Source organism: the organism of the source record quoted next, unplaced genomic scaffold (genome assembly GCF_019419815.1).
Source record: "Pyrus x bretschneideri cultivar Hongxiangsu unplaced genomic scaffold, Pyrus_bretschneideri_v1 Contig47, whole genome shotgun sequence".
NCBI lineage: Eukaryota > Viridiplantae > Streptophyta > Magnoliopsida > Rosales > Rosaceae > Pyrus > Pyrus x bretschneideri.
Window position 1 is genome coordinate 1,889,092 of NW_025999784.1, and position 119,194 is coordinate 2,008,285.

General features: G+C 35.3%; 10 protein-coding genes across 14 annotated transcripts; all 10 read left to right on the plus strand.

Annotated features, from left to right (window-relative positions):
* Window positions 1–10,828: 10,828 nt before the first annotated feature.
* Window positions 10,829–11,648, plus strand: LOC125469908 (receptor-like protein 30). The gene is made up of 2 exons (XM_048568075.1): window positions 10,829–11,308; window positions 11,511–11,648. The coding sequence occupies exons 1-2, from the start codon at window positions 10,954–10,956 to the stop codon at window positions 11,549–11,551; spliced, it is 396 nt and encodes a 131-aa protein (XP_048424032.1). The 5' UTR covers window positions 10,829–10,953; the 3' UTR covers window positions 11,552–11,648.
* LOC125469905 (receptor-like protein EIX2) lies at window positions 11,315–22,731 on the plus strand. Its single transcript, XM_048568062.1, has 4 exons — window positions 11,315–14,652; window positions 15,743–15,854; window positions 20,815–20,890; window positions 21,185–22,731. The coding sequence occupies exon 1, from the start codon at window positions 11,644–11,646 to the stop codon at window positions 14,047–14,049; it is 2,406 nt and encodes an 801-aa protein (XP_048424019.1). The 5' UTR covers window positions 11,315–11,643; the 3' UTR covers window positions 14,050–14,652; window positions 15,743–15,854; window positions 20,815–20,890; window positions 21,185–22,731.
* Window positions 22,732–26,227: 3,496 nt separating this feature from the next.
* Window positions 26,228–47,014, plus strand: LOC125469901 (receptor-like protein EIX2). The gene is made up of 5 exons (XM_048567991.1): window positions 26,228–30,026; window positions 30,602–30,722; window positions 31,947–32,055; window positions 32,281–32,534; window positions 46,744–47,014. Exon 1 carries the CDS (start codon window positions 26,297–26,299, stop codon window positions 29,411–29,413), a length of 3,117 nt encoding a protein of 1,038 aa, XP_048423948.1. The 5' UTR covers window positions 26,228–26,296; the 3' UTR covers window positions 29,414–30,026; window positions 30,602–30,722; window positions 31,947–32,055; window positions 32,281–32,534; window positions 46,744–47,014.
* LOC125469887 (receptor-like protein EIX2) lies at window positions 40,390–41,817 on the plus strand. Its single transcript, XM_048567946.1, has one exon. The coding sequence runs from the start codon at window positions 40,390–40,392 to the stop codon at window positions 41,815–41,817; it is 1,428 nt and encodes a 475-aa protein (XP_048423903.1).
* On the plus strand, window positions 42,217–43,600 carry LOC125469888 (receptor-like protein EIX2). The gene has a single exon (XM_048567947.1). It carries the CDS (start codon window positions 42,217–42,219, stop codon window positions 43,432–43,434), a length of 1,218 nt encoding a protein of 405 aa, XP_048423904.1. The 3' UTR covers window positions 43,435–43,600.
* LOC103955202 lies at window positions 43,771–51,030 on the plus strand. Its single transcript, XM_048567948.1, has 6 exons — window positions 43,771–43,902; window positions 44,372–44,386; window positions 44,684–44,827; window positions 49,926–50,036; window positions 50,154–50,234; window positions 50,529–51,030. Exons 1-6 carry the CDS (start codon window positions 43,771–43,773, stop codon window positions 50,601–50,603), a joined length of 558 nt encoding a protein of 185 aa, XP_048423905.1. The 3' UTR covers window positions 50,604–51,030.
* Window positions 51,031–63,602: 12,572 nt separating this feature from the next.
* On the plus strand, window positions 63,603–73,940 carry LOC103955203 (receptor-like protein EIX2). 5 transcript variants are annotated; one of them, XR_007252192.1, is made up of 8 exons: window positions 67,494–67,824; window positions 67,944–68,100; window positions 69,217–69,317; window positions 71,078–71,188; window positions 71,306–72,197; window positions 72,831–73,044; window positions 73,625–73,736; window positions 73,854–73,940. XR_007252192.1 is itself a non-coding variant. In XM_048567983.1 (7 exons), exon 1 carries the CDS (start codon window positions 63,719–63,721, stop codon window positions 66,860–66,862), a length of 3,144 nt encoding a protein of 1,047 aa, XP_048423940.1. In that variant the 5' UTR covers window positions 63,603–63,718; the 3' UTR covers window positions 66,863–67,487; window positions 67,944–68,028; window positions 69,217–69,317; window positions 71,078–71,188; window positions 71,306–72,197; window positions 72,831–73,044; window positions 73,625–73,737. The 5 variants fall into 5 exon arrangements, 2 of the variants coding, with proteins under 2 accessions (XP_048423940.1, XP_048423939.1); XR_007252190.1 differs by having other exon boundaries at window positions 67,944–68,028; XM_048567983.1 differs by lacking the exons at window positions 67,494–67,824; window positions 73,854–73,940 and adding an exon at window positions 63,603–67,487 and having other exon boundaries at window positions 67,944–68,028; window positions 73,625–73,737.
* Window positions 73,941–78,164: 4,224 nt separating this feature from the next.
* On the plus strand, window positions 78,165–83,452 carry LOC125469889 (receptor-like protein EIX1). Its single transcript, XM_048567949.1, has 4 exons — window positions 78,165–78,899; window positions 79,815–80,348; window positions 82,501–82,613; window positions 83,089–83,452. The coding sequence occupies exons 1-4, from the start codon at window positions 78,165–78,167 to the stop codon at window positions 83,450–83,452; spliced, it is 1,746 nt and encodes a 581-aa protein (XP_048423906.1).
* Window positions 80,635–89,537, plus strand: LOC108867558. Its single transcript, XM_048567950.1, has 8 exons — window positions 80,635–80,956; window positions 82,501–82,613; window positions 83,142–83,924; window positions 84,000–84,064; window positions 85,395–87,815; window positions 87,907–88,215; window positions 88,304–88,409; window positions 88,512–89,537. The coding sequence occupies exons 5-8, from the start codon at window positions 85,549–85,551 to the stop codon at window positions 89,202–89,204; spliced, it is 3,375 nt and encodes a 1,124-aa protein (XP_048423907.1). The 5' UTR covers window positions 80,635–80,956; window positions 82,501–82,613; window positions 83,142–83,924; window positions 84,000–84,064; window positions 85,395–85,548; the 3' UTR covers window positions 89,205–89,537.
* A 16,527-nt stretch (window positions 89,538–106,064) lies between these two features.
* Window positions 106,065–107,355, plus strand: LOC125469890 (receptor-like protein EIX2). The gene is made up of 2 exons (XM_048567951.1): window positions 106,065–106,407; window positions 107,015–107,355. The coding sequence occupies exons 1-2, from the start codon at window positions 106,065–106,067 to the stop codon at window positions 107,353–107,355; spliced, it is 684 nt and encodes a 227-aa protein (XP_048423908.1).
* Window positions 107,356–119,194: the final 11,839 nt, after the last annotated feature.

A 119,194-nucleotide genomic window follows, 5' to 3' on the forward strand; every position in this document is an offset into this window, starting at 1 on the left:
GCGAAGCTAGCATGGGGTCATTGGTTACCATTGACCCTAATAACTTAAAAAACGTCATGTAAATTTGTTTGTGTATTGTATATGACCCTTATAAACAGCTAATGAAAACTAAATTACAATCTCCTTCTTCTGCTTGTTCTATCACATTTGTCTTCATTTTCTCTTTTCTTGTGCAATCTAATGTGCGCACCATGTGCTCGATGAAATACCTTAGTTAAAAAGCCTTGGCAACCTTCAATATTACTCCACAGTATCATGCACCCACCCTCTAAAAGCTACAAACAAGAGTAGTTGTTGACATATGTTGACATAAACTTTCAACATATGATGACAGGAATTGGCAAGTACCTACTAGGTGCTCAATGAAATAGCTCAATGAAGCTTTTTTTAGTTGATATTATGACCCTATTATTTAAAAATCCTAACTTCGCCACTGATTGCAACACAATGCAATTGTAAAAAATTCTATACTTTATCGATGTATCAGATAACTGATTACAACATATGGATTTTCCACCAAAGACTAATCGGTGCGCAAAGACTTCCACTGATTACAACATATGGATTTTCCACCAAAGACTAATCGTTATGCAAAGACTTCCACAAGTAGCTAGCCATCTCATTCATGCATTCATAATATCTGCTCCTACACGGCTTGCAAACTTGTAAATATCCAATTAGTGACTACCAGTCTACCAGCATGTGTGGCGTAAAATATAAGAACATATTCATATCGGTTTTCGTAAGTAAGTTGATAAGTTGTGAATTGTGATGGAACATGAAGACCCTTAATTCAAAGTTTTCGCTGCATATGGATTTCCACAACCCATCACAACCAGCTGTGTTGACAAGGGACTTGAAGACTTGTGATGGAACATGAGGACCCTTAATTTTTTTCATTTGGGTGATTTTTTTCAAATTGTGAATTGTGATGGAACATGAAGACCTGAAGTCTTGCAAACTTGTAAATATCCAAGTTGTGAATTGTGATGGAACCTGAAGACTTGCAATTTTTTTTGCATTGTACGCATACATAATGAAATTTATGTTATAATTTTTTTTTTTTGATAAGAAACAGATGTAAATTAGAATCATACTACTATAGGTATGCTATATACATTAATTTGATAGTACCATAAATTCAGAATTAATCTTTAGTGTCATTAAAAAATATACATAAATTTAGGGGACTGTTATTTACTACAGCCAACATGGTGTTGTTCAGGTGCTTTTGACTAATCTCTGCAGTTTTTCAATTCGTCTGGGGTATTTGTGATTTTGAACGACACTAGAAAATTTTGTATCAAAATTCAGAGCTGCGTTCTTCTTCCCTCAAAATAAGAAGAAAACGTTTCCTCAACTCCATATTTTGGCACCTCAGGTATATTTGTGTTCTAAAGACTTTTACTTCTTCTGATTTCTTTAGAGCTATTATTTTACCCATATTTGATTTGTAAAGTGGAAGATTGGATATCATATGTCTGAGTATTTACGGTTTTGTACCATGCAAACTTGAGCTTATTGATCCAAATGCTAGAACAGTGTACTCAACCAATTTCATATCCTCTTGGGCTAAGGAGAGTATATTACTTGCCAATGAGAAATATACTTCATATAATAGCAATGTGATGATGTGTGGTATGCTTTAATTAGAGATTTTTGTGTAGTAAGAAAGCCATAGAGAGAGAATCACATTTTTGTTTTTTTTTTTTTTTGGATTTGGTTACTGTAGTGATTACGCAATGAAAGCCGAGGACAAACAAATGACACATGTAGTTGGGAATTTGTGAGTTACATGCAAAGCTCATGGAAAGTAAGCTTTTGTAATGTGTCTAATGGCATAGTCAAAGAGTTGTCCACCTAAGAGCAACTCCAATGTTGGAGCCCTCCTCCTAGGCTATGCACTATTCAATCCACCTTATGAACAGTAACTGCCCTTAATGACCAGTAATAGCCCGGGCAATAGCATTTGCATCTTCACCGTTACACTTCAATAGCCCTGGCAATAGGCAATAAAATATTAGTATTTTTTTATTTATAAAATAATACAAAATAATTTTAATTGTAATATTGGATAAGGTTTTTAATCGTTCTCGTTGCGCCACGTGTTATTATCCGAAGTATTATTAAATAATACAAAATAATTTTATTTGTAATTTCGGATAAGATTTTTAATCGTTGTTGTTGCGCCACTTGTCATAAAATCCGAAAAGACAATTATTGGGGATGAATTTCCGATAAATTTTTTAATCGTACTCGTTATGCCACGTGTCATTATCCGAAAATACAATTATTGGTGATGGATTTCTGATAAGATTATTACCCAATCACGTCGCGCCACATGTCATAATTGTTTACAATCTTTGAGGATAGATTTCCTTCAGATTTTTAAAGAATGACGGCATGCCACGTCACATTATGTACAACTTAATCCTTTCTGAATCCTCCATATAATCCACCATCCATCCTCACAAATCTCACACCAATTTTCTCAAGATCTCTATCATTATTCATAGTTTCTGCTTCCTTTTTCACAAAAATCTGTATCATTATTCATAGTTTCTGCTTCTTTCTTACAATGTTTTCTTCTTCCTCAAGGATGATGTGGGAACTCGATCAGGAAGAGGAAGAATTGTTTAACCAATCAGAAGCAATGTTCAATCACCAGGGGGCATAAAATGAGAGGGAAGAGGATGAGGAGCGTAAAAGGAGAGATGACGAAGTAAGAATGGGCAGAGCCTCACATTCCCGTCGAGTCATCCAAGCTGTGGCTCAGATCTACAGGCCCAGCCGTTCCGAAAACCTTGATAGAACCAGACAACGACGAGGTATGTAACTCTTGGATGATTATTTTGTCCCTAATAGTGCATTTCCTGATACGTACTTTAGACGTCGTTTTAGAATGGAACGACATTTGTTCAACAAAATCATGATTGCTGTTTGCAACCATGATTCTTACTTTGTGCAAAAGAAGGATGCTTTTGGTGCTATGGGTCTACTGCCTGAGCAAAAAATTACTGCTGCCTTGCGGATGCTTGCATATGGAGTATTTGTAGACCAAGTGGATGAGATAACGAGGATTGGGAAATCAACCATTCTTGAGTCCCTGATGAGGTTTTGCGGAGCAATTGAATCTATCTACACCGCTGAGTACCTCCGCAAACCTACAAACATGGACTTGGAACGACTGTTAAAGAAGGCCGAGATGCGTGGTTTTCCTGGGATGATTGGAAGCATTGATTGTATGCACTAGATGTGGAAAAACTATCCAAGTGCATGGCAAGGCGCTTATAGGGACAAAAAATGAGCAAAAAGTATCATTCTGAAGGCGGTGGCATATTTTGATATATGGATTTGGCACGCCTTTTTCAGGGTCCCGGGAGCTCAAAATGACATCAACGTCCTTGCCCAATTCCCAGTGTTCAACGATGTCCTACAAGGAAAGGCACCAAAAATCACGTATGAGGTCAACGGACGTATGTACGACGGGCCATACTACCTAGCTGACGGCATTTACCTGCGATGGTCAACATTTGTCACAACAGTGCCACGTCCGCGAAGTGCAAAGGAAAAACACTTTGCAAGCTGTCAAGAGGGGTGCAGGAAGGATGTTGAGCGTTGTTTCGGTATCCTCCAAGCTCGTTGGGCGATCGTCAGGGTTGCTACCAGATTGTTTGATGTAGAGTTGCTTCAATCCATCATGATGACGTGCATCATTCTTCACAACATGATTGTGGAAGATGAGTACGATTATGAAGCCGTTGATGAATATGAGCCAGACACGATGAACAATTCAAGAACACGTATATATTGTGCTCATGACGCCATCGATGAGCCCGTGCAACATGAGCCATTACAAAAGGGATGGACATTACAATGAAAGGCTCATTCAACGATATACTGCATTTCAAATGCCAGACATGCACAATGCCCGGCAAATTGACTTGATAAAGCACCAGTGGGCATTGAAACAAGCTGAAGATAATTAAGTTCATTTGGTGTGTTTTATTATTTGGTATGTTTATGTTATTTTATTTGGTGTGTTTTATTATTTGGTATGTTTATGTAATTTTATTTGGTGTGTTTTATTATTTGGTATGTTTATGTAATTTTTTTAGTGAGTTTTTTTATTATTCGGTATGCTTATGTAATTTTATTTGGTGTGTTTTTGTCATTTCAATAAATATTCTCTTAGTATAAATAACTTACCAAATTAATTTGAATAAATATTCAATAAATTGGAAACAACATAAATAATACAAACAATAAATAATAAATTACAACCCAAAGTGATTGGAAAATTATGGGCTCCGATTACAAAAACTACTCTATTCATCATCACTTAACCAATTTGTGGTGCTAGGATGATCTTCTCTTGTGGTGCTAGGATCATCTTGGCTTGCTATCGCTTCTCTTGCACGCCTCCTTCGCACCACGTCCGCTTTCTCTGACTTCCAAAAAAATTTAGAATTTGGAGACTTCCCTTCTAAAGGCGTGTTCATAATCTCACGATCTCGTTGAGCTCGTCTTTCTTCTCTAACATGTTCCCTTTCTTGCCTAAGTAGCTCTCTTTCTCTCTCATTAGCCTGAAATTCTTGCTCAATAGCTGCAGCTTTTGCGTCCTCTCTAGCCTTATCAGCCTCATATTTCGTCAGTTCTGTCGCCAAAGTCAATTCACCTTGGCGAGTAAGTTCTTGGAAGCACTCCCTTTTCTCTTTGAAGCCTTCTTACCTTGAGGCCTAATTGGATAACGGGTCGAACCCGACGCTTTTTCAGGGAGGGGCGTTTCGGGCACTTCTTCTGCATCATCTTCATAAACATGCGAGACATGATCGGGTGTAGAGTGTAAGAGGGGTGTTGTTCATATGCACTTCTGGACCGATTGACACAACTCTAAATTTAGGACAATCTTTGACAATATTCCAACATTCCCACTGGTTGAATGATTTATTTTTGCTTTTGATTTTGGCAGCGTACCAAGCTTGTGCTTAAAGTTCCTACACAATGCGGGAGAAGAAATAATTATAATGAAAATAAGTAACAAATAAATAATACAAACAACATAATTATAATGTAAGTAGGTAACAAATAAATAATACAAACAATAAATAATAAATTATGTAGGTAACAAATAAATAATACAAACAAATAATTATAATGTAAGTACGTAACAAATAAATAATACAAACAAATAATTATAATGTAAGTATGTAACAAATAAATAATACAAACAAATAATTATAATGTAAATTTGGGTATCAAATAAATAATATATTGTTACCTGATCCGAGTAATTTTCCCCACTTCGAATATTACTACTAGCTTGTGCCAAGCGTCACTCCACGTACTAAACGATTGGCTAAGTAATTTCCAACGACTGGATATCGATTCTTTGGTTCTTTTCCCACCAATTTTCTCAAGATAATTGGTATGAATAAGACTCCACATTTCTTGCAACTGCATCTCATTACCCGTAAGCGAACTATGAGTAACTTCAACCCAGCTAGTACACAACGCAACATCTTCAAGAAGCGACCAATTCGTACCTGCACCAGTGGTCATTTTGTTGAAAAAAAATGGATTGAAACTTTGAGACAAAGAAAGGAATGTGATTGAAAGTAGTTGAGAAAATATGAAATTGTTGTGTAAGGTAGATGATAATGAAAAGGTATTTATAGAAAAGTAAAAACAATTTTTTAAAAAAAAATTTCAGACTTTTTTTTGAATTTTTTACAATTTTTTTAAATTTTTATTCAACTAATTAATTTTTTTACAATTTTTTTTAAATTTTTATTCAACTAATTAATCTCTGCCGTTGGATATAAAAAAATTTGAATTCCAACACTCCAGATTGTGCCACGTGTCACAACATTAACTTTTCTTAATTTTAAAACTATTTTTTCTTTTATTTTTTTATTTATAAAGCATATTAATATCCACCGTTGATCTCAGATCGAACGGTGGATATTAAATAAGACTTGTTGAGATCGAACGGTCCAAATTAAAGATCCGTTGAGAGCCAACGGTAACTGAAAAAGCAATTTTTTTTTTCTTTTCTGATTTTGTGTCGGCGACGCGCGCCCACGCGTGAGTGGGGTGCACGTGTGATATCCCGTCCCGAAGCTATCGAAACGTACGTATGAAATGACCATTTTGCCTCTAGCTAGTTCGTTTACGTTATTGGTTGTTTGTGTGCCTTGTTGGCATGTTTGAGAATCACACACACGCAGCCACACACTCCACCTTTCCATGTCTCTCTCTCTCTCCCGAGTTCTCTTTCCCCTTCCTTTTCACCATACACGTACGGACACACACACACCCACATTCTACACCCACAGATTGAGGAAACCAAGGGCTCAGTCGTGATCGTGATGTCGAGGGGAGCACGATCATATCATTTTCAGGTGAGAAACCAGTCATTTTCACGTCGATTTCACAACCTCCGATTGAGCACTATTCATGCAAACATTGATCTAGCATGTTTTTGGACTTTTGAAGCTTGTAGTTGTGTTTGTAAGGTCCCAAGGAACCTCGGAGTGTATCGTTGGACGGAAGTGGACGTCAGAATAGCCTGGTTCGAGTTTGGCCGGTTATGGAGTTTTTGGACAGGTATAATCTTGTAGTTTTAGACCTTAAAACTTGTTTGGACGTGTTCTCCTAGTTCTAAGGTTTAATTTGGTGCAAAAATCATGAAAAACGGTTGAGAAACGAGCGAGAAAACACGATTTACAGGTTTTCCGGCGATGGCGCCGGAGTCTCGCCGGAGAAGGTGACGGAATATTCCGTCAGGATTCTGACGGAATATTCCTGACGCCGTTAACAGAATCTGTCAGTTTTGATGGAATATTCCTAACGGCGTCAGTTGACACCGTCCGTGTGCACCGCACGTGCCTGCGCGTGGCTGCGCGTGCGGCGGTGAAAAAATTTTCTAAAAATATGGTTGTGTTCCTGAGGTTATGTAGAGCACGTTGGTATATTCAATTGTCCATTTTGAGCAATGTATGAGAAGTTATTTTGAACGGAAGGTTATGTGCTTTAAAATTAACGTTTTTATAGTATCTTCGCATATAGGTGACACGTATCCCGAGGACGAGCGTGCTCACGCGAGGCAGGGGGCTACGACCCTTCCACATACCAGTGAGTGGGCTTTTGGTTTTCCGTATATACCTATATACATTTATATTCCCAGAAATAGTTAAAAAGGGTTATTCGTTTTATGCCATGCACCATATCCTTATTGTTTATGCATTATCATATGCATCAGTAGTGGCATACATATACATATTTATATTTGGTGCTGTGGAGGCGCAGGTAAGTGCCAGGTAAGCGTTATTTAACCTTTGCATTAAATGGTGATTCGAGATGCTTAGAGAGCTCATAACCTGCACCCCCGGTGTTAGTGCTCCCGCCCAGAGTAGGGCACAGTCATTCACGTGTCGTTCACCTCCCACACCACACGCTCAGCTTGGATCCAAGTTAGGTGCACAGTCTTGTCGTACAGACCACTTTAGGTGGTTCCGACTCGTAGGTGACCCGCGATTATTCGCACAGCCTTCACATGATCATAGCACTAGAGCGTTTATATGTATGACACCCAGGCCTGTCGTACAAACCACTATAGGTGGTTCCGACTCGTGGGCAGGTTTAGTGATTGAGATTGAGATTTGAGCTCTAGATTCAGCCGTACAGGTCACTTAGGGGACTCCGGCTACCAGATGTTATGCTATTGATGTGATTTATACCTGAGCACTTGCATATCATTATGAGGCTTTGAAATGGCATATCATTGAGCATGTTTGGCATATTTATACATACGTATATATATATTTATTTCTGGGAAGTATACAGGTTTTACGGCGAGGGGTTAGAATATATTTTACTAAATGGTTTTCAAAGAGCTTTGTTTTTGCCCACTCACACTTTTGTTTTGCGCCCCTCCAGGTTCTAGTAGCTTAGCGGATTCGGTGGTTTTCCCAGAGGGCGTCTCAGCATTTCTGACAGACACTCACCAGTGTAGGGTCACCTTCGGGTGTACTACTGTCGTATCATTTTCTTTGGACTGCTGTAGTCTTTATGCTCTGAATTCAGTGTCTTACTTACACTAGCACTTATTTTATCCCATTATATATGCTAGTTTTTAAATTATTCGTACTTTTATATTAATTCCTTTAGCTTCCGCACTGTGCACATGGCTACGTCACTTCCACGTGACGGCCAGCATGCCCTGATCTTGGTCGGGGTGTGTCAGCACGCGCCCGACAGAAAAAAAATTAAAAAAGGCCTGACGCCAGCGCTGGCATCACAGGGCCTCAGGCTCTCGGGCTGGCAATTCTCTACGGGCCTGGAGCTCGGGCTTCCACCTCCACTCGGGCTCTCCAATGCTGGAGCTGGGCCACAGGGCCTCAGGCCCCTTTTCTCTCCTCCGTCGAGCAACCAGCAATGCTGGGCTTGCTTTAATGTCTACTCTACGACGATTGTAGAGTAGATCTGTTTGTGTTGAGCAAAACTATGATCAATTTACATGAAATGAAGATAAATTGGGTTTTTTTTCAACTTAATATATATATATATATATATATATATTTTTTTTTTTTTTTTCTTTTTTTTGGATTTTTGTTTTTGAATTTTTGGTTCATGTATTTTACAAGGGCCATGAACTCTGATGGAAGTAATTCCCTTTTTTTTAACTAATTTCCAGAATTTTTGTAAATCCCTTTCTCTACACAACAAAATATGGAATTTCAATAATGAAGTTTAAACTTTTTGACACGGCCAAAAAAAGATTCTTCTTCTTTCTCAAAACCCTCAAATTTGTCATATGGTCAGGTTTTATTTGGTCACTCGTTTATGTTTGCGACAAGAATATAAGTCCAAGGATGCCTTGTTGAAAACATCCGTGTCCCATGTGTTTCATCTTCTGCTGGTTAAACCAGAAATATAGCCGTTGAATCGGTTGCGAGCAATTAGTAGATGATTAATTTTCTTTTTGTCGTAAATTATGGAACTTCTAGGAGCTTGAAGGGCTCTCAGATCAGATGAGGAAGGATGTTTCACAAGTTCGTAGAAGATCGATGCGATTAGCAAAGAGTTAAAGCCACTAGGACAAACCTGCCAGAAGAAGGTAACACAACTGGGGTTTTACCCTATTTTGATGTTAATGCTTACTGCTATGCATATGCAATTATGGATCAATTCGTGCGTGTTTGTGATGAATTTTGGGTTTTTAACTTGTCACAGGAAAAGGAGTACCGAGATGCACTTGAGTTTTTCAATGAAAAAGAACAGAGAAAAAGTGCAGCTTATCACAAAGCTAATGGAGGTTAGTTTGTTAAACAATTGTTTACTTGGCATAGCTAGGGTTGCAATTTCATGGATGGGTGGAACCCGAACCAGTCTGGCCAGTCCGGAGTTAGAGTGAGCATGGTTGAGCCTGCTTTGACAAATTACCAATCCTACAAAATTTGGACTTACCGCCAGTTAGGAGTTCAACCTGTCCAAACTCTCAACCGATGCTGGTTATCTCTCATTCTATTTAGTAAAAGTGTAGAAAGTGTTTATATAATTCAACGTTTTGAGATTGTTTTGTTACAGTGAAAGTGAGAAGACGAGGATGAAGAAGCTGAGAGCAAGAACATGGATTTGTTACAGTGAAGAAGTAGCAGCCTATGTGGGTAATTGATGATCTGATTAGGTTTGTGTGATGATGTGTATAAGGTGATGTTTTTCGATGTTTACATATATGGGTGGTGGTGATTGGCATTCGGTGTAATTTCTAAGTTGGTTTGTTTCATTAATTAGTGTTTGGTAAAAACATTTGGCTGATTTAGGCAGGAAAAGACCCTTTAAGTTTAAACAGGTTTGTAACTAAAACCATATGGCCTTGCATTTTCCTTCTGATTCTTCCATGTATCCAATGATATTTATGTAATAATGTAGAGTTTTATGAGGGATTTTGGGACAAATGGAGTGTATTTTGTTCATTTTTTCTTCAGTACTACGCACTATATACGGAATGATTACATTTTCTACCCTTTCGTGGATTCTTCTCCTAACATCAAAAAGTAATGAGTGCTATGATGTCCACAATGTCGTCTAATTTTTCACCCACTTTTTAATGAAAGTTTTAGTGACAAGTTTATTCTATTGCAAGACCACATGGAAGGACATAAGCAAAATATAAAGAAAGTGTTTTCATTTGGGAACTGAAGTGGATTTAAGGAACATTTCTTGGTATAGATGCAAATAGTGGGAAAAAGGGAACGACTCACATCCCTTCCTCTAGTCGGGCCAAACGATAAGAACCCCCTAAAAATGCAAATAGAGTTAGGGATTAGAGCTTCTGTCTCTGTCCATCTCTTTTGCAATTTCGTAAATGCATGCGAATCAGTGAACATATTAATAGATAAATTAGTTGATAATATAGCTAGTATTTAAAAAAAAAAAATACCGCAAATATTAAGTCATGCTCACTTGCATTGCCAATTACCACTCTCTTTTCTCTTCCAATCCCCTTCATCAATTATATTTATGAATTTCCACCGCTAGCCATATGGATTTTCCACCAAAGACTAATCGGTGTGCAAAGACTTCCACATGCAGACCCTCAATTCTAGTCTACCAGCATGTGTGGTGTAAAATATAACAACATATCCAAATCTGTTTTTTGTAAGCAAGTTGATAAGTTGTGAATTGTGATGGAACATGAAGACCCTTAATTCAACAACCCATCACAATCAAGTACCAGTTGTGTCGACAAAGGACCTGCAAACTTGTAAAAGGGGCTGTGAACACTCACCACTCATTTCAGTTACCTTTTTTTCTTTTCTCCATCCGACGACTTTCGTTTTCAGCTCTCCTACCTACATCGATAATCTTTTCCTATAAATTCGATATCGTACTAATTTTAGTAGCTAAACATCTCACCAACAAAGCAAAGAAAAATTGTGTGTCATAATGGATAGCCATTGTCACCGTAGTATTGCTCACTATTTGCTTCTTTTGCTTTTGTTCTCTTCCTGCATGCAGAGTACTACTAAACTCTGTTTCTGTTTGGCTGGTGAAGAAATTTCAAGCAGTGTGAAGACAAATTCATGCATTGATGAAGAAAGACAAGCGCTTCTCGTCTTTAAACAACATCTTGTTGATCATTCTGGTAGGCTTTCGTCTTGGGTGGGTCATGATTGCTGCCAATGGGAAGGTATTTCATGCAACAACAGCACTGGTCATGTCGTGAAGATGGACCTCCGGAATCCATATGACTTTTTTGACCGTGATGAGTATGAAGAGCGGAGAAATGCTTCTTTGGGAGGTAAGATAAATGCTTCTTTGTTGAGCTTGAAACATTTAAATTACCTTGACTTGAGCTTGAATTGGTTTGATAGCAATCAAATTCCTAAGTTCATTGGGGAGCTTAAAAGTTTGCAATATCTCAATCTCTCCTATGCGTCATTTAGAGGAGAGATTCCCTCTTCTATTGGTAACCTGTCAAGCCTAAATTTTCTTGATCTCAGGTGGAGCCAGAATGTGTTTGACTTATCTTCCAAAAATTTGAATTGGCTTTCTCACCTCACTTCCCTGAAATACATTAATCTCAATGGCGTTGATCTTAGCAGCACAGGAGTCAGTTGGGCATATGATATTAACATGCTTCCTTCATTGTTAGAGTTACATTTATCTTTGTGCTCAATTGAAAGCATTCCACTTTCACTACAAAGGATTAACTTCACATCACTGTTGGTCCTTCATATGTCGTATAATGGCATTAAAAGTTCTTCATTTCCCGGCTGGTTTTTTAATCTTACTAACCTTGTAACACTCGATCTATCCGGGAATGATTTCGGGGATTCTTTTCCAAGTGAATTTTCAAACTTCAAATCTCTGGAAAATCTTTATTCATCTGAAATAGGCTTAAAAGGTCTAATTCCTAAAGTCAGTGGAAATTTGTGCAAGCTAAAAGTCTTAAGACTTTCAGAGAACAACTTTGATGGGGGGATTGAAGAGTTTTGGAGGAGTCTCTCAAATTGTCCAAGTAATACATTAGAGTCACTAGATTTGTCTAATTGCCAGATTGAAAGCCAATTGCCGGTCTTTTTAGGAATGTTTAAAAGTTTGCAGATTCTCAACCTTGGAGAAAACAATTTGTGGGGCTCAATTCCAGATTCCATCGGAAACTTGTCATCCTTGAGAACATTAGCCCTCAATTCTAATAATTTGTCGGGCTCAATTCCAGATTCCATCGGAAACTTGTCGTCCTTGAGAACACTAGACCTCAGTTATAATAAGATGAACGGCTCAATTTCAGAAAGTATTGGACAGCTCTATGAGCTAGTTTCCCTACTTCTGCTTGGTAACTCATGGGAAGGCATTCTAACGGAAGCCCATTTCATAAATCTTACCAGATTACAAGATTTTCAAGTTGGAAATATAAACCGACCCATGTCCCTCATTCTCGACGGGGCTTATGACAGGGTTCCTCATTTCAAGCTCTTCATAATTTATATCATAAATTGTCGGATAAGTCCTGGTTTTTGGGTATGGCTTCAAACTCAAACTGAACTGTCTGATGTTGCCCTTCTGGGTAATGGAATCTCGGATTCCATACCAGAGGAATGGTTGTTGAAGATATCTTCCCAACCTGGCTATCTAGACTTGTCTTACAACCACTTTCATGGAAACTTTCCTTCCCATTTGAAATTTCCAAATTTAATGTTTATTGATTTGAGTCATAATCAGTTGGAGGGCCCTCTACCACTTTGGTGTTTCCCTAATGTCCATTCCCTTTATCTAGAAGGCAATTTATTTTTTGGGCCAATCCCCTCAAATATTGACCAAATGATGCCCAAATTGCAAGAATTGTTACTTGATGGGAATCATTTGAATGGCACTATTCCTCCCTCTATTTGTAACATGCAGAAGTTAAAAATCCTGTCTCTAAGGAGCAATCAGTTTTCTGGAGAACTCCCTCATGCATGGAATATGGAGAGCATTATGGTGTTTTTAGATGTTGGTCAAAACAATCTGTCTGGTAAGATTCCTACTTCATTGGGGGTACTACGTTCCCTGGAAATTTTAAAGCTCAACGACAACAATTTTGGCGGTGAAATTCCTGATGCCTTGCAAAATTGTTCAAGTTTGAGGAGTATTGATCTTGGAGACAACAAGTTATCTGGGAAAATACCTCTATGGATAGGAGGGTCAAACATATCTAAGTTGTCTAGGCTACGATTACGGTCCAACTATTTTAGTGGATGTATTTCCCAGCAACTGTGCAATCTTCAGGGCCTTCACATCCTCGACCTTAGTCACAACAGCCTTTCAGGTACTATTCCCATGTGTTTGGATAACTTAACTTCGCTAGTCAATGATGATTCTTATGAACACAATTATGATGTGTTGGAGCAAGCCACACTAACACTAAAAGGAGAAGAACTTGTGTACAACACAACTCTATATCTTGTAAAGAGCATTGATCTTTCATCAAATAATTTAAAAGGTGAAATCCCTAAAGAAATAAGCAGCCTCATTATGTTGGGCACCTTGAATTTGTCCATGAATCAATTAATTGGAAAGATCCCTTCCAAGGTCGGAAATTTGCGTTGGCTTGAAACTCTTGATCTCTCACACAACCACCTTTCGGGACAGATTCCCCAAAGCTTGTCATCTTTAACCTCTTTGTCCCACCTGGACTTGTCATACAACAACTTGTCTGGAAGAATTCCTACTGGAAACCAGCTTCAAACGCTCAATTTTTCGTCCATTTATGTGGGCAATCAATGGTTATGTGGCGTTCCTCTCTCAACTAAGTGCCTTGAAGATGACCCTTTTATTGCTAAGGATGCAAAGGAGGAGAATGAAGATGGAAAGGATAAGTTGTGGCTCTATGTTAGCGTGGTACTTGGCTTTATCGTAGGCTTTTGGGGTGTTTGCGGCACATTGACCTTAAAGACATCGTGGAGGTATGCCTATTTTCAATTCTTCGAAGACATCAAAAATAAGGTAGCACTAGCAATTGCATTAAAAGTGGTTCGTTTCAAAATGTTTTTATTCTGAAGTTTGATTGCCCTAATATATAATGTGATGTTTTTCCCCTTCTACTTTGTGTTTTGGTACTTGCGACATATGTATTAAATAAAAGAATCCTTCAGTAAGTGTTCCCACAAACAATTATGTAACGGTTATCCATTTAATACAAGAATTCTATCTAGTTTGTACTTATGAATCGCATAATACAATCTACCGACGTAATGTTGCAATTTAACAAAGTAACATTAGGAAGTAGATAAGCACACGTGTGTATTCTTCTCTTTTACACTTGAATGTCGTCCAACTCGGCGAGTGGTAGTCCACCTCTACCGCCTTCTCGATGCTGCCAAAACCATACAAAAATGGGAGGAAGAATTGGTGGTTCGATATCGTCGAGGGTTTTCTGGGATTCCTGTTCCTTGCAGAGAGAGAGGTGGGAGAATTCGATGGCGTCTTCTGGGTTCCTGTCCCTTGCCGAGAGAGAGATGGGAGAGGTATTTTGGCGTCTGTTGCAGAGAGAGATTAGGGGGTTTGCACAGAGGGTGGGTGGGCGATTCAATTGAGGGGCTAGGGCTAGAGGGATGGGGGCTCCATCTCTATTCTCGCTTGCTGAAACTTTCCGCTCTTCAGGTAATCTCTCAGTTGAAAGCTTCTAATTATTTTTTTTCATTTGGGTATTTTTTTTCTTTGGATTTAGTAAACAAATTGATTAAATTTTTATTTGCGTGCCCTGTTTTTGATTTGTTTGGTTTGGCTTTTAGAGAAATTTTTACTTGCTGGTACCCTTGATTTTCCAGTGACATTTGTGCAGCCTGCATTAAATCATATGATGATTTATATAAGCTTTTTCTTTGCTCTCTTTTTTCAAATCTTTCTAATTGTTTATGTGCAATTTTGTCAAGATTTCTGGGAGTTAATTTTGTTCAAAGACCAAGTATTGTTCTTCAATTAAGATTTCTGATAGCTTAGAATGTGTTTCATGATGCATATGGCTGAAGCGGTTTTGGCTACATTTTGGATTGCCCATTAATTTTTTTGTTGACCTTGGCTGGTACAAATACATATAAGAAAAGTACTATCCTTTTATCAACTTTTAGTCAGGTTCAAATTTAGAATGCATTTGTATTCATGAGGCATTGGGGTAAAGTGCCTGTGTTCTGTGTTTTGTTGTTATGTTTTCATCCTTTTAAATTTTGTTATGGAAAGTGATCACATTTATGAATTTTTGTCGTAAATTTATCCTCATTCATATTCAAATGTAATATAATATCGATTTTGTAAAAACTTTTTGTCAATAATTTATGAATTTTTGTCAGTGAAACAATTTTCTAGCAGCATTTGATCGGATGCTTGTAATTTTTGTACTGCCGGATAATTATTTGTTTGTCTCAGCTAACAGAGTAAATATGGGGTTCTGTACACAACAAAATAGGGAATTTAGCCGAGAAATTTCAACAACAAAGTTTAAACTTTTTGATATGGCAAAAAACAGATTCTCTTCTTTCTCGAAACCCTCAAAGTTGTCTTATGGTCAGGTTTTATGTGGTCACTTGTTTATGTTTGCGACAAGAATACAAGTCCAAGGATGCCTTGTTGAAAATATCTGTGTCCCATGTGCTTCATCTTCTGCTGGTTAAACCAGAAATATAACCGTTGGATCATTTGCTAACAATTAGTAGATGATTAATTTCCCTTTTGTCGTAAATTATGGAACTTCCAGGAGTTTGAAGGGCTCTCATGTCCAATGAGGAAGGATATTTCACAAGTTCGTAAGAAAGATCGATGAGATTAAGAAAGAGTTATAGCCACTAGGACATACCTGCCAGAAGAAGGTAACAGAACTTGGATTTTTTACCACATTTTGGTGTTAATGTTTACTGCTATGCATATGCGATTATGGATAAATTCGTGCGGGTTCATGATGAATTTTGGGTTCGTAACTGGTCACAGGAAAAGGAATACAGGGATGCACTTGAGGCTTTCAAGGAAAAGAACAGAGAGAAATATAACCAGAAATATAACCGTTGTGCTTCATCTTCTGCTGGTTAAACCAGAAATATAACCGTTGGATCATTTGCTAGCAATTAGTAGAGGGATGGGGGCTTCATCTCTATTCTCGCTTGCTGAAACTTTCCGCTCTTCAGGTAATCTCTCAGTTGAAAGCTTCTAATTAATTTTTTTTCATTTGGGTTTTTATTTTTTTTTATTTTTTATGGATTTATGTATTTTTTGTTCCAGTGAATTTGAAATGAAATCAGAAAAACGGATTTAGTAACAAATATATGAAATTTTTATTTGCGTGTCCTGTTTTTGATTTGTTTGGTTTGGAATTATATTATTTTTTGCTTTTTTTGGCAAGGGCTTTTAGAGAATAAAGTTGCTTGCTGCTACCCTTGATTTTCCAGTGACATTTGTGTAGCCTGCATTTAGTCATATAATGGATGGTGGTGTAAATTCAGTTCGTATAGACAATTTTTTTTAAAAAGATATCTGGGTTTCTTTTTGCTTCTTCTCTGTTAAATTACTCATCTGGAAGTTAATTTTGTTCAAAGACTAAGTATTGTTCTTCAATTAAAGATTTCTGGGTTTTTTTTTTGTTGCTTCTTTTCTGTTAAATTACTCATCTGGAAGTTAATTTTGTTCAAAAACTAAATATTGTTCTTCAATTAATCTTACAAGAAAGCATATGGGAACGTGGCACACTAGGTGTTCGATGAAATGTGTCTTAGAATCCGTCAATATGATATATTATAATTTTGATCCTCCGCTTCAGCTCCGGCCTCAGGTGCGTGAAGACGAAGTGGTCCTGGTCGACTGTCTCTTCCTCCACAGTTCTGGACGATGGTTCCGAAGCTCTGGCGTTTCCGACTGAGAAAGAGGTCAATAACAAGAAGGTAATGGAATTCAATGTTTTGTGTATTTAGACGTAGGCATTATACATTTTAATTGATGCACATACTTCTAGAGGCATACTTCAAGGCACAGAAATTACGTAGTTTGTAGTCCTGTTAATTTTGAATACTATTATGTATTTCAACATAATAGTGTTCCATTGCCCAAAAAGAACACAGAAAGGAATTGTATGAGTTTCCGATTTTCTTGCAGTTAAAGAGGATCCTGCTGATGCTGAACCTAAATTTAACCCTTTTACTGGATCTGGAAGACGCTTGGATGGGAAGCCTTTGAAATAGAAGCCAGCACCAGCTTCTTCCTCAGGATCCAAAGACAAGAAACCTGCAGTCACCAATGGAAATGCACAACCTTCTACAGGATCTAGTTCATAAGCTACCAGTTGTCAGGCTCGGGGAAAACTTGTTTTCGGATCAAATGCCAGTCGCTCTCCAAAGGAGACAAAAAAGGTACTCTTGCTTCTCTTGTTTCATGACTTCCATCAACTGACTTTGGAATTATTTTACAAACGTTGCCAGTTTAATGTGATGCTGATCGTAAATCACTCTTTATCTATTCAATTCTGCAGGAAGCTGCAAAAGAGACTAAGAAAGAGAAGCAGCCGGAAGTGAAAGAAGACCCGAAATTCCAGCCTTTTATCAACTTTTAGTCAGGTTCAAATTTAGAATGCATTTGTACTCATGAGGCATTGGGGTAAAATAGCTAGGGGATAACGTTTTAGTCAGGTACAAATAGCAACTGTTTTTTTTGTTTTTGGTTATTTTTTCATCTAGGGGATAACTTTTTGTTGTTTATTGAAAGGAATATTAGAACACATCCACACCCTATTTTGTCAAATTGTTCTAAAGTGTCTGATGCTGATTTTAGAATTCTCCTGACTTTCTAACTCAAATCTGTGCCAAGAGAACCCAACTAAAGTGGTTCGCCGCTCCTTGTATGAAGTATTAGTGAATTATTTGTAATTTACAAAACGAAACGAAAATTGTTGCGTTTTAAGCATACATGGTGAAATTTATGTTATAAATTTTTTGATAAGAAGCAGGTGTAAATTAGAATCATACTAATATAGGTATGCTATATACATAAATTTGATAGTACCATAAGTTCATAATTAATCTTTAGTGTCATTAAAAAATATACATAAATTTATATACATAAATTTGATAGCACCATAAATTTGGGGTACTGCTGTTAGGTTTTTCCAGCCATGATAATAAGGAATTATAGTCTTAGAGGATTAAATTGTTTTCTGAATTGGAGTTGTTTTCCAAATTGGAGTTAGTTTCTCATTGGAGTAGGTTTTATAACTAGATTCCAATTAGGATTAATAATCCTTATTGAAGAAGACCTTTATTATGTCTATATAAAGGGGCTATTGTACTAGTTTTGAATTGGGGGGAGCAAAACAATAAATTGTATACCACTCAAGGGATTAGAGTGAGAGAATATTGTAAAGTGTGTGCGAGAGAAAAGAAAGAGATAGTGTATTTCTTGTTCCTGTTCTTTCAGGTTTTTCTTCAAGTCCTAGTTCTAGAGATTTGGCAAGATTATTGGTTGTACTCATTATTGATATAGTGAAAGATTGTTGTTGCTGTCCCGTGGATGTAGGCACGTATTGCCGAACCACGTTAATTCTTGGTGTTGATTTGTCTTGGTTATTTGTTTTCGATTTCCGGAGCTTGATCTGTTTTTACCATTCTTAAATGTGATATTCTCAACAACTGTTATATTTAGTACAGCCAATATGGTGCCGTTCAGGTGTTTTTGACTAATCTCTGCAGTTTTTGAATTCATCTGGGGTATTTGTGATTTTGAACGACACTAAAAATTTATGGGCTATAGGAACCGCTTGTTAAGAAAATGGGTCCAAATTCGGAGCTGTATTCTTCTTCCCTCAAAATAAGAAGAAAACGCTTCCTCAACTCCATATTTTGGCACCTTAGGTATATTTGCGTTCTAAAGCCTTTTACTTCTTCCGATTTCTTCAGAGCTATTATTTTACCCATATGTGATTTGTAAAGTGGAAGATTGGATTTCATATGAGTATTTAGGGTTTTGTACATTGCAAACTTGGGCTTATTGATCCAAATGGCTAGAACAATGTACTCAACAATTTCATATCCTCTTGGGCCAAGGAGAGTATACTACTTGCCAATAAGGAATATACTTCATATAATAGCAATGTGCTGATGTGTGGCATGCTTTAATTAGGGATATTTATGTGTAGTAAGAAAGCCATAGAGAAAGAGAGAGAGAGAGAGAGAGAGAGAGAGCCGAGGACACACAAATGACACATGTAAAACATTTATTTCATTGCTTCGTTTTTGGTACAAAAAAACATTTATTGTTAACTAAGGAACCATTTTTATGGATTTATTGAAATATGTAAGAACTTGTTTCTATCCTAACACATTAATTTTGGTCAATAGGAATCCCATAACTGAAATTTTATAGAAATGGTGTAATTGGTCAATCTGAAATTTTGAATTTTAGCCGATGAATGAACTCTTACAAGCTTTCTACTGCATATACACATCTTTTTTGGTTGTTAGATTTTGTTTTTATTTCATTTTTTGGTAAATGCAATGGTTGGCTTTGCAAAGGACTGACCTTTATCTTTTGTAGTTTTACCTTTTTTGGTATCGAGTATTGGTTGGTTTTATTTTCTAGATTGACTGGTATTTGTGCGTTATTTGTTTTCAATAATCAGTTTTCGTTATTTGTTTTGAGTTTTATTATGGATAAGTGAACACAATTATGAGTATCAACCATTTATCCTCATTCATATTCAAATGTAATTTAATATCGATTTTGTAAGAGTTTTTTTGTCAATAATTTATGAATTTTTGTCAGTAAAACAATTTTCGAGCCGCATTTGGTCGGACGCTAATAATTTTTGTACTGCTGGATAATTATATTTTCTCATTGCGCAGAAAAAAAGTTTGCAGTGTGGGTTTTCTAAATTCAGTCACTTCATTCTCTAATCTCGTAGATCTCCAACTTAAATCCATTTAACCATGTCATTCTTTGTATCATTTTACCGTATTTATTTGAGTTCTGTATTTAAATGTTGTTGACTTTTATTACATGAAGAAAACTGCCATATCCATAGAAAATAAATTTTTGATTTGTGTAGCAATGCATTTGAACGCTACAATATTTTCTGTTTGGGTTTTTTCCCAACTTAATTTGTTTTGGATTTTTGATTTTGAATTTTCGGTTTATTGTATTTACAAAGGCCATGAACTCTTTGATGGAAGTATTCCATTTTTTTTACTGATTCCCAGATATTTTTTTCAAGAGAATTAATTATCTGTTTGTCTCAGCTAACAGAGTAAATCTGGGGTTCTGTACACAACAAAATATGGAATTTAGCTAAGAAATTTCAACAACAAAGTTTAAACTTTTTGATATGGCAAAAAACAGATTCTCTTCTTTCTCAAAACCCTCAAATTTGTCATATGATCAGGGTTTATTTAGTCATTTGATTATGTCTGGGACAAGTATATATGTCCGAGGATGCCTTGTTGAAAATTTATGTACCCCATGTGCTTCATCTTCTGCTGGTTAAACCAGAAATATAGCCGTTGAATCCGTTGCTAGCAATTAGTAGATGATTAATTTCCTTTTTGTCGTAAATTATGGAACTTCCAGGAGCCTGAAGGGCTCTCAGATCCGATGAGGAAGGATGTTTCACAAGTTCGTAAGAAGATCAATGCGATTAACAAAGAGTTAAAGTCACTAGGACATACCTGCCAAAAGAAGGTAACACAACTTGGATTTTTACCACATTCAGATGTTAATGTTTACTGCTATGCATATGCAATTATGGATCAATTCGTGTCTGGTCGTGATGAATTTCGGGTTTGTAACTTGTCACAGGAAAAGGAATACAGAGATGCAGGCTTTCAATGAAAAGAACAGAGAAAAAGTGCAGCTTATCACAAAGCTAATGGAGGTTAGTTTGTTAAACAAATTTTTACTTGGCATAGCGGGGTTGCAATTTCATGGATGGGTTGAACTCAAACCAGTCTGGCCAGTTCGGAGTTAGAGTGAGCACGGTTGAGCCTGGTGTGACAAATTACCAATCCTACAAAATTTGGGCTTACCTCCGGTTAGGAGTTCAACCCATCCAACCTCTCAACCGATGCTTGTTATCACTCATTATATTTCGATTCAGTAAAAGCGTACATAGTGCTTATATAATTCAACGTTTTGAGATTGTTTTGTTGTCGTGTAACATTTGATGCAGCTGGTGAGTGAAAGTGAGAAGACAAAGATGAAGAAGCTTGAGGAGCTGAGCAACAACATAGAATCATTAAAGTGAAGAAATAGCTGCCTATGTGGGTAACTGATGATCTGATTAGGTTTGTGTGATGATTTATTTAAGGTGAGTTTTTTTTATGTTTACATATATGGGTGGTGATTGGCATTTGGTGTAATTTCTAAGTTGGTTTGTTTCATTAATTAGTGCTTGGTAAAAACATTTGGCTGATTTAGGCAGGAAAATAACCTTTAAATTTAAACAGGTTTGTAGCTAAAAGCATCTGGCCTTGCATTTTTCTTCTCATTTTTCCATGTATCCAAACACATACTACCCTACTTCCTAGTGTAACGTGGGGTTCTTTGAATTTATTCCTATTCTTTGTTCTAACTTTTTATGGATTGCAAAGGCCATGATATTTATGTAATAATGTAAAGTTTTATGAGTGATTTTGGGACAAATGGAGTGTATTTTGTTCAATTTTTCTTCAGTACTCGGCTCTATAGGGAATGATTGCATTTTCTACTCCTACCCCCACAACACCATGATCTTCTTCTCTCTTTTCATGGATTCTTGTGACTGTAACCTCCATTTGCTGAGATCTCTCCCGGTCTTCAAGAACACCATCAACCACGGTCCACTGTGAGAGTATCAAAAAAACCCACCATCCCCATTTTCCAAGTTTTCCCTTTACTCTCTCCAAATATTGAATCTTTCCGCTCTTCTGCTTGTTGGGGTTTTTTTGTTTTTTCATTTTTTTTGGGGAAAAAAGGTAAAGAAAAGGGTTTTTTTTCTTTTTGTGTTGGGGGGTGGGGAGTTGATCAAGAGCTTGCATGGGTACGGATTGGATCAGGGGAAGAGAAGCTAGAGAGGGAGTTTGTGTTCAGGGAAATGGGTTGTATGTGGAGCTGACAGCTGAGCTGCTTCTGAGATTGATGAAATTTCCAGCTTCCAAAGTGCTCCAAGGGCATGTCAATGGTTGCTGGGTTTGCATTTTAGCATTTCATAAGAATTCACCTTCTGATTTGACATGCATTCCCTCTATCCTTTCAGTCTCCACGTACCCTTTTCAGTCTGATGAATTTATTCTTATGTTGTCTTGCTGCTTTTGATGTTTTTCACGGTATTTTTCTTTTGGTTGGGGGTTGTCGTTATTTGTGTTTGTGTTTATGTTTGAGATGTACTAATTGCAGTATTACCCGATTACGGATGTCTACATTTTTTTGGACCTTTTACGCTTTTAAATTTCGCTCATTCCCTGACAATACCTGACTTAGCCACTGACAGAAGACAAACACGTATTTTGTTGGGGCTTCACTTGTTTGGTCTTTTCAAAGAAAGAAGAAAGGATTTTGCGATGTATTGGAATAGAGATACATGATATACTGATTCTCACATATTATAGTGCGTGGATTGATTATTAATGTTATATTCTAAAGTATAGATTGGATCTTCTACTCATAATATAACATGTGGATGTGTTCTAGTATGTTTCAATAATTTTTCTTGATGAAGAGCCTTTGGTTTGCTTTCTATTATGGCATGGAAGAGTACATTTTGCTCACGATCCTTAGTGGTCGTTAGCATTACTACTACATTAATTATGATTGGTTCAGTTTAGGTTTTGAGATATAAGTAGTAAACAAATCTGATCATATTCATTGATAACAATTCATTAAAATGCACTTTGAGTGGAAAAGCTAGGGTTAGAAGACAACCATTTCACTGAATCTCTTGCAATCTTTAAAACCCAATGCAATTGTCGAATTTTCTGTACTGTGTCGATGTATCGGATTACATCGAATAATTGGGGTTAAACATTTTGCCCTTCTGCTGACTTTGGAATTATATTACAAATGTTGCCAGTTTGATGTGATGCTGATCGTAAATCACTCTTTATCTATTCGGACACGAAAATTTTTGCGTTGTAAGCATACATATTGAAATTTATGTTATAAATTTTTTTGATAAGAAGCAGATGTAAATTAGAATCATACTAATATAGGTATGCTATATGCATAAATTTGATAGTACCATAAGTTCAGAATTAATCTTTAGTGTCATTTAAAAAATATACGCAAATTTATATACATAAATTTGGGGTACTGTTGTATTTGGTACAGCCGATGTGGTGCCGCTCAGGTGTTTTTTGACTAATCTCTGCAGTTTTTGAATTTAACTGGGTATTTGTGATTTGGAACGACACTAAAATTTTTTATGGGTTATAGGTGTTAACTACCTTGAAATATTTGGGAATTGAAGAGAAAATCAAAAGAAAGATGAGCGCAGAGAGCTTGGAGAGAGAGTTTAGAGAGAGAAATACGAGACTTGTATTAACTAAAGAGAAAGATTACACAGCTACGTTTTTATAAGAGAGTCTAACAACTCTAACCAAATACTAACAAACTTACTAACTGTATTGCCAACTTGTACAATCAATTGACTAATCATCTAACTATTGGTGTGGAACCGCAGGGTTAGAAAATGGGTCCAAATGCTTCTTGCAAATAACCCAACGGTTAGGTTTAGTCAAAGCAATGACCTCTTCCCCGAAATACAAGTGTAGGTTGAAGCATCTGAGGAGGGGAATTGACATCACTTTTTCAACTTTTGTCACCACTTTAATCATAATTCAAGCAGATTCAGCACGCTAAGTTAGCCGTTGCTCTACAAAAAATACAGCTTCACCAAACACCGAAAAAGAAACCAAATCAAATAAGGAGTGCGATTATGTCCACTTTATTGTCTAATTTTTTCACCCGCTTTTTAACGAAAATTTTAGTAACAAGTTTATTCTATTGCTAAATTACATAGAAGGACCTAAGTGTTTTTGTTTGGGAATTGAAGTGACATAAGTGACCACCTCTCTGTATCTCTCCGGTGCACCACCGTCCTCACAACCCAACTCAAAACCAAGTGAAGGACCCAAGGTTTAAGTGCTGCTTCCCTTTGATTGAGCAAACATATTATGCCATTCTTAGGATTTAAGGAACGATTCTTGGTATGTACACAAATAGTGAGAAAAGAGAACAAATCATGTCCCTTCCTCCAATCGGGCTAAACGGTAAGAACCCTAAAAAGTGCAAATAGAGTTATAGATTAGGCTTCAGTCTCTGTCTATCCTTCTTGCAATTTCGTAAATGCACGTGAATCAGTGAACAAATTAATAGATGAATTAGTTTAGAATATTGCAAGTATTGAAAATAAAAAAAGAATACCGAAAATATTAAATCATCCTCACCTGCATTGCCAATTGCCACTCTCTTGTCTCTTCCAATCCCTTTCATCAATTATGATTTATGGATTTCCACGGCTAGACATAAGGATTTTCCACCAAAGACTAATCGGTGTGCAAAGACTTCCACAGGTAGCTAGCCATCTCATTCATGCATTCATAATATCTGCTCCTACAAGGCTTGCAAACTTGTAAATATCCAAGTAGTGACTACCAATCTACCAGCATGTGTGGTGTGAATTATAAGAACATATCCAAATCGGTTTTCGTAAGTAAGTTGATAAGTTGTGAATTGTGATGGAACAAGATGATCCTTAATTCAAAGTCTTTGCTGCGTATGGATTTCCACAACTCATCACAACCAGGTACCAATTGTGTTGACAAGGGACCTGCAAACTTGTAAATGGGGTTGTGAACAACCGCCACTCATTTCAGTTGCCCTTTTTTCTTTTCTCCATCAGACGACTTTCGTTGTCACTCTCCGGCCTACATCAATAAACATCTCACCAACAAAGAAAAGAAAATAAGAAGAAAATGGATCCAAATTTATGACTTTTACTTCTTCCGATTTCTTTAGAGCTATTATTTTACCCATATGTGATTTGTAAAGTGGAAGATTGGATATCATATGTCTGAGTATTTAGGGTTTTGTACCATGCAAACTTGAGCTTATTGATCCAAATGGTTAGAACAGTGTACTCAAACAATTTCATATCCTCTTGGGCTAAGGAGAGTATATTACTTGCCAATGAGAAATATACTTCATATAATAGCTATGTGATGATGTGTGGCATGCTTTAATTAGGGATATTTTTGTGTAGTAAGAAAGCCATAGAGAGAGAGTCACATTTTTGTTTTTTTTTGGATTTGGTTAGTGTAGTGAATACGCAATGAAAGCCGAGGACAAACAAATGACACATGTAGTTGGGAATTTGTGAGTTACATGCAAAGCACATGGAAAGTAAGCTTTTGTAATGTGTCTAATGGCATAGTCAAAGAGTTGTCCACCTAATGTCTACTCTACAACGATCGCAGAGTAGATCTGTTTGTATTGAGCATAACTATGATCAATTTGACATGAAATGAAGATAAGTTGGGTTTTTTTTCAATTTTTTTTTTTTTTTTTTTTTTTTTTTTTTTTTTGAATTTTTGGGTTATGTATTTTACAAAGGCCATGAACTCTGATGGAAGTAATTCCTTTTTTTTTAACTAATTTCCAGAATTTTTGTAAATCTGGGGTTCTGTGCACAACAAAATATGGAATTTCAACAACAAAGTTTAAACTTTTTGATATGCGATTTCATAAATGCATGCGAATCAGTGAACATATTAATAGATAAACTAGTTGATAATATAGCTAGTATTTAAAAAAAAAAAAATACCGCAAATATTAAGTCATGCTCACTTGCATTGCCAATTGCCACTCTCTTTTCTCTTCCAATCCCCTTCATCAATTATATTTATGAATTTCCACCGCTAGCTAATCGGTGTGCAAAGACTTCCACATGCAGACCCTTAATTCCAGTTTACCAGCATGTGTGGTGTAAAATATAACAACATATCCAAATCTGTTTTTCGTAAGCAAGTTGATAAGTTGTGAATTGTGATGGAACATGAAGACCCTTAATTCAACAACCCATCACAAGCAAGTACCAGCTGTGTCGACAGGGGACCTGCAAACTTGTAAAAGGGGTTGTGAACACCTACCACTCATTTCAGTTACCCTTTTTTCTTTTCTCCATCCGACGACTTTCGTTTTCAGCTCTCCTACCTACATCGATAATCTTTTCCTATAAATTCGATATCGTACTAATTTTAGTAGCTAAACATCTCACCAACAAAGCAAAGAAAAATTGTGTGTAATAATGGATAGCCATCGTCACCTGAGTATTGCTCACTATTTGCTTCTTTTGCTTTTGGTCTCTTCCTGCATGCAGAGTACTACTAAACTCTGTTTCTGTTTGGCTGGTGATGAAATTTCAAGCAGTGTGAAGACAAATTCATGCATTGACGAAGAAGGACAAGCGCTTCTCGTCTTTAAACAACATCTTGTTGATCATTCTGGTAGGCTTTCGTCTTGGGTGGGTCATGATTGCTGCCAATGGGAAGGTATTTCATGCAACAACAGCACTGGTCATGTCGTGAAGATGGACCTCCGGCATCCATATGACTTTTTTGACGGTGATATTGAAGGGTGGAGAAATGCTTCTTTGGGAGGTAAGATAAATGCTTCTCTGTTGAGCTTGAAACATTTAAATTACCTGGACTTGAGCCAGAATGTGTTTGATAGCAATCAAATTCCTAAGTTCATTGGGGAGCTTAAAAGTTTGCAATATCTCAATCTCTCCTATGCGTCATTTGGAGGAGAGATTCCCTCTTCTCTCGGTAACCTGTCAAGCCTAAATTTTCTTGATCTCGGGTGGAATGACTTATCTTCCAAAAAATTGAATTGGCTTTCTCACCTCACTTCCCTGAAATACATTAAGCTCAATGGCATTAACCTTAACAGCACAGGAGCCAGTTGGGCATATGATATTAACATGCTTCCTTCATTGTTAGAGTTACATTTATCTTCGTGCCAAATTGAAAGCATTCCACTCTCACTGCAGAGCATTAATTTCCTTCCACTTTCACTACAGAGGATTAACTTCACATCACTGTTGGTCCTTGATATGTCGTCTAATGGCATTAAAAATTCTTCATTTCCCGGCTGGTTTTTTAATCTTACCAACCTCGTAACACTTGATCTATCCGGGAATGATTTCAGGGATTCTTTTCCAAGTGAATTTTCAAACTTCAAATCTCTGGAAAATCTTGATTTATCTAGAACACGCTTAAAAGGTCAAATTCCTAAAGTCAGTGGAAATTTGTGCAAGCTAAAAGTCTTAAGTCTTTCAGGGAACTACTTTGATGGGGGGATTGAAGAGTTTTGGAGGAGTCTCTCAAATTGTCCAAGTAATACATTAGAGTCACTAGATTTGTCTTATTGCCAGCTTGAAAGCCAATTGCCGGTCTTTTTAGGAATGTTCAAAAGTTTGCAGAATCTCAACCTTGGAGTAAACAATCTGTGGGGCTCAATTCCAGATTCCATCGGAAACTTGTCATTCTTGAGAACACTAGACCTCAATTCTAATAATTTGTCAGGCTCAATTCCAGATTCCATCGGAAACTTGTCGTCCTTGAAAACACTAAACCTCTGTGTTAATAAGATGAACGGCTCAATTCCACAAAGTATTGGACAGCTCTATGAGCTAGTTTCCCTATTTCTGCATGGTAATTCATGGGAAGGCATTCTAACAGAAGCCCATTTCATAAATCTTACCAAATTAGAAGATTTTTTAGTAGGAAATATAGACCGACCCACGTCCCTCATTCTCGACGGGGCTTATGACAGGGTTCCTCCTTTCAAGCTCTTCACAATTTATATCATAAATTGTGGGATAAGTCCTGGTTTTTGGGTATGGCTTCAAACTCAAACTGAACTGTCTGATGTTATCCTTATGGGTAATGGAATCTCGGATTCCATACCAGAGGAATGGTTGTTGAAGATATCTTCCCAAGCTAGCCATCTAGACTTGTCTTACAATCACTTTCATGGAAACTTTCCATCCCATTTGAAGTTTCCAAATTTAATGTCTATTGATTTGAGTTATAATCAGTTGGAGGGTCCACTACCACTTTGGTGTTTCCCTAATGTCGATTCCCTTTATCTAGAAGGCAATTTATTTTCTGGGCCAATCCCCTCAAATATTGACCAAATGATGCCCAAGTTGGAAGAATTGTTACTTGATGAGAATCATATGAATGGCACTATTCCTCCCTCTATTTGTAACATGCAGAAGTTAAAAATCCTGTCTCTAAGGAGGAATCAGTTTTCTGGAGAACTCCCTCATGCATGGAATATGGAGAGCATTATGGTGTTTTTAGATGTTGGTCAAAACAATCTGTCTGGTAATATTCCCACTTCATTGGGGGTACTACGTTCCTTGGAAATTTTAAAGCTCAACGACAACAATTTTGGCGGTGAAATTCCTGATGCCTTGCAAAATTGTTCAAGTTTGAGGAGTATTGATCTTGGAGACAACAAGTTATCTGGGAAAATACCTCTATGGATAGGAGGGTCAAACGTATCTAAGTTGTCTAGGCTACGATTACGGTCCAACTATTTTAGTGGATGTATTTCCCAACAACTGTGCAATCTTCAAGGCCTTCACATCCTTGACCTTAGTCACAACAACCTTTCAGGTACTATTCCCATGTGTTTGGATAACTTAACTTCACTAGTCAATGATGATTCTTCTTCTTATGAAGCCGATTATGATGTATGGGAGCAAGCCACACTGACTATAAAAGGAGAAGAACTTGTGTACAACACAACTCTGTATCTTGTAAAGAGCATTGATCTTTCATCAAATAATTTACAAGGTGAAATCCCTGAAGAAATAAGCAGCTTCATTATGTTGGGCACCTTGAATTTGTCCATGAATCAATTAATTGGAAAGATCCCTTCCAAGGTCGGAAACTTGCGTTGGCTTGAAACTCTTGATCTCTCACACAACCACCTTTCGGGACAGATTCCTCAAAGCTTGTCATCTTTAACCTCTTTGTCCCACCTGGACTTGTCTTACAACAACTTGTCTGGAAGAATTCCTACTGGAAACCAGCTTCAAACGCTCAATTTTTCGTCCATTTATGTGGGCAATCAATGGTTATGTGGAGTTCCTCTCTCAACTAAGTGCCCTGAAGATCACACTTTTATTGCTAAGGATGCAAAGGAGGAGAATGAAGATGGAAAGGATAAGTTGTGGCTCTATGTCAGCGTGGTACTTGGCTTTATCGTAGACTTTTGGGGCGTTTGCGGCACATTGATCTTAAAGACATCGTGGAGGTATGCCTATTTTCAATTCTTCGATGACATCAAAGATAAGGTAGCACTAGCAATTGCATTAAAAGTGGCTCATTTCAAAATGTTTTTATTCTGAAGTTTGATTGCCCTAATATATAATGTGATGTTTTTCCCCTTCTACTTTGTGTTTTGGTACTTGCAACATATGTATTAAATAAAAGAATCCTTCAGTAAGTATTCCCACAAACAATTATGTAACGGTTATCCATTTAATACAAGAATTCTATCTAGTTTGTACTTATGAATCGCATAATACAATCTACCTATGTAATGTTGCAATTTAACAAAATAACATTACGAAGTAGATAAGCACACGTGTGTATTCTTCTCTTTTACACTTGAATGTCGTCCAACTCGGCGAGTGGTAGTCCACCTCTACCGCCTTCTCGATGCTGCCAAAACCATACAAAAATGGGAGGAAGAATTGGTGGTTCGATATCGTCGAGGGTTTTCTGGGATTCCTGTTCCTTGCAGAGAGAGAGGTGGGAGAATTCGATGGCGTCTTCCGGGTTCCTGTCCCTTGCCGAGAGAGAGATGGGAGAGGTATTTTGGCGTCTGTTGCAGAGAGAGATTAGGGGGTGGGTCTAGGGTTGCACAGAGGGTGGGTGGGCGATTCAATTGAGGGGCTAGGGCTAGAGGGATGGGGGCTCCATCTCTATTCTCGCTTGCTGAAACTATCCGCTCTTCAGGTAATCTCTGAGTTGAAAGCTTCTAATTATTTTTTTTTTTTTTTTCATTTGGTATTTTATTTTCTTTGGATTTATATTTTTTTTCCCCAGTGAATTCGACATGAAATCATAAAAACGGATTTAGTAAACAAATTGATGAAATTTTTATTTGCGTGCCCTGCTTTTGATTTGTTTGGTTTGGCTTTTAGAGAAATTTTTACTTGCTGGTACCCTTGATTTTCCAGTGACATTTGTGTAGCCTGCATTTAATCAAATGATGATTTTATATAAGCTTTTTCTTTGCTCTCTTTTTTCAAATCTTTCTAATTGTTTATGTGCAATTTTGTCAAGATTTCTGGGAGTTAATTTTGTTCAAAGACCAAGTATTGTTCTTCAATTAAGATTTCTGGGTTTTTTTTTGTTGCTTCTTTTCTGTTAAATTACTCATCTGGATGTTAATTTAGTTCAAAAACTAGGTATTGTTGTTCAATTAATCTTACCAGAAAGCATATGAGAACGTGGCACACTAGTGTTCGATGAAATGTGTCTGAGAATCTGTCAATATGATATATTATAATTCTGACTCTCCTCTTCAGCTCCGGCCCCAGGTGCGTGAAGGCGACGTGGACCTGGTCGACGGTGTCTTCATTCACAATTCCGGTCAACAGTTCTGAACCTCTGGCGATTCCGACTGAGAAAGAGGTCAATAACAGCAAGGTAACGGAATTCAATGTTTTGTGTTTATTATAGAGGCATTTTTGCAACAGTATATCAGAGAATATTTCTAGATAGTCTGTCCAGATAGCTTAGAATGTGTTTCATGATGCATATGGCTGAAGCGGTTTTGGCTACTTTTTGGATTGCTCATTATTTTTTTTTTGTTGACCTTGGCTGGTACAAATACATATAAGAAAAGTACTATCCTTTTATCAACTTTTAGTCAGGTTCAAATTTAGAATGCATTTGTATTCATGAGGCATTGGGGTAAAGTGCCTGTGTTCTGTGTTTTGTTGTTATGTTTTCATCCTTTTAAATTGTATTATGGATAAGTGAACACATTTAGCTGAGAAATTTCAACAACAAAGTTTAAACCTTTTGATATGGCATAACCCTTAAACTTGTCATATGGTCAGGTTTTATTTGGTCACTTGTTTATGTTCGTGGATGCCTTGTTGAAATTATCTGTGTCCCATGTGCTCCATCTTCTGCTGGTGAAAATAGAAATATAACCGTTGGATCATTTGCTAGCAATTAGTAGAGGGATGGGGGCTTCATCTCTATTCTCGCTTGCTGAAACTTTCCGCTCTTCAGGGAATCTCTCAGTTGAAAGCTTCTAATTATTTTTTTTCATTTGGGTATTTTTTTCTTTGGATTTATGTATTTTTTTCCCCAGTGAATTCAAAATGAAATCAGAAAAGCGGATTTAGTAAACAAATTGATGAAATTTTTATTTGCATGTCCTGTTTTTTATTTGTGTGGTTTGGAATTATATTATTTTTTGCTTCTTTTGGCAAGGGCTTTTAGAGAATAAAGTTGCTTGCTGCTACCCTTGATTTTCCAGTGACATTTGTGTAGCCTGCATCTAGGCATATAATGGATGGTGGTGTAAATTCAGTTCTTATAGACAATTTTTTTTAAAAAAGATTTCTGGGTTTCTTTTTTCTTCTTCTCTGTTAAATTACTCATCTGGAAGTTAATTTTGTTCAAAGACTAAGTATTGTTCTTCAATTAAAGATTTCTGGGTTTTTTTTTGTTGCTTCTTTTCTGTTAAATTACTCATCTGGAAGTTAATTTTGTTCAAAAACTAAGTATTGTTCTTCAATTAATCTTACAAGAAAGCATATGGGAACGTGGCTCACTAGGTGTTCGATGAAATGTGTTTGAGAATCCGTCAATATGATATATTATAATTTTGACCCTCCGCTTCGGCTCCGGCCTCAGGTGCGTGAAGGCGAAGTGGTCCTGGTCGACTGTCTCTTCCTCCACAGTTCTGGACGATGGTTCCGAAGCTCTGGCGATTCCGACTGAGAAAGAGGTCAATAACAACAAGGTAATGGAATTCAATGTTTTGTGTATTTAGACGTAGGCATTATACATTTTAATTGATGCACATACTTCTAGAGGCATACTTCTAGAGGCATACTTCAAGGCACAGAAATTACGTAGTTTGTAGTCCTGTTAATTTTGAATACTATTATGTATTTCAACATAATAGTGTTCCATTGCCCAAAAAGAAAACAGAAAGGAATTGTATGAGTTTTTGATTTTCTTGCAGTTGAAGAGGATCCTGCTGATGCTGAACCTAAATTTAACCCTTTTACTGGATCTGGAAGACGCTTGGATGGGAAGCCTTTGAAATATAAGCCAGCACCGGCTTCTTCCTTAGGATCCAAAGACAAGAAACCTGCAGTCACCAATAGAAATGCACAACCTTCTACAGGATCTAGTTCACAAGCTACCAGTTGTCAGGCTCGGGGAAAACTTGTTTTCGGATCAAATGCCAGTCGCTCTCCAAAGGAGACAAAAAAGGTACTCTTGCTTCTCTTGTTTCATGACTTCCATCAACTGACTTTGGAATTATTTTACAAACGTTGCCAGTTTGATGTGATGCTGATCGTAAATCACTCTTTATCTATTCAATTCTGCAGGAAGCTGCAAACGAGACTAAGAAAGAGAAGCAGCCGGAAGTGAAAGAAGACACCCGAAATTCCAGCCTTTTATCAACTTTTTGTCAGGTTCAAATTTAGAATGCATTTGTACTCATGAGGCATTGGGGTAAAATAGCTAGGGGATAACGTTTTAGTCAGGTACAAATAGCAACTGTTTTTTTGTTTTTGGTTATTTTTTCATGTAGGGGATAACTTTTTGTTGTTTATTGAAAGGAATATTAGAACACATCCACACCCTATTTTGTCAAATTGTTCTAAAGTGTCTGATGCTGATTTTAGAATTTTCCTGACTTTCTAACTCAAATCTGTGCCAAGAGAACCCAACTAAAGTGGTTTGCTGCTCCATGTATGAAGTATTAGTGAATTATTTGTAATTTACAAAACGAAATGAAAATTTTTGCGTTTTAAGCGTACATGGTGAAATTTATGTTATAAATTTTTTGATAAGAAGCAGGTGTAAATTAGAATCATACTAATATAGGTATGCTATATACATAAATTTGATGGTACCATAAGTTCAGAATTAATCTTTAGTGTCATTAAAAAATGTATGTAAATTTATGTACATAAATTTGATAGCACCATAAATTTGGGGTACTGCTGTTAGGTTTTTCCAGCCCATGATAAGTTGTCCTAAGAGTATAAGGAATTATAGTCTTAGAGGATTAAATTGTTTTCCGAATTGGAGTTGTTTTCCCAATTGGAGTTAGTTTCTCAATTGGAGTAGGTTTTATAACTAGATTCCAATTAGGATTAATAATCCTTATTGAAGAAGACCTTTATTATGTCTATATAAAGGGGCTATTGTACTAGTTTTGAGTTGGGGGGAGCAAAACAAAGAATTGTATACCACTCAAGGGATTAGAGTGAGAGAATATTGTAAAGTGTGTGCGAGAGAAAAGAAAAGAGATAGTGTATTTCTTGTTCCTGTTCTTTCAGGTTTTTCGTCAAGTCCTAGTTCTAGAGATTTGGCAAGATTATTGGTTGTACTTATTATTGATATAGTGAAAGATTGTTGTTGCTGTCCCGTGGACTTAGGCACGTATTGCCGAACCACGTTAATTCTTGGTGTTGATTTGTCTTGGTTATTTGTTTTCGATTTCCGGAGCTTGATCTGTTTTTACCATTCTTAAATGTGATATTCTCAACAACTGTTATATTTAGTACAGCCAATATGGTGCCGTTCAGGTGTTTTTGACTAATCTCTGCAGTTTTTGAATTCATCTGGGGTATTTGTGATTTTGAACGACACTAAAAATTTATGGGCTATAGGAACCGCTTGTTAAGAAAATGGGTCCAAATTCAGAGCTGCATTCTTCTTCCCTCAAAATAAGAAGAAAACGCTTCCTCCACTCCATATTTTGGCACCTCAGGTATATTTGTGTCTAAAGCCTTTTACTTCTTCCGATTTCTTCAGAGCTATTAGTTTACCCATATGTGATTTGTAAAGTGGAAGATTGGATTTCATATGTCTGAGTATTTAGGGTTTTGTACAATGCAAACTTGGGCTTATTGATCCAAATGGCTAGAACAATGTACTCAACAATTTCATATCCTCTTGGGCCAAGGAGAGTATATTACTTGCCAATAAGGAATATACTTCATATAATAGCAATGTGCTGATGTGTGGCATGCTTTAATTAGGGATATTTATGTGTAGTAAGAAAGCCATAGAGAAAGAGAGAGCGAGAGAGAGAGAGAGAGCCGAGGACACACAAATGACACATGTAAAATATTTATTTCATTGCTTCGTTTTTGGTACAAAAAAACATTTATTGTTAACTAAGGAACCATTTTTATGGATTTATTGAAATATGTAAGAACTTGTTTCTATCCTAACACATTAATTTTGCTCAATAGGAATCCCATAACTGAAATTTTATAGAAATGGTGTAATTGGTCAATCTGAAATTTTGAATTTTAGCCGATGAATGAACTCTTACAAGCTTTCTACTGCATATACACATCTTTTTTGGTTGTTAGATTTTGTTTTTAATTTCATTTTTTGGTAAATGCAATGGTTGGCTTTGCAAAGGACTGACCTTTATCTTTTGTAGTTTTACCTTTTTTGGTATCGAGTATTGGTTGGTTTTATTTTCTAGATTGACAGGTATTTGTGCGTTATTTGTTTTCAATAATCAGTTTTCGTTATTTGTTTTAAATTTTATTATGGATAAGTGAACACAATTATGAGTATCAACCATTTATCCTCATTCATATTCAAATGTAATTTAATATCGATTTTGTAAGAGTTTTTTTGTCAATAATTTATGAATTTTTGTCAGTAAAACAATTTTCGAGCCGCATTTGGTCCGACGCTAATAATTTTTGTGCTGCTGGATAATTATATTTTCTCATTGCGCAGAAAAAAAGTTTGCAGTGTGGGTTTTCTAAATTCAGTCACTTCATTCTCTAATCTCATAGATCTCCAAATTAAATCCATTTAACCATGTCATTCTTTGTATCATTTTACCGTATTTATTTGAGTTCTGTATTTAAATGTTGTTGACTTTTATTACATGAAGAAAACTGCCATATAGAAAATAAATTTTTGATTTGTGTAGCAATGCATTTGAACGCTACAATATTTTCTGTTTGGGTTTTTTTCCAACTTAATTTGTTTTGGATTTTTGATTTTGAATTTTCGGTTTAATGTATTTACAAAGGCCATGAACTCTTTGATGGTAATATTCCATTTTTTTTACTGATTCCCAGATTTTTTTTCAAGAGAATTAATTATCTGTTTGTCTCAGCTAACAGAGTAAATCTGGGGTTCTGTACACAACAAAATATGGAATTTAGCTAAGAAATTTCAACAACAAAGTTTAAACTTTTTGATATGGCAAAAAACAGATTCTCTTCTTTCTCAAAACCCTCAAATTTGTCATATGATCAGGGTTTATTTAGTCATTTGATTATGTCTGGGACAAGTATATATGTCCGAGGATGCCTTGTTGAAAATTTATGTACCCCATGTGCTTCATCTTCTGCTGGTTAAACCAGAAATATAGCCGTTGAATCCGTTGCTAGCAATTAGTAGATGATTAATTTCCTTTTTGTCGTAAATTATGGAACTTCCAGGAGCTTGAAGGGCTCTCAGATCCGATGAGGAAGGATGTTTCACAAGTTCGTAAGAAGATCAATGCGATTAACAAAGAGTTAAAGTCACTAGGACATACCTGCCAGAAGAAGGTAACACAACTTGGATTTTTACCACATTCAGATGTTAATGTTTACTGCTATGCATATGCAATTATGGATCAATTCGTGTCTGGTCGTGATGAATTTCGGGTTTGTAACTTGTCACAGGAAAAGGAATACAGAGATGCAGGCTTTCAATGAAAAGAACAGAGAAAAAGTGCAGCTTATCACAAAGCTAATGGAGGTTAGTTTGTTAAACAAATTTTTACTTGGCATAGCGGGGTTGCAATTTCATGGATGGGTTGAACTCAAACCAGTCTGGCCAGTTCAGAGTTAGGGCGAGCACGGTTGAGCCTGGTTTGACAAATTACCAATCCTACAAAATTTGGGCTTACCTCCGGTTAGGAGTTCAACCCATCCAACCTCTCAACCGATGCTACAAATAGCAACTGTTTTTTTTTTTTTTTTTTTGTTATTTTTTCATGTAGGGGATAACTTTTTGTTGTTTGTTGAAAGGAATATTAGAACACATCCACACCCTATTTTGTCAAATTGTTCTAAAGTGTCTAATGCTGATTTTAGAATTCTCCTGACTTTCTAACTCAAATATGTGCCAAGAGAACCCATGTATGAAGTATTAGTGAATTATTTGTAATTTACGAAACGACACGAATTATAAATTTTTTTGATAAGCAGCAGATGTAAATTAGAATCATACTAATATAGGTATGCTATATACATAAATTTGATAGTACCATAAGTTCAGAATTAATCTTTAGTGTCATTAAAAAATTTACGTAAATTTATATACATAAATTTGATACCACCATAAATTTGGGGTACTGTTGTATTTGGTACAGCCGATATGGTGCCGCTCGGGTGTTTTTTGACTAATCTCTGCAGTTTTTGAATTTAACTGGGTATTTGTGATTTTGAACGACACTAAAATTTTTTATGGGTTATAGGTGTTAACTACCTTGAAATATTTGAGAATTGAAGAGAAAATCAAAAGAAAGATGAACGCAGAGAGCTTGGAGAGAGAGTTTAGAGAGAGAAATATGAGACTTGTATTAACTAAAAAGAAAGATTACACAGCTACGTTTTTATAAGAGAGTCTAACAACTCTAACCAAATACTAACAAACTTACTAACTGTATTGCCGACTTGTACAATCAATTAACTAATCATCTAACTATTGGTGTGGAACCGCAGGGTTAGAAAATGGGTCCAAATGCTTCTTGCAAATAACCCAACGGTTAGGTTTAGTCAAAGCAATGACCTCTTCCCCAAGGAGGGGAATTGACATCACTTTTTCAACTTTTGTCACCACTTTAATCATAATTCAAGCAGATTGAGCACGCTAAGTTAGCCGTTGCTCTACACAAAAAATACAGCTTCACCTTACACCGAAAAAGAAACCAAATCAAATAAGGAGTGCTATTATGTCCACTTTATTGTCTAATTTTTTTCACCCACTTTTTAACGAAAATTTTAGTAACAAGTTTATTCTATTGCAAAATTACATTGAAGGACATAAGTGTTTTTGTTTGGGAATTGAAGTGACATAAGCGACACCACCTCTCTGTATCTCTCCGGCGCACCACTGTCCTCACAACCCAACTCAAAACCAAGTGAAGGACCCAAGGTTTAAGTGCTGCTTCCCTTTGATTGAGCAAACATATTATGCCATTCTTAGGATTTAAGGAACGATTCTTGGTATATACACAAATAGTGAGAAAATAGAACAAATCATGTCCCTTCCTCCAGTCAGGCTAAACGGTAAGAACCCTAAAAAGTGCAAACAGAGTTATAGATTAGGCTTCAGTCTCTGTCTATCCTTCTTGCAATTTCGTAAATGCACGTGAATCAGTGAACAAATTAATAGATGAATTAGTTTAGAATATTGCAAGTATTTAAAATAAAAAAAGAATACCACAAATATTAAATCATCCTCACCTGCATTGCCAATTGCCACTCTCTTGTCTCTTCCAATCCCTTTCATCAATTATGATTTATGGATTCCCACGGCTAGACATAAGGATTTTCCACCAAAGACTAATCGGTGTGCAAAGACTTCCACAGGTAGCTAGCCATCTCATTCATGCATTCATAATATCTGCTTCTACAAGGCTTGCAAACTTGTAAATATCCAAGTAGTGACTACCAATCTACCAGCATGTGTGGTGTGAAATATAAGAACATATCCAAATCGGTTTTCGTAAGTAAGTTGATAAGTTGTGAATTGTGATGGAACAAGATGACCCTTAATTCAAAGTCTTTGCTGCGTATGGATTTCCACAACCCATCACAACCAGGTACCAGTTGTGTTGACAAGGGACCTGCAAACTTGTAAATGGGGTTGTGAACAACCGCCACTCATTTCAATTGCCATTTTTTCTTTTCTCCATCAGACGACTTTCGTTGTCACTCTCCGGCCTACATCAATAAACATCTCACCAACAAAGCAAAGAAAATAAGAAGAAAATGGATCCAAATTTATGACTTTTACTTCTTCCGATTTCTTTAGAGCTATTATTTTACCCATATGTGATTTGTAAAGTGGAAGATTGGATATCATATGTCTGAGTATTTAGGGTTTTGTACCATGCAAACTTGAGCTTATTGATCCAAATGGTTAGAACAGTGTACTCAAACAATTTCATATCCTCTTGGGCTAAGGAGAGTATATTACTTGCCAATGAGAAATATACTTCATATAATAGCTATGTGATGATGTGTGGCATGCTTTAATTAGGGATATTTTTGTGTAGTAAGAAAGCCATAGAGAAAGAGTCACATTTTTGTTTTTTTTTTGGATTTGGTTAGTGTAGTGAATGCGCAATGAAAGCCGAGGACAAACAAATGACACATGTAGTTGAGAATTTGTGAGTTACATGCAAAGAACATGGAAAGTAAGCCTTTGTAATGTGTCTAATGGCATAGTCAAAGAGTTGTCCACCTAATGTCTACTCTACAACGATCGTAGGGTAGATCTGTTTGTGTTGAGCATAACTATGATCAATTTAACATGAAATGAAGATAAATTGGGTTTTTTTAAAACTTTTTATTTTTTATTTTTTATTTTTTTTTGGACTTTTGTTTTTGAATTTTTGGGTTATGTATTTTACAAAGGCCATGAACTTTGATGGAAGTAATTCCTTTTTTTTTTAAACTAATTTCCAGAATTTTTGTAAATTTGGGGTTCTGTGCACAACAAAATATGGAATTTCAACAACAAAGTTTAAACTTTTTGATATGGCCAAAAACAGATTCTTCTTCTTTCTCAAAACCCTCAAATTTGTCATATGGTCAGGTTTTATTTGGTCACTTGTTTATGTTTGCGACAAGAATATAAGTCCAAGGATGCCTTGTTGAAAGTATCTGTGTCCCATTTGTTTCATCTTCTGCTGGTTAATTAGTGTTTGGTAAAAACACTAGTGACAAGTTTAGTGTTTGGTAAAAACATTTGGCTGATTTAGGCAGGAAAAGACCCTTTAAGTTTAAACAGGTTTGTAACTAAAACCATCTGGCCTTGCATTTTCCTTCTGATTTTTCCATGTATCCAATGATATTTATGTAATAATGTAAAGTTTTATGAGGGATTTTGGGACAAATGGAGTGTATTTTGTTCATTTTTTCTTCAGTACTGCGCATTATATACGAAATGATTACATTTTCTACCCTTTCGTGGATTCTTCACCTAACACCAAAAAGTAATGAGTGCTATTATGTCCACAATGTCGTCTAATTTTTGACCCACTTTTTAATGAAAGTTTTAGTGACAAGTATATTCTATTGCAAGACTACATGGAAGGACATAAGCAAAATATAAAGAAAGTGTTTTTGTTTGGGAACTGAAGTGGATTTAAGGAACAATTCTTGGTATAGATGCAAATAGTAGGAACGAATCACATCCCTTCCTCCAGTCGGGCCAAATGATAAGAACCCCCTAAAAGATGCAAATAGAGTTAGGGATTAGAGCTTCTGTCTCTGTCCATCTCTTTTGCAAATTCGTAAATGCATGCGAATCAGTGAACATATTAATAAATAAATTAGTTGATAATATAGCCAGTATTTAAAAAAAAAAATGCCGCAAATATTAAGTCATGCTTACTTGCATTGCCAATTGCCACTCTCTTTTCTCTTCCAATCCCCTTCATCAATTATATTTATGAATTTCCACCGCTAGCTAATCGGTGTGCAAAGACTTCCACATGCAGACCCTTAATTCCAGTCTACCAGCATGTGTGGTGTAAAATATAACAACATATCCAAATCTGTTTTTCGTAAGCAAGTTGATAAGTTGTGAATTGTGATGGAACATGAAGACCCTTAATTCAACAACCCATCACAATCAAATATCAGCTGTGTCGACAAGGGACCTACAAACTTGTAAAAGGGGTTGTGAACACCCACCACTCATTTCAGTTACCCTTTTTTCTTTTCTCCATCCGACGACTTTGGTTTTCAGCTCTCCTACCTACATCGATAATCTTTTCCTATAAATTCGATATCGTACTAATTTTAGTAGCTAAACATCTCACCAACAAAGCAAAAAAAAATTGTGTGTAATAATGGATAGCCATTGTCACCTCAGTATTGCTCACTATTTGCTTCTTTTGCTTTTGGTCTCTTCCTGCATTCAGAGTACTACTAAACTCTGTTTCTGTTTGGCTGGTGATGAAATTTCAAGCAGTGTGAAGACAGATTCATGCATTGACGAAGAAAGACAAGCGCTTCTCATCTTCAAACAGCATCTTGTTGATCATTCTGGTCGGCTTTCGTCTTGGGTGGGTCATGATTGCTGTCGATGGGAAGGTATTTCATGCAACAACAGCATTGGTCATGTCGTGAAGATGGACCTCCGGCATCCATATGACTTTTTGGACGATGATGAGTTTGAAGAGTGGAGAAATGCTTCTTTGGGAGGTAAGATAAATGCTTCTCTGTTGAGCTTGAAACATTTAAATTACCTGGACTTGAGCCTGAATTGGTTTGATAGCAATCAAATTCCTAAGTTCATTGGGGAGCTTAAAAGTTTGCAATATCTCAATCTCTCCTATGCGTCATTTGGAGGAGAGATTCCCTCTTCTCTTGCTAACCTGTCAAGCCTAAATGTTCTTGATCTCGGGCGCAATTTTGACTTATCTTCCAAAAATTTGAATTGGCTTTCTCACCTCTTTTCCCTGAAATACATTAATCTGGAGGGCGTTGATCTTAGCAGCACAGGAGTCAGTTGGGCATATGATATTAACATGCTTCCTTCATTGTTAGAGTTACATTTATCTTCGTGCCAAATTGAAAGCATTCCACTCTCACTGCAGAGCATTAACTTCCTTCCACTTTCACTACAGAGGATTAACTTCACATCACTGTTGGTCCTTGATATGTCGTATAATGGCATTAAAAGTTCTTCATTTCCCGGCTGGTTTTTTAATCTTACCAACCTCATAACACTTGATCTATACGGGAATGATTTCGGGGATTCTTTTCCAAGTGAATTTTCAAACTTCAAATCTCTGGAAAATCTTGATTTATCTGGAACAGGCTTAAAAGGTCAAATTCCTAAAGTCAGTGGAAATTTGTGCAAGCTAAAAGTCTTAAGTCTTTCAGGGAACTACTTTGATGGGGGGATTGAAGAGTTTTGGAGGAGTCTCTCAAATTGTCCAAGTAATACATTAGAGTCACTAGATTTGTCTTATTGCCAGCTTGAAAGCCAATTGCCGGTCTTTTTAGGAATGTTTAAAAGTTTGCAGAATCTCAACCTTAGAGAAAACAATTTGTGGGGCTCAATTCCAAATTCCATCGGAAACTTGTCGTCCTTGAAAACACTAGACCTCAGTTATAATAAGATGAACAGCTCAATTCCAAAAAGTATTGGACAACTCTGTGAGCTAGTTTCCCTACTTCTGTTTGGTAATTCATGGGAAGACATTTTAATGGAAGCCCATTTCATAAATCTTACCAGATTACAAAATTTTGAAGTAGGAAACGTAGACTGACCCACGTCCCTCATTCTCGACGGGGCCTATGACAGGGTTCCTTCTTTCAAGCTCTTCACAATTTATATCATAAATTGTCGGATAAGTCCTGGTTTTTGGGTATGGCTTCAAACTCAAACTGAACTGTCTAATGTTTTCCTTCGGGGCAATGGAATCTTGGATTCCATACCCGAGGAATGGTTGTTGAAGATATCTTCCCAACCTAGCCATCTAGACTTGTCTTACAACCACTTTCATGGAAACTTTCCATCCCATTTGAAATTTCCAAATTTAACGTCTATTGATTTGAGTCATAATCAGTTGGAGGGCCCTCTACCACATTGGTGTTTCCCTAATGTCCATTCCCTTTATCTAGAAGGCAATTTATTTTTTGGGCCAATCCCCTCAAATATTGACCAAATGATGCCCAAATTGCAAGAATTGTTACTTGATGAGAATCATTTGAATGGCACTATTCCTCCCTCTATTTGTAACATGCAGAAGTTAAGAATCCTGTCTCTAAGGAGCAATCAGTTTTCTGGAGAACTCCCTCATGCATGGAATATGGAAAGCAATATGGTGTTTTTAGATGTTGGTCAAAACAATCTGTCTGGTAAGATTCCCACTTCATTGGGGGTACTACGTTCCTTGGAAATTTTAAAGCTCAACGACAACAATTTTGGCGGTGAAATTCCTGATGCCTTGCAAAATTGTTCAAGTTTGAGGAGTATTGATCTTGGAGACAACAAGTTATTTGGGAAAATACCTCTATGGATAGGAGGGTCAAACGTATCTAAGTTGTCTAGGCTACGATTACGGTCCAACTATTTTAGTGGATGTATTTCCCAGCAACTGTGCAATCTTCAAGGCCTTCACATCCTTGACCTTAGTCACAACAGCCTTTCAGGTACTATTCCCATGTGTTTGGATAACTTAACTTCGCTAGTCAATGATTATTCTTATGAAGACTATTATAATAAGTATGAGCAAGCCACACTGACACTAAAAGGAGAAGAACTTGTGTACAACACAACTCTATATCTTGTAAAGAGCATTGATCTTTCATCAAATAATTTAAAAGGTGAAATCCCTGAAGAAATAAGCAGCCTCATTATGTTGGGCACCTTGAATTTGTCCAAGAATCAATTAATTGGAAAGATCCCTTCCAAGGTCGGAAACTTGCGTTGGCTTGAAACTCTTGATCTCTCACACAACCACCTTTCGGGACAGATTCCTCAAAGCTTGTCATCTTTAACCTCTTTGTCCCACCTGGACTTGTCTTACAACAACTTGTCTGGAAGAATTCCTACTGGAAACCAGCTTCAAACGCTCAATTTTTCGTCCATTTATGTGGGCAATCAATGGTTATGTGGCGTTCCTCTCTCAACTCAGTGCCCTGAAGATGACCCTTTTATTGCTAAGGATGCAAATGAGGAGAATGAAGATGGAAATGATAAGTTGTGGCTCTATGTCAGCGTGGTACTTGGCTTTATCGTAGACTTTTGGGGTGTTTGCGGCACATTGATCTTAAAGACATCGTGGAGGTATGCCTATTTTCAATTCTTCGAAGACATCAAAGATAAGGTAGCACTAGCAATTGCATTAGAAGTGGTTCGTTTCAAAATGTTTTTATTCTGAAGTTTGATTACCCTAATATATAATGTGATGTTTTTCCCCCTTCTACTTTGTGTTTTGGTACTTGCGACATATGTATTAAATAAAAGAATCCTTCAGTAAGTGATCCTACAAACAATTATGTAACGGTTATCCATTTAATACAAGAATTCTATCTAGTTTGTACTTATCAATAGCATAATACAATCTACCGATGTAATGTTGCAATTTAACAAAATAACATTACGAAGTAGATAAGCACACGTGTGTATTCTTCTCTTTTACACTTGAATGTCGTCCAACTCGGCGAGTGGTAGTCCACCTCTACCGCCTTCTCGATGCTGCCAAAACCATACAAAAATGGGAGGAAGAATTGGTGGTTCGATATCGTCGAGGGTTTTCTGGGATTCCTGTTCCTTGCAGAGAGAGAGGTGGGAGAATTCGATGGCGTCTTCCGGGTTCCTTTCCCTTGCCGAGAGAGAGATGGGAGAGGTATTTTGGCGTCTGTTGCAGAGAGAGATTAGGGGGTGGGTCTAGGGTTTGCACAGAGGGTGGGTGGGCGATTCAATTGAGGGGCTAGGGCTAGAGGGATGGGGGCTCCATCTCTATTCTCGTTTGCTGAAACTTTCCGCTCTTCAGGTAATCTCTGAGTTGAAAGCTTCTAATTATTTTTTTTCATTTGGGTATTTTTTTTTTTCTTTGGATTTATGTATTTTTTTTCCCCAGTGAATTCGAAATGAAATCAGAAAAACGGATTTAGTAAACAAATTGATGAAATTTTTATTTGCGTGCCCTGTTTTTGATTTGTTTGGTTTGGCTTTCCAGTGACATTTGTGCAGCCTGCATTTAATCATATGATGATTTATATAAGCTTTGTCTTTGCTCTCTTTTTTCAAATCTTTCTAATTGTTTATGTGCAAATGGGGTTGAACGTGTTAATGAGTGGTTGTGTTGTTTGCAGCGAGCTCCGTTCAAGGTAATTTCATTTCTTATAGACAATTTTGTCAAGATTTCTGGGTTTCTTTTTGCTTCTTCTCTGCTAAATTACTCATCTGGAAGTTAATTTTGTTCAAAGACCAAGTATTGTTCTTCAATTAAGATTTCTGGGTTATTTTTTTTGTTGCTTCTTTTCTGTTAAATTACTCATCTGGATGTTAATTTAGTTCAAAAAACTAAGTATTGTTCTTCAATTAATCTTACCAGAAAGCATATGAGAACGTGGCACACTAGTGTTCGATGAAATGTGTCTGAGAATCTGTCAATATGATATATTATAATTCTGACTCTCCTCTTCAGCTCCGGCCCCAGGTGCGTGAAGGCGACGTGGACCTGGTCGACGGTGTCTTCATTCACAGTTCCGGTCGACAGTTCTGAACCTCTGGCGATTCCGACTGAGAAAGAGGTCAATAACAGCAAGGTAACGGAATTCAATGTTTTGTGTTTATTATAGAGGCATTTTTGCAACAGTATATCAGAGAATATTTCTAGATAGTCTGTCCAGATAGCTTAGAATGTGTTTCATGATGCATATGGCTGAAGCGGTTTTGGCTACTTTTTGGATTGCTCATTATTTTTTTTTGTTGACCTTGGCTGGTACAAATACATATAAGAAAAGTACTATCCTTTTATCAACTTTTAGTCAGGTTCAAATTTAGAATGCATTTGTATTCATGAGGCATTGGGGTAAAGTGCCTGTGTTCTGTGTTTTGTTGTTATGTTTTCATCCTTTTAAATTGTATTATGGACAAGTGAACACATTTAGCTGAGAAATTTCAACAACAAAGTTTAAACCTTTTGATATGGCATAACCCTTAAACTTGTCATATGGTCAGGTTTTATTTGGTCACTTGTTTATGTTCGTGGATGCCTTGTTGAAATTATCTGTGTCCCATGTGCTCCATCTTCTGCTGGTGAAAATAGAAATATAACCGTTGGATCATTTGCTAGCAATTAGTAGAGGGATGGGGGCTTCATCTCTATTCTCGCTTGCTGAAACTTTCCGCTCTTCAGGGAATCTCTCAGTTGAAAGCTTCTAATTATTTTTTTTCATTTGGGTATTTTTTTCTTTGGATTTATGTATTTTTTTCCCCAGTGAATTCAAAATGAAATCAGAAAAGCGGATTTAGTAAACAAATTGATGAAATTTTTATTTGCATGTCCTGTTTTTTATTTGTGTGGTTTGGAATTATATTATTTTTTGCTTCTTTTGGCAAGGGCTTTTAGAGAATAAAGTTGCTTGCTGCTACCCTTGATTTTCCAGTGACATTTGTGTAGCCTGCATCTAGGCATATAATGGATGGTGGTGTAAATTCAGTTCTTATAGACAATTTTTTTTAAAAAAGATTTCTGGGTTTCTTTTTTCTTCTTCTCTGTTAAATTACTCATCTGGAAGTTAATTTTGTTCAAAGACTAAGTATTGTTCTTCAATTAAAGATTTCTGGGTTTTTTTTTGTTGCTTCTTTTCTGTTAAATTACTCATCTGGAAGTTAATTTTGTTCAAAAACTAAGTATTGTTCTTCAATTAATCTTACAAGAAAGCATATGGGAACGTGGCTCACTAGGTGTTCGATGAAATGTGTTTGAGAATCCGTCAATATGATATATTATAATTTTGACCCTCCGCTTCGGCTCCGGCCTCAGGTGCGTGAAGGCGAAGTGGTCCTGGTCGACTGTCTCTTCCTCCACAGTTCTGGACGATGGTTCCGAAGCTCTGGCGATTCCGACTGAGAAAGAGGTCAATAACAACAAGGTAATGGAATTCAATGTTTTGTGTATTTAGACGTAGGCATTATACATTTTAATTGATGCACATACTTCTAGAGGCATACTTCAAGGCACAGAAATTACGTAGTTTGTAGTCCTGTTAATTTTGAATACTATTATGTATTTCAACATAATAGTGTTCCATTGCCCAAAAAGTAAACAGAAAGGAATTGTATGAGTTTTTGATTTTCTTGCAGTTGAAGAGGATCCTGCTGATGCTGAACCTAAATTTAACCCTTTTACTGGATCTGGAAGACGCTTGGATGGGAAGCCTTTGAAATATAAGCCAGCACCGGCTTCTTCCTTAGGATCCAAAGACAAGAAACCTGCAGTCACCAATAGAAATGCACAACCTTCTACAGGATCTAGTTCACAAGCTACCAGTTGTCAGGCTTGGGGAAAACTTGTTTTCGGATCAAATGCCAGTCACTCTCCAAAGGAGACAAAAAAGGTACTCTTGCTTCTCTTGTTTCATGACTTCGATCAACTGACTTTGGAATTATTTTACAAACGTTGCCAGTTTGATGTGATGCTGATCGTAAATCACTCTTTATCTATTCAATTCTGCAGGAAGCTGCAAAAGAGACTAAGAAAGAGAAGCAGCCGGAAGTGAAAGAAGACACCCGAAATTCCAGCCTTTTATCAACTTTTAGTCAGGTTCAAATTTAGAATGCATTTGTACTCATGAGGCATTGGGGTAAAATAGCTAGGGGATAACGTTTTAGTCAGGTACAAATAGCAACTGTTTTTTTTGTTTTTGGTTATTTTTTCATGTAGGGGATAACTTTTTGTTGTTTATTGAAAGGAATATTAGAACACATCCACACCCTATTTTGTCAAATTGTTCTAAAGTGTCTGATGCTGATTTTAGAATTTTCCTGACTTTCTAACTCAAATCTGTGCCAAGAGAACCCAACTAAAGTGGTTCGCCGCTCCATGTATGAAGTATTAGTGAATTATTTGTAATTTACAAAACGAAATGAAAATTTTTGCGTTTTAAGCATACATGGTGAAATTTATGTTATAAATTTTTTGATAAGAAGCAGGTGTAAATTAGAATCATACTAATATAGGTATGCTATATACATAAATTTGATGGTACCATAAGTTCAGAATTAATCTTTAGTGTCATTAAAAAATGTATGTAAATTTATGTACATAAATTTGATAGCACCATAAATTTGGGGTACTGCTGTTAGGTTTTTCCAGCCCATGATAAGTTGTCCTAAGAGTATAAGGAATTATAGTCTTAGAGGATTAAATTGTTTTCCGAATTGGAGTTGTTTTCCCAATTGGAGTTAGTTTCTCAATTGGAGTAGGTTTTATAACTAGATTCCAATTAGGATTAATAATCCTTATTGAAGAAGACCTTTATTATGTCTATATAAAGGGGCTATTGTACTAGTTTTGAATTGGGGGGAGCAAAACAATAAATTGTATTACCACTCAAGCGATTAGAGTGAGAGAATATTGTAAAGTGTGTGCGAGAGAAAAGAAAAGAGATAGTGTATTTCTTGTTCCTGTTCTTTCAGGTTTTTCGTCAAGTCTTAGATCTAGAGATTTGGCAAGATTATTGGTTGTACTCATTATTGATATAGTGAAAGATTGTTGTTGCTGTCCCATGGATGTAGGCACGTATTGCCGAACCACGTTAATTCTTGGTGTTGATTTGTCTTGGTTATTTGTTTTCGATTTCCAGAGCTTGATCTGTTTTTATCATTCTTAAATGTGATATTCTCAACAACTGTTATATTTAGTACAGCCAATATGGTGCCGTTCAGGTGTTTTTGACTAATCTCTGCAGTTTTTGAATTCATCTGGCGTATTTGTGATTTTGAACGACACTAAAAATTTATGGGCTATAGGAACCGCTTGTTAAGAAAATGGGTCCAAATTCAGAGCTGTATTCTTCTTCCCTCAAAATAAGAAGAAAACGCTTCCTCAACTCCATATTTTGGCACCTCAGGTATATTTGCGTTCTAAAGCCTTTTACTTCTTCCGATTTCTTCAGAGCTATTATTTTACCCATATGTGATTTGTAAAGTGGAAGATTGGATTTCATATGTCTGAGTATTTAGGGTTTTGTACAATGCAAACTTGGGCTTATTGATCCAAATGGCTAGAACAATGTACTCAACAATTTCATATCCTCTTGGGCCAAGGAGAGTATATTACTTGCCAATAAGGAATATACTTCATATAATAGCAATGTGCTGATGTGTGGCATGCTTTAATTAGGGATATTTATGTGTAGTAAGAAAGCCATAGAGAGAGAGAGAGAGAGAGAGAGAGAGAGAGAGGGAGGGAGGGAGAGAGAGAGAGAGAGAGAGAGGGAGGAGGAGGGGGAGAGAGAGAGAGAGAGAGAGAGAGAGCCGAGGACACACAAATGACACATGTAAAACATTTATTTCATTGCTTCGTTTTTGGTACAAAAAAACATTTATTGTTAACTAAGGAACCATTTTTATGGATTTATTGAAATATGTAAGAACTTGTTTCTATCCTAACATATTAATTTTGCTCAATAGGAATCCCATAACTGAAATTTTATAGAAATGGTGTAATTGGTCCATCTGAAATTTTGAATTTTAGCCGATGAATGAACTCTTACAAGCTTTCTACTGCATGTACACATCTTTTTTGGTTGTTAGATTTTGTTTTTATTTCATTTTTTGGTAAATGCAATGGTTGGTTTTGCAAAGGACTGATCTTTATCATTTGTAGTTTTACCTTTTTTGGTATCGAGTATTGGTTGGTTTTATTTTATAGATTGACAGGTATTTATGCGTTATTTGTTTTCAATAATCAGTTTTCGTTATTTGTTTTAAATTTTGTTATGGATAAGTGAACACAATTATGAGTATCAACCATTTATCCTCATTCATATTCAAATGTAATTTAATATCGATTTTGTAAGAGTTTTTTTGTCAATAATTTATGAATTTTTGTCAGTAAAACAATTTTCGAGCCGCATTTGGTCCGACGCTAATAATTTTTGTACTGCTGGATAATTATATTTTCTCATTGAGCAGATAAAAAGTTTGCAGTGTGGGTTTTCTAAATTCAGTGACTTCATTCTCTAATCTCATAGATCTCCAAATTAAATCCATTTAACTATGTCATTCTTTGTATCATTTTACCGTATTTATTTGAGTTCTGTATTTAAATGTTGTTGACTTTTATTACATGAAGAAAACTGCCATATCCATAGAAAATAAAATTTTGATTTGTGTAGCAATGCATTTGAACGCTACAATATTTTCTGTTTGGGTTTTTTTCCAACTTAATTTGTTTTGGATTTTTGATTTTGAATTTTCAGTTTAATGTATTTACAAAGGCCATGAACTCTTTGATGGAAGTATTCCATTTTTTTTACTGATTCGCAGATATTTTTTCAAGAGAATCAATTATCTGTTTGTCTCAGCTAACAGAGTAAATCTGGGGTTCTGTACACAACAAAATATGGAATTTAGCTAAGAAATTTCAACAACAAAGTTTAAACTTTTTGATATGGCAAAAAACAGATTCTCTTCCTTCTCAAAACCCTCAAATTTGTCATATGATCAGGGTTTATTTAGTCATTTGATTATGTCTGGGACAAGTATATATGTCCGAGGATGCCTTGTTGAAAATTTATGTACCCCATGTGCTTCATCTTCTGCTGGTTAAACCAGAAATATAGCCGTTGAATCCGTTGCTAGCAATTAGTAGATGATTAATTTCCTTTTTGTCGTAAATTATGGAACTTCCAGGAGCTTGAAGGGCTCTCAGATCCGATGAGGAAGGATGTTTCACAAGTTCATAAGAAGATCAATGCGATTAACAAAGAGTTAAAGTCACTAGGACATACCTGCCAGAAGAAGGTAACACAACTTGGATTTTTACCACATTCAGATGTTAATGTTTACTGCTATGCATATGTAATTATGGATCAATTCGTGTCTGTTCGTGATGAATTTCGGGTTTGTAACTTGTCACAGGAAAAGGAATACAGAGATGCACTTGAGGCTTTCAATGAAAAGAACAGAGAAAAAGTGCAGCTTATCACAAAGCTAATGGAGGTTAGCTTGTTAAACAAATTTTTACTTGGCATAGCGGGTTTGCAATTTCATGGATCGGTTGAACTCAAACCAGTCTGGCCAGTTCGGAGTTAGAGTGAGCACGGTTGAGCCTGGTTTGACAAATTACCAATCCTACAAAATTTGGGCTTACCTCCGGGTAGGAGTTAAACCCATCCAACCTCTCAACCGATGCTAGTTATCACTCATTATATTTCGATTCAGTAAAAGCGTTTATAGTGCTTATATAATTCAATGTTTTGAGATTGTTTTGTTGTCGTGTAACATTTGATGCAGCTGATGAGCGAAAGTGAGAAGGCAAAGATGAAGAAGCTTGAGGAGCTGAGCAAGAACATAGAATCATTAAAGTGAAGAAATAGCAGCCTATGTGGGTAACTGATGATCTGATTAGGTTTGTGTGATGATTTATTTAAGGTGAGTTTTTTTTATGTTTACATATATGGGTGGTGATTGGCATTTGGTGTAATTTCTAAGTTGGTTTGTTTCCTTAATTTGTGCTTGGTAAAAACGTTTGGCTGATTTAGGCAGGAAAATAACCTTTAAATTTAAACAGGTTTGTAACTAAAAGCACCTGGCCTTCCATTTTTCTTCTCATTTTTCCTTGTATCCAAACACATACTACCCTACTTCCTAGTGTAATGTGGGGTTCTTTGAATTTATTCCTATTCTTTGTTCTAACTTTTTATGGATTGCAAAGGCCATGATATTTATGTAATAATGTAAAGTTTTATGAGTGATTTTGGGACAAATGGAGTGTATTTTGTTCAATTTTTCTTCAGTACTCGGCTCTATACGGAACGATTGCATTTTCTACTCCTACCCCCACAACCCATTTGGAATAATGAGTGCGTGGCAAACACGTGGCTCATTTGTGTGGCAACTTGGTGAGAGTCAATTTGTGAGTTAGAGAGCAATTTGGGAGAATCTTCTCAGTTTGTTTGGGTTCTCTACTCGTTTGGTTTAAGGTTTGTAATTTGTGGGATTTGGGTTGTGAGAGTTTAAGCACTCTTTTGTAATCTCCGTTTGTTTAGTGAAATTCCTCACCGTGCTTCGCTCGTGGATGTAGGTTTTACGCTAAACCACGTAAGTCTCTTGTGTTCGTTTGAGATTGTTTGTTTTAGTTTTCACCTACGACGTTGATATTTGTACTTTGTTAAAATTAGCTTCCGTTTGAGCATAAAAGTACAACAAGAAGACGAGGATGAAGAAGCTGGAGGAGCTGAGCAAGAACATAGAATCTTTAAGGCGAAGAAATAGCAGCCTATGTGGGTAACTGATGATCTGATTAGGTTTGTGTGATGATGTATTTAAGGTGAGTTTTTCAATGTATACATATATGGGTGGTGATTGTCATTTGTTGTAATTTCTAAGTTGATTAGGAGGTTGCAAGTGTACGGATTGGATGAAGGGAAGAGAAAATGGGTTGAATGTGGAGCTGACAATTTAGCCGCTTCTGAGATTGATGAAATTTCCAGCTTTCCAAGTGCTCCAAGGGCATGTCAATGGTTGCTGGGTTTGCAATTTAGCATTTCATAAGAATTCACTTTTTGATTTTACATGCATTCCCTCTTCTCTTTCAGTCTTTCTTTGGTCGGGGGTTGTCATTATTTGTGTTTGTGTTTATGTTTGAGATGTACTACTTGCAATGCTACCCGATTACAGATTTGTAAACACATTGTTAGAATAATTAGCTTGATGTTTAGGATTTGGTTGTCTGCATTTTTTTTTTCCTTTACCCTTTTAAATTGTGCTCATTCCCTTGACAATTCTTGACTTCGCCATTGACTGAAGACAAACACAGTATTTTGTTGGGGCTTCAATTGTTATGGTCTTTCAAAGAAAGAAGAAAGGATATTGCAGTATGCAGGAACACAGACACGGGATATACTAATTCTCTCATACAGTATGTGGATTGATTATTAATGTTTTATTCTAAAGTATAAATTAGGTCGTCCACTTATAATATAACATGCGAGCCTGTTATCTACTATGTGGATATGTTCTAGTATATTTCACTAATTTTTCTTGTTGAAGAGCATTTGGTTGCTTTCTACTATGTTACTAGTTGCATGGAAGAGTGCATTTTGCTCACGATCCTTAGTGGTTGGGAGCATTACCACTATATTAATTATGATTAGTTTAGTTTAGGTTTTGAGATCTAAGTACTAGACAAATCTGATCACATTTATCAACAACAATTCATGTGGTAGTAATGCTCATAAAAATGCACTTTGAGTGGAAAAGTTGGGGTTAGAAGAATAAGAGTGCATTTTACTCACGATCCTTAGTGGTTGTGAGCATTACGACTATATTAATTACGATTGGTTTAGTTTAGGTTTTGAGATTTAAGTACTAGACAAATCTGATCACATTCATCGACAACAATTCATGTGGCAGTAATGCTCATAAAAATGCACTTTGAGTGGAAAAGCTGGGGTTAGAAGACAACCATTTCACTTAATCTCTTACAATCTTTAAAACCCAATGGAATTGCCAAAAAAATTATATTGCATCAATGTATCTAATATGCATAAAACCCAAAGGGAAGCTTCTTGCAAATAACCCAAGGGTTAGGTTTAGTCAAGCATTGACCTCTTCCCCGAAATACAAGCATAGGTTGAAGCATCTGAGGAGGGGAAACAACTAGGGATGGGAATTTTTACCAAATTACCGTACCAACCGTCCTACCAATCATATCATACCAAATTATTACCAAAAATTTGTACCAATTGGTAATGGTACGGTATTTGTACCGTACCATATTATTTCAGTACGGTATTGGTATCCAAAACCAATACCGGTGATATACTGTACCTACCAATATTATTAATATTATATTATGTATTTATTCATATAATTATTTGAGGGCAAAATTAATAATAATTATTGTAGAAGTGTAAAAAATGTAAAAAAAATAAATTATATATATACATTCACTCGTAGTGACAAGTTTTACAACTTTTATAAAGAGATCAGCTTCAAAATCCAACACTATAATTCATAAACCTTAAATTTATATTTAACCATCGATTGTCATTTACGCTTTATTTTTCTTACTGAATTTCGTTTTTAAAATTTTCTTTTTTGAAAACATGATCATCTGGCAGATGTAAGAAGAAGAACGGTTTAGATCTTTGATATCACATTTTGATATTAACGGTTAACTGAAATACGAGTCGATGTCATATAGTTTGTAGAAACTTTATAAACATCAAGCAATATTTTCACTAACTGTAAAACTCTGAACATAATATCAACGATCTAAACCGTTCATCTTCCTGCATCCTCTAATAGATCATGTTTTCAAAACAGAAAATCCGAAAAAAAAAAAAAACAAAACAAAATTTGACGAGAAAAATGAAGCTTAAATGTAAACAGCAATCAACGATTAAATTTTGATCTATGATTTATATGATTATAATGGCGAATTTCAAAGTTCAGCTCTTCATGAAAGTTGCAAAGTTTGTCATTACGAGCATTTATATATTTTTTCTATATTTTTTACACTTCAACATTAATTAAAAAAATATTAGATTTTGCGCAAACTAAGTGGCGTAAAATAAAGTGGCAATTACCATTGACATACCATACCAACCAAACTATTTGGTATACCAATATTCGGTATACCCAAAGTTTGGTACAGTAATGGTAATAGATTTTAACGTACCAAATATGTGGTATGAATACAGAGGTTTTGGTACGGTAATGTACCAAAACCACCCCTAGAAATAACATCACTTTTTCAACTTTTATCACCACTTTAATCATAATTCAAGCATATTGAGCACGCTAAGTTAGCCATTGCTATACACAAAATACATGCTTCACCTTGCACCAAAATAGAAACCAAAAAATAAGGAGTGCTATTATGTCTGCTATATTGCCTAATTTTTTTACCCACTTTTTAACGAAAGTTTTAGTGACAAGTTTAATCTATTGAAAAATTACATAGAAGGACATAAGTAAAATATAAAGAAAGTTTTTTTTGTTTGGGAACTGAAGTGACGTAGGTGACCCCGTCTCTCTCTATATCTCTCTAGCACACCACCGCTTCTCACAACCCAACCCAACTCAAAACCAAGCGAAAAATCCAAGTTTTCGTACTGCTTCCTTTTGATTGAGAAAACATATTATGCCATTCTTAGGATTTAAGGAACGATTCTTGGTATAGACGCAAATAGTGAGAAAAATGGAACAAATCACGTCCCATTCTCCAATCAAACCAAACGATAAGAACCCTAAATGGTGCAAACAGAGTTAGGGATTAGGGTTCTGTCTCTATCTATCTCTCTTGCAATTTCGTGAATGCATGTGAATCAATGGACAAATTTACAGATGAATTAGTTTAAAATATCGCTACTAATATAAAACATAGCTAAATCCGTTTTCTTAATTTACCAGAAGAAAAGAACAGTAAATAAGATGATAAGTTATGGATTGTGATGGAACATGAAGACGCTTAGTTCAAAGTCTCCTCTGCATATGGATTTCTACAACCCATCACAACTTGTCGACAAAAGGACTTGCAAACTTGTAAAAGAGATTGTGAACACGCGTCATTCATTTTAGTTACCTTTTTTTGCCTTGACGGTGGAGGTGAAGGTGAAGGTGATGACATTAGTAGTGGCGGTGGTAGTGGGACCAATGGTGGTGATGATGATGGCAACAATAATTGAAAGGGTATGGTGGTGTTGCCAATAATGAGGTGTGGTGGTTGGGGTGCACAAGTTAAAATGTTTGTAGAATTGTTGGCAACAGTGCTAGCGGTTGTGGTTGTGGCGGTAGTGATGATTATAGCGACGGTGACAACAACGATGGTGGTGGTGATGGCAATTCTAATGCTAGTGGTGACGGCGACAATAGTGGTGAGGATTATGGTGGCTGATGGTGGTGGTAATGGCAATGATAATGTAAGGCTAGTGATTGTAGTGATAGGTGGTGGCAGTTACTTTGTTCTCAAAGGGATAAGATATAAATATATGTAGAAGGAAAATAATGTTACTTGAAAAATTAATGAGGGTATTACAAGACTTAAAATATGTACTAAAGGCTTAGCTCCGTTTTTTATAAAAATTACTGTCTGGAGACCATTGCTTTAAGCATAAAATTTTATTTTTACCAAACACTTTTTTTACTACTTAATGAAGAAGTTTTTACTCTAAAAATGCAATACCAAACGGGGGCCTACATCAATAATATTGTCTTATTTTTCCACCCATTTTTCAATGAAAATTTTCGTAACAAGTTTAGCCTACTGCAAAATTACATAGAAGGACATAAGCAAAATATAATAAATGTTTTTTTGTTTGGGAACTAAAGTGACGTAGGCAGCCTCGCCTCTCTCAAAACCAAGCGAAAGACCCGAGACTTAAGTGTTGCTTCCTTTCGATTGAGCAAAGATATTGCACCATTCTTTGGATTTCAACATTTCTGATATTGGCGCAAATAGTGGGAAAAATGGAACAAATCACGTCCCTTCCTTCAATTGAGTCAAACAGTAAGAACCCTAAATGGTGCAAATAGAGTTAGGAATTAGGATTTATGTCTACCTCTCTTGCAATTTTGTGAATACATGTGAATCAGTGAACAAATTTATAGATGATTTAATTTAGAAAATTACTAGTATTTACAAAAAAAATACCACAAATAGTAAATCGTTCTCACTTGCACTGCCAATTGCCTCTCTCTTGTCTCTTCCAATCCCTTTCATTAATTATGATTTATGAATTTCCACTGCTAGCCATCTCATTCACGCAATGACTATATCTCCTCCAACACGGCTTCATCAAAATTTGGAAAAGTCCATAGAAATCTCTTGTATTTCCTATTAGTGAAAAATAAATAAGAAAGCGACGAGCGTAACAACGACTATTTTAGACTGTTAATAACAATTCTGTTGTCTAGAAAAATTTGTAAATAACGACTCAACATCCATATTCGTATTCGTTCAAATAAAATATAGAACATATCTAAATCCGTTTTTGTAATTTATCACAAGAAAAGAATAGTAAATAAGATGATAAGTTGTGAATTGTGATGGAACACGATGACCCTTAATTCAAAGTATCCGCTGCATATGGATTTCTACAACCCATCACAACTATGTACTAGCTGTGTCAACAAAGAACTTGCAAACTTATAGAAAGGGTTGTGAACACTAGCCACTCATTTCAGTTACCTTTTTTTCTTTTCTCCATCAGACGACTTTCATTTTTAGCTCTCTGGCCTAATCTATAACCTGTTCCTTTAAACATTTTTAGCCGTTCAAACATTAGTCGAGCATTGACTTCTTCCCCGAAGTACAAGCTTGGGTTGAAGCATCTGAGGAGGGAAAATGACATCACTTTTTCAAGCAGATTGAGCACGCTAAGTTAGCCATTGCTATACACAAAATACATGCTTCACCTAACACCTAAAAAAAAATGCAAAAAGTAATGAGTGTTATTATGTCCACTATATTGTCTAATTTTTCATCCACTTTTTAATGAAAGTTTTAGTGATAAAGTTTATTCTATTGCAAGATTACATAGAAGGACATAAGTAAAATATAAAGAAAGTGTTTTTGTTTGGGAACTAAAGTGGCGTAGGCGACTCCGCCTCTCTCTATATCTTTCATGCGCACCACTATCCTCACAACTGAACTGAAAACCAAGCGAAAAACCCAAGGTTTAAGTGTTGCTTCCCTTTGATTGAGTAAACACATTATGCCATTTTTAGAATTTAAGGAACGATTCTTGATACAGACGCAAATAGTGGAAAAAATATAACAAATTATGTCCCTTCCTCCAATCGTGCCAAACGATAAGAACCTTAAAAGATGCAAACATTGTTAGGGATTTGGGGTTCTGTCTCTGTCTATCTCTCTTGCAATTTCCTAAATAGATGTGAATCAATGAACAAATTCATAGATGAATTAGTTAAGAATATCGCTAGTATTTAAAAAAAAAAACCGCAAATAGTAAGTCAGCCTCACTTGGATTGCCAATCGCCTCTCTCTTGTCTCTTCCAGTCCCTTTCATCAATTATGATATATGAATTTCCACGGCTAGCCATAAGGATTTTCCACCAAAGACTAACTGGCGTGCCAAGACTTCCACGGCTAGCCATCTCATTCAAGCATTCATTATATCTGCTCCTACACGGCTTCATTAAAATTTGGAAAAGTCCATAGGAAACCTTGTGTATTCCTTATTAGTGAAAAACAAATAAGAAAGCAACGAGTGTAATAATGACTATTTTAGACTGTTAACAACAATTTCGCTGTTTAGAAAATTTGAAATAATGACACAACAATCATATCCAAGTAGTGACTTCTAGTCTACCAGTGTGGTGTAGGCGATGGACTTGCAAAATACAAGAACATATCTAAATCCATTTACGTAATTTACTACAAGAAAAGAACAGTAAATGAGAATAAGATGATAAGTTGTGAATTGTGATGGAACATGAAGACCCTTAATTCAACAACCCATCATAATCAAGTACCAGCTGTGTCGACAAAGGACCTGCAAACTTGTAAAAGGGGTTGTGAACACCCACCACTCATTTCAGTTACCCTTTTTTCTTTTCTCCATCTGACGACTTTCGTTAGATAATCACAATTCTTGAGTGAAACTAATTTTAGTCAAACTAGTACAGGGATATACCATGATTAGGCTTGGCAATTCTTGACACGACACGACACTACACGAAATTAACAGGTGTTCGGGTTGACACGATAACGAATCGGGTCGTTGTCGGGTAACCCGATAAGCACCTGTTAAGATAACGGTTGGTTCAAGTATACACGTGGGTAACACGATACATGATAAGCAAAATATTACTTTTATATTTTTATAACCCTAAAAAAATATTATAATAATTATATATATTAATTTAACAATTTTATATCCCTAAAAACCACAGTAATTATATATATATATATATATATATATATTAAATTAAATATTAAAAATTGGTGACCACTAGATCGGCTTAAATATACATACCATTTAATTTCTTAAGTGTTATACATACAAAATAAATAAATTTAAATCTACTTAATAAATAAATAAATATATATATATATATATATATAGACACCATTGAACTTGATTGGATACAAATTCTACGAAACTAATTTGAACGATCCAACCGTCAAACTTGTTTGTATATGCATCGAGATCGCATCAGCAAAAAATCGCAAAAAAAAAACATTCAGAGATCAAGTAACTGGACAAAACATTTCGACGGCTATCAACGAAAAATCACGATTTAACGGTTATTTTAACTCCAATCTTGATTATTTTTTACAACTACACTCCTTGACCCTATATGAATATAATGAATGAACTCGATCTTCAATTTAAAATATTTACACTAGTGGATACCACAAAATATTATGTTATACTTAATGAAAGTATGAATAAACTCTTAAGTGTTAGTGAATCTATTATTTTGATGGGATATGCATTCTATGAAACTAGTTTCAATGATCCAACCGACAAACTTGTTTGAATATACTTCGAGATCTTATACACCAAAAATTGCAAAAAATAAACATTTAGATATCAAGTAACGGGACAAAACTTTTCGACAGTTATCAACGAAAAATCACGATTTAACAGTTATTTTAACTCCGATTTTAATGATTTTTTATAGCTACACTCCTTGACCCTATATGAATACAATGAATGAACTTGATCTTCAATTTAAAATATTTACACTAGTGGAAACCACAAAATCTTATGATATACTTAATGAAAGTATGAATAAACTCTTAAGTGTTAGTGAATCTATTGTTTTTATGGGATATGCATTCTACGAAACTAGTTTCAATGATCCAACCGTTAAACATGTTTGTATATGCTTCGAGATCGCATATGCCAAAAATTGCAGAAAACAAACATTCAGAGATCAAGTAACCGAACAACACTTTTCGATGGTTATCAACAAAAAATCACAATTTAACGGTTATTTTAACTCTGATCTTGATGATTTTTTATAGCTACACTCCTTGACCCTGTATGAATACAATGAATGAACTCGATCTTCAATTTAAAATATTTATACTAGTGGATACCATAAAATCTTATGTTATACTTAATGAAAGTATGAATAAACTCTTAAGTGTTAGTGAATCTATTATTTTGATGGAATATGCATTCTACGAAACTAGTTTCAACGATCCAACCGTCAAACTTGTTTGAATATACTTCGAGATCGTATACGCCAAAAATTGCAAAAGAATAAACATTCAGATATCAAGTAACAGGACAAAACTTTTCAACAGTTATCAACAAAAAATCACGATTTAACGGTTATTTTAACTACGATTTTGATGATTTTTTATAGCTACACTCCTTAACCCTATATGAATACAATGAATAAACTTGATCTTCAATTTAAAATATTTACACTAGTGGATACCATAAAATCTTATGTTATACTTAATGAAAGTATGAATAAACTCTTAAGTGTTAGTAAATCTATTATTTTTATGGGATACGCATTCTACGAAACAAGTTTCAACGATCCAACCGTCAAACTTGTTTGAATATACTTCGAGATCGTATACGCCAAAAATTGAAAAAAATAAACATTCAAATATCAAGTAACAGGACAAAACGTTTCGACGGTTATCAACAAAAAAAATCATGATTTAACGGTTATTTTACCTCCGATTTTGATGATTTTTTATAGCTACACTCCTTGACCCTATATGAATACAATGAATGAACTTGATCTTCAATTTAAAATATTTACACTAGTGGATATCACAAAATCTTATGCTATACTTAATGAAAGTATGAATAAACTTGTAAGTGTTAGTGAATCTATTGTTTTGATGGGATACGCATTCTACGAAACTAGTTTCAACGATCCAACCGTCAAACATGTTTGTATATACTTCGAGATCGCATATGTCAAAAATTGCAAAAAAAAAAACATTTAAAGATCAAGTAATGGGACAAAACGTTCCGACGGTTATCAACAAAAAATCACGATTTAACGGTTATTTTAACTTCGATTTGGATGATTTTTTACGGCTACACTCCTTAACCTTATTTGAATACAATGAATGAATTTGATCTTCAATTTAAAATATTTACCCTAGTGGATACCACAAAATCTTATGTTATACTTGATGAAATTATAAATAAACTAAGTGTTAGTGAATTTATCGTCTTGATGGGATACGCATTCTATGAAAATAATTTCAATGATCCAACCGTCAAAGTTGTTTGTATATGCTTCAAGATCTCATACGCCAAAAATCGCAAAAAACAAACATTCAGAGATAAAGTAACGGGACAAAACATTTCAACGGTTATCAACGAAAATCATGATTTAATAGTTATTTTAACTCTGATTTTGTTGATTTTTTACAGCTACACTCCTTGACCCCATATGAATACAATGAATGAATTCGATCTTCAATTTAAAATATTTACACAAGTAGATACCACAAAATCTTATGTCATGATGATCAATGAAAATTGAGGATTTTGTAAAAGGAATTACATTCAAGCTTTGAATTCCATTGGCAATGTTTAAACTTTTGAGAAAAGCTTCACAACCTTAAATATCCTTTTGCATATCCTTGCACATTTAATATTTTGTATATCCTTGCACATTTTGCATATCCTTGCACATTTTGCATATACTTGCACATTTAATATTTTGTAATAGACTAGCAGTGTATGGATGTTTGTTTATTAGACTCTTATTTTCAAGTGTAGATGTAGTACTTAAATGAAAAATGTGCTTTAATGTTTTGAAGTAATATTTATGTGGCAATGTGTGGTATGTGCAAGTTTAAGAAAAAAAATACATTTTTCTTAGCGGGTCATAACGGGTCGGGTCACTTTACCCGTTGGGTAAAGTGACCCGACCTGTTAAGATAACAGGTGTGAAACGAGACGACCCGTTAAGATAACAGGTGTTACACGAAAACGACATGAACACAACAGACACAACCTGTTTGCCAGGCCTAACCATGATAATCACTATAAATAAAAACGAAAAGTAATTTATTTTTTTATGTACAACGATATATTTTACACTAAAAGGATGGTGGAGTTCGGCTAAACTAAACAATGGGCAACCTAATTTAGTATCAAATTTGCCATTCACAAGATTCGAACCTAAAACTTTTCATTTACAAATGAAGAGGAATATAACCAGTCCGTAGTACTTCAATGAAAAAAAAAAAAAAAGAGTACTTAACAGCAATATATATCTCACAATTAGCAAAATCTTTTCACATCTGTCTCCCTCTCGTGCGTACACGCTTTCATAGTATATGTTATACATACTATTTGGATATGTTCTAGTTTGTTTCAACAATGTTTCTTGATGAAGAGTCTTTGGTTTGCTTTCTATTATGTTACTAGTTGCATGGAAGAGTGCATTTTGCTCGCTATCCTTCAATGGTCATGACCATTACCATTTACCATTTATATTAATTGCGATTGAATTAGTTTAAGTTTTGAGATTTAAGTAGTAAACAAATTGGATCACATTCATCGACAATCATTCATGTGATGGTAATACTCATAAAAATGCACCTTGAGTGGAAAAACAGGGTTAGAAGAAAACCATTTCACTAAATCTCATGCAATCATTAAAACCAGTGGCGAAGCCAGCATGGGGTCATTGGTTACCCTTGACCCCAATAACTTTAAAAACTTCATGTAAATTTGTTTGTGTATTATATATGACCCTTATAAATAGTTAAGGCAAACTAAATTACAACCTTCTTCTTCTACTTGTTCTATCACATTTGTCTTCATTTTCTCTTTTCTTATGCGATCTATTGTGCACACCATGTGCTCGGTGAAATACCTTAAGCTAAAAAGCCTTGACAACCTTCAATATTACTCCATAGTATCGTGCACCCACCCTCTGCAAGCTACGAACAATAGTAGTTGTCGACATATGTTGGCATAAACTTTCGGCATATGTTGACAGGAATTGGCAAGTGCCTACTAGGTGCTCGATGAAATAGCTCAATGAAGTTTTTTTAGTTGATATTATGAACCTATTATTTAAAAATCCTAGTTTCGCCACTGATTAAAACACAATGCAATTATTGAAAATTCTTTATGTATCAGGATAACTGGATTAAACATTTTTAGCCATTCAAACATTAGTGCATCCTGTACATAGATGTAATATAAAACCCCAAAAGGAAGCTTCTTGCAAATAACCCAACGGTTAGGTTTAGTCAAAAGCATTGGCCTCTTCCCCGAAATACAAGTATAGGTTGAAGCATCTGAGGAGGGGAATTGAAGTCACTTTTTCAACTTTTGTCACCCCTTTAATCATAGTTCAAGCAGATTGAGCACGCTAAGTTAGCCGTTGCTCTACAAAAAATACAGCTTCACCTAACACCAAAAAACAAACCAAAAAAAAAAAAAAAGGAGTGCTATTATGTCCACTATATTGTCTGATTTTTTCACCCACTTTTTAACGAAAATTTTAGTGACAAATTTATTCTATTGCAAAATTACATAGAAGGACATAAGCAAAATATAAAGAAAGCATTCCATTTTCACCTAACACCAAAAAAGAAACCAAAAAAAAAAAAGGACTGCTATTGTGTCCACAATGTTGTCTAATTTTTCGTCTACTTTTTAATGAAAGTTTTAGTGACAAGTTTATTCTATTGCAAGATTACATAGAAGGACATAAGCAAAATATAAAGAAAGTGTTTTTTTTTTTTTTTTTTGGGAACTGAAGTGGATTTAAGAAGCGATTCTTGGTATAGACGCAAATAGTGGGAAAAAGGGAACAAATCACATCATATCCTCTAGTCAGGCCAAACGATAAGAATCCTAAAAGATGCAAATAGAGTTAGGGATTAGAGCTCCTGTCTCTGTCCATCTTTTTTGCAATTTCGTAAATGCATGTGAATCAGCGAACACATTAATAGATAAATTAGTTTATAATATAGCTAGTATTTAAAAAAAAAAAATACCGCAAATATTAAGTCACCCTCACTTGCATTGCCAATTGCCACTCTCGTTTCTCTTCCAATCCCCTTCATCAATTATATTTATGAATTTCCACCGCTAGCCATGTGGATTTTCCACCAAAGACTAATCGGTGTGCAAAGACTTCCACATGCAGACCCTTAATTCTAGTCTACCAGCATGTGTGGTGTAAAATATAAAAACATATCCAAATCTGTTTTCGTAAGCAAGTTGATAAGTTGTGAATTGTAATGGAACATAAAGACTCTTAATTTAACAACCCATCACAATCAAGTATCAGCTGTGTCAACAAGGGACTTGCAAACTTGTAAAAGGGGTTGTGAACACCCACCACTTATTTCAGTTACCCTTTTTTCTTTTCTCCATCCGATGACTTTCATTTTTAGCTCTCCTACCTACATCGATAATCTTTTCCTATAAATTCGATATCGTACTAATTTTAGTAGCTAAACATCTCACCAACAAAGCGAAAAAAAATTGTGTGTAATAATGGATAGCCATTGTCACCTCAGTATTGCTCACTATTTGCTTCTTTTGCTTTTGGTCTCTTCCTGCATGCAGAGTACTACTAAACTCTGTTTCTGTTTGGCTGGTGATGAAATTTCAAGCAGTGTGAAGACAGATTCATGCATTGACGAAGAAAGACAAGCGCTTCTCATCTTTAAACAGCATCTTGTTGATCATTCTGGTCGGCTTTCGTCTTGGGTGGGTCATGATTGCTGTCGATGGGAAGGTATTTCATGCAACAACAGCACTGGTCAGGTCGTGAAGATGGACCTCCGGAATCCATATGACTTTTCTGACGATGATGAGTATGAAGAGTGGAGAAATGCTTCTTTGGGAGGTAAGATAAATGCTTCTCTGTTGAGCTTGAAACATTTAAATTACCTGGACTTGAGCCTGAATTCGTTTGATAGCAATCAAATTCCTAAGTTCATTGGGGAGCTTAAACGTTTGCAATATCTCAATCTCTCTTCTGCGTCATTTAGAGGAGAGATTCCCTCTTCTCTTGGTAACCTGTCAAGCCTAAATTTTCTTGATCTCGGGGGGAAGGATATTAATCTGAATTTGAATTGGCATTCTCACCTCACTTCCAAAAATTTGAATTGGCTTTCTCACCTCTCTTCCCTGAAATACATTAATCTGGAAGGCATTGATCTTAGCAGCACAGGAGTCAGTTGGGCATATGATATTAACATGCTTCCTTCATTGTTAGAGTTACATTTATCTTCGTGCCAAATTGAAAGCATTCCACTATCACTGCAGAGCATTAACTTCCTTCCACTTTCACTACAGAGGATTAACTTCACATCACTGTTGGTCCTTGATATGTCGTCTAATGGCATTAAAAGTTCTTCATTTCCCGGCTGGTTTTTTAATCTTACCAACCTCGTAACACTTGATCTATCCGGGAATGATTTCAGCAAATCTTTTCCAAGTGGATTTTCAAACTTCAAATCTCTGCAAAACCTTGATTTATTTGATACAGGCTTAAAAGGTCAAATTCCTAAACTCAGTGGAAATTTGTGCAAGCTAAAAGTCTTAAGGCTTTCAGGGAACAACTTTGATGGGGGGATTGAAGAGTTTTGGAGGAGTCTCTCAAATTGTCCAAGTAATACATTAGAGTCACTAGATTTGTCTAATTGCCAGATTGAAAGCCAATTGCCGGTCTTTTTAGGAATGTTTAAAAGTTTGCAGAATCTCAACCTTGGAGCAAACAATTTGTGGGGCTCAATTCCAGATTCCATCGGAAACTTGTCGTCCTTGAGAATACTATACCTCTTTTCTAATAATTTGTTGGGCTCAATTCCAGATTCCATCGGAAACTTGTCGTCCTTAAGAACACTAGACCTCAGTGATAATAAGATGAACGGCTCAATTCCAAAAAGTATTGGACAACTCTGTGAGCTAGTTTCCCTAAATCTATTTGATAATTCATGGGAAGGCATTCTAACGGAAGCCCATTTCATAAATCTTACCAGATTACAAGATTTTGCAGTAGGAAATATAGACCGACCCATGTCCCTCGTTTTCGACGGGGCTTATGACAAGGTTCCTCCTTTCAAGCTCCACATAATTGGGATCGGAAATTGTGGGATAAGTCCTGGTTTTTGGGTATGGCTTCAAACTCAAACTGAACTATCTTATGTCATCCTTCGTGGTAATGGAATCTCGGATTCCATACCAGAGGAATGGTTGTTGAAGATATCGTCCCAACCTACCCATCTAGACTTGTCTTACAACCACTTTCATGGAAACTTTCCATCCCATTTGAAATGTCCAAATTTAAGGTATCTTGATTTGAGTCATAATCAGTTGAAGGGTCCATTACCACTTTGGTGTTTCCCTAATGTCGATTTCCTTTATCTAGAAGGCAATTTATTTTCTGGGCCAATCCCCTCAAATATTGACCAAATGATGCCCAAGTTGAAAGAATTGTTACTGGATGAGAATCATTTGAATGGCATTATTCCTCCCTCTATTTGTAAGATGCAAAAGTTAGAAATCCTGTCTCTAAGGAGCAATCAGTTTTCTGGAGAACTCCCTCATGCATGGAATATGGAGAGCATTATGGTGTTTTTACATGTTGGTCAAAACAATCTGTCTGGTAAGATTCCCACTTCATTGGGGGTACTACGTTCCTTGGAAATTTTAAAGCTCAACGACAACAATTTTGGCGGTGAAATTCCTGATGCCTTGCAAAATTGTTCAAGTTTGAGGAGTATTGATCTTGGAGACAACAAGTTATTTGGGAAAATACCTCTGTGGATAGGAGGGTCAAACGTATCTAAGTTGTCTAGGCTACGATTACAGTCCAACTATTTTAGTGGATGTATTTCCCAGCAACTGTGCAATCTTCAAGGCCTTCACATCCTCGACCTTAGTCACAACAGCCTTTCAGGTACTATTCCCATGTGTTTGGATAACTTAACTTCGCTAGTCAATGGTACTTCTGTTGAAACGGGTTATGATGTGTTTGAGCAAGCCACACTGACACTAAAAGGAGAAGAACTTGTGTACAACAAAACTCTGTATCTTGTAAAGAGCATTGATCTTTCATCAAATAATTTACAAGGTGAAATCCCTGAAGAAATAAGTAGCCTCATTATGTTGGGCACCTTGAATTTGTCTATGAATCAATTAATTGGAAAGATCCCTTCCAAGGTCGGAAACTTGCATTGGCTCGAAACTCTTGATCTCTCACACAACCACCTTTCGGGACAAATTCCTCAAAGCTTGTCATCTTTAACCTCTTTGTCCCACCTAGACTTGTCTTACAACAACTTGTCTGGAAGAATTTCTACTGGAAACCAGCTTCAAACGCTCAATTTTTCGTCCATTTATGTGGGCAATCAATGGTTATGTGGCGTTCCTCTCTCAACTAAGTGCCCTGAAGATGACCCTTTTATTGCTAAGGATGCAAAGGAGGAGAATGAAGATGGAAAGGATAAGTTGTGGCTCTATGTCAGCGTGATACTTGGCTTTATCGTAGGCTTTTGGGGCGTTTGCGGCACATTGATCTTAAAGACATCGTGGAGGTATGCCTATTTTCAATTCTTCGATGACATCAAAGATAAGGTAGCACTAGCAATTGCATTAAAAGTAGCTCGTTTCAAAATGTTTTTATTCTGAAGTTTGATTGCCCTAATATATATTGTGATGTTTTTCCCCTTCTACTCTGTGTTTTGGTACTTGTAACATATGTATTAAATAAAAGAATCCTTCAGTAAGTGTTCCCACAAACAATTATGTAACGGTTATCCATTTAATACAAGAATTCTATCTAGTTTGTACTTATCAATCGCATAATACAATCTACCTATGTAATGTTGCAATTTAACAAAATAACATTACGAACTAGATAAGCACACGTGTGTATTTTTCTCTTTTACACTCGAATGTCGTCCAACTCGGCGAGTGGTAGTCCACCTCTACCGCCTTCTCGATGCTGCCAAAACCATACAAAAATGGGAGGGAGACAAGGAGGAAGAATTGGTGGTTCGATATCGTCGAGGGTTTTCTGGGATTCCTGTTCCTTGCAGAGGGAGAGGTGGGAGAATTTGATGGCGTCTTCCGGGTTCCTGTCCCTTGCCGAGAGAGAGATGGAGAGGTATTTTGGCGTCTGTTGCAGAGAGAGATTAGGGGGTGGGTCTAGGGTTTGCACAGAGGGTGGGTGGGCGATTCAATTGAGGGGCTAGGGCTAGAGGGATGGGGGCTCCATCTCTATTCTCGCTTGCTGAAACTTTCCGCTCTTCAGGTAATCTCTCAGTTGAAAGCTTCTAATTATTTTTTTTCATTTGGGTTTTTTTTTCTATGGATTTATGTATTTTTTTCCCCAGTGAATTCGACATGAAATCAGAAAAACGGACTTAGTAAACAAATTGATGAAATTTTTATTTGCGTGCCCTGTTTTTGATTTGTTTGGTTTGGCTTTTAGAGAAATTTGCTGCTACCCTTGATTTTCCAGTGACATTTGTGCAGCCTGCATTTAATCATATGATGATTTATATAAGCTTTTTCTTTGCTCTCTTTTTTCAAATCTTTCAAATTGTTATGTGCATATGGGGTTGAATGTGCATATGGAGACAAAAAAGGTACTCTTGCTTCTCTTGTTTCATGACTTCCATCAACTGACTTTGGAATTATTTTACAAACGTTGCCAGTTTGATGTGATGCTGATCGTAAATCACTCTTTATCTATTCAATTCTGCAGGAAGCTGCAAAAGAGACTAAGAACGAGAAGCAGCCGGAAGTGAAAGAAGACCCGAAATTCCAGCCTTTTATCAACTTTTAGTCAGGTTCAAATTTAGAATGCATTTGTACTCTTGAGGCATTGGGGTAAAATAGCTAGGGGATAACGTTTTAGTCAGGTACAAATAGCAACTGTTTTTTTTTTTTTGGTTATTTTTTCATCTAGGGGATAGCTCTTTGTTGTTTATTGAAAGGAATATTAGAACACATCCACACCCTATTTTGTCAAATTGTTCTAAAGTGTCTGATGCTGATTTTAGAATTCTCCTGACTTTCTAACTCAAATCTGTGCCAAGAGAACCCAACTAAAGTGGTTCGCCGCTCCATGTATGAAGTATTAGTGAATTATTTGTAATTTACAAAACGAAACGAAAATTTTTGCGTTTTAAGCATACATGGTGAAATTTATGTTATAAATTTTTTGATAAGAAGCAGGTGTAAATTAGAATCATACTAATATAGGTATGCTATATACATAAATTTGATAGTACCATAAGTTCAGAATTAATCTTTAGTGTCATTAAAAAATATACGTAAATTTATATACATAAATTTGATAGCACCATAAATTTGGGGTACTGCTGTTAGGTTTTTCCAGCCCATGATAAGTTGTCCTAAGAGTATAAGGAATTATAGTCTTAGAGGATTAAATTGTTTTCCGAATTGGAGTTAGTTTCTCAGTTGGAGTAGGTTTTATAACTAGATTCGAATTAGGATTAATAATCCTTATTGAAGAAGACCTTTATTATGTCTATATAAAGGGGCTATTGTACTAGTTTTGAATTGGGGGGAGCAAAACAATAAATTGTATACCACTCAAGGGATTAGAGTGAGAGAATATTGTAAAGTGTGTGCGAGAGAAAAGAAAAGAGATAGTGTATTTCTTGTTCCTGTTCTTTCAGGTTTTTCGTCAAGTCCTAGTTCTAGAGATTTGGCAAGATTATTGGTTGTACTCATTATTGATGTAGTGAAAGATTGTTGTTGCTATCCCATGGACGTAGGCACGTATTGCCGAACCACGTTAATTCTTGGTGTTGATTTGTCTTGGTTACTTGTTTTCGATTTCCGGAGCTTGATCTGTTTTTACCATTCTTAAATGTGATATTCTCAACAACTGTTATATTTAGTACAGCTAATATGGTGCCGTTCAGGTGTTTTTGACTAATCTCTGCAGTTTTTGAATTCATCTGGGGTATTTGTGATTTTGAACAACACTAAAAATTTATGGGCTATAGGAACCGCTTGTTAAGAAAATGGGTCCAAATTCAGAGCTGCATTCTTCTTCCCCCAAAATAAGAAGAAAACGCTTCCTCAACTCCATATTTTGGCACCTCAGGTATATTTGCGTTCTAAAGCCTTTTACTTCTTCTGATTTCTTCAGAGCTATTATTTTACCCATATGTGATTTGTAAAGTGGAAGATTGGATTTCATATGTCTGAGTATTTAGGGTTTTGTACAATGCAAACTTGGGCTTATTGAACCAAATGGCTAGAACAATGTACTCAACAATTTCATATCCTCTTGGGCCAAGGAGGGTATATTACTTGCCAATAAGGAATATACTTCATATAATAGCAATGTGCTGATGTGTGGCATGCTTTAATTAGGGATATTTATGTGTAGTAAGAAAGCCATAGGGAGAGAGAGAGAGAGAGAGAGAGAGAGAGAGAGAGAGAGAGAGAGAGAGAGAGAGAGAGAGAGAGAGAGAGAGAGAGCCGAGGACACACAAATGACACATGTAAAACATTTATTTCATTGCTTCATTTTTGGTACAAAAAAACATTTATTGTTAACTAAGGAACCATTTTTATGGATTTATTGAAATATGTAAGAACTTGTTTCTATCCTAACATATTAATTTTGCTCAATAGGAATCCCATAACTGAAATTTTATAGAAATGGTGTAATTGGTCAATCTGAAATTTTGAATTTTAGCCGATGAATGAACTCTTACAAGCTTTCTACTGCATATACACTTCTTTTTTGGTTGTTAGATTTTGTTTTTATTTCATTTTTTGGTAAATGCAATGGTTGGTTTTGCAAAGGACTGACCTTTATCTTTTGTAGTTTTACCTTTTTTGGTATCGAGTATTGATTGGTTTTATTTTATAGATTGACAGGTATTTGTGCGTTATTTGTTTTCAATAATCAGTTTTCGTTATTTGTTTTAAATTTTATTATGGATAAGTGAACACAATTATGAGTATCAACCATTTATCCTCATTCATATTCAAATGTAATTTAATATCGATTTTGTAAGAGTTTTTTTGTGAATAATTTATGAATTTTTGTCAGTAAAACAATTTTCGAGCCGCATTTGGTCCGACGCTAATAATTTTTTTACTGCTGGATAATTATATTTTCTCATTGCGCAGAAAAAAAGTTTGCAGTGTGGGTTTTCTAAATTCAGTCACTTCATTCTCTAATCTCATAGATCTCCAAATTAAATCCATTTAACTATGTCATTCTTTGTATCATTTTACCGTATTTATTTGAGTTCTGTATTTAAATGTTGTTGACTTTCATTACATGAAGAAAACTGCCATAGCCATAGAAAATAAATTTTTGATTTGTGTAGCAATGCATTTGAACGCTACAATATTTTCTGTTTGGGTTTTTTTCCAACTTAATTTGTTTTGGATTTTTGATTTTGAATTTTCGGTTTAATGTATTTACAAAGGCCATGAACTCTTTGATGGAAGTATTCCATTTTTTTACTGATTCCCAGATTTTTTTTTTCAAGAGAATTAATTATCTGTTTGTCTCAGCTAACACAGTAAATCTGGGGTTCTGTACACAACAAAATATGGAATTTAGCTAAGAAATTTCAACAACAAAGTTAAACTTTTTGATATGGCAAAAAACAGATTCTCTTCTTTCTCAAAACCCTCAAATTTGTCATATGATCAGGATTTATTTAGTCATTTGATTATGTCTGGGACAAGTATATATGTCCGAGGATGCCTTGTTGAAAATTTATGTACCCCATGTGCTTCATCTTCTGCTGGTTAAACCAGAAATATAGCCGTTAAATCCGTTGCTAGCAATTAGTAGATGATTAATTTCCTTTTTGTCGTAAATTATGGAACTTCCAGGAGCTTGAAGGGCTCTCAGATCCGATGAGGAAGGATGTTTCACAAGTTCGTAAGAAGATCAATGCGATTAACAAAGAGTTTAAGTCACTAGGACATACCTGCCAGAAGAAGGTAACACAACTTGGATTTTTACCACATTCAGATGTTAATGTTTACTGCTATGCATATGCAATTATGGATCAATTCGTGTCTGTTCGTGATGAATTTCGGGTTTGTAACTTGTCACAGGAAAAGGAATACAGAGATGCACTTGAGGCTTTCAATGAAAAGAACAGAGAAAAAGTGCAGCTTATCACAAAGCTAATGGAGGTTAGTTTGTTAAACAAATTTTTACTTGGCATAGCGGGGTTGCAATTTCATGGATGGGTTGAACTCAAACCAGTCTGGCCAGTTCGGAGTTAGAGTGAGCACGGTTGAGCCTGGTGTGACAAATTACCAATCCTACAAAATTTGGGCTCGTTTCAAAAGGTTTTTATTTTGAAGTTTGATTGTGCTAATATATAATGTGATGTTTTTCTCTTTTTACTTTGTGTTTTGGTACTTGCAACTTATGTATTAAGTAAAAGAATCTTTCAGTAAGTGATCCCACAAACAATTATGTAACGGTTATCCATTTAATACAAGAATTCTATCTAGTTTGTACTTATCAATCGCATAATACAATCTACCTATGTAATGTTGCAATTTAACAAAATAACATTACGAACTAGATAAGCACACTTGTGTATTCTTCTCTTTTACACTTGAATGTCGTCCAACTCGGCGAGTGGTAGTCCACCTCTACCGCCTTCTCGATGCTGCCAAAACCATACAAAAATGGGAGGGAGACAAGGAGGAAGAATTGGTGGTTCGATATCGTCGAGGGTTTTCTGGGATTCCTGTTCCTTGCAGAGAGAGAGAGGTGGAAGAAGAAAGAGAAGAAGTTGAACCCTTGAATTGGGAAAAGGAACGCACTTCTAGAGGCGATTGAATTGGTTTTGAAGATTTGAGGTTTTTTGGCGTCTGTTGCAGAGGGAGATTAGGGGGTTTGCACAGAGGGTGGGTGGGCGATTCAAGTGAGGGGCTACAAGGATGGGGGCTCCATCTCTATTCTCGCTTGCTGAAACTTTCCGCTCTTCAGGTAATCTCTCAGTTGAAAGCTTCTAATTATTTTTTTTCATTTGGGTTTTTTTTTCCTTTGATTTTATGTATTTTTTTCCCCAGTGAATTCGAAATGAAATCAGAAAAACGGATTTAGTAAACAAATTGATGAAATTTTTATTTGCATGCCCTGTTTTTTATTTGTTTGGTTTGGCTCATAGAGAAATTTTTACTTGCTGCTACCCTTGATTTTCCAGTGACATTTGTGCTGCCTGCATTTAATCATATGATGATTAAACGGGGTTGAACGTATTAATGAGTGGTTGCGTTTATTAAGCTTTTTCTTTGCTCACTTTTTTCAAATCTTTCTAATTGTTTATGTGCAAATGGGGTTGAACGTATTAATGAGTGGTTGCGTTGTTTGCAGCGAGCTCCGTTCAAGGTTATTTCATTTCTTATAGACAATTTTGTCAAGATTTCTGGGTTTCTTTTTGCTTCTTCTCTGCTAAAGTACTCATCTGGAAGTTAATTTTGTTCAAAGACCAAGTATTGTTCTTCAATTAAGATTTCTGGGTTTTTTTTTTTTTTTTGTAGCTTCTTTTCTGTTAAATTACTCATCTGGATGTTAATTTAGTTCAAAAACTAAGTATTGTTCTTCAATTAATCTTACCAGAAAGCATATGAGAACGTGGCACACTAGTGTTCGATGACATGTGTCTGAGAATCTGTCAATATGATATATTATAATTCTGACTCTCCTCTTCAGCCCCGGCCCCAGGTGCGTGAAGGCGACGTGGACCTGGTCGACGGTGTCTTCATTCACAGTTCCAGACGACAGTTCTGAACCTCTGGCGATTCCGACTGAGAAAGAGGTCAATAACAGCAAGGTAACGGAATTCAATGTTTTGTGTTTGTTAGAGAGGCATTTTTGCAACAGTATATCAGAGAATATTTCTAGATAGTCTGTCCAGATAGCTTAGAATGTGTTTCATGATGCATATGGCTGAAGCGGTTTTGGCTACTTTTTGGATTGCTCATTAATTTTTTTGTTGACCTTGGCTGGTACAGATACATATAAGAAAAGTACTATCCTTTTATCAACTTTTAGTCAGGTTCAAATTTAGAATGCATTTGTACTCATGATGCATTGGGGTAAAGTGCCTGTGTTCTGTGTTCTGTTGTTATTTTTTCATCCTTTTAAATTGTATTATGGATAAGTGAACACATTTAGCTGAGAAATTTCAACAACAAAGTTTAAACTTTTTGATATGGCATAACCCTCAAACTTGTCATATGGTCAGGTTTTATTTGGTCACTTGTTTATGTTTGTGGATGCCTTGTTGAAAATATCTGTGTCCCATGTGCTTCATCTTCTGCTGGTTAAACCAGAAATATAACCGTTGGATCATTTGCTAGCAATTAGGAGATGATTAATTTCCTTTTTGTTATAAATTATGGAACTTCCAGGAGCTTGAAGGGCTCTCGGGTCCAATGAGGAAGGATTTTTCACAAGTTCGTAAGAAAGATCGCTGCGATTAACAAAGAGTTAGAGCCACTAGGACATACCTGCCAGAAGAAGGTAACACAACTTGGATTTTTACCACATTTTGGTGTTAATGTTTACTGCTATGCATATGCAATCATGGATCAATTCGTGCGGGTTCATAATGAATTTTGGGTTCGTAACTTGTCACAGGAAAAGGAATACAGAGATGCACTTGAAGCTTTCAATGAAAAGAACAGAGAGAAAGTGCAGCTTATCACAAAGCTAATGGAGGTTAGTTTGTTAAACAATTTTTTACTTGGCATAGCTAGGGTTGCAATTTCATGGATGGTTTGAACTCGAACCAGTCTGGCCAGTTTGGAGTTAGAGTGGGCTTACCAATCCTACAAAATTTGGGCTTACCTCCGGTAGGAGTTCAACCTGTCCAAACTCTCAACCGATGCTAGTTATCACTCATTATATTTCGATTCAGTAAAAGCGGACAAAGTGTTTACATAATTCAAGGTTTTGAGATTGTTTTGTTGTCGTGTTACATTTGATGCAGCTGGTGAGTGAAAGTGAGAAGACAAGGATGAAGAAGCTGGAGGAGCTGAGCAAGAACATAGAATCATTAAAGTGAAGAAATAGCAGCCAATGTGGGTGACTGATGATCTGATTAGGTTTGTGTGATGATGTATTTAAGGTGAGTTTTTCAATGTATACATATAGGTGGTGATTGTCATTTGTTGTAATTTCTAAGTTGGTTTGTTTCATTAATTAGTGTTGGGTAAAAACATTTGGCTGATTTAGGCAGGAAAATACCCTTTAAATTTAATCAGGTTTGTAACTAAAAGCATCTGGCCTTGCATTTTCCTTCTCATTTTTCCATGTATCCAAACATTGTACTTTGAATTTATTCCTATTCTTTGTTTTAATTTGTCATGGATTGCAAAGGCCATGATATTTATGTAATAATGTGAAGTTTTATGAGTGATTTGGGGACAAATGGAGTGTATTTGTTCAATTTTTCTTCAGTACTCCACTCTATACGGAACGATTGCATTTTCTACTCCTACCCCCACAACACCATGATCTTCTTCTTCTCTCTCTTTTCATGGATGCTTGTGTAATCTCCAAATATTGAATATTTCTGCTCTTCTGCATGTTGGGTTTTGTTTGTCTCTTTTTTCATTTTTTGGGAAAAAAAACAGGTAAAGGAAAGGTTTTGTTGTTGTTGTTGGGGGGAAGTTGATTAGGAGCTTGCATGTGTACGCATTGGAATGAGGGGAAGAGGAAATGGGTTGTATGTGGAGCTGACTGCCGAGCCGTTTCTGAGATTGATAAAATTTCCAGCTTCCCAAGTGCTCCAAGGGCATGTCAATGGTTGCTGGGTTTGCATTTTAGCATTTCATAAGAATTCACTTCCTGATTTTACATGCATTGCCGCTATTCTTTCAGTCTCCATGTACCATTTTTAGTCTAATGAATTTAGTCTTATGTTTTAACTCTGCTTTTGATGTTTTTCACGGTATTGTCTTTTGGTTGGGGTTGTCGTTATTTGTGTTTGTGATGTACTAATTTCAGTATTACTCGATTACGGATTTGTAAACATGCCATTAGAATGATTAGCTTGATGTTTAGGATTTGGTTGTCTACATTTTTTGGACCTTTTACCCTTTTAAATTTTGCTCATTCCCCCGACAATTCATGACTTCGCCACTGACTGAAGATAAACACGTATTTTGTTGGGGCTTCACTTGTTTTGGCATTTCAAGGAAAGAAGAAAGGAGATTGCGGTGTATTGTAATACAAACACGTGATGTACTGATTCTCTCATATTTTAGTGCATGGATTGATTATGAATGTTATATTCTAAAGTATGAATTGGATCGTCTACTCATAATATAATATGTGAGTCTGTTATATATACCATGTGGATATGTTCTAGTAATGTTTCAATAATTTTTCTTGATGAAGAGTCTTTGGTTTGCTTTCTATTATGTTACTAGTTGCATGGAAGAGTGCATTTTGCTCACGATCCTTAATGGCTACATTAATTATGATTGGTTTAGTTTAGGTTTTGAGATTTAAGTAGCAGACAAATCTAATCACATTCATCGACAACAATTCATGTGGCGGGAATGCTCGTAAAAATGCATTTTGAGTAGAAAAGCTAAGGTTAGAAGACAACCATTTCACCCGGTCTCCTGCAATCTTTAAAACTCAATGCAACTGCTGAAAATTCTTTATTGTATCGATGTATCGAAGAATTGAGTGAATCTCTTGCAATCTTTAAAACCTAATGCAACTTCCGAAAATTCTATACTGTATCGATGTATCAGTTAACTGAGTTTAAATATTTTTAGCCGATCAAACATTGGTGCATCCTGTAGATTGACGTAGTATAAAACCCCAAAAGGAAGCCTCTTGCAAATAACCCAACGGGTAGGTTTAGTCAAGCATTGACATCTTCCCAGAAATACAAGCATAGGTTGAAGCATCTGAGGGGGGAAATGACATCACTTTCTCAAATTTTGTCACCACTTTATCATAGTCAAGCAGATTGAGCACGCTAAGTTAGCCATTGCTATACACAAAATACATGCTCCACCTAACACCAAAAAAGAATCCAAAAAAGTAATGAGTGCTATTATGTCCACCATATTATCTAATTTTTTTTCCCCATTTTTTAATGAAAGTTTTAGTGACAAGTTTATTTTATTGCAAAATTAGATAGAACAACATAAGCAAATATAAAAAAAAGTGTCTTTTGTTTGGGAACTGAAGTGACGTAGGCGATCCTGCACACCATCGCTCCTCACATCCCAACTCAAACCCCACCAAAAGACCCAAGGTTTAAGTGGTCCTTCCCCTTGATTGAGCAAACATATTATGCAATTCTTAGGATTTAAGGAACGATTCTTGGTATGGACGCAAATAGGGAGAAAAATGGAATAAATCACGTCCCTTCCTCTAGTTGAGCCAAACGATAAGGACCCTAAAAGGTACGAACAGAGCTAGGGATTAGGGCTTCTATCTTTGTCTATCTCTCTTGCAATTTCGTAAATGCATGTGAATCAATGAACAAATTTATAGATAAATTAGTTTAGAATATCGCTAATATTTTTTTTTAAAATACCGCAAATAGCAAGTCATCCTCACTGGGATTGCCAATTGCCTCTTTCTTGTTTCTTCCAATCCCTTTCACCAATTATGATATATGAATTTCCACGGCTAGCCATCTCAGTCATGCATTCACTATATCTGCTTCTACACGGCTTCATTAAAATTTGGAAAAGTACATAGAAAATTTCTTGTATTGTGAAAAACAAATAAGAAAGCAACAAGTGTAACAATGATTATTTTAGACTGTTAGTCACAATTCCGCTGTGTGGTGTAGGCGAAGGACTGCAAACTTGTCCAACCCGATACATCTAAATCTGTTTTCGTAATTTACCGAAAGAAAAGAACAGTAAATAAGATGATAAGTTGTGAATTGTGATGGAACATGAAGACCCTTAATTCAAAGTCTCCGTTGCATATGGATTTCTACAACCCATCACAACTAGGTACCTGATATGACGACAAAGGACTTGCAAACTTGTAAAAGGGGTTGTGAACAACTGTCACTCATTTCGTTTTCCAATAGATCGGTTTTTCAACACAAGGAATTTGGAATTTAAAGGAAAACAAGAAAAATTCAAAACAGGAAATTAAACAAATCCTAATTGAAAGATGCAAACCTAAATCCATAAGAGCAACGAAACCTAAACATATTCTCACACTTCCCTCTTTTATTATTCTCCAACAGGGTCCAAAACTAGGGTTTACATGGCATATGTTAAATCAGGAAGAAACCAAAGTGGTGTTAGTTAGGATTATATTTCATAAAGATGATCATAGTAATCCTAGGAATAGTATGATTACTTGTATAAGAAGGAATCACAATTCTTGAGTGAAACTAATTTTAGTCGAACTAGTACACGGATATACCATGATCATCATGATATATAAAAAGGAATTTTTTTTTTTTTTAGTACAACAATATATTTTACACTAAGAGAACGAGGGAGTTTGGCTAAGCCACACAATGAACAACCTAGTTTGGTATCAAATTCGCCATTCTTGAGACTCGAACCTAAAATCTCTCATTTACAAGTGAAGAGGAATACAACTAGACCGAAAGTACTTAACAACAATATAAATCTCACAATTAGCAAAACCTTTTCGCATCTCTCTCTCTCTCTCGTGCGTATCATACAAACTTAGCTTCTCATCATATAGTTGAAGTCTTGAAGATGTCGACAGTCTAGGAACACAGTCAATAACGACAACGCTTACATGGTATGTGTGATGGCAGAAGATACATAAAAACATTTAGCTGATTGAGGCAGGAAATACCTCTTAATTTTTTTCCATGCATCCAAACACTCTGTAACATCTCTTCTGGACTACATTCCTAGTGTAATGTGGGGGATTCTTTGAATTTATTCCTATTTGTTGTTTTTACTTTTGGTCCTTGATATGTCGTATAATGGCATTAAAAGTTCTTCATTTCCTGGCTGGTTTTTTAATCTTACCAACCTCGTAACACTTGATCTATCCGGGAATGATTTCAAGGATTCTTTTCCAAGTGAATTTTCAAACTTGAAATCTCTCAAAAACCTTTATTTATCTGAAATAGGCTTAAAAGGTCAAATTCCTAAAGTGAGTGGAAATTTCTGCAAGCTAAAGGCCTTAAGTCTTTCAAAGAACAAATTTGATGGGGGGATTGAAGAGTTTTGGAGGAGTCTCTCCAATTGTCCAAGTAATACATTAGAGTCACTAGATTTGTTTTTTTGCAAGCTTGAAAGCCAATTGCCGGTCTTTTTAGGAATGTCTAAAAGTTTGCAAAATCTCAACCTTAGAGGAAACTCTTTGTGGGGCTCAATTCCAGATTCCATCGGAAACTTGTTGTCCTTGAGAACACTAGACCTCACTTATAATCATATGAATGGCTCCATTCCACAAAGTATAGGACAACTTTATGAGCTACGTTCCCTATCTCTATCTGGTAACTCATGGGAAGGCATTATGACAGAGACCCATTTCATAAATCTTACCAGATTACAAAATTTTCGAGTAGGAACTATAGATCGACCCATGTCCTTCCTTTTCCGAGTAGGAAATATAGACCGACTTATGTCCCTCATTTTCGACGTGGCTTCTGATTCAGTTCCTCCCTTCAAGTTCCACACAATTGAGATCTTGAATTGTCAGGTAAGTCCTGGTTTTTGGGTATGGCTTCAAACTCAAACTAAACTGTATTCTGTTATTCTTCTTGGTAATGGAATCTCGAATTCTATACCAAAGGAATGGTTGTTGAAGATATCTTCCCAACTCCACCAACTAGACTTGTCTCACAACCAATTTTGTGGAAACTTTCCATTCCATTTGAAATTTCCAAATTTGGAGTCTATTGATTTGAGCCCAATTCCACTTTGGGGCTTCACTAATGTCCATTCCCTTTATCTAGAAAGCAATTTCTTTTCTAGGCCAATTCCCTCAAATATTGACCAAATGATGCCCAATTTGAATGAATTGTTACTTGATGAGAATTATTTGAATGACACTATTCCTCCCTCTATTTGTAACATCTTGGAGTTGCAAATCTTGTCTCTAAGGAGAAATCAATTTTCTGGAGAACTCCCTCATGCATAGAGTGTGGAGGGCAAGATGGCGTTTTTAGATGTTGGTCAAAACAATCTCTTTGGTAGGATTCCCATTGCATTGGGGGTACTAAGTTCCCTAGAAATATTAAAGCTCAACGACAACAATTTTGACGGTGAAATTCCTTATTCTTTGCAAAATTGTTCTAACAAGTTATCTGGGAACATACCTCTATGGATAGGAGGATCAAATGTATCTATGTTGTTAATGCTACGATTACGGTCCAACTATTTAAATGGATGTATTTCCCATCAAATGTGCAATCTTCATGGCCTTCACATCCTCGATCTTAGTCACAACAGCCTTTCAGGTACTATTCCCATGTGTTTGGATAATTTAAGATCTCTGGTCAATGATACTTATGATAGATACTACTATGTTAAGTATTATGGAAAGTATGAGCAAGCCATACTGACACTAAAAGGAGAAGAACTTGTGTAAAACACGACTCTATATCTTGTCAAGAGCATTGATCTTTCATCAAATAATTTACAAGGTGAAATCCCTAAAGAAATAAGCAGCCTCATTCTATTGGGCACCTTGAATTTGTCCATGAATCAATTGACTGGAAAGAACCCCTCCAAGGTCGGAAACTTGCATCGGCTCGAAACTCTTGATCTATCACACAACCACCTCTCAGGACAGATTCCTCAAAGCTTGTCATCTTTAACCTCTTTGTCCCACTTGGACTTGTCTTACAACAATTTGTCCGAAAGAATTCCTTCTAGAAATCAACTTCAAACGCTCAATGTTCCATCCATTTATACGGGCAATCCATGGCTATGTGGCCTTCCTCTCTCAACTAAGTGCCCTGGAGATGACACTTTTACTTCTAAGGATGCAAAGGACAAGAATGAAGAAGGAAATGATAAGTTGTGGTTCTATGTTAGCATGGTACTTGGCTTTATCGTAGGCTCTTGGGGCGTCTGCGGCACGCTGATCTTAAAAACATCGTGGAGGTATGCTTATTTTCAACTCTTGGATGACATCAAAGATAAGGTAGCACTAGCAATTGCCCTGAAAGTGGCTCGTTTCAAAAGATTTTTTTTTTCTGAAGTTTGATTGTACTAATATATAATGTGATGTTTTTTCCTTTCTACTTTGTTCTTTGGTACTTGCAACTTATTTATTAAATAAAAGAATTGTATCTTTCAATAAGTGTTCCCACAAAGAATAATTTAACGACTATCTATTTAATGTTGCAATTTAACAAAATATCACTATGTTCATAAAGTAGATAAACACACGTACATATTCTTCTCTTTTACACTTGAATGTCGTCGAACTCGGCCAGTGGTAGTCTACCTCCTCCGCCTTCTCGATGCTGCAAAACCGTACAAAAATAGGAGGGAGACAAGGAGGAAGAAGAAGGAGAAGAAGTTGGACCCTTGAATTGGGAAAAGGATTGAACTTCTAGAGGCGAGTGAATTGGGTTTGAAGATTTGAGGGTTTTTTGGCGTCTCTGGCTTCTGCTCTGAAAGTATGGAGAAATGGCTGAGATAGATCTACAATGGATAATTTGATATGGCGTGTCAAGTGAGGGGCTAGGGCTAGAGGGATGGGGGCTTCATCTCTATTCTCGCTTGCTGAAACTTTCCGCTCTTCAGGTAATCTCTCAGTTGAAATGCTGACAGATCTTCATCACCTAACCATTAATCGAAGGCTAAAACACACACATATTGAAGGATTACTAAAAATCTACACAGGAGAAACACCATATGAATAACACCCGATTGAAAAAAACCAGAGTAAGAGAGGGCACTTTATCACAAAGCTTATGTTCTTAATACAGAAATTTCAGAACATAGTTGCATATAGTCATGAAAAAAAACCCTACTCTCAGTGAACAATCACACACAAAAACTGAAACGAGAGAACATTTTGTGTTGACACTGGGAAATGCTTCGTATACTAACACTTAGACTAATAAAAAAACATCGAAGCAGCTTCTGATCAAAGGGTGCTTGATTGTTAAGTAAAGATGGATATGTATTTGCAATATCACTGATGTATATGCCACCAATAAGTTTAGCAGATACAGCTTCGCTGATAAGTAATTGCTACAGAACTCAAATGCAAGAGATATCCAACTTGGTCCAAGAATCTTAAGGTGATTTAGGACCAGAATCAATAGATATTGCACTTATACACGCCTCTTCTCCACACAGCAGACATTAAACTGAAAATAGAAGCACAAATTGGAGATAGAAAATTATCACACCAGTAATATAGGAACTGCATTATTTTGCAACTCCTGTTTGATGAAGTCCTTCTGCAAGTACGAATTTAATTAGCAGTCAACTGTATGTGACACTCTACACTATTTTTTATTTTATTGAGGAACAAGACACTATTATAACTAATAAGTTCCAATATAGACAAATTGGCGGAAGAGTACCATTAGGAAAACTACTGAAATGGAGTTTTGAAAAATAAAGGTAGGATCTGGAAGTCAAAGTTGGATTCTGTTGTAAAAGAGAAAATGCATGGACTTTGGAATGACATGAAAAACTGTACGATCAGAAGCTCAATTCAGATATTTGGATTCAAAATTCAGTCATTGTTAATACCAGCAGATCAACAACAACGCATTTGATTTGGGAGGCAATGACATTCAATATGTTTCACTCCATTATGCGGGTATTTTTTCGATAGATTTATGTATTTTTATCCCCCAGTGAATTCGAAATGAAATCAGAAAAACGGATTTAGTAAACAAATTGATGAAATTTTTATTTTCGTGTCCTGTTTTTGATTTGTTTGGTTTGGAATTATATTACTTTTTGCTTTTTTAGAGAATAAAGTTGCCCTTGATTTTCCAGTGACATTTGTGTAGCCTGCATTTAGTCATATAATGAATGGTGGTGTAAATTCAGTTCTTATAGACAATTTTTTTTTAAAGATTTCTGGGTTTCTTTTTGCTTCTTATCTGTTAAATTACTCATCTGGAAGTTAATTTTGTTCAAAGACTAAGCATTGTTCTTCAATTAAAGATTTCTGGGTTTTTTGGGTTGCTTCTTTTCTGTTAAATTACTCATCTGGAAGTCAATTTTGTTCAAAACTAAGTATTGTTCTTCAATTTCGTTAGTTCTCCAGAAATGTCTGAGAATCCATCAATATGATATATTATAATTCTGACCCTCCTCTTCAGCTCCGGCCGCAGGTGCGTGAAGGCCACGTGATCCTGGTCGACTGTCTCTTCCTCCACAGTTCTGGACAATGGTTTCGAAGCTCTGGCGATTCTGACAGGTCAATAACAACAAGGTAATGGAATTCAATGTTTTGTGTATTTAGACGTAGGCATTATACATTTTAATTGATGCACATACTTCTAGAGGCTATACAGATAATGATGGAAAAATCCTGCTAGGGGATTCAATAAGGAAGAAGCTAGACTTGGTAAATGCCTGAGATTAACCAAGTTCACCGCCACTTTGCCATCCCCGTGATTTTTTTTAAGACCTTCTGCGTTGTTTGCTACAGTTGACAAGCATATTTTTTTTATTAGACCTTTCGGGTTGAGTCTTTTGACAGAATCCACATTGTATTCAACTTTTTGACATTCCACAAACTGACAGAATCCATATTTTTTTTATTACATTTTCTGCTAGAAGGCTGGAATTGAAAATATAAACATTCTTGCATATAATGGTGACTAAAGGCGTACTTCAAGGCACAGAAATTACGAAGTTTGTAGTCCTGTTAATTTTGAATACTATTATGTATTTCAACATACTAGTGTTCCACTGTCCAAAAAGAAAACAATTGTACGAGTTTCTGATTTTCTTGCAGTTGAAGAGGATCCTGCTGATGCTGAACCTAAGTTTAACCCTTTTACTGGATCTGGAAGACGCTTGGATGGGAAACCTTTGAAATATGAGCCAGCACCGGCTTCTTCCTCAGGATCCAAAGACAAGAAACCTGTAGTTACCAATGGAAATGCGCAACCTTCTACAGGATCTAGTTCACAAGCTACCAGCGGTCAGGCTCAGGGAAAACTTGTTTTCGGAGCAAACACTACTACAAAAGGACCTAATAGTGTCACTTCTTGCGTCGGTTTAATATTATATAGTGGCGAAAAAGAGATTTGCGACACTCACTGAAGATGACGTCGTATTTAGTGTCGCTTATAAGCGTCATAAAATTTCTATGTCGCTTTTAAACCGACGTAAAAATTTAGTGTCGCTTATAACCGACATATATTTTAATATTTTTAAGCAATGGCGTCACTTTAAATAAAATAGTGTCGCTTTTAAGCGACATAAACTATGGGTGTCGCTTCTAGGCGACACTAATTCTTGTTTTTAATATTTTAAATCCTGCGTCGGTTTTGAGCGACATATATTTTGAAAACCAGTGTCGGTTGTAAGCGACACATTGTTGCTCTTTATACCCTCTCCCCCGTGTTTTCTTTTTCTTCTCTTGCACTTTTCTTATTCGTTCTTCCAACCTTTACAAAGTCTCCCGTGTTCTTCTTTCAGCTTTCTCCTGTGGTTTGCACTTCATTTGTTCCTCTGTTCTCTCTTTCAGCTTTCTCCTTTGGTTTTCAAAATTCATTTGTTCCTCTTCACAACAGTAAGTTTTTCTTGCTTATAATATTTTTATTTTCTCCTCTTATGTTTAATTTTTAGTTACAATTTATTTTTGTAGGAAAGTTATTGGAGTTGGTTGAGTACATAAAGAATTGTTGACGTCGAAATTCTTCAACAAATCAGGTTTGTATCCCTAACTTCTTTAATTTTTAAATTGTATAATACACAAGTTTATTTATTTAAAAATTATAATTTAAGCACTTAGATAAAATTCTACTATTTTTGTTAAATTAATAAAAATTTAGTCGAATTAATTAATTTTGTCACTCTAATTGTTATTTTAATTTGTTGTTATTTTGATAATTTTTTGTTGTTATTTACTAGAATGAATTAGATGAACATAATTTGAATTGTTATGAGAAAATGGAATGAATAATATTTATAAACATTTATGTTAAATTAACAATATTAAATATAACATAAACTTATAATATTGAGTAATATAAGAATATATTATGTTAATTTTTTTTTTTTTGCACTCTTAAGTGTTATTTTAATTTGTTGTTATTTTGATAATATTTTGTTGTTATTTACTAGAATGGATTAGATGAACATAATTTGAATTGTTATGAGAAAATGGAATGAATAATATTTATAAGCATTTATGTTAAATTAACAATATCAAATATAACATAAACTTATAATATTGAGTAATATAAGAATACAATATGTTAATTTTTTTTTTTTTTTTGCACTCTAATTGTTATTTTAATTTGTTGTTATTTTGATAATTTTTTGTTGTTATTTACTAGAATGGATTAGATGAACATAATTTGAATTGTTATGAGAAGATGGAATGAATAATATTTATAAGCATTTATGTTAAATTAACAATATTAAATATAACATAAACTTATAATATTGAGTAATATAAGAATATATTATGTTAATTTTTTTTTTTTTTTTGCACTCTAATTGTTATTTTAATTTGTTGTTATTTTGATAATTTTTTGTTGTTATTTACTAGAATGGATTAGATGAACATAATTTGAATTGTTATGAGAAGATGGAATGAATAATATTTATATGCATTTATGTTAAATTAACAATATTAAATATAACATAAACTTATAATATTGAGTAATATTATAATATATTATGTTAAATTTTTTTTTTTTTGCACTCTAATAAGAATATAAGCTAAACTTATAATATTTAGGAATATAAGAATATAAGAATATAACCTTTCATAAGAATATAACCTAAACTTATAATATAAGAATATCCTTTCATATAAGAATATAACCTTTCATATAAGAATATAACCTAAACTTATAATATTTAGGAATATAAGAATATATTAATTAATTTTTTTTGCACTCTAATTGTTATTTGAATTTGTTGTTATTTTGATAAGTTTGATAACTTTTGGTTGTTATTTATTAGAATGGATTAGATGAGCATAATTTTGACAACTTTTTGTTGTTATTTTAATTTGTTTTTACTATAATAGGTGTTGAAAATTAAAAGATTGCAATCGTGATAGAGTTCGAGGGGTGAAAGATAGAAATTGAAAATTTTGATAGTTATGCCTACATGATAGGGATTGAAAGATTGTAGGCATCTTAGTGTCAACGTAATATTTTACCTTCGTAAAGTGGTAAAATATGGACAGGAGTTGGTTGACAATACCCCGAAATTTTGAAGCGTATACAACTGGAATTAATTTGTTTTTGGATCAAGCAGTTGCAAATGGTGTTGGTCCTGATAAGTTTAGATGTCCTTGCAAAAGATGTTGTAATCGATATTCTTTTGTTAGGAACACCATTGTTGAACATCTCATATTGTATGATATGGATAAAGATTATAAAAACGCTTGTTGGCGACATCATGGCGAGCAAAACATTGGAGAGCAAAATGTGGGAATTGGAGAAGAAGAAACAGGAGATGAGGTGATTGGCATGCATGATTTTCTTAATGATGTATTTGTCCAACCATTAACAGAAGAATGTGTTGGGCCATCTACTGAACCCCCTATTGGGGAAGGGCGTCCAGAAGAGGTGCAGACTTTTTTTAAGTTGCTTGAAGAGGCAGATCAAGATTTGTGGCCAGGTTGTAAGGAGTTTAAGAAATTGGAAGCAGTTGTAAGATTGTATCAGATCAAGTGTTTAGCGGGAATGCCTGACGAGATCTTCACCACTTTACTGGAGTTAATTAAAAGAATGTTGCCTGAAGGGGATTGTTTGCCTGAATCTTGTTATAAAGCAAAAAAACTTATAAATGACTTGGGGCTGTCGTATGTGAAAATTGATGCATGTCCCAATGATTGCATGATCTATTGGAAAGATACTTCAGATTTGACCGTGTGCTCAGTTTGTGGTAAATCAAGATATAAAATTACCAATGCAGAGGATAGCTCGAGGAAAAAGGTCGCAGCTAAGGTTATGTGGTATTTTCCTTTAAAACCACGATTGCAACGCTTTTTTATGTCGAAGCATATGGCTGAACATATGAGATGGCATGCAACTGAATGTCCTAAGGATGAGTTTATGAGACATCCTTCAGATTCTCCCGCATGGAAGCATTTGGATAATTTATATCCGGATTTTGCGTCAGAAATTCGAAATGTCCGATTAGGGTTAGCCAGTGATGGATTTAATCCTTTTGGGAAAATGAGGAATGATCATAGCACATGGCCTGTGGTGCTTTCTGTTTATAATTTGCCACCTTGGATGTGCATGAAGCAACCAAATTTGTTATTGTCTTTGTTAATACCAGGATCGTGCAGTCCTGGTAAAGAGATTGATGTATACATGCGTCCATTGATTGACGAGCTGAATGAGTTGTGGGAGGTGGGCATTCCCACTTATGATGCGTTTTCCAACCAAAGTTTTACGATGAAGGCTGCCGTGTTATGGACCATAAGTGATTTTCCGGCTTATGGAATGTTGTCAGGATGGAGTACACATGGTTATAAAGCTTGTCCACATTGCATGCATGATAAAGAATCTATTTACTTGCCAGCGAGTCGCAAGATTTGTTATATGGGGCATCGACGATTTCTTGAAGATAATCATAGGTTTCGAAGGCAAACCATCACTTTTAATGGTCGTCGAGAGCATCGTACTGCACCAAGGCAGTGGACTGGTTTACAATGTCTCGAAGAACTTTCTACATTGAGATTTACTTTTGGAAAACCAAACAAGGATGCTTCAGTTGGGCAACGCAGAAGAAGAGCTTCGAGCAGTACAAGTAGTAACAGTCAGTGGAAGAAGAAATCGATTTTTTATGAACTACCTTATTGGAGGCATCTCTTGATTAGACACAATCTTGATGTTATGCATATCGAGAAGAATATATGTGACAGTGTGGTGGGAACATTGCTAGATATAGAAAAGTCTAAAGATGGATTGGCGGCACGTGCAGATCTTGAATTCTTGAACATAAGACATAGTCAACACCCACGTAGAGAAGGAAATAGAACATTTCGACCTCCAGCATTGTTCACATTGAAAAGAGAAGAAAAAACTGCGTTTTGTAAAGTATTGTCTACTATTCGGGTCCCAGATGAATATTCATCAAATCTGTCACGATGTGTGCACGTGAATGAACGAAAAATACATGGGTTGAAAAGTCATGATTGCCATGTTTTAATGCAGCAGTTACTCCCGCTTGCAATACGCCCGGTTTTGCCTAAAGCTGTTACTATGGTTTTATTAGAGTTGAGTGCAATTTTCAGACAGTTATGTAGTAAGAAGGAGTCTGAGGAAGGATTTAAGCAACTGAATTCAAGAATTGCCTTGACATTATGTCAACTTGAGAAAATATTCCCTCCTGCATTTTTTGATATAATGGTGCACCTCCCAGTTCACTTGGCAGATGAAGTAGCGCTTACAGGGCCTGTTCAATATAGATGGATGTATCCAATTGAACGGTAATGAATAAATTTTTATAATTTTTTTACAATTGTAGTCATAACTTTAATTAATAATTATAATAATTTGTATTTCGTTTTATAATTGTAGGTATTTGCAAACACTGAAGCGCTATGTTCGTAATAAGGGTCATCCTGAAGGTTCTATTGCTGAAGCATATTTGGTGGATGAGTGCTTGTCATTTTGTTCCATGTATCTTAGAGACGTTGAGTCTCGTCGTACCCGTAGAGGCCGAAATGAAGATGGGATTGGACGTGGAGTATCTGGTGGGTTATCAATTTTTGACTCGAAAGGATGTTATATGGGTTCAGGAGAAAATGTGGAGCTCAATCTAAATGTTCTTGATCAGTGCCATAGATACATTCTAAATAATTGTGATGAAGTTAGCCCATTTAGAAGGTAAGAATGTTTAATCATACGTCTTAATGTTTTATTGGTTTTCTTAACTTTGAAAAAATAATTATCTAAATTGGACATAATTGTGTAGGCAACATGAAGAATTCTTGAAAACTAAATATCGTCGAGAAAGGTTAACTATGCGACAAATTAAAGAGCTAAGCAAGAAAGAATTTCCAGAATGGTTCAAGCAACATGTGAGTTGATATAATAATCATATTATTTATTTATTGTTTTGCATTTTAATTATAACATGTTTATAGTTATTCTGTCAATATTTATCTTCATACTTATTACAGATGAATTCAAGATATGATGCTAATGACACATTGATATCTCAAGACTTGCATTGGCTAGCTAATTATCCTAGTAGGGTTGTGAGCAGATACAAAAGTCACATTGTTCATGGATTTAGATTTCGTATAAAATCTGTGGATGATAAGCATAAGAATCAAAACTGTGGTGTCTTTGTACCTGCAAATGTTCCTGGAGCAATTGGGCAAGTAAATTGTTATGGCAGAGTTGTAGATATGTTCGAGGTCAAATATTGTGGTCCTACTGAAGCAGGAGATAGGGGTCGAGCTGTGATGTTATTTAAGTGCGAATGGGTTAATAGTGAAAGTCCACGAGGAATGAAGACTGATCAATATGGATTTACTATGGTGAATTTCAATCAATTGGGATTTAAAGAGGATCCTTTCATACTAGCATCACAAGCATTACAGGCATTTTACGTGGAGGACACGATTGAAAAAGATTGGCACGTAGTTGTTCGAACTCAGCCAAGAGATTTATTTGACGTATTAGAGGATAGTGATGCTATTGATGATTATGACACGCCGAACTTGGATGATCGAATTCTTGATAATGAAAATTTTCATACAAGGGTTGGCGTGGAAGAGACTCTCTTTCTTGAATCATTAGCGTTGCCTACCGGGTTCGTTAATCATGCCAATACCGACGAAGAGCTAACAGATGATGACAGGGAATAAATATATTAATTATTTTTTGTTAATTATTTTTTGTATTAATTAGACTTTGTTTTATTTTGTATGCTATGATATCGTATCATAAAATTATATTTCTGTTTTTTTTTTTCCTTGTTTTCTGTCGCTTTTAACCGACGGCATTTTTCAGGTATGTTAGAATTGGCGTCGGTTTTAACCGACGCAACCCCAGCCTATTTCGACGCAATGTTAACCTTAGGACATGTGTGTCAGACTTGGCGTCGGTTTTAACCGACACAACCCTAGCCTATTTCAACGCAATATGAGACTATTTCGACGCAAGATACTTGTTGTCAATCATATGCATTACCCCTAATAATAATAATTATATATAATTATTTTTTATTATTTGCAGTTTTATAGCCTAAATATTAATAATTATATATTAATTTAATTGTTTTACACCCCTAAAAACAATAATAATTATATATTAATTTAACTGTTTTACACCCCTATACGAATGCAATGAATGTTTTACACCCTAATAATAATAATTATATATAATTATTTTTTATTATTTGTAGTTTTATACCCCTAATAATAATAATTATATATTAATTTAACTGTTTTACACCCCTAAAAACTAAAATAATTATATATTAATTTAACTGTTTTACACCCCTAAAAACTAAAATAATTATATATTAATTTAATTGTTTTACACCCCTATACGAATGCAATGAATGTTTTACACCCTAATAACAAGTGGATACCACAAAATCTTATGTTATACTTAATGAAAGTATAAATAAACTCTAAGTATTAGTCAATCTATCGTTTTACGAATTCTCCAAAACTAATTTCAACGATCCAAACCGTCAAAATTGTTTGTATATGCTTGGAGATCACATCAGCAAAAAATCACAAAAAAAAAACATTCAGAGATCAAGTAACGGGACAAAGCTTTTCGACGGTTATAAACGAAAAATCACGATTTAACGGTTATTTTAACTCCGATTTAGATGATTTTTTATAACTACACTCCTTGACCCTATATGAATACAATGAATGAATTCGATCTTCAATTTAAAATATTTACACAAGTGGATACCACAAAATCTTATGTTATACTTAATGAAAGTATAAATAAACTCTAAGTGTTAGTCAATCTATCGTTTTACGAATTCTCCAAAACTAATTTCAACGATCCAAACCGTCAAAATTGTTTGTATATGCTTGGAGATCACATCAGCAAAAAATCACAAAAAAAAAACATTCAGAGATCAAGTAACGGGACAAAGCTTTTCGATGGTTATAAACGAAAAATTACGATTTAACGGTTATTTTAACTCCGATTTAGATGATTTTTTATAACTACACTCCTTGACCCTATATGAATACAATGAATGAATTCGATCTTCAATTTAAAATATTTACACAAGTGGATACCACAAAATCTTATGTTATACTTAATGAAAGTATAAATAAACTCTAAGTGTTAGTCAATCTATCGTTTTACGAATTCTCCAACACTAATTTCAACGATCTAAACCGTCAAAATTGTTTGTATATTCTTGGAGATCACATCAGCAAAAAATCACAAAAAAAAAACATTCAGAGATCAAGTAACGGGACAAAGCTTTTCGACGGTTATAAACGAAAAATCACGATTTAACGGTTATTTTAACTCCGATTTAGATGATTTTTTATAACTACACTCCTTGACCCTATATGAATACAATGAATGAATTCGATCTTCAATTTAAAATATTTACACAAGTGGATACCACAAAATCTTATGTTATACTTAATGAAAGTATAAATAAACTCTAAGTGTTAGTCAATCTATCGTTTTACGAATTCTCCAAAACTAATTTCAACGATCCAAACCGTCAAAATTGTTTGTATATGCTTGGAGATCACATCAGCAAAAAATCACAAAAAAAAAACATTCAGAGATCAAGTAACGGGACAAAGCTTTTCGATGGTTATAAACGAAAAATCACGATTTAACGGTTATTTTAACTCCGATTTAGATGATTTTTTATAACTACCCTCCTTGACACTATATGAATACAATGAATGAATTCGATCTTCAATTTAAAATACAAAGAGTGACTCAACTCTTCTAAGCTTTCTAGGGTAATTAACTTTCCGATGTGGAGCAACTCTACATATCACCACACTTCCAACTTTGATTTGGGTTCAATGGTGTTTAATCCATTCTAGTAAATAACAACCAAATGTTATCAAATGTATCAAAATAACAACAAATTAAAATAACAATTAGAGTGCAAAAAAAATTAATTTAACATAATATATTCTTATATTCCTAAATATTATAAGTTTAGGTTATATTTAATATTGTTAATTTAACATAAATGCTTATAAATATTATTCATTCCATTTTCTCATAACAACTCAAATTATGTTCATCTAATCCATTCTAGTAAATAACAACAAAAAATTATCAAAATAACAACAAATTAAAATAACAATTACAGTGCAAAAAAATTGATTCAACTTAATAAATTTATTTATTAAAATATTATATGACATAACATAACTAATTATTTTTAAATTTTGGGTAAAACTTTTTTATGTTTTTATGTTTTTGTTTTTGTTCCTTTTTTTTTGGGAAGTACAAATTTTATTTTTATGTTGGGCGGGAGGTTTCCCGGTATTTTTTGCTGGGAATGGGTTGAATTGATTGGCATGTCAACTTGGACTGGTTTTAATCGAGGCAAAATTATACATTTTCGAGACTAATTGAATGTCAGACGATTCTTATTTCGAAGCAAAAGTTTTCATATTTCGACACAAACTTGCTCTTATTAAAAACCTGTCAGGCTAACGTCGGTTAAAACCGACGCAATGTGACCTTATTTCGACGCAAAGGCATTTATGACTGAAACATGTCAGACTTTCAGTCAAAACTATGTCAGGCTATAATATAGGTCGAATCAGATATAGTGGCGGTTTTAAGCGACACAAACCTGTGCTTATTTCGACGCTATGCAAACTAACGTCGGTTTTAAACGACGCACTAGGCCCTTATTTCGACGCTATGCAAGATAACGTCGGTTTAAAGCGACGCAATAGGCTTGCACTGACAAGTATAGCAGGCTTTATGTCAGGTTACGTGTGGGGAGGTTTAGTCAGTGATTGTGTCGGTTTTAAGCGACGTAATGTATTCATATTTCGACGCTAAGTTGTTATCCATATTTAATTTCTTTGTCTCCCTTCACTTCCGTGTTCCACTTCTGTCTCTCGTCTCTATCACCCATTTCTGGCTTCCTCTTTCCCCCATTTCTGGCTTCCTCTTTCCCCCACTTCCTTCTCCTTCCATTAAGTTTTGCAATGGATAATTCCCGTGAAGATCAACGTTCTGAGGAACTTCATTTGGAAGAGGACGAGGGTGATGCTGGTTCTTTTTTGAATTGTTATGAGTGTCAGTTTTTTTTTTTTTTTTTTTTTTGTGTGTTTGAACGATTATTATTGCTAATCTGAAAATATACATTTGTTTCCTAGTTTTTAATTGTGTGTTTGTATTAACAAGGTACATCTCAACGGAGGCGTGGACCCTCAATTCCTAAATGGACGAAACAGCTTTGTTCGTTTGATTCGTCCGGAAAATGCATTAGTGATAACGCTAGTGCTTTTTCAAAACATGTAGCAGCGGAGGTTAGGGACTATAGAAATCTTCCGTTGGAGAAAGATTGGCGTAAGGTTACGGAAGAAGATAAGGAAGCTTTCTGGAATAGAATAAAGGTATATATAGATGTTTTTATTTTTAGTTGAAAATAGAAGAATAGGTCAATGATTGTAATAATATTTGACTAGCGTGATTTTTTTTGTTTTTTGTTTTTATGTATGTAGGGAAGTATCTTTTTTGAAGATGCAGATATAGTAAAAATGCCTTTGATCCGTCATATGACGCTTAAGATTGCGGAGCATGCGCACAAAGAGTTTAGAAATAAGTAAAAAAAAAAGTATTATACTAAAAGAGCAGAACAGGTGCGCAGCGAGCCTCCTCCTGATGTGATTCCTACCCAGTGGAATGATTTGTTGGCATATTGGAATAGAGACAAAACAAAGGTAAACCCTACACGATTTATTTCGTTATAACTTTAAAGTTGCCTAATATAATCTTTTCTTTTTTCGTTCGTTTTTTTTCAGGAGGTTGCTGAAGAAAATAAGATTAATCGGGGATTGAAATCAATGAACCATACTACTGGTACAAAATCCTTTGCAAGAGTGCGGGAAGAATATGTATGGATTGTACATTTTCAAGAGATGATTAATTTTAAATAATTATATTTATTTTTAGTATGAGGTTTGCTTAATTTGTTTGTATGAAATTTTATTTTTGATAAAGCGGAAGAAGCATGGGAAAGAAGCAGATCCTGTAACCTTTTTTCGTGAATGTCATACACGAAAAGATAAAACATGGATTGATGAAACATCGGAGCGTACATGGGTAATTGATTTTTTCGTGTTAGTATTTGATTTTATTAGTATTTATTATCTATAGCTTATTTTTCTGTTTTACGATTGAATTTTTGTTTTTAAAAATTGTAATGCAAGTCAACAACGGAGAGCAACCTGCAAACATTGATTGAGTCGGGCCAAGACGATAATGAAGATCTTAGGACCCAAGTTTATGTTGATACTATGGGTCCTGAGAGGTATAATAGAGTCAGAGGATACGGTTATGGTGTGACTCCTGATATGGTGTCTTATGCATCTTCTGCATCTTCTACATCAATTTCCTCTAGGAGATCATCTAAGAGTTCAATGGCGTTGCTAATGACTCAAAATAATGAGTTGAAAATGAGAGACGAAAATAATAATAAACGGATTTCGGACCTAGAGAACAAGCAAAATCAGTTGTTTGCATGGTTTTTTCAAAGATTTCAGCCACAACCACCATATAGCCCGGGAACCCAACAATCAGGCCACAGTCAACCTCCTCAACAGTCGGGCCAAAGTCAGCCTTCCCCTGCATATCCGTATGCTGGCCATAATCAGCAACCTCTATATCCTGTGTATCTGATGCCTGCGCAGCCCATGCCATACATGCAGCAGCCGCCCATGTCATTCATGCAGCAGCCACCTTATCAAGTGCCAGTATATCGACCTGAGATGGCTGCTCCTAGTGGATCTTTTCCTGAAGTTCCAGTTGGGGGGTTTTCTGGAATGCTTGCAGGTGTTGGATTTGATGTGGACTTGTCGAGGATTTTTGGATCAGATGGAGGATCTCAAGAAGGAGGATCTCAAGGAGGAGGATCTCAAGGAGAAGATTCTCAAGCAGAAGGATCTGGACGACGTTTAGGCGCAGATTCGGTTGGGTAGTTTAATTGGTTCTTTTTCTTGTCGGTTAAATACGACAGTATAATTGGTCTATCTTTTTGTTTTTTTATGTTATGTTTGTAATGTCGGATTTAATGTTTGTTACGACGGACGGCTTTTTGGATTTTATGTGAAATGTTAAATGTACAGTTTGGCACTATTGTTTTTGTTATTTATTTTCATTAATGTTTATTTGATCTTAAAATTTATAATTTTGATTATATAATTTTTTTTGGTTGGAATTAGTTGAAATTGCATGCAGTTGTCCATCTATTTTTATTATTATTAACAAATATAGTGTCGGTTAAGACCGTTACTAGTTTTTATATTTTATTTATTTAATTGTTATCTAACGTCGGTTTAAGGAATATTTTATTTATTTCATTTTAATATAATGTCGCTTTAAAGCGACAGTATCCTGCATACTTTATTATTAAATAGCTGATGCACGTGTAAGTATGCGTCGCTAGTTTTTATATTTTATTTATTTAATTGTTATCTAACGTCGGTTTAAGGAATATTTTATTTATTTCATTTTAATATAATGTCGCTTTAAAGCGATAGTATACTGCATACTTTATTATTAAATAGCTGATGCACGTGTAAGTATGCGTCGCTTTAAACCGACGTTAAGGTTAGTGTCGCTTTAAAGCGACACTGTGTAGTGGCGGATTAAGCTCAAAAAGCGACGCTGAAGCCCTTTTGCGACCCTAGCAATAGTGTCGCTATTGAAAAGCGACATTACATTATGTAATGTCGGATTTGTGCCAAATTTTCGACAGAAAGTTGATTTCTCGTCGGTTTGTCCTCCGCCGGTGATAGCATATATTGTAGTAGTGAAATGCCAGTCGCACTCCTAAGGAGACAAAAAAGGTACTCTTGCTTCTCTTGTTTCATGACTTCCATCAACTAACTTTGGAATTATATTACAAACGTTGCCAGTTTGGTGTGATGCTGATCGTAAATCACTCTTTGTCTTTTCAATTCTGCAGGAAGCTGCAAAAGAGACTAAGAAAGATAAGCAGCCGGAAGTGAAAGAAGACCCGAAATTCCAGCCTTTTATCAACTTTTAGTCAGGTTCAAATTTAGAATGCATTTGTACTCATGAGGCATTGGGGTAAAGTATCTTGGGGATAACGTTTTAGTCAGGTACAAATAGCAACTGTTTTTTTTTTTTGTTATTTATTCAGCTAGGGGATAACTTTTTGTTGTTTGTTGGAAGGAATATTAAAACACATCCACACCCTATTTTATCAAATTGTTCTAAAGTATCTGATGCTGGTTTTAGAATTCTCCTGACTTTCTAACTCAAACCTGTGCCAAGAGAACCCAACTAAAGTGGTTCGCCGCTCCATGTATGAAGTATTACTGAATTATTTGTAATTTTCTAAACTCAATGAAAATTTTTGTGTTGTAAGCATACATATTGAAATTTATGTTATAAATTGTTTGATAAGGAACAGATGTAAATTAGAATCATACTAATATAGGTATGCTATATATTTGTCATTAAAAAATATACGTAAATTTATATACATAAATTTAATAGCTCCATAAATTTGGGTTACTGTTATATTTAGTAGGACCAGTATGGTGCCATTCAGGTGTTTTTGACTAATCTCTGCAGTTTTTCAATTCATCTGGGGTATTTGTGATTTTGAACGACACTAAAAAGATTTATGGGTTATGGGTTATAGGACCCATAAATTTTTTTAGTGTCGTTCAAAATCACAAATACCCCAGATGAATTGAAAAACTTCAGAGATTAGTCAAAAACACCTGAATGGCACCACAGTTAAGTAAATGGGTCCAAATTCGGAGTTGATTTCTTCTTCCCTCAAAATAAGAAGAAAACGCTTCCTCAACTCCATATTTTGGCACCACAGTTATATTTGTGTTCTAAAGCCTTTTACTTCTTCCGGTTTCTTGTGAGCTATTATTTTGCCCATATGTGATTTGTAAAGTGGAGGATTTGATTTCATGTGTCTGAGTGTTTAGGGTTTTGTACCATGCATACTCGAGCTTATTGATCCAAATGGCTGGAACAGTGTGCTCAACCAATTTCATATCCTCAGGCTAAGGAGAGTATATTACTTGCCAATGAGAAATATACTTCATATAATAGCAATGTGATGATGTGTGGCATGCTTTAATTAGGGATAGTTTTGTGTAGTAAGAAAGCCATAGAGAGAGAGTCACATATTTGTTTTTTGGATTTGGTTAATGTAGTGATTACGCTATGAAAGCCGAGGACACACAAATGACACATGTAAAACATTTATTTCATTGCATGTGTACGTATTGGATGAGGGGAAGAGAAATGAGGTTGAGAGGGAGTTTGTGTTCAGAGAAAATGGGTTGTATGTGGAGCTAACAGTTAAGCCACTTCTGAGATTAATGAAATTTCCAGCTTCGCAAGTGCTCCAACGGCATGTCAATGGCAGCTGGGTTTGCATTTTAGCATTTCATAATAATTCACCTTCTGATTTTACATTTGATGAGTCCATTTTATACCATATATTATTTCCTATTCTTGGTATATTTTGGTTATTATTTTGATGAGATTTTGATGCTTTGTTATGTATTTTTAATGTAGGACATACGAATTTGTTTGGAGCATAAGGTAATCAAGCGGTGGAATTTTTGAGTGATTCCAATTGGAGCGGGTTTGTGAATCTGTCGAGAAGATTGTATCAAAATTTCATAATTTTATCCCAAAGTATCTGATCGTGACGAATTAATTTATGCCCACACGCAATGCTGGCAGATTGGGCTGCAGAGCTTATTTGTGATTTTTGGACTAGAAGATGATGCATTTTGGACTTGGGCGCTTCTTGGAACTTGAAGAGGATTCAAGTTGTTTTGGGCCTGTTTTGGAGCCCTGAAGGTCTACAAACGTGGTTATCTCTTTGTGGTCAGATTTCCTAATCAGAATAGGAATGTAATTCCAAGTTATCCTTTTATTATTTTATTTTCTAGTTTTTAGAAAACCTTTTTCTATTAGGGTTTTAATTTGGAGTAATATAAATAAGGCTAATTAGGCATTAGGGTTTTGTAGGCAACACTGAGATAAAAAGAGAGGAGGAGAACACACGCACTATTTTGGATTCAAGTTTATTTCTAGGTGTTTTCTATCCTTGTTCTTAATAATATTTTATTTCAAGATTGTTCGTAGCCTAGTTTCTTTTGCTAGGACGAAGCCTTGAGCCTTAGCAAGAAAATGTAGTTTCTTTTCAATTTACTTATGATATTATGCATGCATGTTTTGAATTATTAATTACTGTTTTAAACTATCTAATTGTCTTAATGATTCGCGATCTTTGAGATATTTAGAAAAGTAATTTGATGCAATTTTGGTCAGAATGTTCCCTAAAATTGATGATGGCTTGTTGTGGTTAATAATTGTAATTTCACTTAGAATAAACACCACATCTTAAGGGTTGCATAGTTTTTCAAAAGGTTTTCATAAAATTTAATCAGTCTTTCATGTTTATATTTTATCCGAACGTCCGGACGGATTGTATGTTAGATATACGTTCTATATTGGAGGTTCCAAGTAGAATATATATATTAGGAAAACCTAACCTTCAAAACATGTATGGGTAAGCCATAAGTAATTGGAAGAACTATGTAGAATTGTTAAGGTGGCGGCTGAACCCTAGGGTTATTACAAATTGATTTTCTTTATTTTATTCTTTAGTCAATTTCTTTAATTGTTTTATTTTAAAATTTGTTTTTATTATATTAAATTTTAAAATAAACATTTTCTAAACTTTGTTTAAATAACTAATGAAGTGTTGGTTTTAAGCACAAATTATTCATTCAATCCCTATAGAAAACAACCTTACTTGAACTGTTATACTACGATAATCTTGTACTCTTGCAAGTATTTTTAAGTGTTTTTATCCCTACTTTTGCAGGTGGTAAAAATCCTTATCAACATGCATTCCCTCTATTCTTTCAGTCTCCATGTACCATTTTTAGTCTAATGAATTTAGTCTTATCTTGTCTATCTGCTTTTGATGTTTATGCTTGAGATGTACTAATTGCAGTATTACCTGATTACGGATTTGTAAACACATCGTTAGAATAATTAGCTTAATGTTTAGGATTTGATTGTCTACATTTTTTTTTTTTGGACCTTTACCCTTTTAAACTTTGCTCCTTCATCCTACAATTCCTGACTTTGTCACTGACTGAAGACAAACATGTATTTTGTTGGGGCTTTACTTGTTTTGGTCTTTCAAGAAAGAAGAAAGTATATTGCAGTGTACTGGAACAGACACATGATATACTGTTTTTCTCATATTATAGTGCGTGGATTGATTATTAATTTTATATTCTAAAGTATAAATTGGATCGTCCACTCATAATATAACATATGAGTCCGTTATATATACTATGTGGGTATGTTCTAGTATATTTCAATAATTTTTCTTGTTGAAGAGCCTTTGGTTTGCTTTCTTTTATGTTACTAGTTGCATCGAAGAGTGCATTTTGCTCACGATCCTTAATGATTGTGAGCATTACCACTACATTGATTATGATTGGTTTAGATTAGGTTTTGACATTTAAGTAGTAGACTCAAAAAAAGCAAGTGGTCTTTTACCACAGTGATGGAAAGGTGTTGTACCTTTGCATGATAGCGTAGGTTCGAACCTCGTCGGCGGCTAATCTAACTTACTAATGATATCGCTCAACTAAAAAAAAAAAGTAGTAGACAAATCTGATCACATTCATCGACAACAATTCTTGTGGTGGCAATGCTCATAAAAATGCACTTTGAGTGGAAAAGCTGGGGTTAGAAGACAACCATTTCACTGAATCTCTTACAATCTTTAAACCCTAATGGAATTGCCGAAAATTCTATATTGTATCGATGTATCGGATAACTAGGTTTAAACATTTTAGTCGTTCAAACATTGGTGCATCTTGCACACAGATGACGCATAAAACCCCAAAAGGAAGTTTCTTGCAAATAACCAGCGGTTAGGTTTAGTCAAGCATTGACCTTTTCCCCGAAATACAAGTATAGGTTGAAGCATCTGAGGGGGGAAATGACATCAATTTTTCAACTTTTGTCACCACTTTAATCATAGTTAAAGCAGATTGAGCACGCTAAGTTAGCCATGCTATACACAAAATACATGCTTCACCTAACACCAAAAAATGAGGAGTGGTATTATGTCCGCTATATTGTCTAATTTTTTTCACCCACTTTTTAACAAAAGTTTTAGTGACAAGTTTATTCTATTGAAAATTACATAGAAAGACATAAGTAAAATATAAAAAAAAGTGTTTTTGTTTGGGAACTGAAGTGACATAGGCGACCCTACCTCTCTCTATATCTCTCCGGTGCACCACCGCTCCTCGCAACCCAACTCAAAACCAAGCGAAAGACCCAAGTTTAAGTGCTGCTTCCTTTTGATTGAGTAAACATATTATGCCATTCTTAAGATTTAAGGAACGATTCTTGATATAGACACAAAGACTTCCACAGGTAGCTATCCATCTCATTGATGCATTCATAATATCTGCTCCTACACGGCTTGCAAACTTGTAAATATCCCAAGTAGTGACTACCAGTCTACCAGCATGTGTGGTGTAGGTGATGGACTTGCAAAATATAACATATCTAAATCCGTTTTCGTAATTTACCACAAGAAAATAACAGTAAACAAGATGATAAGTTGTGAATTGTAATGGAACATGAAGACCCTTAATTCAAAGTTTCCGCTGCATATGGATTTCTACAACCCATCACAACCAGCTGTGTCGACAAAGGACTTGCAAACTTGTAGAAGTTGTTGTGAACACTAGCTACTCATTTCAATTACCTTTTTTTCTTTTCTCCATCCGACGACTTTTGTTTTCACCAACAAGTTACTCATCTAATGATATTACTCTTCTCAACGTCAAAAGAGTTCCAATTTCAAAACCTCTACCCTATTAATTTCAAAACTTGAAATTTTGGATTGGAGAAAATAACATAATTTTCCAAAAACTTATCTCATGGATAAGTTGAAAATGGCTATCAATTTCAGGGGACAAACTAGCAAAGCAACGTATATAAATAAAGGACTTTAGGGCAAAATTGAGTGAATTTTAGGATTTTAATTACCGGGCGGGGGATAGCTTTTAGGTCCAGGTCGAAAAAGATTGGCTATTTTTTTGGAAGTTCTACCGTGGCCACCTCATTGTCTTATTCTCCCATCCAATTTTTAATGCAAGTTTTTAACGACAAGTTTACCCTATTGCAAAATTGCATAGAAGGTCATTAGCAAAGTATAAGGAAAGTATTTTTGTTTGGGAACTGAAGTGACGTAGGCAGCCCTGCCTATCTCTGTCTTTCTTCGGCGCACCATTGTTCCACAAAACCCAACCCAACTCAAAACCAAGGGAAAAACCAAAGTTTTAAGGTGATGCTTCCCTTCGATTGAGCAAAAATATTATGCAATTCTTTGAATTTAAGAAACGATTTCCTGGTATAGACACAAATAGTGGGAAAATTGACGAAGAAGACAGAGAGATAAGAGTTTAATAAAACATAAAAAAGCTTATTGAAGTGGTCTTCATAAGCAAATATTAATTAGTGTTTGGTAAAAGCATTTAGCTAATTTAGGCAGGAAATACCTTCTTAAATTTTAAACAGGTCTGTAACTAAAAGCATCTGGTATTGCATTTTACTTCTCATTTGTCCATGTATCGAAACACTGTGTAACGTCTCTTCTAGACTACTTCCCAGTCTAATGTGGGGTTCTTTTCATTTTCTTTGAATTTCTTCCTATTCTTTGTTTTAATTTGTTCTGGCTTGCAAAGGCCATGATATTTATGTAATAATGCAAAGCTTAGTGAGTGATGTGGGACAAACGGAGTGTATTTTTTGTTCAATAGTTTGCATTACTTAGTAGTACGAGCAATGAACGGTCAGGATTGAATTGAAGAAAAACTATTTTTTTCTCAACCTGCCAATCCAATGAATAAAAATTTGGCTTACCATTAGTCCGGGACTATTGAAGACAAACGCGTTTCTTTTTTTTTTGGGGGGGCTTCACTTTGTCTTGGTCTTTCAAGGAAATAAGAAATGAGGGATTATTGTGGTGTACAGGAACACATATATGTGGTATACTGATCTTCTCATATTATAGTACGTGGATCGATTATGAACTAAAGTATAAATTGGTGGTTTACTCATATTATAACATGTGAGTCTATATGTATACCATGTGGATATGTTCTAGTATAGCCGAAGAGTCTTTGGTTTGCTTTCTATAATGTTACTAGTTGCATGGAACAATGCATTTTGCTCACAATACTTCAGTGGTCATGAGCATTACCACTACATTAATTGTGGTTGGATTAATTTAAGTTTTGAGATTTAAGTAGTAGACAAATTTGATCACATTTATTGACAACAATTCATGTGGTGGTAATGCTCATAAAAATGCACTTGGCATGGAAAAATTCTTATTAGAAGACAACTATTTCACTGAAACTCTTATAATCTTTAAAACCCAATGCAATTGCCGAAAATTCTATATTGTATCAAATAACTGAATTTGAACATTTTTAATCGTTTAAACATTGGTGAATTCTGTACATAGATATAGTATAAATCCCAAAAAGAAGCATCTTGCAAATAACGCAACGGTAGATACAAGCATAGGTTGAAGCATGCGAGGGAAAATGACATTTCAGCTTTTGTCACCAGTGTAAAAGTGTAATCAATCGAGATGGCTGAAATTTTCTGGAATGACCAGGTCCTCCTTACGCGTATTCACTTTTGCTTTTGCTTTTTATTTTCGAAAGCTGGTTAAAGAAAAAGATAAATTACTTTTGCTTTAGCACTTGCTATTTGCCAATTGTTAATTCGGTTAAATTTGAATTATATCCACCATAAATAATACACAACATGTCGGTAGGGGTTTCACAACTTGATATGGTCCACAGCATTCTCTAAAGAAAATTCTGTGTTATAATGGACAGCCACTATCACCACAGTGCTGCTCACTATTTTAGATTGTTAATAACTATTTCGCTGTTTAGAAAATTTGTAAATTACAACTCAACAGTCATACCTATATAGAGACTACCAGCATGTGTGGTGTACTTGACTAATCTTATCCGTTATCATTCGAACAAAATATAAGAACATATCTAAATCCGTTTTTATAATTTACCACAAAAAAAGAACAGTAAATAAGATGATAAGTTATGAATTATGATGGAATATGAAGACCCTTAAGTCAAAGTCTCCGCAGCATATGGATTTCAACAACCCATCACAACCAGGTACCTGCTATGTCAACAAAAAACTTGCAAACTTGTGGAAGGGGTTGTGAACACTAGCCACTCATTTCAATTACCCTTTTTTCTTTCTCCGTCAGACGACTTTCGTTTTCAGCTCTTTGACCTACATCTATAATATGTTCCTATAAATCCCGGTATAGCGCTAACTTAGTAGCAAGCATCTCCCAGCAAAGCAAACAATATTTTGTGAAATAATTAGAGATGGGCAATGGTTATGGCCGGCAGGTAACCGTGATTATTTACGTATAACTGTTTATGTTTATACTCACATAACCATTTACCCGTTGGGTAATTACATAAACTGTTATACTCATACTCATAACCGTTTATAAACGGTTAACCATATCCATAACCGTGTACCCATTTAACCATAACCATTTACCCATTTAACCGTTTTTGAACCCGTTTATCCTTTTTTTACCCATTTATCCTTTTTTCACCCGTCTACATGTGTTTTTTCAACAACTTGAAAATTACAAAATAACAATTTGTCATAATTTTCGTTTTCTAACAATTAAACACCGTCATAAGTACATTTTAGTATGCATTTCCTTATTTTAATTATTTAAGTCCTCATACAATTCCAATAATTGAAATAATAGTTTATGAACGATACTTTTTTGATACACCCAAGCAAGTAATTAATTATAATCCATATGATTACAAAGTAAATTTTCTAAAAACAAAAAGTAGTTATTATCTTGAATACTAGATAATTCAAAACTTCAAAATATTCCAAATTAAATACTTTCGAACACTAATGTTTTCAGAAGAGGTTAATTAATTATGTGGCTTTGTGCTTAGGTGTAATGTGTCCCTTAAGTTACGTGACTTTATGGAGCAACTGCATTGGAAATATGTATACTGATATCAAAATGGGATCTGCTTACACGATGTGGTCACGTCATGAGTACATAATCTTCTTGCTATGATTTTGTTATTAGTCAAACTTTATGTTGTAATTTAAAAATATTGAATCGCATGAGTGTTCACACGCAAAAGTATTCATCCTTTATTAAATTAAATGGAGGGAGAGATGAGCCAGGACATGGCATTTGAGACTCTGAGTTTGGTTGAGAGATTGAAAATTTAGGGTTTTTAATTTTTTTTTTTTAATTTTTAATTTTACATATATTAAATTAAATGGTTAAATGGATTCCCATTATAACCGCATGTAATACCCATAATTGATGGATACCCGTTATAACCGTGAGTAATACCAATAACCATCCATTTAAATTTCATGATTAAACGGTTATACCCATAACCGTTTGTTTGTCTAAACACCCATAACCGTAATCGTGAATTTTAAATAGACACGTAACGGCAGTTACCCAAACCCATAAGTATTTTGCCCTCTCTAGCAATAATGGATAGCTATTGTCACCTCAGTATTGCTCACTATTTGCTTCTTTTGCTTTTGGTCTCTTTCTGCATGCACAGTACTACTAAACTCTTCCTGTTTGGCTGGTGATGAAATTTCAAGCAGTGCGAAAAGAAATTCATACACTGAAGAAGAAAGACAAGAACTTCTCGTCTTCAACATCTTGTTGATCATTCTGGCAGGCTTTCGTCTTGGAGGGGTCATGATTGTAGTCAATGGGAAGGCATTTCATGCAACAACAGCGCTGGTCATGTCGTGAAGATGGACCACCGGAATGATGAAGGGTGGATAAATGATTCTTTGCGAGGCAAGATAAATGCTTCTCTGTTGAGCTTGAAACATTTAAATTACCTGGACTTGAGCCAGAATTGGTTTGATAGCAATCAAATTCCTAAGTTCATTGGGGAGCTTAAAAGTTTGCAATATGTCACTCTCTCCTTTGCGTATTTTAGAGGAGAGATTCCCCCCTGTCTTGGTAACCTGTCAAGCCTAAATTTTCTTGATCTCGAGTCAAATCAAGACTTATCTTCCAAAAAATTTGAATTGGCTTTCTCATTGGCGTTGATCTTAGCAGCACAGGAGTCAGTTGGGCATATGATATTAACATGCTTCCTTAGAGTTACATTTATCTTCTTGCCAAATTGAAAGCAATCCACTCTCACTGTAAAGGATTAACTTGACATCACTTTTGATCCTTGATATGTCGAATAATGGTATTAAAGGTTCTTCATTTCCCCGTTGGGTTTTTAATCTTACCAGCCTCACAACACTTGATCTATCCTGGAATGATTTCAGCGATCATTTTCGAAGTGGATTTTCAAACTTCAAATCTCTGCAAAACCTTGATTTATCTTATACAGGCTTACAAGGTCAAATTCCTAAAGTGAGTGGAAATTTATGCAAGCTCAAGGTCTCAGGTCTTTCAGGGAACAAATTTGATGGGGGGAATTAGAGAGTTTTGGAGGAGTTTCTCAAATTGTTCAAGTAATACATTAGAGTCACTAGATTTGTCTAATTGCAAGCTTGAAAGCCAATTGCCGGTCTTTTTAGGAATGTTTAAAAGTTTGCAGAATCTCAACCTTAAAGAAAACAATTTGTGGGGCACAATTCCAGATTCCATCGGAAACTTATCGTACTTGAGAACACTAGACCTCAGTTATAATAAGATGAACGGCACAATTCCAGAAAGTATTGGACAACTCTATGAGCTAGTTTCCCTATTTCTATTTGGTAATTCATGGGAAGGCATTCTAACGGAAGCCCATTTCATAAATCTCACTAAATTACAAGATTTTGGAGTAGGAAGTATAAACCGATCCATGTCCCTCATTTTCAATGTGGCTTATCAGTCGGTTCCTCCTTTCAAGCTCCACACAATTCAAATCATAAATTGTGGGATAAAACCTGGTTTTTGGGTATGGCTTCAAACTCAAACTGAAATATCTGATGTTTTCCCTCGTGGTAATGGAATCTCGGATTTTATACCAGAGGAATGGTTGTTGAAAATATCTTCCCAACTCACCCACCTAGACTTGTCTTACAACCGATTTCGTGGAAACTTTCCATGCCATTTGAAATTTCCAAATTTAACGTTTATTGATTTGAGTCATAATCAGTTGGAAGGCCCACTCCCACTTTGGTGTTTCCCTAATGTCGATTCCCTTTTTCTAGAAAGCAATTTCTTTTCCGGTCCAATCCACTCAAATATTGACCGAATGATGCCCAAATTGCAAGAATAGTTACTTGATGAGAATCATTTGAATGGCACTATTCCTCCCTCTATTTGTAACATCCATAAGTTGCAAATCCTGTCTCTAAGGAGTAATCAGTTTTCTGGAGAACTCCCTCATGCATGGAATATGGAGAGCAATATGGTGTTTTTAGATGTTGATCAAAAAAATATGTCCGGTAAGATTCCCACTTCATTGGGGGTACTAAGTTCCCTGGAAATATTAAAGCTCAACAACAACAATTTTGGCGGTGAAATTCGTGATGCTTTGCAAAATTGTTCAAATTTGAGAAGTATTTATCTTGGAGACAACAAGTTATCTGGGAAAATGCCTCTATGGATTGGAAGGTCAAATGTACCCATGTTGTCTGTGCTACGATTACGATCTAACTATTTTAGTGGACATATTTCCCAACAATTGTGCAATCTTGATGGCCTTCACATCCTTGACCTTAGTAACAATAGCATTTCAGGTACTATTCCAATGTGTTTGGATACCTTAACTTCTCTCGTCAATGATGATTATTGTGAAGCCAAAAATAATCATAAGGTGACACGTGGATTTTTGGTTAAAATGACAAAATTACCCTCGAGGCACATCGGATTTCCTACGCGCAAGCAGTGGACAATCATTCTTCAATCAAGCCAAAAGTGCCCAAAATAGGTAACAAACTCAAAATTATTTCATCAATCCTCATCTTATATTCCCTAAAAGGTATTGACTCCATAACCTTCAAAACATTCCATACACATTGAGTTAATTGGCCAATTAATGGATTTATTACCTAATTAATCCATTAATTGCCAAATAACTCACCCATTACACCCTAAAAAACACCCAAAGGCTGGCCACTCTCTCTCCCAAGGAAGGTAGGCCATGCTTTATAAATTGGACCCCATTTTCTCTAAAAAGCTAGGTGACACACTCTTGTAAAACTCCCAAAAACTCTCCAAACACTTTTCTCTCTAAATTCTAACTTTGGCATCAGAGATTCTTCGACCAAAGCCCCCCCCCCCCCCACATTCATCGTGGGCACGTAAGGCTCTTGACCTTGACTAAAGGTGTTGATTGTTTTGTAGGTGCAATTTTGTCAAAAAAGGAGAAGGCGAAAATTTACATCCACAATTATGGTGGATATGCTTATAATAGCTTTGAGCATTCTGATAATATATTTGAGCATGCCAAACTGACACTTAAAGGAGAAGAACTTGTGTACAACACAACTCTATATCTTGTAAAGATCATTGATCTTTCATCAAATAATTTACAAGGCGAAATCCCTGAAGAAATAAGCAACCTCATTTTCTTGGGCACCTTGAATTTGTCCATGAATCAATTGAGTGGAAAGATCCCCTCCAAGGTCGGAAACTTGCATTGGCTGAAAACTCTTGATCTCTCATACAACCACCTTTTGGGATAGATTCCTCAAAGCTTGTTATCTTTAACCTTTTTGGCCCACTTGGACTTATCTTACAATATCTTCTTCGGAAGAATTCCTTCTGATAACCAACTTCAAACGCTCAACGTTTCGTCCATTTATATGGGCAATCCATGGCTATGTGGCATTCCTCTCTCAACTAAGTGCCCTAAAGATGACACTTCTACTGTGAAAGATGCAAAGGACAAGAATGAAGAAGGAAATGATAAGTTGTAGTTCTATGTTAGCGTGGTACTTGGCTTTATCGTAGGTTTTTGAGGCGTCTGTGGCACATTGATCTTAAAGACATCGTGGAGGTATGCCTATTTCCAATTCTTTGATGACATCAAAGATAAGATAGCACTAGTAATTACATTGAAAGTGACTAGTTTCAAAAGGTTTTTATCTTGAAATTTGATACATAATGTGATGTTTTTCCCCTTCTACTGTGTGCTTTTGTACTTGCAACTTATGTACTAAATAAAAGAATTATATCTTTCAATAAATGTTCCCACAAACAATTATGTAATGACTATCCATTTAATACAAGAATTATATCTAGTTTGTACTTATCAATCCCATAGTACAAATTATATATGTAACGGTATCTATTTAATGTTGCAATTAACAAAATAACACTTTGTTCATAAAGTAGGTGATCACATGTATATATTCTTCTCTTTTACACTTGAATGTCGTTGAACTCGGCCAGCGGTAGTCCACCTCCATCGCCTTCTCGATAATGAATATTCAATGGGCCTAATTAAATAATATAAGAAGGGTAAACGAAACAAAGGCAACATTTAAGTATATAGGTGCATTGAGCCCTTTGGGTTACAAGTTGTTGACTGTGATCTCAGCTAATTATATATAAAGCATACACGAGTGACACATTGCTCAGAACGCATCAGATTCAAAACTACAGTATTCCAAGCAAGTATACGAAGATGCCTCCAAGATCTCATCCAAGCTGGTAAAAACGCAATCAGTTAACCACCAATAATAACCTAATATCTCTGTTTATACCCTCAATCCAAACAACATCCACTTCCACTACATATTTACATAAGATAACGAGTCAAATAAATACATTCTAAGAGAAATATATTCACTCAATTATTGATCTCATTGATTTCATAAGTTTCTTATTTAATCTCATCAATCGAATTTCTTTATCGAGAAATATATGTCATTCAAGCATTCAAGTAAGGGTTTCAAAATTTGTATACTAAATTTGCAAATTTTTTCTACAAATTTTAACTCCCTAATATTACCTTTCAAGTAAGGGAGAGCTAGGTCTAGAATTCGGAATTCGAAAGAACTTGAATGCCTAATTAATCCAAACATACCTACTCATAGAGTGGAGACAAATGTCTCCTCAAATTCTTTGAATCAATGGGCCTTGTTCTTTTCGGCTAAGTAATGGACCTCATTGAATAACAGAAAAGGCAATACCAATCACCCATCTAGGGTTTAGATTGTTTGAGAAAAGAAAAAAAAAGAATTGAAAAAAATCTAGGGTTTGACTTATGGTTCGTATATATAAACTAAGAGAAATGCTAAGGAAATATTTTTAAAAGTGAGATTTTTTATAAAATTTTTGTCATTTTACAGTTTAACGACAATTCTTGTATCAACATTATACAATTTTGTATTGAGAACATGAGAGATGACATAGTCTATAGAGAGTCACACTTTTAAGAACGTCCTATTATAGCATTTCTCATAGGATAATATATATTAATTTGTTGTCCAAGAGTGAAGAGGGTATGTGTGTGAGTTTTGAACCAACTCATTATGTTTTACCACACAAGGAATTTAAGGATCTGGAAGATACGTGTGAAGTAATTTTAAGATGATACACTGATTATATCCTAACAAATACGTCCATAATATTCTTGTCTAGTGCGGAAATGAAGCCTCCACGATGTTTCTTATTAAGCAATATTAGTAATAAAAAGAGCTAGCATAATTAGCACAAGAGATATGGATTAGGATCCATTTTTGTCGAAAGTACATGGAAACTAAGATGAATGTCGTCCTATGCAGTATGGAAGGAACACACACACACACACACACACACACACACACATATATATATATATATATATATATCCTAACAAATGACGTCCTTAATGTTCTTGTCTAAAGGAGTATTTATATAGAAACACACACACACACACACACATATATATATACATATATATATATATATATATATATCAATTATTTCTTTGTCTAGTGTGGAAATGAAGCCTCCACGATGTTTCTTATTAAGCAATATTATTTATGATATAATAAAAAGAGCATAATTAGCACAAGAGATATGAATTAGGATGGATTTATTATATAGAAAATTAGATTTTAATTCTTAAATAAGATGAAAATTAGAAAAATATCTTATACAAGATTAAAAATTGATTTTAGTCCCTAGACTGTATTTAACATCAACCTATGTATTTAATATCTCTCTTTTTTATTTGTAATTTTATGGTGTTCATAAATTAAATTTTATGAAAATATTAAATGTCACATCCCGGCCTGGGGCAGATCACTTCCCGGGCCCACTCCACCACCGTAGCACGATATTGTCTTGCTCTCGCGCGAACTCACTTAACTTCAAAGTTCCAATGGAACCCAAAGTCAGTGAGCTCTCAAAAGGCCTCGTACTAGGTAGAGATGGGAATATACATATAAGGCTTATAGGATCCACTCCCCTGGGCGATGTGGGATGTAACAATCCACACCTCTTAGGGGTCTGACGTCCTCGTCGGCACACTTTCGGCTAGGGATTGACTCTGATACCATTTGTCACATCCCTGCCCGGATGTAACAATCCACACCTCTTAGGGGCCTGACGTCCTCGTCAGCACACTTTCGGCTAGGGATTGACTCTGATACCATTTGTCACATCTTGGCCAGGGACGGATCACTTCCTGGGCCCGCTCTACCACCGTAGCACGATATTGTCCGCTTTGGGCTTACCATTCCCTCACAGTTTTGTTTTTGGGAACTCACACACAACTTTCCAGTGGGTCACCCTTTCTGAGATTGCTCTTGCGTGAACTCACTTAACTTCAGAGTTCCAATGGAACCCGAAGCCAGTGAGCTCCCAAAAGGCCTCGTGCTAGGTAGAGATGGGAATATACATATAAGGCTTATAGGATCCACTCCCCTGGGCGATGTGGGATGTAACATTATAAATTTTAATTCTCATTATGGTAAGTATCTTATATAAGAAAACATTTTCATAAAAAAATTTCGGTACACTTGTGTTTTTGCATATTTTCTTTCTTTTGTACCACTAATTCATATCCGCAAATTTGATCCATGCAGACAAACATGCAGCCGCGACATGCATGCTTTATTGTCCTAGAACAATTGAGCGGTCAATCGATCAATATATATACACACACACAAATATGTATATATGTACATATAAGGAGAATCCTATGTCCATATATATATATTTAACACACTATATTATCCATATTCATGAAGCACCTCATGACTAGATGCAGAGAACCCACGATCCAAATTTAACCCTCTTAACTTGAGAGAGAGAGAGAGAGAGAGAGAGATCTTTCTTTTCCTTGCTAGGAAGATTTGATGTCTTCCGGGAGAGAGACCAAAAAATGAGGCTTTGCATTGCATGCATACAAGTTCGTATACCTTTTTTTTTTTTTTTTTTTTTTTTTGCGTTTGGCTCGACTCTAAAGTCATGTTCATCGACGGAGAAAAATGTGATTGGCAGAGGAACAAGATATTGATTTTGAGATTGAGATGGGTAGAGATATTACGTTGTTACACTAGCTACATGCCATAAAATGTACACTTAACAGACATATTAAAGTAATTCTTCAGTATGTTTGCACGTATTATTAACGGGTTAATGTTAAGATTTTAGAGGCATGAGTCCAACAAATCATTACTAATGGTCTGTTGAAATATGTCCCACAAAAAAATTAATGAAATTAAATCTCTTATATATTGAATACTTTGATGACTAATTGAATCTAGGTCTTTTGTAAAAACTCTAAACTTACTAGTTTGCACATCTAATTGAGTTGAAGACAATATGGGTATTGATTATTAGTGGACCGATGAGCTATCTCTATATTTTACATTGTACTAGAGCACACTAATCATCTGGGAATGATTGAACTAAAATTGGGACCACGAATCGCAAACCATGAAGCCCCAAGTTGGGACACCTAACTAAAATCCTCAAAATCTAAATAACAAGTGTCATTGATGTGGAGTTACCTTCGCATGTGGCTCACTGAAAATGGGTCATACATAAGGTGGCATGTTGAAACATGTCTGACATCTTAAACATAATAAAATTAAACTCTCCTTTTATACAATACTAGTCTCTCCGCATGCGCAATAGGCTTTTTTTTAATCACAAGCGCTACGCGCCCCTAAAAATATGCTGAGTTAGTTGATACTTGATAATAAACTCTGCTACATGCTAAACTTCTTGATTATCAATCGCTTTGTTTCTTTAGCTAACATGTCTTCCTAAATGAAAGAAGGTGAATGATAATAAAAGTTATGAAATTTATCCCCATATTTGTTTGGGGTTATCTCATTGAATATTTCATTGTAATGCAAAGCTTGTATAAGTATATACTAAATTTATCTGTGTGAATGAACTTGATTTTAATTGTAACAAATTCAAGCTACAATGAACAACTTTAGTCATTAAATAGTCTACAAAGATAAATTTATGCCCAAAATGAAATTCACTCTTTTCCTAAGAATACATTGAAGCAATACTTTCAGAGCCTCATGTGATCCCTCAGCACCTCAATCCTTCTTCATAAACATGCAAGGGAAAAGGCATGAGCTGCATAACCATATTAGTGAAAACAGTAATAGAATAAATATGTTATTGTATTACAACATTACATAATTACATGTTTTGGGAGAGAAATCAAGTAACAAGAATCAGAGGTAGCAAAAAAACATACGACTATAAAGATGAGCATCAATTACAGTTACAACAGACCTCTCGTCTACTTTTCATACTTTTGTTCTTGAAAAAACATGAAGCATGTACAGAAAAATAGTTCAGTGAACGTCAGCGAAGTTGTGAAATGAATACCGAACATGTAGGACATCCTATTTTCATCATTGAATAACAACTGAACAAAAAATTTAAAGGAATGAAACCTGAACAAAACAAAAGATATTCTACAAAGTATTTAAATAAAAGCATGATTGATATTATCACTGATACTTTGATGATGTCACGTCCTACGAACCAAAAGTGAAAAGTTATCAAGAAATGAAAATTAAACCAAAGAATTAGTAAGAAAATTAAGGAAAATTAAGCAGGTACTATATATATCAAATTAAGGAAAATTAAGGAATATTAAGCAAGTCACTTTTGGCTTCGAAGCTGGTGATTGGGTACGCTTGAAGAAAGTATCACTCACTCGTAGGTATTCTTCATTCCATTACTTGTGGTGGTAATGTAGCAGTGGGATTTATAAACTCTTTGGAAGGGGAATTATTCACAGTTTCAAATGGCAAAATCCTGTTGTCAGATTGAAAACTAATGTATTGAGCCTTCGATTTGAATGGCCTCGTAAGAGGAGAGGGACATGGGCTACCGGGGAAGTATAATGGATCCTGCCACATAGGTGTCTCGGTGTCAAGTTCCCGGGAATGCTAACCTTCGTGGAAGAGGCCTCTACCTTTGTAGCTGATCCTGCTGAACTGGAATTGGTTACGTTTGATGATTGTCCAAGAATCGTGAAGAAGTACCAACATTTTGAGGATTTTCATTGGGCAATGAATAAAAGATTGAAAACAATCAGGAACTTAGAAAGTGAAAAAACTTACCAAAATCTGAATGAAAAGTTAAACATCAAAATCACCTTCCCAATTCAATTCCAAAAGGAAAATTGCCATTGACTAACCATTACTAGCCTGCTTCTTTTTGTCCAATAATAAAAAAATTTCAAGAAATATCGGGATGAAAAATTTGAGATATATCTATAGGAATTACCCATTGCAATTTTTTCAATTCCATCTTCTCCTCGCAAAATTGTTCATTTATTTTCTGATGTTGTGTTTGAGAATAGTATGAGTATCAAAAGTATATAAAACATAGAGAAATAATACATGTAAACAATTAGCTATAAAAAATAGAGAGAAATAATATCTCTAAGCAGAATTAGCTAAATCGTTTAAAACACAAAATTAGCCAAAAGCAATAAAGAATTAAATCATAATCAAAACTTATCGATGATTGTCCATGCATGCTTGCTTTGCATTCCAACCAAAATCTGCATTGAACAACAATAAAAAAAAATTTAAAAATTTAAAAATTTAAAAGAAAAAAAAAACATAGATAGTAGCATTATGATTGATTTTGTCAACATCAAAGCCAAACAATGAAGGAGTGGGAAAGAGAGAGAGAAATACAAAAATAAAAATCTAAAATAAATAACTTAAGAAACCAACAGTATAGATTTAGAAATTTAAAGCCTTTGTTCTCTTCATGAGTTTGTATTCCTGTGTGGTAGTCTGGTAGATGAATATGAGGGGCAGTTATGAGTAACAACAGTTTATAAAAAATGAGTTGGAAATAAATCCAAACTTATGCAATATTGCTTTGCAAGGGACAAACATGGAGTTTATTTGTTTACATATGAATACTAACCTGCAATTTTGAGTGTGACAAACCTTGTTATGCTGAATTCGGTGACAACATACAAAATATTCCAAAATAATAACACAAAAGAATATATGATAAAAAAGACAGAGACAATAGAAACGAAAATATCACTCAAACACCCAATGGCATTGGGATCCTTTGTAAATGGGTTGAAAGCCTCATCACCTCTTTATGCTGCAATTCAAAAAAAAAAAGCATGATCAGATCTCGAAATTGAGTAGCAATAGAAGAATCTAGTGGACTAAAAAAAATCCCAAATAAATTAAAACTGCAAAAAAAAAAAAAAAAAAAACGGAAACACACATAATATTTGAATACGTGAGATGATTGAATAACTAATGAAGGAAGAAAATGAATGAGTTTTACGCTGGCCAAAGGTTAAGAGGGAGGACTGGAGTTTGATTCAAACTGGCACGGGCAGTTGTGAAAGAGTGGGAACATGTTATAGTGTGTTTTAGATTATATCTCAACTCAACTCAATAACGGCTTTTATCAAACTACCCTTTGGGATGATGAGTTTTGGATTTTTTTTACTAGGTTGTCCTTGTTTTCTGATTTTTTTTTTTTTTTTTTTGGGGTTTGATTGTGCAGAAAATAAAGTGGCTTTTTTGGTATTTTAAAATGCTTCACCTATTTGGACTTCTCCCTTTATATATATATATATATATATATATATATATATATATATATATATATTAACTACTAATTGCATCAAGTCTTTTGCAAGGTTCTAAAAAACGCTAGGCGCTAATCGGGCGGTAGGCTGGGGCCTAGCACCTAGGCGGTCGATGTGGATTTAAGTATATGTGTAAAATTTTAGGACTTTTTATGTTGTTTTTGTAACATTTAGTCAATCCATTTATTTTAATCATTGTTGGACCTTTGTTTTTCATTAAAAATGAACTGGGCTTTGTTTTCTTATTAATAAAAAACAATTTTTATTCCCTAGTTTTTAAAGAAACTCAATGGGGAAAGCCCAACCGCAAACCCCTTAGTAGCTAAGCTCGAAAGGGGATAGGATATGGGATGCTGGAGCCAATGATGTGTTGTTGGACCTTCAGCCCACTTTGGGCTCCCAACCTCAGTTCGCTCCATCACCTTCCTCTCCATTTAAAAAAGAAAAAAAAAAACCCTAACTCTAATTATTCAAGCACAGCCGCCTCATTTGGTTATCTACAATTGCAGATACCTTTCTCTCTCTCTCTCCCCCCAGCCAAGCCGTCCCTCTTCTTTATCTTGCAATTGCAGATCCATTATTCTTTAATTGCAGATCGATGTTTATCGCTCTCATCCCAGCCAAATCATCTTCGTTTTCTGCAAATCGAAATGTCGAGATGGTCGCCCAGTCATCCAACCTCATTACCACAGCGGAAGAACAACGTCAACTTACCATCAAAGCCGCCTAGGCAATCGCCGAGGCTGCCTAGCCCTCCCAGCGCCTGTCTAGGCGCCGCCTAATACCCTTTCTGATTTCTTCAACGATTTTGGTTTAATCGCGGCGGTGAACCACTGCCCAAAGCCTAGGCGGCCGCCTAAGCCACGTTTTAGAACGCTGGTCTTTTGTTTAAATTTGTATAAAAACCCACACCTATGGGTTTGAATAAGTAATTAAGTTGCGGATAATATGATGTTGATGAATTACTAGTGGGTAGATGGACCATCTCAAAAAGTTCTACATGGCACCATAGCTACTAGTCCTCTAGGCCCAATTAAATTTGATTTGAGACCACAAATGGAAAGCAATGAAGTCTCGAGTTGGGACATCCAAATCAAAATTGGCCAAAACAAAAAAAGGCTTATTGATATGGAGTTGTCTTCACTTATAGCCTATTAAAATTGAGTCACATGTGAGGAGACGGGTTAAAACATATTCTATATTAGAAAGAAAAAAAATTTGTTCCATTACCAGTTGCATTTAGGTCTTTTATATAAAATCTAAAACATTGTTTTGTGCAATTAAGTTGGGGTCAACGTCTTCGTTCATAATTGGATCAATTGTCATCAATTAGTGTCAAGGTCATGTTCTGATACCATATTAAAATTAAATAAAAAAAATAAAAATAAAAAAAAAAGATTCAGCAACCCATTGTTAATAAGTACAACATCGATACTGTTACCAAATTAACCACATACTAAACAACTATAAATTTTATCACAAAGGCTTCAATTCAATTAAAGGTTGAATCACTTAATATAAACTAGCAACCGGCACACACGCTATACGTGTGCAACTCAATTTTCTTTTTATTGTGGTATGAGTTATAATCAATGTGCAATGTATACGTCATTTTGAAAGAAAAAAAATCTTTTCACTACAGTATAAGTTACATGAACTTATGAAAACAATTACTAAACATAAGTGAAATAAAACCAAACTTATGAGTTAGGCAATACTTTCAGAATTTTATAATAAGTAAAGATATTGTTACTTGAAACACTAAAATCATCACTAACTTCAGTACATCTCCCAAAAGTGGTATAATGTGGAATTCTACTTGGATGAAACCAAGCCCAGTAACAACGTAAAAACAATCGAATGCAACAAAATAAGTAATTGATGAGTGATAAATCATGATTAATATATGTATTTCAATGACACATCGAACGTATTGCAAGAGATTTTAAATGCTTAAAATTTTCTTCCTCCAACCTCGCATAAGATGTAGAAACTAAATAATGAGGCTCATACCCTCAAAACATTGGATGCCCATTCATGGTGGGAGGGCCTCCAGTCTAGGATTTGTGGGTCAAAGAGGCAGGGAGTGGCGAAATAGGGGTCATGGGGGAAAACGCAGAGGATGTGGGAGAAGTTGTTGGGTGGTGGGTATGGCAGAAGGCGATTAGGGTTGGAGGAGAGGAAGTGCCTACATAATTTGCAGGTGGGTTAGAGGCAGGCAGGGTGGGAGAAGGGGATGAAAGAGGTGGGGTGGTCAGAGTGGTTGAAGAGGATTTTGTTGAGAAAGATGCAAAGAGTGATAGAGAATGTAAGAGTGGGAAGTTTTTTTGTTTTTTTTTTTTTAAATAGCAAAATTTGGTTGTATGAAATTACATTTCTACCCATATTTCTTATTCATGTTATGTTTTAATTAAAGATTTAAATTGGTAATTCATACAATTTTGGTTGACAATGAGTGTTTTATTAATTAGTAGAGATTATAATAATTCAATAATCACATATTTATATAAATTGGGTATAGCAATATCAATATGGAAATTTGTTGGTTCAATAAAAAAAAGGGAAAATGAGAATCCCCTACACTTTTTTAATACTCTTTAGATTAAACATTGGTTCTATTTGGAAATTTGATTAGGACGCCTAAACAATAGTTATGTCAGCATTTTTATATTTTTTTAGATTACATGTAATTATTGTGTCTTTTTAATTTAAAATGTTAAATATTAAATTCCATATATATCCTTTTAGGTTGATATATTTCTGGCCTTTTTTTTAGGAAGCCAGTTTCTTCTACCACATTTGAGCCATATGGTTTCTTCTCCCATTTGTCATTTTTGAATTTTGAATGGACTTATCCATTTCAATTAGTGATTGTTTTCACTATTTTATATTGATATCATGTGAGATAATTAGGCGTATTTTCTATTTTCGAAGGCTTGAGACTGGTACGTTCATATAATATATTTAAATGTACCGCATACGTACCAAGATGATATATAAAGTAACGTACCAAATATGTTTTTTTTAAATAAATATAAATGTACCAAAATAATATATAAATGTATCAAATACATACAAAAAAGAAATATGAACATACCAAATACGTACCAATAAGATATATAAAGTAACATACCAAATATGTACCAAGGAAAAATATATGTTTAATCAAGAGGAAATATATGTACCAAATATGTTTTTTTTTTAAATAGATATAAACATACCAAATACATACAAAAAAGAAAACAAACATACCAAATATGTATTAAGAAGATATATTAACTAACGTATCAAATATGTACCAAGAAGAAATCTACGTTTCATGTATAATTTGAAAGACTTTTTATTAAAATTTAATATTACAATACTTATCTATAAGATTTTAAGAATTTTGAGATATTATCTAAAAAAAATTAAAAGGTATATTAAATATAATGGCAAGTCGCATTTATGAAGACTTTTTATTGGAATTAAATTCTACAATATTTATCTACAAGATTTTAGGAGTTTTGAGTTATTATCTAAAAAAATTAAAAGGTATATTTATATAATGGCAAGTTGGGTAATTTAAATTATAAAAAATGTTACTTCTAATCCATGTGGCATCTAAATTGTGGGAAGATATTTAATCAAAACTCTAAAAGATATAAATGTTTAATCTCAAAATTTTAAAACATATGCATCTGTATCAAAACTCTTCATAAAAAAAAAAATAAAAAATAAAAGAGATATAATAACATTGCAATCATGGAATCCTATGCAGGAGAGTGCCACGTTGAGGAGGGCAAACCAAATCTCATTTGACCAAATAGGAGAACATCATACAGTCCACAACAAGGGGATGAGACAGAAATCCGACCATCTGACACGTGGAGGGAGTCCTCCACCGCTATCACACGTGCGAAATGGACGTCCCGGTGTTTGGCTTTATTACGTGGTCGCACCAGATTGACGGTTATGGGGGGGTCATGTCTTCCCTTTGTCCGTTTTGAAAAGGTTGAGGAATTTTTGGGGCCCCATGTTAACGCCGATGACTCGGAGTTAATGTTAGGACTTACGACATAATTTTAAGGTCAATGACCTTTATTTTTAAGGACCAATACTAACTGAATCGCAACTCGCTGCAAAGATGGATAAAGGGTTTTGGACAGGGATCTTCGGAATATCAATGTTTGGAGCTCAAAATCAGATAATTCGGAGTATCCAAATTGAATCTAATAGTACCGATTAAGCAATCTTTACATAGACCAAGAACACGTATTTAATTTTCACAAAAAAAAAAAAAAAAAAAAAAATGAAGCTTCAGACGCTAAAATTTGAAGAGGATCCAAATTCGAAGGATTATAGTATACTATCCAAAGCTAAAAAAAATAGATTATTCACCAAAAACACAGTTCTTTTGAGAAACCTTTAGCAAGAAAACAGAATTAAAAATATATTAAGATGGATGATCCTAGTGATTAAAGAAGTCCCAAAGA

What these genes read in the sequence shown, in the direction of transcription:
- LOC125469908 (XM_048568075.1), top strand. Translation starts at nt 10,954, where the DNA reads ATGGATAGCCATTGTCACCGTAGTATTGCTCACTATTTGCTTCTTTTG. An exon ending in GAGAAATGCTTCTTTGGGAG is followed by an intron (nt 11,309 to 11,510) that starts GTAAGATAAATG and finishes TCTTGATCTCAG; the next exon opens with GTGGAGCCAGAATGTGTTTG.
- LOC125469905 (XM_048568062.1), top strand. Translation starts at nt 11,644, where the DNA reads ATGCTTCCTTCATTGTTAGAGTTACATTTATCTTTGTGCTCAATTGAA.
- LOC125469901 (XM_048567991.1), top strand. Translation starts at nt 26,297, where the DNA reads ATGGATAGCCATCGTCACCTGAGTATTGCTCACTATTTGCTTCTTTTG.
- LOC125469887 (XM_048567946.1), top strand. Translation starts at nt 40,390, where the DNA reads ATGGATAGCCATTGTCACCTCAGTATTGCTCACTATTTGCTTCTTTTG.
- LOC125469888 (XM_048567947.1), top strand. Translation starts at nt 42,217, where the DNA reads ATGATGCCCAAATTGCAAGAATTGTTACTTGATGAGAATCATTTGAAT.
- LOC103955202 (XM_048567948.1), top strand. Translation starts at nt 43,771, where the DNA reads ATGGGAGGAAGAATTGGTGGTTCGATATCGTCGAGGGTTTTCTGGGAT. An exon ending in GACATACCTGCCAGAAGAAG is followed by an intron (nt 50,037 to 50,153) that starts GTAACACAACTT and finishes AACTTGTCACAG; the next exon opens with GAAAAGGAATACAGAGATGC. An exon ending in TTATCACAAAGCTAATGGAG is followed by an intron (nt 50,235 to 50,528) that starts GTTAGCTTGTTA and finishes CATTTGATGCAG; the next exon opens with CTGATGAGCGAAAGTGAGAA.
- LOC103955203 (XM_048567983.1), top strand. Translation starts at nt 63,719, where the DNA reads ATGGATAGCCATTGTCACCTCAGTATTGCTCACTATTTGCTTCTTTTG.
- LOC125469889 (XM_048567949.1), top strand. Translation starts at nt 78,165, where the DNA reads ATGTCGTATAATGGCATTAAAAGTTCTTCATTTCCTGGCTGGTTTTTT. An exon ending in TTGAGATCTTGAATTGTCAG is followed by an intron (nt 78,900 to 79,814) that starts GTAAGTCCTGGT and finishes TATCTTGTCAAG; the next exon opens with AGCATTGATCTTTCATCAAA. An exon ending in GACAGGTCAATAACAACAAG is followed by an intron (nt 82,614 to 83,088) that starts GTAATGGAATTC and finishes TCAACATACTAG; the next exon opens with TGTTCCACTGTCCAAAAAGA.
- LOC108867558 (XM_048567950.1), top strand. Translation starts at nt 85,549, where the DNA reads ATGGACAGGAGTTGGTTGACAATACCCCGAAATTTTGAAGCGTATACA. An exon ending in GAAGTTAGCCCATTTAGAAG is followed by an intron (nt 88,216 to 88,303) that starts GTAAGAATGTTT and finishes ATAATTGTGTAG; the next exon opens with GCAACATGAAGAATTCTTGA. An exon ending in CAGAATGGTTCAAGCAACAT is followed by an intron (nt 88,410 to 88,511) that starts GTGAGTTGATAT and finishes TACTTATTACAG; the next exon opens with ATGAATTCAAGATATGATGC.
- LOC125469890 (XM_048567951.1), top strand. Translation starts at nt 106,065, where the DNA reads ATGGAGAGCAATATGGTGTTTTTAGATGTTGATCAAAAAAATATGTCC. An exon ending in TAGTAACAATAGCATTTCAG is followed by an intron (nt 106,408 to 107,014) that starts GTACTATTCCAA and finishes ATTGTTTTGTAG; the next exon opens with GTGCAATTTTGTCAAAAAAG.